Source organism: Polyergus mexicanus, unplaced genomic scaffold (assembly GCF_030449975.1).
Source record: "Polyergus mexicanus isolate NDT 795.1 unplaced genomic scaffold, iyPolMexi1.0 SCAF_16, whole genome shotgun sequence".
Lineage (NCBI taxonomy): Eukaryota > Metazoa > Arthropoda > Insecta > Hymenoptera > Formicidae > Polyergus > Polyergus mexicanus.
The window spans coordinates 3,051,521-3,195,699 of NW_027223336.1; the positions used below are offsets into that span (position 1 = coordinate 3,051,521).

The following is a 144,179-nucleotide window of genomic DNA, read 5'->3' on the forward strand; positions in this document are numbered from 1 at the left end:
TTCATTGAATAATTTATTCTATTGTCGAAGGGAACGATGTGCATTTCTTTTGTCGGCGGGAGCAATATTCTTTTTACAAAAAGAATTTGTTTCCCCTCAAATGTATAACGATATTTTGCACGTCACATACATGCGCCTTTCAAATAACGTTAATAAATCAACCGAGATATTTACGAAACAGTATGTTATATATAGACTATATAAAGAAAATTAACATTTTCGACAAAGAGTATCTCCTTTTTAAATTATGACCGAAAATTTTACGGCGCTTACGCGACTGACACTTTTTCTTTTATCTTACGAGATATGTCAAATTATGATTTAAACGGTAAGGATTGACTTCTTATTAAGTGATTATTTTACGTGGTTGCTCGCAACACGATGAAAAACCGTACGCTCAGATATCTTGATATCTTCTAGACAAGTTAACTCTCAGAGGGAATGAATAAGCAGATATAAATATTACTTAGAATAATTTTCTCTAATATATGTATATATATGAGAAAAAATTATCATGAATTTCGTATTAATACATCAAACGGAGAGGCCGTTGCCCGAAGAGAAAAAAAATTCGATATCATGTGTATGTCCGCGCTGAAAGATAACAAAATCTTAAAGAACTGCGAAGCTTATAATATAAGTCAGTACAATCTGAAAAATGACTAACATAAAAAATGCTCAAGTATATTCAGACAATTTCGTTGAACATTTTCAAACATCTTTTAGTCGTACTTGTTTTGTTAATGTATTTATGATCTTTAATTAAAAAAGTGGATGGTTATCTATATAATGATATCGGTCGATGAGATTATTATTTTTTATCTTTCAGCGCGGTGCTATGTGATGGTTATCTTCACATTTATTTCTGTAAAAAAATGATGTCACGTGCAAATGCTCGCTTCGATAATTATTTGCGCAATTTCGAATTTAAATTTATATACAACTTGATAATACGCCTTGGCAAATCGGCGCGAGTAATTTTGCATGCGTGTTAACGAATCATGAATTTACTCGAGACAGGAGATCACGGGAGTCCTGTCTCTTCGAATAGTGGGAATAACGATTAGACGATTAAGTGTGAAAGTTAATTGTTAGTTACAAGCTAGCCTAACACACAAACGTTGAAGAGAAACAGAAGGTTGACAATTTAAACGTTTTTCGGATACAATTCGACTGGCGCGGCGACAAGTCATGTGAGATGATCAATCTTGTTTACCGATTCCAATCTCTTTAATCGTGAAACGTCCTATAATATTAATAGATGCACTTCTTGCGTGTAATGATATATGTACATAAAAGGTGCTTTTCGAGATAACCATTATCCGCCTTATCAGATTTTTTTCGATAGAATCATTGATTCTCGAAAGAATAATTATCTTTGAATCTTTCTAAAAATCGAATCAATATCAATATCAGTTAGCGTTATTAAACTTTCAATTTCTTTTTCATCTATTGACGAGACTTGAATTTATTGAAAGGAACAATGAGACAATGAGAGATTGAGAAAGTTAGTAAGATTATCAGCTATATAACGTATCTAAATTTGAACGATCTTAATTGATAGCGCTATAAAGAATTAAACAAACGGAAAGTATTACTTTCTGTCGTAAAATGAAGGTCTAATTTTCTAAAACCATAAAAAAATATTTCAAAATTTGTTTTAACATCTTTAAATTATGATTTCCACATATTACAGATTTTTCTTAGAGATAGAAAAATCACAATTCTTATCATAATCATGCTATCCCCTCATTGATTCTTCTCTCTTCGTTAACTAACTCGGACTAATGATATCTCGCGTTTTCTTCTAGATATAGCTATGTATGTACAACATAGAAATATAGAGAAAAAAATAAGTATCGCTTATATCGTCCCGAAATTGCCACATTTTACACACCACAAAAAATGTTTTGTGAGACGCAATATTTGCAAAGATATTGAGCGCAATATAATTCGACTTTATCGTATTCCATATATATTAACAATGCTTCTCAATTCTTGCTTAAATACAAAGTTTAAAATAATTATCCTCGATCTCTTATAACTATAATTATTCGTTTTACCGAGGAATTATAAGACCAATCGTAATTAAACGATAGTTTTTATAATATATTGTCGAAATTATTAGTCTGCGCATGTATACGCAAAGCTAGTTGTGTTCAATTTTAAAATGCAAGAATAATAAGAAGAGAAATCAAATGAAAATTGCATAAGAAGTTTCTGCAATATCGCGTTAATTTCGTTAAACGTAAAACACTTTACGAGTGAATAGCGATATAAATGCAAAATAAATATTAATTACCAATACCAATCATTAATAATTGATTCATATTAATTACAGAACTTTTATATATATATATATATATATATATATATATATATATATATATCATATAATATGATAATTGCTAATTTAAATATTAGTGTTTGTGTTTTGAAAATAAATTGATATTATTATAAAATAATTGCAATATATTTTCGATAATATCGCTTAAATGTTATTTCAAAATTTTTTTGTAAAATTTATCTATCAATACGATTATGTATTTAATTTTCGCCAGAATCCCGTTACTCATGGAAAAATTACGTTCAATGATCCATACGTGGTAATGCGATATATTTTGAGTTGCATTCTATCCCATTGCACACTTTCGTCGTTCTGCACATATCTTATATATATAGTAATCGTGCATGGATGGAAGCTTATAAGTAGACCGTTTTAGTATATGTTAATTTAAAGATAGGATCTAAAACTGTAAGAACATTACGTGCTAAATATTACCACTATTACAATTCAAAATCACGTTTGAAACTGTACAACATTGACGATATAGCCGCTCGCATGCTGTGCCGGATGACTAATATTTTCAATTTAGTTTCCAGAAACGCTCTTGTAAATACGTTTCCTTTATCCCCTTTTTATACATATTAATGTACAGTAATATAGCTGAAAAGTTTTCTTAGGATCTAAGCTATTATTTGTCACTTATGAACTAACAACTTGGGACGTTATCGGGCTGCTCCTGGAAAAATGGAAATGGAAAAAATGACATAAATTGAACATCATCATCGCGAGAACAAATAAAATTCTCGAACACGCAAATAAATCCGGCTTTAAGAAATATGTAGAAATTATTAATTTTTTCATAACTTTAATTTAGTAATTTTTTGTCTGTATTTTAAAGACATACATGAGAATTCTTTTTTGTTATATGTAATTTTTTTAAACAAAGTTTAAACAAGTAATGTTCTAAAAAAAAAAACATATACAAGGAAACTTTTGAGAAGAGAATCAATTATTTGTACTTATACTTGAGGTAAAGCTTATTAAATGTTTCAGCTTAACTTCATTAATTGTTGAAATTATAATAAAATTTTATTTGTACCTACAGTTTCTACGAATGATATATTTATCTATATGTTGTATGTATTATTGTCTCTATATATTATTATCTGTACATGTATTATGCGAATATGGAACACTTCACCTATGTGACTTACGACTTATTCTTTATTGCAGAATATAATACGCGGTTTATAATTTGTCTCGTATATTTATAGAATCGAATAATTGATCCGTACATGTATAATTCGTTATGTAAATTTTCGAGCTTTAATTATATAGTGATCAAAAAAAAATAAAACAGCCATTTCTAGGAGCAGCCCGCTTCTATATTGGAAATCCTGCAAGTTGATAATTTATTATTGTCATTCACAGAAGTAGGAGTTTTATCCGCTTACAAGCTAGAATCTGTTACTTTCAAAGGATTTTGTAAGAAAAAGAAAACAAAGGAATGAAAAATATAGCGATAGCCTACGTTTCGAGCAAAAATCTTTCTTATTGATCTCTCAAAGATTGCTCTCAAGTATTGTCATATCGAAAATTCAGCGACACAAACATCGAGATTAAGTGTGTGTTCTTATTGTCATTTATTTACGTACACAGTAATTAGTACGAGGCCCTACTTAACGATCTTAACATTTCTTACGTCTCGTCCTTCGTAAAGCTATAGATAATGTAAGTTTCAGAGTTTTCTGTTCTGTATGTGTATGATATTTGTGTATATATATGCGCATGTAATTAAATACAGACTGGTCTTCGTGCGATAAGCAAATATTTTTTTGCTGTAAATTTTGTGGACACCCCGGCACTTAGGAACTGGACAAATTGAAAATTTTTTACGCGAGAAACGTATACTAAATTCACTACCCTAAATTGATTATGTATTCCGCTGATTTCTCTTGGTTGCGTATATCCCTTGCACGTTTTGCGGTTATTGATTATAATTATGAGTATATTTGCTACAGGCCGTTTTTCTTTATTGATAATTTTATACGCATGCTGCTTTTTTTTTGTATAATTTGCGGAAAATTATTTTTTAATTCTACACACAAATGTGTAATCAGAATTATGTCACTCTATAAAGAACGGCATAATTAAAATCGTATTAAATATTTGAAGAAACAGTTTTGAAAAACGGAGTTTCTTCTATAATATTTTCTAAAAATATAATATAAACTGTAGCTTTTTACCCATGTACTATACGCTTCACGCGCAAGAGACTAGTTCCAAAGTACTGCACGGTGTCCCTTTGCCGAGTGGGTCCTAATCCTTGTAATTAGAGACATTTATTTATCTGTACCCAAGGCACATTTTATACTTTCATTCCGTTTTAGGAAGGTCCACACTCTATATAGTATATACATATTATAGCATTGTTACACGTATAGGGGATAGTTTGTAACCTGCATCACCCTTAAGTATTACTTTTTGCTTTACTTTCTTGTACATAATTCACATTTCGTTAGCGATCCTCTCCCATTGACTATGCTACGTATTATTGTCAAGTCGACAGCATTTATAAATGTACTTCTTACATACTATCGTCGATTTAAAATTACATTAAGATCAACTATAGCTTTGTGCAAAATTTACATTGTACATGTACTGTTGATGCATATCTCCATCTCTCCTGCATCAAATTTTATATGTAGATGTAATTATATATGCTACTCACCTCGTCCCCAGATATCATTTTGACCAGATATCCTTCTCCTAATAATAAACCCCCGTTCGTTATTGTCAGAATTTCTTCGGTTATCCAGTCCTGATCGTAATTATTGTCAGAATATCATTGATTAATCAGACCTGATCACAATTATTGTCAGAATCTCATTGGTTACCCAATTTTAATCATCATTATTGTCTCAGTTCGATTTTATATTGTTAAAGAGTATTGAAATTTCGCGTCTCTGTGTACATGTCATACGTGTATGTGTGTGTGTGTGTGTGTGTGTGTGTGTGTGTGTGTGTGTGTGTGTGTGTGTGTGTGTGTGTGTGTGTGTATTTGTATATGTATATGTATATGTATATATTATATATAATATATATTATATAATATGAAATATTTTGAATCTGATAGGTCTTAAAAATATTTTGTTAATCTTTTACCTTAAAAGTAAATCTCTTATATACTAAATACTTTCTTACAACCTTGTATGTGTTTCGCCGATTTAATAATCGTGTGTATAGTTTTCGTGATCTTAAATCGACCAGCTTTCATCATTATCTTTGTCTTCCGTCACTTGTTTCGCGTAAAAAGAAGAAAATCTAACGATTCATCTCGAGAATAAAAGGAGTGCGATGATAGACGTCACAAACGTCATAAACACGGACAAAACTTGATTGATGCTGTTAATGTTTCCCTGCGACAGGGATGAGTCAACAACATGGATCTTCCAGCCCAAATGGGTGTGTGAATAACACTGAAGAAGATATATAGAAGTTTAATAAAAGTTTTATATAACATATTAAAAAAAACTTTGTAAAATCTAATCTATTGATGAAAAGCTATTTTTACATCATTGAAATAATTTATATTTTTATGCAATAATCAGTTGACTCTCTGTCCTTCGATTTTTCTTTAAAACAAAAATTCGTACCTGATAGTAAACTAAGTCCGGTGTGTCCTGTTCTACGGTCCACACGAGCTTGGCAGGCTCACCCATGTCGCACTTGAGTTCGAGCGTTACGAAGAAGTTCTTAAACGTTTCGTAATTATCTGGGTTGTCCACCGTGGTGCGGACCCATTCGCAATAACGGCCGGCTGCAGTCGGTTTGGGATATCCTTTGGAATCATATTTCACGCCAGCAAATACCTTTTCCTCCATTTGTTTCGCTTCAGATTTCTGTCCAAAACCACCCTCTGGACTGTCAGTTATGTAAAAGGGATGATATCTGTCGATAAACGTTATGCATCAATGTTGCAGCGGAGATATTATAGCGATATACATCTAATGTGTATATATACTTTGAGATATGTCATCGCGAATGAGAATACAACTCACCTAGCAGGATTGGTTTCATCGTTTCCACCCTCTACGATAAAGGTATAAGTTTGACCTCGCTCGACGGTAATCTCTGGGATCAACAAGTCATTGATATACCACGCAATGCCCCAAGAGGGTGTACCTAGATTGCAATGAAAATCAGCATAACTTTAAGCACTATTAAATTAAGATATGAATAAACAAAATCACATACACACACACACACACAATAAACAATTTTAAGATTATCATCATAATATTCATGCTAATGTCTTTTAACATTATTCTTTTAAGCGATAGAAGAATAAAATAAATTTTATTCTTTGTGAGATTATTTTTTTCCTACAATATTGATTATATACAGAAAAAAAACTATTAGAAATTGCTCTATAATATATTCATAATTTAAATATTTAAAAATCAGATGTAGATAGAAAGTATTCAAACTTAAAAATAAAGTAAATTTATTAACTCTTACATAAATCATATTTATTTGATTGAAAAGAACTTAATTTAAAGAATATATATATTTAAATTAAATTTTAATTTGGTCTTCACGGTCGAGAAATTTTATGTACAATTAATATAGGGCGTAGCCTTATTTATTAAATAGAAACTAAAATATATAATAAAAATAAAATAAAAATAAAATATATAATTCTACAATATACATCATGAGCACAATACCTGTTATTCGCGAATATCCTTTTTTCGAACCAGTCGGTCCAATTCTAGCTGTGAAATTTAGATCCTTATTCGTAATAACAGCCGGTTTCCAGGCTTCGATCTCAGGAGTGTCCGGAATATTGTATAGGGAATTTGTACACTCGTGGACATTGCTTGACGTAAAATCGATACGAATATCCTCAGTGGTCTTATCGAATCTCTCATGAGCATTGGCTTCGCCCCGTGCATTCAGAGATCCGATAGCAGCGATCACGCTCGTTTCGCTTTCCGGAATCATCTTGTCTTTCTCCGGTTCGTTGGTCCTCAGCGGCCGCGTATATGTAACTGTAATTGAAATAAATCGCACGATAAGCAATGATTATTCCCGTGTGTTTTGTATTTTATTATATAATAAATTCTTAAATTTTGACGTAAATGCCTTCAAAAATAATTTCGTATTGATAGGAATATTGATAAATGGCATATAAATAGTCGTCAATAATATTAAAGATTGATCAGTATATACTATTATACAAGCATTATTATAAAACAAATCTTTTAATAAAATTACAAATATGCACTTATTTGTCGCTCTATTACTCTATAAAATTATAGAACACAAATTATTGTTAATTTGTGTCACTATTGTTAATATTAACTCTTGTATCTGCGAGAAATCAATATTGAATCGTACAAAAAGTAAAATATTGAAGAGAATAAACGCGCAATTAGCCGCAATAGTATTCCCTCTGTTTCTATCGCAATACCATCGTTTATAAAGTTAATACGATAGACATGTACCTGTTGTTATGCCATTCTTTCGTTCCCCATGCACGAACATCACGTCGTTCCTCCCGCCGACCCTCTTATCCGGACACACGCCCCTATTGCCATCGCATTGAGCGATGTCCGACATGTAGTAATCCTCAGCGATGAACTTGCCGGTTCTATTATCGTATCCGATCACGACGACATCGCCGCCGATCATCTCGGCCTGGCCGTCTACACCCGACAACCCGAACGCTACGTACTGGTCTTCCCTGATGCGGCCCGAGACCCGTATTTGTACATCCTCGCCCATCAGCTGCCACATCACTTGAACACGGCCCCCCAGCATTTCCTTGCAGTTGCTCACTGATTTGGGCGTCGGTGTGCTACTTGTCTGAAAGAAGAGAGATCGCGACCTGTGATTTATGATTATCGGCGGATTATCGTTCGTCATATAGCAAAATCATCCGTGCATCGATCGTGTATTGTACTTACTGGATTGTACCACCACGGCGGCTGCTCCATTTGAAAATCGAGAGCAATGTCATTAATAAATTGAGATCATTGAATTTAATATAGTGATATAGTGAGCGAATTTAAATAATGTAAATTTGATAATGGTTTTGTTATATACATATAAAAGATACATAAATTAAAGAGGCATACCCATTTGAAACCTTAAAAAATGAATACATTTTTTTTAGATTTTTTGCAAAACAACTTAATAAAAATTTTTAATTTTTTTTACGATATTAATACAATATTATTAACTACTTAAATAAAAAATTTTCATCCAAAAAAAATTTTTTTTTTAAAGTTATGCAAATATTTGCAGATTTATGTTTTCATGCACAGTGTACATAAAAGCTCGGGCTACGTTCGACATTTATTTCAAATTTTACGTACGAGTTTCTAATAAGATCCCTCATTTACCAACAAAGGCTTCTTTTTAATCCGATCCCCAATTTAAAAAAAAATGGACTTTTAAAAAAAAGCGAAACTTTTTTTCAACATGCCAGCATTTCTTTATTTTTTGAAATTTAAAAAAAACGCTTGGATAACGGATAGCTATTACACCATTATACAATGTTTAATAAGAAAAAACTTTGATTTTTTTAGTTCAGATATGATCTACAAATGTTTTCATGCACACCGTGCAGCCACCTAAAATTTGCAGAAGCTCCGCAAATATTCGCATAATTTTCATTAAAAAATTTTTTTTAAACTGAAAACTTTTATTTGGTTAGTTAATAATATTGTATTAATATCGTAAAAAAATGAAAAATTTTTATCAAGTCGTTGCGCTACGAAAAAAATCTAAAAAATTTACTCATTTTTCGAGGTTTCAAAAGGGTATGCCCCCTTAAGTAATTATTATAATAAAATTTACAGCCCTTTGATATATTAATCAAGAGATACGCAGCTGTCTAAAAATAATCAAAAGCAAAAGCTAACACAAGTTTCATTAAACCTTAAATATTAACGGTGCAATTACCACATGTATTTTATCAAGTAAAAACGTAAATGTCCCTCTTTACAGTGCATTCAATACGTCCGTATAACATGAAACGAAGCTTTTCATCGCGTCGCTCAAAGTTGCGTTTATTATCGTTTGATAGTTGAACGTTAATGAGGATACGTAAGGTATAGTAAAGTTCGGAGCGTATATCAAGCCGGCGGATTGAAGAACTCATTTTAGTTTACCGTAATTTTCGTCTGGCCGAGAGCCGGAGGAACGTCGAGGCCCCTTGGAATTAGAACATGGCCGAAATTGTGTCTGTATTCAACGCACCATACCGCAAGCCAGTCGATGTCGTACACTGTCAAGTTTCCCGGCAAGACGATCTCAATGTCCTCCCCTTGGTATCCTCTCAATGGTGCCAAGCTATCCGTGAGCGAGATTAATAATATCATCTCGATAAGTCGAATAATGTTTTAGATTAAAATACGAGCCCAATTTTCTTTTCTCTATTGTCGAAATATTCCATTTTTCAATATAATTTAATGTTTAAGATAATATTATTTCCTCAAAATATATATAAAAACGTAAACAAAGAGAATAAATTATATATTAATAAAATTGGTTGAAGTTTATTACATGATTTTGATGAACTTTCGCAAATAAATAATCTTAATAATTAAAATCGTATAATCAAAATACTACAATTCATTTATTTACTCCCAGTATATATTTATTATATCATGCCAAAAACATAAGTAATTATTAGTTTATAAATCAATGATAATATATATATATATATATATAAATTTCAGGCGCAAATTATAATTTATTTATCATTTATTTTTTCGTTTATATTTCAACTGACCTGCCCATTTCATTGGGGACCTTGATACCAAAATGACTGGGTTCCGACCCATTGCCAACCCAGAAGTAAGCGTCCGGGCCGCCACCGTCGTAATGCAAATTCGGGATATAGATGGTTTTACTGTCGAGAATACTGATATTACCGCTGCGGAGACCGTGCGCCAATCTCGAAAACTCGGGAAGTACTTGTAATTTCGGTACTTTCAAATCGAGCGGTATGAAGACGTCGCCGAAATCGACCTGGAATATATTGTATATTGTAACATAGATATTTATTTTACATATCCATTTTATACACACATAAAAGAAGCTCACTAACTCCTTACAAATAAAATTACTTTCGCGGCTTTATTAAATTTTTTACATCCTCAAATATTAAATTTGATTTATTATTTTATTTGTCATTTATTTTTATTAATGTTAATAATAAATTTATTAATTAAAATCTTTTATTTTAGCTGTAAGTAAAATTTGCAAAAGGCATTTTTATAATTCTAGACAAAATCAAAAGGAGCTAAATTGCGGATCTCTACGATAATGCAATAATGATTATAAAAAGTATTTTTACATTAAAAGAGAACATTAAATTTTATTTCGATTATATATTGAAAAATTTTATGGTCTTTGAAATTGGAATTATTTTATCAAAATCGTCCCGACAAACTCGCTAATTTATCCTCCCGAAGATATGCATTTACACCCCCGCAGTGTCGTCGAAAGAGTCGATCTATCATCCCCGGCGTTCGCGTTGACGTACCGATGAGGGGTTTCGGCTCGTTTATATTCCAAGTCCCGTCAAACGTCTCAACGTCTGAGAAGAGGAAGTTGAGAAGAGAGAGGGGAAATATGGAAAGAGAGAGAGAAAGACAGAAAGTAAAGAAGCGAGTTATCGGTCGAAGGTTCGTAAAATCCGAGAAACGGATTCCACCCTCCTTCGTATAGCGGACGGGGGATGCATCCGTTCTCCTTCTCCAGGGAGCGTTTTATGGGAGAAAATTCAAAGTTCGCGCGACGATTTCTCAACTCATTCCAAAACCTCGAACAAATCTATTCGTGAATGGCAAAATAGCGAGCTTCTATTATACCCAGTCTTCCTCGAACGGATTTTCTGTCTCGCGAGAATAATGTAATCGAGTTTCTATTAAGAAAAAAAAAAAAAGGAAAATCCTCTTTTACATATAAAAGTTTTCCTACATATACAAACTTTGCTATCAAGTTTTCGAGATCAAATCTTTTATAATTTTATTTAAAGGATAATAAATTTTCAATATTTATCAATAAAATGTAGTGCATAATTTTATTTTGAAATAATAATAAAAATTACATTTTCTTACATAAGCATTAAAATCGCATCACAATAAAGCATAATTCGCATACAAAATTTTTATATACTTTTCTTTTGTCACTCAACAAATTTATGTCAAGCTCATTAATATAAATTTAAGAATTATCATTATTAATATTAGATAAAGTTTGTACACATTTAAGTCTTGTATATCTAAAGAAAAAAATTCTGCGCCACAGAATTGAATTATATATAGTGATGTGTATACCATTATTATCTATCACATTTACATATGTATTTTGTACATTTGACTTCGTAGATTCGATGAAACCAGCTTTTTCAATAATTCAATCGTAATAAAATTATGCACTATCATTCACGGAAATTAAAATGGAAATATCGTAATCACCGGTTAAGAATCTCGTCACTTACAATTCTGCATTCCAATTATGATCAGTAATTGGCTAATTAAAATTAAAATGGATTTAATTGTGGACTGCTGAAACACAGAAATTGGATAAATGATAGTGCCTCCGCGTGAAATTAAATCAGGAAGATGTTGTATGCTAGAAGACAGAGGAGTAGATAGCAGCTGGTAAATAGTTCGCTAACTAAGATTACGTCTTTGAAATCGCGATGCGCCATGATTTTCTCTGAAAACAGCTTTGCGAGGAATATGCTCTGAAAGTTATACGGAGTACATTTTACAGAATTTTGCGTGTGGTATATGATGTATACAAATCAACAGAACGCGCAGAAGTTTCTTCGGTTTTGCAGAAGTCTCTTTGTGCGATGTACGGCCGTGCGGCAATTTCATTTCTAACAGGCACAACTGGCAAAGTGGCTGGAAAATTTAACATTTGCATGCACCCGCGCCATAATTTCCATTTCCATTTGCGAGGAATACTTTACTCCTGCGCGTCCTCTAAAGTTTAGAAACTCCTCAATTCTGTAATTGTAATTAATTCCCTTTTGCCGAAATCGATCATCCTTCTTAACAAATTATCGAACATGTCCCAGATGGAGTTTTGTCGTCGACAAAATTTAAATTTTGGTATTATAAAGATTATATATAGATTATATTGTAAAGATTATTATTACTCAGGAAATAAAATTTATAAATACAAATGTTAACTAATAATAAAATATCTCTAATGTTATATCGTACACTTATGAGATCTGATTAATAATTTTAATATATGAACATTAATTTAAGTGTGTTTGTTAAATATATGTTTTTTCATATTATATATATATATTTGAATTTCGCTCTGTCTGTATCTTCTCATTCAATTCATAATCTACAAATCAAATACATAATTATATCCATAATTATACGTATATACAAGCTATTAATTGCTAATTAATTCACGTCTGATTCTAAATTTTACGCGACTCTTTATGGCAATAATTCTACAAGTAGTGGGATCTCTCGACTCCTCACGAATCGTTTTGGAGCTAAGCAACGACACACGCATCCGCGCACTAATTTCATCATTAATAATAATTATTATCGACGAGTTGGGACGGACTCCCACGAGACTGCAAAATTTGCATGCGCATTAATCCCATTTCGTTTAAGGGCTCGTCAATCATACCTCCCTCGCGTAGCTGATGGTTCAGTGTACGAGTCCAGAAATGTTCTATACGAATGAGCCGCGAGACGGATTTAATGGCATTTTGAATAGAGCCATACTTAAAATCGGCCCTCCAGCTATACTCGTTTATTATAATCGGAGAGAGACTATATGCATCTAATACTGTTATAAAGCATTTTATTAGAAAGCAGTATATAATAATCTCGTTATAAAACGTATCGAAATTAATTTAAACCTTTTTTATCTACAAAGTGGATCTAATATTTCTTATCAATTACTAAAATCAGTTAAAAATTAAAATAAAATAAAAAAATCTATAAACAATTGATATCAATAAACTTAGAAAAATAATAAGAAATAATATTATGTGCGATATCTTTATACTAAGTAATTCACTGTAACAAATATTTTGCAGAGTAATTGTACTTTTTAATGATTCTATTTGTCAAACTATCTAACAGAGAGAACTAAAATAAAACATATTATATTATTTTTATTGCAGAATTATACCTGTTTGTCATAACATAGTTTCTCCAAGAATTTTAGAATATATATATATATATAATTGATAATAATCACGAGTACTGCAAGTTCTGAAAACTGAATTTATGTTGGCAGAACTTTAATTGATTCCGGAGACTGCGATAATCGCTCTTTGTAACGGAATGACAAGAAATTACTCTGTTCAGCGACATTAACATCCTACGCGTTGACGTGTATATCGGCAATAAATTTGATAACACCTACACAGTTCCTTCCTTAATTACCTATAGTCACTGATATTAAACGGTGAGACAGGATGAACACGTGAATATTTTTTGTTCATTAAAATAAACGCCCACTTGACATATTAATTCTTGTTCGACGTCATAGCTTTTTTTATAGATAAAATGTAATTCATAAAATATAGTCTCCCGCGCGCACGGATAATACAATGCATTCCAAAAAGTTCTCGGCGTTGAAAATAAGGCATGAATATATCGGAAAAATGCAATATTTCCACGTTTAATTCCAACGATTTCGCGATTATTTTTCATTTCTTTGACATTTTTTTTTTTTTTGTTTATGTTGAACGATCTGCAGAAAATAATGCTGTACGATTCGAAGAATTTTTATGAAACTGGAACAGCTCCGCGCTTCTCGGAACAGTATAACATTTATATAGTCGGCAAAAAAAATGTCTGATAAAACAATCGATAAGTTATCGTTTATCAGACTTTTTTTTAAATTTATATAAACAATTTATGCAATAAGTATTATATAATTAGATAAAATGAAATATTTAGTAAACTATTCAGTACGAAATTTCGTGTATATTTCTTTCCAGTGTAGAAAGCGTAACGATACATTCGTATATTACAAACAGATTATCAAATAACCGACTATTACCGAAATTTTAAATCCACTTACTACAGATTCAATTGTCTAGATATTGAAATACATGGTATCACTCGATAACTAAATATTGCCAATAATTAAGTGAGCGGCACTCAAGTCAAGTGTACCCTCAAAAAAATCTGCACGAATATCGAAGCGAATTATGATTCATATTATGATGATTATAATTGTGCAAAGTAATTTTCATACAGCTTGAAAAGCGGACTAATAAATTTATAGAGTGAGAATATATGTATGAAACTGAATTATACTTTACTTTATTACAATTTATTCTATTTTCCAACGGAATAAACTTTGCAAACTCAAATTTATTTATTAACTGAAAGTTACAGCATTAGACAAAACAATAGTGTAATTGATTTTTTTGAGAGAAATTGAAAAAATTAAATTTGAAATTGCAAAAGTCAAATTTAAATAAATTGTTTCTTGAGTTCTCTTTAAAAAAAAAAGAAAAAAAAATTAATCCCCTTGCATTCTTGTATTGTCAGTCAAGATCAGAACTCGGCTCTTAATCGTCAAATCAACGTTCGAAAATATTGACTAGATCGGTAGGGATAGCACTTTTGAAGAATTTACAAGAGTAGCCCCTCAAAATTTTATTTGATTATCTGCCGTCTAATCTTTCCGTGATGATTTTCTGGAGAAAGTGCTAACTTGGCGCTAGTTTTGATCCGATTGCCTGCTGATTGTTACAAGGGGGATACATATCTGTCGGTCTATAAACTGGAACGCGATGATATGCGGGGTTCCTCGTCAATCCGATACCTTTGATGTAGTCGGCCCCCGAGGTTTCGAGCTCGGAGTCGCTGCAACGCTCCCTTCTCCCTAATAGACTGTTTATCTCGTAAGCTCAGATTTAGATTCGGATTAGGGGCTATTATGCGAGCTTCCGTAAGAGAGCGTGTGTGCGTCTGCCAGGACGCTATTGTACAACAAAGACTAAAACACTATGTGTTGTATACTTATATACTTCTTATTTTATATATTTTTTATAATATAAAAATAGTCATATATTGTGTATCTATATATGTGTGTATGTAAGAATTTAAATTTTTATGCGATACCACTTAAATATTACCCGAATTATTCAATTAAACGACGATTTAACTTGTTAGAAAAGAGTTATTTTCTATATTTTCCAAGTTTCATATTTTCTGACGCGGTTCTGACGCAAGAAATATAAAATATGTCCTAAAAATTGATAAAATGCGTGAGATTATGTGTAAAGTCAATCGTGAGAAATTGCGCGATTGTCTTGATTAAAGCATCAGATTAATGTGAACTCGCTGTACTCGCTTGTAGCGAATATGTTGCGGCTACTATGATTTTCGTGCATATCTAAAAGCCCACGAAAATTTTTTTAATACTTTCGAATACAATAATTGATATAAACGTAAATTCCTTTTTTTTTCCTCTCCATTTTGAACGAATTAATCTATGCCATTTAGATATCTCTTTAGACAAAAATAATTTTTTAATTTTTTATAAGAAAAATATAAAGTTCATATTTTAAAAAAATACAAATATATTTAATATCCAACAAATATTAATTAACAGCTTTTTATTAATTTTTCTATATTAAAAATTTCTTAAAGACATCTATAAAATTTTATTAGCTTCTTGTTACAACTTTAGAACAATTAACATTATTAACTCTCTCTCTCTCTCTCTCTCTCTCTCTCTGATAAAAATAAATTATTAGAAAGAAGAAGATAGATTTTTTCAAGAGTTATCGTCCTCAATATAATTCCATCATTAATAATTGTTTGAATCGATATATTTCAGATTCAGCATTCAAAAGTACTTTCAAAAAAAAATGAAAAAAACAAAGAATACTACTTGTATAATATTTTATTGAGTCCATTCCAATTTATAATTTTCTCCATTTTTTTTTTATCCGTTATTTATATAATATATTTCTACATGCAATTATATTGTTTATTACGTTTCATTAAATTATATCCCAAAATTTATTTTATAAACATAAAATATTAATAACCAATTTGATCGATACTTTCAATCAAAAATAGTGAAATGTCATAATAAGCATCAATATCCGGCTTCATTCGGGGACATAAAATATAATATATAACGCATCTCTATCTTTTCTCTTGCGTACATATTACGGGAGAATACATCTTTTCGTCTTTCCCCCCCACGCAATTGGGATCTGTGCGTTGCTGATACACCCGTTATAACCCGTGGGTGGCTACTCGAGCAGTCGATATTCAATCAAATAAATCCCCCTAACAAACTGGAGAGTCACGGATAGCATCGAGAAACAATTGGAGAAGGGGAAAGGGAGATAAAACGGGGTAGCGAGTCGATGAGAGAAAGAGAGAGAGAGAGAGAATGAAAGAGAAAAATAGAGAAAGAGAAGAGGGAGAACAGAGACGGGAAAAGAAATGGATGATTACGAGGGGGGGTAGAGGGCATTATCGCGAAGATTCCGTTTCCGAACCGAAGCTGTATATTATTTTAGCGCCTTATCAGATCCGTGCATTATCCCTCAGTTGCACAGGGGCGTCGTCCCCTACAATATAATCGCCCCCTGTCGCGAGACGCACGTCCTTTCGGAAATTGAGACATCGGCGCCTCGTTAAACGATGCAATAGTGTCATCCAATAGTAGCGACCATTTCACCCAATAACTGCAGCGAGGACGTGTGTGACAATGCATTTATAGTTTCTGCAACTATCATTCTTCTGTATTTATCGTATTGCAAAAAGGTGATATTATTACACGACTGTAGTAATAATAGTGTTCACTATAATAGTTTAAACTCGATCCTCCGCATATAAAGAAAGTATTAAAAAAGTGAGCGAGATATAAATGATACAATAGACAAGAAGACAGAAAAATTGAACTATAAAAAAATAGAAAAAAATACTTACATAAAAAAATTAGAAAAAAAAAAGAAAGGTTAAATTAAAGCTCTAAAGATAAGACTAGAATTAATATAAATTAGAAAAAAGATAATAACTATTGAATATATGTATAAAAGTACATGTAACTTCGAAACTGCTCGACTTTTATAAAAAGCGGATACTATACTTTTATTGATTCTAAGCTAACTTTCCAAATCAATTTTAATAGACCAGTTAAAAAAATATTGTTCGCTAAGATTTCTTCGCTAAATAAAAGCTGTTTCAATAAAATAATATATTTTCTAAATTTTCATTCTTTCAAATAAATCTCACACTTTTTTTCTTATCTTATCTTATTTAAGCTTTATTTGTCAAGATCTGTCGGTGTTATCGTACCATTAACATTTTCAACAATACTTTCTCATGATTACGGCAGTATCTATTGAAAAGATGTAAGACGTTTTACGAATTATGTAGAAAAGTGTCAAATGATATGATCGTTCGATAAGGGTGAAATTCACATTGAAAGCACGAGCTTTGTGTAAACGTGTATCACCTTGCTTAACAAGATCGAAACGTATCCTTTTACGAGCGTTCTATAGAATCCCAATTCAAAGTCGAAGGACGAGCAATTGGCAAGAAGGCGAATCAGGAGAGAGGGAAGACAGGGTAGATAGAGATAGGAGGTTGAAATTCGAACTAAAAAAGGCCCTCTATTCGCGAGATCGTTGAACTTTAAGTAGGTGATAAATTAAACGAGCCCTCTGCATCCTCCTCCCTTTTCCCCCCCTTTCTCCGTAATACGTCTATATCTTAGCCGCCAGATTTAATGGAGTTTTTTTCAACCAGGAGTTTTATTATCCCGTGGATATAAGCTCTTGTTAAATATGTTCCGCTGGGCCAGTCTAATTACGCGGATTTCGAGCATCGTTCAAAAATTTACTTTCAGATGAATATTCGAGAAAGTATAACGAATAAATTGATTCGAGTTTTCATCTATAAAGACAAGATACAAACATCAATGAAACGTCATGCATTTGTTAGCTAAAAAGTAAGACTAAACATCAAAATGCCAATAATTACATTTCATATGACAACAATAACTATTCGTCATATCGCCAAAGAAATATCGTTTGTTAATTTCGAGCTTAAGCAGCTTAAAATGTTAACATCAACAAAATTCTCTCACCGTGTTAAAAAAAAGTGAACAATATAATTAATGATTTTTATCGGGATATGTTAAGTTACGAGTTTTCGTGCAAGTGAATGAAGCGAGTAGATATTAAAATGACACTCTCTTTTATTCTACGTATTAGATGAAAAAATTAATACTTTTTAAATATATAATTATTCTACGGCACACTTTGATAGACAATTTAACTTTTATATTAAGTATTCAGAGAGTAATTATCAATGCATAAAAAATAAATCAAGATAATCGTGATTTTTTTTTTTGCGTTCTGCAAAAATATTTTTTCGCAACTTCTAAATATGACTAGACCACCCTCCCAGCCTCAAGGTAGCCTACGACAATATTAGTAGCAGTTGCCCATCCATCTCCTCTGTAATACGAATGACGAAACTTTCCCGGCGACAGAAGGACCGGTGGGCGGTCCTTCGGGATACCTGGAACTTTCGCAAGCTCTCGTCCAATCGGCGTGTTGGAAAGCGAGGAAGGTAGATAGAGAGATAGTGCTAGAGGATATAAAGAGGATTGCAGAAGAGGAACTATCCCCTGATGCAGGTCCCCTTTTTCGCTGGATAAAAAGATGATAAATGATAACTTTTGTTATGAAATATACAATTGTGATTATAGATGCTTTATTTGCATTTCGTTTTTTTCCACGTATTTTGTTTTCAATTAACTTTATATGAGCGTTTTGTGCAATTCTCACGCCGACGATCTTTTTAATGTTGCGTATTCGATATTTGTTTACAGAAATAGGTCAACAACGATATGTGTATGTGTGCGTGTGTATCGTTTTTGGAAATATTACTTCACTTAACATAAATAATATAACAGCATTATTAATAATACACCGCGCGTAATTTCTCATTAATTCTGAAATATGCGAATAAAGATTTCACGATAGTACAAACAAAAACATAACGCACTCTACGCGATGCCACGTAAAAAAAAAAAAAAAAAAAAATTATAGCATAAGAAAGTATATAAGGCAAGGATATTTATTTCAAATACTAATTGCTGAACGAGATAGCTGTTTTTCTCTCAATTAGAGACTCTCGTCTTTTTTCGAGGGGAAAAAAATACGATATCCACTTATTAGATAGAAAAAATGGAATATAGATTATTAAAATTATACATTCGTACAGATAAAAAAAACTATTTAATTTACTGTTTGTTGTTGGAAACTATTTTGATAACAAAATTTCGTAACGAATGTATGTATCACTGGTTTCTTTACGCTTTTGGATATTTTTATGAAAAATGATAAATAATAACTACGCGAAAAATCATCTCTTAAACGAACGGTTGCTATTTACCGCGCTGGAAGATCTTCCGAAACCATTTTATTACGTCAGCTACTTCGATTTATCCATCGAGTTTCCATTGATACCCAGAGCGTGTTGCATAGGCGTGTGTACGTGAGTGTATCGCTGTGTATTTGAGATACAATCTGATATATCGGCATACATCAGCTGAAATATACACCCACGAAGACGAGTCAATACGTAGGCGATGTTAAAATGGCGCACGAGTTATTTAATGCCCTTCGACCTTTCCGTCGAGATTACACGTATATACTTTGCACAATTGACTTTGAAGTCGCTGATATTAGATCCGATTAAATGAGATTCAATTTATTATATTGCCCTTTCCCCTCTCTATAGACTCTTTCAGATTTAAGTCTTCTCGAAATATTTACGCGCGTGTACCTATTTATTATCAAAATAATAAAAAATACATAATAAAATATATAATAAAAGATTTTAATAAAAAACGCGGAAAATATTACCGAAAATAGTAATACATAAATAATATATAAATTTAAACACGGATGTCGCGATAAGATATATAAAAGTTAATAAATTAAATAAATACAATGGTTCTAATCGTACATAGAGATTTAATGCATTATTGTGGAAGAAACCATTATCGTAATATTCCTTCATATTTTTTTGAGTGTAGAAATGATTGGATACGAGAATCATAATAGATAAAAATATAAAAATTATTTTTTTTTTTTTTGAATAATATTATAAACATTTAAAGTCAGATTTAGACATATCGAGAAGATAATAGTTAAAGGATGCTGTCACATATATTTCGTTTAATGTAAGATAAAATAGTAGACGTTATGACAGTCAAATTATTGTAGTTTAAGCGATATGTGCCGCGTGTAAAATTATAGAGACAAGTTTCAGCTTGGATGATAAATATGGTTGTCAATCAATTTTGGAAACTGTGTAATCGGAATCGTTTGTTCCTTCGGAAAATGCCGGCTTCTCGATCAAAAGCTCCGGACCTTCGGAAACAAACCCCTGGCCTTCGACCTCGACACCGTGATCATTGGGAGCGGGCGGGGGGAGAGAGGGTGATCCCGTTCAAAATGGCGGCGCTCGGAACACAGAATACCGCAACATGAAGGCAGAAACGGAGGAAGAGAGACGACACCTGTGCGAAGGGTAAGGGGAGGACACGCCAGACAGTCCGAAAAAGCGAAAGGGACAAAAACGATGTGGGTTTAGATCGAGAAAACGTCGCGTCATTTTCAGAAATGGACCCGTGGATAAATAGAATGAAGCAACGTCGAAACGAATGGTAAAACGAGTAGTCGGAGTCGCAGGACGACGAAGAAGGACGGGGAGGAGACGCGAAAACGCAGAAAGGAAAGGGTTGCGCGACGAAGGAGGAAGAGAGATAGAGACGAGACACAAAACGAAGATGGGTGATACCTGCGGAATGGTAAGGATGGGAAAAGAGAGAGAGAGAGAGAGAGAGAATAAGAGAAAGAGAGAGAAAGAGAACATCCTCGGCTACCAGCCAGCCAGTCAACCAGCCCCGGCCAACATCGACCGGGTATTGTCGCGTCTGCGCTTGCGCCACTGTTATCCAGGACTATCAACCTTGCCTCAATTTCTGATCGTCCGTTTTCCGTGTCCCCGTCCGCGTTCATACTTGTGCATGGGACTATTGACTTGTGTGTGAGCGTACATTTGTATGCCTGTATGTATGTGTGTATGTGTGTATGTATGTATGTATGTATATATGTATGTTTGTGTACGCATATTTTTATATGTGTGTGTATATAGACACGCGGTATCCGCGCAACTCGCGCGTATCATCCCCCTGTGAAAGCGACGCGTTTACGCGCCGGTCGCGATCGCGTTCGACGTCAAATCGATGGACGTCGAGATTTCTCATGTGTGGATAGTCATTTTCTACGTAATCGATGAACCTCCAAATATCCGAAAGCCAAAACGCGTTATCGGAGAAACGATTGCTTATCGAGAGGAACGTTAAACTTTGCGCTACGCTAAAGTTTCGTTAAAACTTGTGATATAATAACGAAAAAATAACGTAACCCGTTATAGGTTTATTGTAGCATACAAATAAGCATACAAGTTTTTGCGGCACAAGAATAGAAATATATTTCAAACAAAAAATTTCTTTTAATTTTATACTCTAAAAAAGTTAAAAACTTAAGAATTTTATATTCTTCCCAAGCAAAATTTTGAAATAATTAAAAAATTTTTAACAAATAAAAATAAAAATGATTATAAATTTATGAAGTATCTTTTAAAATCATCTTCGCGCATACTAAATACTGTAAGTTGGCATTAACTCTTCAAAACCGAACTAACAATAAATTAAAACTTTAGAACCGTTACGATGAATTTAATTTTATAATTTATTCTATTATTATTCCGATCGTATAGATAGATGATAGCGGTAAATCGTAAATAAATGTCTTAGCGACTTGGTAATTCGTCCATCTATTTGTAAATCGACATTATACACCGAATCGTACGCCGATTGTTACTGTATCGCCCGGTGACAAGTCGTTCGCCGATTTGTCAAGATTATTAATGGCCGTATCAATGGATAGATGCTTTGCATCCAACTGTACCCGTCATGCAAGTTATTGTACTTCGGCGAAATTAGTTCCACGAAAGAATTCCAATAAAGCGACGGGATAATAATAACAAATACTAATGTAAATTCCAGTAGTAAGAAAAAGGATCGATATATGTGAGAGATTTGTTCTCTCTTTTGAGAAAGTACAAAAATATATGACAATTTCAATATAATTCTGGAACACGTATAAAAAAATATCTATTCAAAGTGTTCATATTTCAAGAAACTATCCCGGATGCATTAGAGAGAGATGATTTCAGTGCGTTATATCAATAAGAAATATAATAATAAGAAAAAATACATACGATGACACAGATCGTGTGAAAGATGTGAGACGATATTTCAAACGTTATACGTCCGAACTAAAATCTCCCGTAAGACCTTTTTCCAAATACTCGGCGAGAAGGCATCGCGGGACACCCCGTCTCCCAATATGAAATCGATTATTAACATTGACTTCGGTGAAGGACCGGCGAGATCCAACGGCATCGAACGGCTTTCCAAGTTATACGACGCGCTTGAAAAGCTCTCAATACAATGAATGATGTCAATATAGAGAAAAAATGTTTCAAAGCTTTTACGCACACCATCCGTGAACTTGTCAACGTCGCTTTTATGTTTCATATTGTTGACGGCATCGCAAAATCACCCACATGTCACGAAATTTTATTATTCCGCTGAAATGACCGGCGGAATTTTGGTGAATTTTATCATGAGGTGTATGCAAATATTTAGCCCGATATGCGATGAAAAAGCGATGATAAAACACAACATGATGTATATATTAATGTATATTAATAATGCATCTTATAAATAATAAACTAAACCGGAGAGAGCTTATCGTAAATTGCGCGACACATTTTTTTATTACCATAACTCCTTTCTCCTTGGTTCCAGTAACAATTATTCCGATGCAAATTTGTCAAATCGATGTAATATAATACGGAATTGTTGTAAATATAGTAAAAAAATAATAGTACAATATATATAGGAGAATATTACAATACATACATACATATATATATTCACTGATTATTTAAATCATCTGTAATAACTACAGTTTAAATAATAATAATCATAATAATTATTATTTTAGCATCTTTACATATTATTTCAGAAAAATATTATGAATATAAAAAAAACGTATAATAAAACGTTAAATAAATATATCTCTTTCATCAATAAATTATATTCAGTATTTAAAAATATTAGAAAAAAAAGATCGAATGCTAAAAATTTTAGCAGACTTATTATATTAAAAAAAGGCTACATGATATCGACACGGAGAATAAACTTATGCTTGATGAGGACGCAATCCACTTGTGCTCTCTTTTTGAAATCTACGCGAGAAATCCATTCTAAGCGGTTATTAATTGACGCTCTCTCAGGCACAGGGTCGGATCGTCCACTTGGTGCCAGAAGCAATCGTACTTCGTCATCCCACCCCGAAAACTATGAGGCATTTAATTAACCCCGGGACGCCCAGGAAAGAGACCGGAGAATTCACATGCAAATGTCGTGTGACACGACTATGGAACAATCATTTCTTTTCCCAGCTGAAACGCGGCTAGTGGAACGAACACCGACTCCTGACACTTCGCACAAGCGAAGATTTCATTCGAAAATATCGCCATTTCAGTAGGAAAAGAAAACTCCGTAAAAAGACATGAAAAAAACATGTCGAAAGTTTCTGTCTTTTTCTTCGCTCTTAGGGAAAGTCGTAGGTTTTCTCAAAAAATAGCGTTATTTTTTGAAGTATAAAAAGATGGCAAGAAAAAATAGAAAGAAACGGATTATTGGCCCATTGTATTGAGACTTGAATGTCTCGCTTGAAAATATTATCATATAATCGTTGAAATTATTTGCCATTACGATAAAATATATTACACGGTCGAGGATTGTAAAATAATTTTGAATTCATGATGATGTAACACGAACAATGAACGCGCACAATGCACGATCGGTGAGATAATGTAATACGGTATCTGCCTTTACATGATTTGTCCGTTGGTCTTACTAATTGGATGCACGAATGAGTCACGCTACGAGAAACGACGAACGCGATCGCGCTGATCGCGAGTGGCGTAGTGGTTCATGTCACGCATAAGTCAGCCAGAAAGTGAAAAATACTGTAATCGAGCGAAAAATGATATCCGTAAAAGACGACCCATGTTAACGCAATTACATATTAATTTTATATCCTTAAAAGATATTTTCATCACTATTTTTTTTTCTCTACGCATAAAATATTATTCATAGGGATTCGCGAATAGTGTATTAAAATTTATTAAAATATATAAATTTTTATAATAAAATATTTTTATATTAATATAAATGCACGATTAGAAATATATTAATTGTTAAAATTACTTATAACAAACAAATGCATTATATTTTTTATTATAGTTTTATCGATATAATTATATATATATATATATATATATATATATATATATATATATATATATATATATGGCTATTTTATATATTATTTTATTAATTTTGGTTTTTCTTGTAACATTTGTGATATATAATAATCATTTAAAAATCGCGATTTCTCTTTCTCTTACAGACTCACACAGACACGTGTAAAAATAATAATTCCAATCATGAAAAGATTCAAAAGAAGATATAATGACTGATTTTTTTTTTTCATTACGCGTGATATCAATATATGAGTGAAATGCTTTTAAATATATATTAAAAATTATAAATATACAATATTTATTCCGTCGTTATTACATCATATATGAATATTTTTATTTTCATAGAAAAATGTAATTTGAATAAAATTTTAAAAATAATATATTAAAACAGTAACTTGCATAACCAAACTTTATATAACTTTCCAGATATTATCTTTCGTTATTACGTGCAAAATATGTAACATTTGAACCCCGGAAATTAAGGACGATATATCTTAGCTCGCTTAATTTACATTCTAATTGTGTGCAACGCATAAAATCTCAAATTGTCATATACGAGATATTCAACATTTTTCCAATAAATGCTATTTATAAACCAAGGAAATGGAACACTGTCTCTGAACTCTTACTCAATAGTATCCTACTCACGCATTTACAATGCAGTACGTAAGAACGCTATTAATCGCGAGTAAGACTTATCGAGAAAAAAATGAAATATTAAAAAACGTGAAGACAGGAAAAACGGAAGATCGAGTTGACAAACCAATCGTGGTGACGTCAAATGACGTTTTAATAACGTCTTATTGACGTCAGAAACGTCAACGCTGTTACATAAAATCGTAAAGGAATGATGAGATGATTTTCACCCTCTCGCAACATCTCCGTATGCAATAAACGCACACGTACACATGAAAGTGGCATGACTGTCCGCTTCGGACGGCGGTCGAAAGATAGAGGGAGGATAGACGAAGAAAAAAATTACTAAATCCTACCTGAATCAGTGGTCTATTGAGCGGCGGTTTGATATTGCCAAAGGCTATCTCTGTTCCTTTGAAAGGAAGCCCGACGGATTTGAAGGAAGAAGGATACGTTGTCGAGGAGAAGGAAGATGTATCTTTGAGAGGAAACGGAAGGAGATCCCGAGAGCCAGGGGAAAAGGGAGAGAAAAGGAGAAAGAAGGAATGGGAAGAGGGTTTACTCTGACAATACATCCTCTCTCCGAGCGTAACGCGAGGAAGTGCTGACTGATAGACAGCTCCTGTCTACCAGATATCTAAGCAAAACCTACAACTCCCTCCTATATACTATGTATGGTATCAGCCTGCGGAAAGAAAAAGAGGAAAAGAAAGAGAAATCCACTTCTTGTGCAAATCACAGAAAGAGAAACTCGTGCAAAAGTCGGAAATCTTAGAAATGTTTCGATGATGTGTACTATAAGATTTTCCTTTGTGTTCGAGCGTAATCGAAAAATATCTTGTTTGATCGAAAACGTTTCGCGTTTTTGAATGATACCGTTTCAAAACAATCTCCGCGAAACATCGCGAAAGTGACAAATTGGATATATCATGTTTTCTTGGCATTATAATAAGAATATGATGTGAAGAAAAGAAAATCGTGAGATGGCGCATATTTAATTTTAAATGACATCCACATTATTAAATGATCTATATTATTGTAAATGCAATACAATTCCGCGCGATTTAAGAAAGAAAATGTAATTAAATTTCTCATACTTATTGTTATCTTTATATATGTATATATAAAACTTTCTATTATTATTATTTATATATAGAAATATATATATAAAATTTTATATGTAATATAGTTTTTTAATTAGTTTTATTTTATATATATTGTGTATATATACACATACATATGTGTAGATAATTTTATAAAAATCTTAATTTTTTTACAAAAAATACGAATTGTTATTGATGCTGTTTATATATTATATAACCGCATATATTTTATTACGTTTATTAATTTATTTTATTTCCTACTATGTACATGTATACATACGAATAATTAAATCATTTTATTATATATAAACGATCGCGAGAGAGTCATACTTATATCTCTCTCCTCTCTCATTATCCAAAACAATCGACCGGCAATAACTGATAGGCAATCGTTATAACAAAAAGGCTCGTTTCTGCTACTTGAAGTATTTTTTATACGAGGTGATATATTGTAGATATAAGAAACCTCTATCGTAAAATCTTTTCTCTCCCGAGTTTACGCTCGTCGATCGCTGAGGTGACTGGAGCAATTTATGCCAAATCCCGAATAATGATTCGCGGCGATCGTAACGAGACACCCGGTAGAATGGACCGTAGGCGGCGGACAGCGCGTTTTGCGGTGACAGAGCGTGTCTGATGGAGGGTTGTCACGGTACGGGAGCACCCCTCAGACTTCGATATTAAAGCCCTCCTCTAATATAAGAGCAAAAGCTCTGCTCTCTACCGTCGATATGCTCGCCTCAAACGCTCTTTTCCCCTTCCTAGAAAGGCAATATATCGCGTATGTGTGTCGTTATATTCATACGTGTGCGCCCGATAAAAGGGGAAAGGGAAAACTAAAGGTAGTCCCGCTTAAACGTACAGACTCTCATGCGTGCACCGAGATTTTTAAGCTCCGGCTCGAGCGAGAGAAAGAGTGGAATCTGTTTAAGAGGGGATATATCTTACATTCTAATTTGTGTACTTCTTGATGAGAGCAATTGAAAGAGCTAAGCTGGATTAACTCGAAAATAAGCGTGCACCGTGCAAAGAAAAGAAGTAAAGTAAAAGAAAGAAAACACTGAGCTTCTTATTGTCGAATTAAATGCCAAAAAAAAAAAAAACTGGAAAAAAGAGTATAAAATCGTGCGGTTAGAAGATATATTTTACGCTTGAATATAATATTATTCATAGATCGAAATAATTATATTTTCAGATTCTTCAAAAAGTTGAAGTAATGCTCAATACTCTCTCGCACATAGCAATTTTCGATATGATATTATCGATGGTATCTCGTGTGTTCACTCGTCTGCACACATGTGAAAGAGATACCCGAAAGATAAAGAGATACCGAATCGTTTCGACCGGTATGCACCCGAATAGAGAAGCCCGGAGAAAGCCCCCCCCCCCCCCAAAAAAAAAAAAGAGAAGGGTTTACCCACCCACACACGTATGCGCGCACGTGCACGCGTAGCACGCGCGTCAGATCCCGAGACTCGGCCTCCGTATCCATCTCATACGCACCATTGACCCCGAATGCACGTCCGATAGAGCTTTCCTCTGAACCTTCTCAAAAATCAAGTTATCTCTATTCTCTGCTCGTCGCGTGACGTTTGGAGTAAAACGTGCGCAATATATCGACGAATCAAACAGAGAATGCCTTGACGAGTCTTCGTGCGAACACGAATTCTTGAAGGACTAACGCGTGACCATTGACAATGCGAATTCGTATAATCAAAAATAAAATGCCATATAATCGTAAATTTCTACGCAAATTATTGATCGCATTGTTATTTAGCAAAAAATTTTAAGTGCCTAGAAAATGGGTAATCATAATATTTTATCATTAGATATAGCTTATTATTTAGTAATATAGCTGGTTCCTATATATCATATGTATTATATCTATGATATGAATTATAGTATCCGAAAAGAGAAGTGTAGGATATATTTTATTCATTGAAATTTTGTCGACAAAAAGATTTAAATCTCGAACCCTGCTCCAATAAAATCGGCATGTGTGGAAAACACGCATAATATATTATTCGAGATCTTGATCGATCGTTGCAATTTACTCACCGTAAATCTTCTACACCAAACGCTCAGCCACTTGATGTCTCGTATACGTTTTCCTCCGGGTAATCTCAGAATAATGTCCGTGTGATTGTACGCCTCCAATACCCGTGGATCGGTGCTAAGAAAAAAAGAGAGAAGCAAAAAAAATATATGAAACAATAAAAAGTATAAATTTTTAAACATATATTGTGTAATAGAATATAATTTAAATATTTATTGCGAGAACTATATAAATTACATTAGAAAAACTGCATAAACGATAAGGATCGAAATTTCTTAGGAGGGTTATAACAAAAAACGAACTGTGCGTGTTCCTATTTCTCTGTAGTTTTTAACCGTATCCGCGAAATTTTTATCGCGCGTGTAATTAAACAAAATCGCATTCTCGCGAACGCATTCCATTATAGCTACATATGTAAATTTCCGGAAGCGATAAACTTATGCCGTTTTTATTACAAGGATTCGATTGATTTCACATCTTTTGATATCGCCCGGCGAATCTGCGTGTCGTGCGGACGATCAAGCGAGCAGAAGTTTTCGAGAGCTGGGCGGGTTGTGCATGCGGTCAGGGATGTAGGAGGCCAAAAGTAAGGGTGCGGTAGTGAGAGTGATACAGGAGGAAAGCGCGCGGCAGTCCGTAACCAAGGGATGAAATGAAATTCAAAGAGCCCGTTGCGGGCGCGACGGAGGGTAACGCGATGCTTATATACGGAAGGGAGGGAACGGAGGGAGGACAGGGGACGAAAACAGAAGGAAGGCCGAACGCGAATGAGTCGTGATACGCGGGAGAGTGTAGTTAATAAAACGGGAATTATACGCCGATCTCGTCCGGATCTCATCTGCGCGAGCGCTTTATTACGTTTCTACTTGGCTGCTTCCTGGTCCACCGTAGCGCGCGTTAGAAAAATCGCGCACAAGTATATTGTATAATATAAAACACAACGTAAACTATCGTTTTCATTGCGTTAAAGGATCATTTTTTTTTCTCAATCTTGTATAGAGTATTTCAAAATCTGATTGAATATTTTTTTAATAGCAAATTCTCTGGCTAATTTAGAGTCGATTTTTATCTTAGCCAAAATATCGAGAAAGTCGTGTTTTGCAAGTTTTTAATTTTTTTTATCATAATATTTCTGTATAACGCTAAGCCACAAAAAATCTATAAAAATAATTCCATTAACTTTTGTTAATTTTTCCACAACATTCAATTGAAAAGCCCTTTTCTTCTCTCTAAATAGTTTTTTAATTCAAAAATTATTGATACCTTGATATTTTCATTAATCCCACTGTTAAAGAAACATCTGACAATTTTGAGATACCCTCTATAAAATTATTTAATTGCTATATATAAAATAAGCAAAAAACAAAATCGAATAGCAAATTAATACAAATTAATTTATATTATATTATATATTATTTTTCTTTTATTTGATAGATATGTGTGACTTTATCTATCCTACTTCTAGTAGTTACAAATCTTTGAATAACATTCAAAATTAAATTAGCATGGATGAAGTGATCAATTTATTAACATTTTTTTATATGTATACTCAATTTGATGTATCGAACAATTTTTCACATGTAAAAGATACATGTAAATATACTGTGATAAATATAATACTTTAAATATAATTAAATATAAGTAACGTCAATAATTACCTGCTGTCAGACTCGGGATAAGGTACGATATAACCATCGGGATTGGGCCGAGAGGTGTTTCCGACCCAGAAATAAGCATCCGGACCGGTGCCATCGTAAGAGAATCCTTTTATAAATATCGTTGCATCATCAACAGCATACACTTTACCTTTGATACCATGCGCATATTCTTGTAAAGGTCCGATCAATGCGCCATAGTAATCGGGTCCGTTCCTGGCATAACCTGAAAATAAAAATAAAATCATGGTGATTAGAGTTTTTTTCTCTTTCATATAAAATATAGCACATATTAAAAGAATACACGTACCATCTAATTATTATATATATCATGATATCTATTATTCTATTAGAATTTATATTGCCATTTGTGAGACGCATTTATAAAATTGTAAACAACGTGTAGCCTGTTCTTCGCTTATCAAAAGTAAAAAAGAACTGCTATCGAGTGACATAAATATAATATAACTCACGTCCAAAAGTTTTTCACAAATAAAATAATTATAACGATACACGCATCGTACAATGAAATAAAATAATAATCAAAATTTATTTTAATCTTAATTTTTTACGAGTCATTAATTTTTTTCTACTATGATTAACACTTGTATTTTTCGATGACACGATATAATATAATTTAACTAAAGCTTCTTAAAAGATGATCAAGTTGATTTGCAAATTTTATCTAAACGAGCAGCGGGCCGAGAGACCGAGGAGGAAGTACGTTTCACCCTCCTCGTGATGTAGGTTGGACGCATCGTCGCCCCGATACAAAACCGATGCGATGCCACCTCGACAGCGCAAAGGGAAGTCGGCGCGGTTCCGCGATTTGCATGAATTTCATTTCATTTGCTCGACAGGCCCGTAAAACCGGGCGCGCTGCAAATGTATACACATATATCTCGGAAGATATCCCAGCCGTGGCAGTAAAGATCAGAGAGCGTGTGTTTCGATTTCGGGATCTCGAGAACTTCGACGATGATCGCTTGGCGCGCTTCGAAAAAGAGTAAATTTAAAAGACGAAACTACGTAACCAAGAGTATCTCTAAAAGATAGAGATTCAAGGCGGAAAGGAAGAATGAAATTAGCGGATTAGGACTTAGCCCATAATCCCTAGGGAACCGGTCATGAAACTTGCCTCGAGAAGACCGTTCCTCGCTAGGTTCCTTTAGAAACTCCTTTAATAGAATATATATATATCGAAAAGTGTTTAATTAAGAAAGTGCAAAAATATTATTGATATTATTTCAAAGAAAATATTTACATAATGTATAAAACTATTTAAAAAGAGGGAGTATAATCACGTAATTTTTACCTTAGAAAATTAAAAATTAAAAAACTGTCAAGATTGAAATACTTTTATAAATTACATGTCTTGATTACATAGTAAAATGTAGAAATAGTTACAGAAATATGTCTCAAATATTTTCAGGATTTAATTCCGTTTTTAAATCATAAATGAAGGAGACTTTTATAAAAACATATCTAAAAGTGTAATAATTCGTTATATCGGTTAATATCTTTTCGCGTTGAAACAAAACGTTTCATAGCGTGGTAAACAATTCGAAAATTCTCTCAACTGCGATCGTTTAAGCGCCCGTGCAGCGGAATAAGTGGCGTGCGGGCGTTTCTGTATTTAAAGTAGCGGCCCGTTAGCGTCGTTGTAGCGCGTTAATTCGTCCCGGTGATTATGGATCCATTAGCGTGGCAGCCAACAAATAGCGCGGTACAATCCAATAACCGTCGCAGCTCATAATAAAAGGGGAGGAATAGGTTTAGGCGTGAGTCGGGGGTAGTTTAGTTGGTGGCGCATATAGTCGCGTGTATACGTACATGCGTACACGCGTGCGCGGCTGTGTATGTGAGAGCATTCACACGGATACACGCGCGTGTTCACGGGATCCGCAAGGGTGGCTCGACCCGCCCTCCCCCTCCACCTACCCTCTCTCCCTAACGCAGGACGCACATCGCAGATAGCGATCGTTGCGTTCATTGTCGCATCATCGTAATATCTTGCTGCTATAGCGGGGAGATTGGACGGACAAAGCGGTACCATCGCCTGTGGACGAAGAAAAATCCCCCGCGAGCATCTAGAGTTCCCCGCCAATGTCGACGCGAAAGTACCGAACGGGGTGGACGACGAAAAAGGGTGGGATAAAAGCCTTCAGCGTCATTTCTAAACAGCGACGTCAACAATGTCTTGATCGTCAATCCGCTTCTGCGATATACGTCAACGAGATACGGAAATAGGTACGAATATTTCGCTATCGATATTTTTAATATTATACGATATTAAAATACCCCCAATAAGCATTCTTTTGTTAGGAATAATGTGCGAACAAGTATAAAAAAGTGACTAGTCAATGCGCCCGTTTTCTTCTTCATTCCAGAAATAAAATCTAAAGCTGGATTTAAATAGACTTTAATATTGAATACGTATGTTTTTAAAAATCTCTATTATTATGTAATCTCGCAAATTACAATAAAAACATATATAATAAAATTAAACAAAATATAAAACAAAATATAATAATTGTAATATATAGCTAAAAATTACACTAGCGGATAAATTACACTATATATTTCCGTCAAACCATGTATATATAGTTTCATAATTATTTTAATGAAAATCATTATAAAAACTATAACAATTTAATTGCCGCACACACGGTATAAATAATATTTTCTACAGAATTTCAAAGATCGATTTTTACACGAATTTAAATTCATTGCGTTCTTTTTTTTCGAACAACTCAAAGAATTTTGCGTTATATCGAAGTTTGAAATCGCTCGACATTCGAACCGGATATCGGTTTCAAGCGATTGAGGCAGCGAAATCGACGATATTGTAAGCTATTAAATGACGAATCATATTCATGCCCGACCATGTTCGATATCTTTTACGCTGGTAAAATCGGAAATTTTAAAAAAATAAGTTTGTCCGATTTTTTTATTCATATTCCGAATCTACAATATCAAAAATGTAGAAAGATATGTAACCCCGTCATTTCGTCGGACAAAAATTTTCTCGATTTGCATGAATATGAATCGTATCTTCTTTTGTGAACACTTGGAAAGATATTTGCTTAATGTCATTTTTCTTCAAGTTGTATTTGATGTATGCATCAATTGTGCCCGCAAGATAGTCAGCAACACGAAATATTTCAAATATTCCCGGAATCAACTTTGATTTTTTGACGAAAAGAAATGAAAGATATACTACATATCAGTCACGCTTACGCGAAAAAGAGAGAAGTTATGTCTGAGACATATTTTATCCGTAATATATTTCCTACACCAGAAGGGAAAAAAATGTAAAACTAATTTCAACAATTTCCTTGTTGATGCTGGAAGACTCGCGTCGTTTGACTGGCCCACCACACGAATGAGAGTTCACCATGGACTCGTTTGAAGGCGAGGTTCGTTTGAAAGCAGAATATGGTGCTGGGAGACGATCGAGGGAGTTCGGTCAACATTTGAGCACGGTAAACAGCACCCACTTATCAATACCCATCCCTCATTTCTCTCTCTCTCTCTCTCTCTCATCTATCTCTGTCTTTCTGTCCGTCTCTCCGTCGATCAGCTTCCGGATTGCGCATAGGTCCTTCAAGTAGTCCCCTGACACACATTGATCTTAGGTACGGTCATCTTACGGTCGTCTCCTCTACAGGGAATACCTTAGCCTGAGGCATCCTCGGCATATTACGTGCGTGGTAAATGTACGCGTGTTATCGCCGCGAGCGGTAAGGTTCGTTAGCGTACAATGATGGTACGATGATATTATCTCGATCAAATGCTTTATGGATCCTTTATGTCGCGCGTTCAAGAGAAGATCGATCGCACTAATCCGCCCTTCTCGCTCGGCAAAGCGCGACCGTGCGAACAGCCGTTTAATGCGGAGCAAAGTGGCTAAGTGCGATGCATCTAACAATTCTCGCATTATTGTCGCGTGTCCGCAGTACGAAAGTTACATCAAATTCAACGCCTATATAAGAATTATGAAATCTTCGATTTTCAATTTCGTACCGCGGGATCGGCGGGATCCCGTGGAAAAGAAAAGGAAGGATTTTCTATGACCGATTTTGTTCGAGCAGCGTCGCTTTCTGTAAGAGAATGGAATTAATAGATGTGCATTCCTGGCCGGGGTCAGCACGCGACCGGTTATGCGTCGAGCAGCGTATGCGAGCTTTCACTTTCGTCGAGCGCAGATCGTGCAACGCGATCGACCAAGCAAGAAGACCAGAAACGGCCAAATATCCGACATCACGTTCGATTGCAAACGAACATCCCAGAGCAAGGGGCGCCCCCGGATGATTTCCCCGTCGCGGATCTTTTTCCACGTTTTGTAAAAGAGAAAGTGACGGGGAATGGCGCGGAAGAGACTCTCAGTGATTTAGGACGTTAACGAGACTAACCGGATTCATCGCGCGGCGGCGGCGGCGGCGGCGATGACGATGGTTGCAACGACATAGGCGGCGAGGAAACCGGCGGGGAAATATCGAAGAAAGGAGAGTACCAGGCGGCACTGATTTTAATCAAGATATGGCCTGGCAGCAGCCAACGGCGGATCAAGCGAGCCGGGGCTTATCGATTTTCTAAGTGCTCCCGACCGACAGAGCCGTCCTCGTCGCTGACATTGGCGTGAATTTGAAAGTAACGGAAAGAAAAAATTTTTGCACACGCGCGGCAACGTTTTATTATCCGCTCGATCATCTCTTCGACTCATCCATTCGATTTTTTTTAAGTACCTCTGGTGTTTCTTTTATCCACGAATTATTCACGAATGACGAAATATTTATCGCAAAATATTCCATGTGAATCTATAATAGGATCCCTCCAAAAAAAATATACATTATCATAGATTGCTCATAAATACATAATAAAATTTTTAACTGATAAATTTCAAGATTGAAAATAATTTTTAATGTAAAAAATATGTCTTCTTTGCTCATCAGCATTGACATTTCTATATTTCTATATCAAGTTTATTTCAAGATTCTATGATTTACATTTTATGTTCAAACATAACTATTTTTCCCACTATCCTTTATTCGCATTGATTATCCGATTGCAAAATTAATCTCTATTTCTCTATACACAAGCTTGGTTTCTTATATAGATCTTATTTAAAAGATTTAATTTTATTTATAAATAAATTAGCACGTAGAATATAAAAAAATGTTGGCTACAAAATATTCTATGATTTTTGTTATTATAAATTCACTAAGATATTAATAGCCTGCGTAATACAAATTTAATACATAATACATAATATATAAAAATGAAATTTTTTTACAATAATTTTATATTTTACCATATATATATATATATTTCAAATTGTTAACTCTATTGTTAACTCTAGCACGATTAAAAAGGAAAACATCGAAAATATTGGCTGCATCGATCGTCTTTTTTTATGATAGTTTATCGAAATCTCGAAAGTAATGCTACTGTGACCTATTTGCAATATTCGATAAAGATGTCCGAATTGGCGTTCAGCTTCTACAGTATAGAAATAAGGAAAGTTTATTCGAACGTTAATATTGTACATACATCGCAACTCCAAAGCGTATTTAGTAGGGCAATTGGTACGTTCTCGAATATACTACATAATTCCTGGACGTGATTCAAGCAGTTTGCAGAACACAAATGTTGATACTTTCATAAAATAATACCGAGTACACAAAACTAGTATACATAATTATATGTATAATTAATTCGTTTCTATACATACTTGATATCGTATTTAAGCTGATTTATGCATCATCGTCACAAAAATCAAGCAAACGATAAATATAAAAATATCTCTCATTTATATTTATTTTATTTTATTACCAAAATGTAAAATTAATTCTCGCATATATGTGTCAATTACTTATACTGTCGTATATTTTTTTTTTATATTTATGAATAAAAAAAGAACCCCTATCTATATAATAACCAAATTAATAATACCAAGAGTCCAAAAAATGTGATATTATTATATATCTAGGTTTATATATCAACGATTTAATAAGTATTAAAATGAGAGTGAAGAAAGGGATTAAAAGGAAAACACGCGCGACAATACTAATGAACGAGACGTCTCTGACAATAAAAAATCTCGATTAGAATACTTCAGTAACACATTTATTACGGTTTAGACCCGAAAGAGATTATTCTTTCTTATATTTTACCGAAAAGCTTAGCAATTTACTTACAGCCTTGTCCCGGCGCTTGTTCGTTGACGACTGACTCTTGTGTTGATATCTGAAAACTTTATTATCATTTTGTATGTTTTTGTTTTGATTCTCGCCAACATGATGTGTTGTACTCGTAAAAAAATATTCGGCAGTTTCACGCAGAAAGAAAAAAAGATAATAAATATAATATATTCCAGTTATTTTGTAAAATTTTAGTTAAAGCATTACTCTATAACTATATTGCAGATTGATTTATTAAATAAATAATGTTTATTTGTTATTTATATAAAGCTTGAAAATTAGCGACTTGTGAAATTCCTTTCGCAAAAACACAGACTTTTCAAAATTTATATTGTTATATTAATTATTAGAGTTGGCATTAACATTTCTATGTTATTTGTAATAAATTAAATTCAATAGTTATAAAAATATTCATGTACATATTATACAAAGCCATTAATTTAGTTGTACTTTTATTTTATCAAGAATATTCCCTTTGTAAAAATACATACGCAATAATAAATTCTCTCTCCTATCTAAATTAATATATTAATTTTAAAGAAATAACTTAACAACGATAACTTTTATCAATATCCGAATGTCAATTAAATGAAAATTGACAGAACCCGAAAGAGGAGTTTAAATCTTAACAGCACCTTAAACAAGAGATGCATCATCGTTGATAATTATCACAGACGAGGTAATCTCTTAATCGAACGTGCGAGATGACGGTTTCTATCTTATAAGAACAGAGAAAGACTATATTTTTTGTCGTTTGCCCGTTAAGAGATTAAAGCCAAGGACTTTGCCCGCTTCGTTTTAGGACCATTATACCCTCTCGAGGGAGAAAAGGGGCGGAGGGGACGGGGGGTTAGGAGAGACACAGGAACACAGAGGAAAAGAGAGGAGGAGGAAGGACAGAATGAAAGGCATAGAGAGAGAGAGAGAGGGAGAGGGAGAGAGAGAGCAGGGGGAGTGCTGAGCTTGCAGAAAGGGTGCCTGGTGATGCGTACCGTAGCTACCTCGCCAAATGCATTAAGACCACCGCCGGTCCCGTCATCCCTCGCAATATCGAACTGACTGAACTCGTTGCGAGCGCGCGGCCCGAATACGCTATATTCCCTCGCACTTCGTTGGGTGTGAGACGGGATGGTCTCCGCTCTTGGGTAACCACGTTCGCCATCCGATATAAGCACTCGCGAGACTCACGAGTGCTTATGGGAACATCACGCGCGAAAATCCCTCTCGGTCGCGCAATCGCTCGATCGGTTAACATTCGGCCCGAGTAGCCGCCAAAGAGTCGGGGGAAGAAAAGGGAGAAATAAAATCTTGAGGAAATAGAACGCGTGCCGCGAGGATGAAGCCAGTGGCTCAAGTCGTGCCACGGAGCGCTGTTTCCGATATACTGAAATAAAGACGTCGACTTAGAACGCCGCGTCACCATGCGGCTTAAAAATTTATTCCGCATTTTTCTCATTTTTCCATTCGACAAAAGCTGAGTTACGTCCTTTCCCCTTCCCTTCGCGTAATGTACAGAGTATTGAAAAATTAATGGCGCGAATAAAGATTCGATAGAAAGGAAAATCAGTCAAACGATTGAAATAATATCTACTTTTTTTTTTTTTTTTTTGTAAATAATATGTACTTATTTATTTTAAGCATATAGAAAAAATATTCGCACTCAAAATTAATTGCTTTGAATTTATTAAGTAACTATATTAGCTTCATTCTTCGCATCAAATATATATAAGAGAGATATATGTACAATATATATAAAAAATTATGATATCTCTATAAATTGTGTATATTGTACGATTGCAACGATTCATTTTAATTTAAATCCACACACATATGCCGTTTCCTAGATTCATGATATTGTAATAAATTATTCCGATATAACAAACATGAAATTCCAGAAAACACAATCAAATTATATTCGATAATTGCTCGTATGTCCACGATGGCGTATATATCGCGATACATACACATTCCGAACAAGAAAATTCACGCGATGAAAATCGTGGCGAAAATCGATGCAACCGAATGCCCTAGTATTCATAGCACGTACCGATACGCGAATCGTATAGGCGAAGAAAGCGATATTACACGGTTTCGTCTCTCTTCGATTCGTGTTTGAGTTTCACCACGATACGAATGTCCCCGCGCGCACACGCACTCCAAAGACACGCAGATGCGGGTGCTGTCGCATAATATCGATTGAATGGCGTATTTACGTGTCCCGTTAGAAGCAGGTTCACGTAACATAGCAGCGCTTCGTGGGAACCGAAATCATTGGAGGGTTGTCGGGGGTTGGGATGGGGTGAGATAGGAGATGGCTGGTCGCCCCTAGCGAAGCTCCCGTCGTCGATGAGGAGACGGAAGAGGAAGAGAAGGGGAATGGCGCGAGTCTGGGCGATAATGATATCGCGCCGAGACATTTGTCATGTAGCGGTGTACAACGCATTACGCAAGGCCGACAGCGTGGCATGCGAACATTGTGTCCCGGAAGTCACCGGGTCGCGTCCGACTGATTAATGGCTGACCCAATACAAGCGATGTTACTTTTATCTCCCGAGACTCCCGGTCGCAACGACAATTAACGTTAATGTTGATCGAATCCAATTTTGTATCGGTAAGATATTACAGAGATACAAAAATTAAACATTACATCTAACTATTGTAGAATAGACTAATTAAATTAAAGTTCAGAAAATTTCGCGTTATACAAGAAACATCATGACATCTTTTAATTAAAAAAGAAATTTATATTTTAGCATTTATTAAAAATTATTAATTAATCATCTCCGTGTAAATAGTATTTAGAGATACAACAAGTTTAAATTTTCTTATAGCCAAATTAAAACTACTCATATATTTTTCTATAAAGATAAAAAATATTTGTTACCATATCTTTTTGACACTTTATAAAAAACAAAATCATATTTCTAATTATAATATAAAACTTTTTTTTAAGTTCTAAGAGATTATACTATGTGCAAGAAGAACTTATTAATGATGAGAAAGATTATATTTCTTATACATCAAAAGAATATGATTCTCTCTCGACTAAATCGTTAGTACTTTATTCTGGTTTGCGCTATTTTTAGTTACATAATAAGCAGTTATTTGTGGACGGCAAGCAGGGAAGACGGCTGGTCGATAATGATGTCGTGACGAAGCATGTGTCTCCCGCCCGTCTAATAACGCATTATGCACCCTGAGGACGCGCAAATGGCACTTGCCTGCGGTACAATCGGTGAGGGAAAATCAATTCGAACGTCGCTAACTTGTTGCTGCAAGTTAGCGACGCAGGCCAAATAATTTGGGCAATTAACAATTGCAGGCCAAATAATTAGTCAATTGACAGATGCGATGATTATGCTAATTGCTCACGAGAGACGTTTGCAAGTATTTGATAAAGTGAATTTTCATCAGCATCGATTAGTCATGTGCAAAGATGTATATAACAAGCGACAAGAATACCGAGAAACACAATCATTTCGATCACAAGTAAAAAATAATTATTTATAGTTTTGTTAATTTAAAAAAATATAATTTTTATATAGATATAATTCCTATATAGAATTAAAAAAAATATGTAATGCATTTTTTTTTTTTTTTTTTTTTTCATAACTGTGTTCTTAATTATTTTTTACCCCTATACATTTCAAAAATTTTTCTACAAATGGGGTAACTCTTCTATATATAGTCATTCCGTTCTCGCGCGTTATCCCAAATCCCCATTCTGCATTCCTGTCATTGTACCTCAAGCGAATGCCAACCTATATTCGTAGGAATTCGAATCGCGTATCAACAACGACGGTCGACGAGTGTCGCAAACATGGAAAATGAAAATAGAAAGTAGAGAATAGAAAACTCGTAAATGTTTGCGTCAAAAAGAGAGCCATTGTTTTTAAGTTCATTATGCATGCAGTGTATCTCCATTTATTTCTAACAAATTTCAATCTTTTAGGATCATTTCTGTTACGATATAAGTTACGATAAAATAAATTGCGTGAAAAGATATCATTTTCATTGCGATAACGAAATGTGGGGACACAAACGTGGATTTTTTCAGACGCGATACCGTTCCATTAGTTAAATTGTTTCTCTCAACATATTCTTTTCCGACTTTTACTTACGCGGATTCGCTTTGTTCTTTTAGTAATGGGTGAAAGCGACACAATTTTTTTCCCCTCGAGGTGTATCACTTTGTAAAGGAAAAGAATCGATAGACAGGAACAAAACATACGAGAGAGAGAGGATAAAGAAAATCATGGAAAAATATTCACCCAAGATCATTCATCCATTGATACGACGTTCAGATGTCAATGTAATTGATTAATTTACATTCGAAATAAAAACATGTTGGAACAATTTAAGAAATAAATAAGTTGGGATCGAATGAGATTTACATAAAGACGATGAATGCTTTCGAAGAACTACTCGCGATCCGAATTGTGTTTATTTGAAGAAAGTGTACTATATATCAAGTGTACTTGATATTTAATAAAAGAGATAATATCGATAGGTGTTAAGAGCAAATATGCAAAATAATATCCTTCGAATGTCTCTTGCTTTTTGCATTGTACAGACGAATCCAAGTAAAAAGATTAATTTCGATACTTTCCCCTTAAGACGAAAAATATAAAAAGAATATATATTCTCCAGGGCAAAAGTAATCTTCAGTAAAAATAACGTAAATAGAAATTTTAATTTAACTCTGAAATTATGATTATAACTAGCAAGCGTACATACTTTTTTCATGCTTACGTGTGTCTGCGAAAATCAATTTCATTTTGTTATTAAAAATAAGACTTTCACAAATGAAGGATAAATTTTTACGGAAACAAGATTGACAAGTAACCTTGTAAAAAATAGTCTTTTAATAATAGGTAAGAGGCTGAAATTCGCATTAATAAGACGATATACAAATGGGCAGACATATAAGGAAAATCTTATAAGGAACTTTTACGTAAAAGCAAAACGATGATCAAGGATCAAAATAGACAAATAAGAATAAGACCGCAAGGCCACGCAATCCGCTTCTCCAAATTGTCCGACCTTCGTTCGAATAAAACAAAAATTACGAATCATACACGTCGCGAAATCATTAAAAAGATACGATCGGCGAATATGTCTTAGCGATTGCGGAAATCCGGTATAAGGAAAGGATCGCAAATTTCGTGATTTGCTCGGGATTTTAAGCCGGATCAAGGAACGACGAGATTCCGGTAATACGGTCGTTCACAGATGGTAAATTATGACAGATTGTAGCGATTAATGGCGAAAATAAACGATCGAAGGAAGGCTTTTAGTTATCTCTCTCGTTCTATCTCTTCTATGTGTCTCTTTCTCGCACTCTGCTCGAATCGGGCGTTTACATCGATTAAGCGTGGGCCGCAGAATTTGGGGATGGCCGACGCCGTATGCTCATCACTTTCAACGTCCATATAAACACTGGGAGTCGCGCATCTGGCGATCGAGCAACAAGTACACGCATTAAATGTATAGCCCGCTTACCGACTTCAATTACATAAAGTGCACCCCGTCGTGCACGTGGGACGCATATCGCGAAGAAACTTTTACAATTTTTATATTGTATCAATACAGTACGAGTTTTGAAACACACCAAGATCGTCATCTCGTGTCTCATAGAACATAAAAATATTTCACATTAAAATATATTATTATAATATAATATTTGCCTTCTTCTTGCTTCACAGAATCGCGAAATATGTGAAGTTTAAGCAGAAATAAATCAATTCTAAAATCATGCATTGTATTGATTCCGACTAATATGAATAAATTACATTCATTTTTTAAAGTAAAATTTATAAATAGATTTAAAATTAAATTGTATTTATGCATAACACATTAATCTCGCACTATAATCTTTCTGTTTATAATATTTTTTAAATTCAAATTTATTCTATAATTTTTACACTTTGTATAATTTCTGTAATCACGCAAAAGAGAGAGAGAGAGAGAGAGAGAGAGAGAGAGAGAGAGGAGAGACAACAATGAAGATAATAATCTCTATTCATTTCTTGTTAATAATTTATCTCTCGTGTCTCAAGAAACGGTTTCAACGCTTATCGAGATCATGGGCATGTGCAAGATGACTTAAATTCCACAGACAACTACTTGACTACTGTAGCATGTTATAAATTCATTCTATTAGTGCCAAGGTGCGTAGTGAACGCAAGGTCGAAACCGTAACACATAACTATCCCATATATAAGAATAGAAAGTATTTGAATTAGAGTGACCTCGTTGTTTCTATAGAAGTTTTGTTTTTGCAATTTCATGGCAATGACAAAAGCATAATTACATTTTAATCGATCAGTGCAAAAAATTACAGAAACGTGAAATATATGAGTAGTAATCTAACTTTAAAATCTAACTAAAAGAAAAAGAAAAAAAAAGAACTGTATGTTAAATGCCTTAGAAATAGCTTCCGAATTATTAATATGACAACACAGCAATGTGTCTGTACAATTATATATCTATTTATCTTATATCATTCACATTATAAAAATTAAATCCAAACGTTAAGTTGGAAGAATAATTAGTATATCACTTGTAATAATCAAGAAAATAACCTATGTTAGTAAAAATAAATTTATGAAAAATCTACACGTACAAAATTGTCATGTATTATAAAAATATATAAACTGTATTTTAGAACTGAACGTCCAATATTTCACATGATATCAGTACTTACGTATACATAATATATCGAAGGTAAAGTATTAATGTCAATAAATATCTAATAATATCCCCAAAGCAAGCATATTATCGATAAACACCGTAAGCGTCTTTGGTTTGGATACACGTTGTTTCTGTGCATCAACGCGAATATTCCTCCAATTTTCCGCGTCGCCACACGATTCCTTTTATTCGCCGTAAAGACAATGAGAAAGCGAGGAAACACCAGCGTTTCGAGAATCAATCGCTATACATTAATTACACGTAATGACGTACCGCGCGTTCGCCGATCTTTCTCCCTCTCGCTTTGAAATTTCATTTAACCGTCAGTTGTAAAGCTCTTATCATGAAAAAACGTAGACGATTACGCTAACGTGTATACACACGTTTCACGTACATACAAATCCTTTAGGTATTTACTCACACACATACGCATGTTCACCCATGGAGTTAAACATGCGCTTGCGCAACCCGCGCCTTCGAGCGCGCGTGTACTATTGTACGCATTACTACGAACGTATACTACAAACGAGTATTCCCATCGAACATTGTTGGACCGTAAATTGAAGCTCGATAATCCCGCGAGACTAAAAAGTAACGGATAAAACAAATATGCACTTCGATTACTTGTGTGTACGATAAGCGCTCGTAATTTCGAAAATCAGCTGTGTACGAGACGTTACGAAGGATCCGTCCGCGGCAAATGACATATCATTTCGTGATAATGTTATTGTTTTTATTTTGTGTTATTATTTTGCGATGATGTTATTTATCGTACCAATGAATATTTAACGAGATTTTTAGCATGCAATTTGGAACTAATACGGAATGCTTGTATATAACATTAATAAAGATTTACGACCAAACATCCGACGAAGTATCATAATTCTCTCATAATTTTTCTTACATGTGCACTTTGCTTCGTTATACTTTAGTGATATTTAATGCACACAAGTATATTTTAAAACATTATTAAATCAAATAAAAATTAGATTATTCGAATTTGAATTATAGATATCGCGTACATTTACTGAATTAAAAATTTTGATATTTATCATGATACTATCTCCCGAGAAAACAATAATAATTTTTTGAAGTAAATTTTTGAGCAATCAAAATATGATGTATAGGTAGTCTGAGGATTAAATAAAAATTGCTGGAATCTCTGTTAGTTTTACTTGCAGCATACACTGACTTTTATTAGTGTTGATCTCTCGTGAAATATCGTCGGATTTACAACTCCTATACTTGCTCCGAGATTCGATTCGCTTCGCGATGCGCCTTGCGCATTAAGTATTCTGTAATCTGTAAGAACGCGCGATCGGCTCGCTGACCCGAAAGTAATCCCCGGAAAAGAAGATGAAGAGAGATAGAATTGGAAAAGCGATGTGTATCTCTTCGCCCGCGTACGATTATATTTATATACAACCGGATGTATCCGTGGTATTACTCTACCGTCTTTCTACCCCGTCGAATACATACAAGTATATGTGTATATAGTGTATGCCCGAGAGACCTTGCGGGTTATCCCGAACGAACGGATCGTATCTGCGCCATGAGGCTATTGTCCGATTCGAGATTCGTCAAGTGCCGACGACCGAACGGGCTCCGACCGGGCTTTATTGAAGGCTACACGCGCCCCCGCCGATGTGTGTTCGTTGTATATCGATTCGACGTTTTACGATCCGTCGTAGTGCCTCCTCTGAAGTGGACGTCGGCAATCGTCAGCGAGAATTTTTATCGTAGAGTATTCTTAACGCCGGAAAAAATGCTTGCGCGCTGCGCTTAATTCGAGATTCGTCTCCTTACACGGCGATTTTACGAAAAGATTATCTTTGTTTATAAATATCTCTCTCTTTCTATAACTCTTCTATAGCTATCGTCATTCTATATTGTATACGGAAATTTTACCTGTGTGGAAGTTTCTCTTTAACGCACATCGATATCAATAGTATCCTTGCAAATTAGGATTTAAAATTGTGAATTTTTATTATTGAGTTAGTCGAAAAGATATTCTTACAGTTGTACAGTATGTTAAAATATTTTATTATTATATATAATAAATTATTATTGAGTTAGGAAAGATATACTTACAGTTCAATGTTGAAAAATTTAGAAAAGATACTCCACGTGTGAAAAAAAAAACTCCCTTATTTCTATAAAAATAATATTGCAAATATGTGTTATTTCCTTAGAATATTTCTCCACTAATGATATGTAAAAACAAGGGATTTTAGAATGAAAAACTTGAGTGTAATTAGACGGAAATTTCAACAAATCACATTTATCAAATGGATACATTCCGTGAATAAAGATAAAATGAAATGCGGGAGAACGAATAGAAAGAGACTCATAAAGCTTGATTAGGAAGCGATCCCACGGTATTCTCAGGATGTCTCTTAAATGTAATTAAGATTTAGTATGACGAAAATATTGCGATATTACATTTATAATAGAATCGTTTATTTTGCGTAACATTAAATGTTTAATGAAAAAATGGCTACAATTTCTACAACGTGCTACATACAAAAATAATAATTTATAATGAATAAATTTTATGATATTAAATTTAGGAAAAGATCTCAATGTTATCACTTTTATACTAAACTTAATCAATGTAAGAAAAAATTAATGTGTGTATATATCTCTTAAATTTATTTATTCATTACTTTAATCAAATACTTGTTTAAAGAATTAATCATAAGATTATAAACTCGTAACTATTTACACGTTGTCATTTATAATTATATTCAAAGATTTCTTATTAAAAAAAAAAAAAGATTATCATATCAAAAGATACATCATTTTTATATTAAACATAAGATATATATAAAATAATGATAATCTAACACATTACTTTTTATATGACAAACATAAAATAATTTCGGAGAAAGGAGTATAAACTTTTTGAAATCGACAAAACAAATCGAGAATTCCCGTACGGGAATAACAATAAGATAACGTTGACTTATTCAAGCTTTTGTGTCCGCCGTGAAAACGCTGAGACGGATTATCCAAACGATTTGGGTGGAGCCCTTCGATTCACCGGTGACGGCGAACTGGTTTGAAAGCGAGTTCGGTCGACGAGATACCGACGTACGTTTGCGAGAGGAAACGAGCAAGGAGCCGGGTGACGAGACGCGAAAAGCAGCGACCCGGTATCGATAGAAAGAGACGGGGAGATGGGGAGAAAGAGAGAAAGATGTGAAGTGAGACCAAGTGAAAGTCCCTCGGCAAAAACCAGGCCAGGGCTTCGTATCTTCGCGCGAACATACACCGATGAGGCTATTATGCAATTACGCATTTGCACGGCCGTATCTACTTGCGCGTCGCCTCGCCGGGACGAACGGCCGCGTTCTCATTTCTCTCTCGTTGCACGTTCTAAATGGCTAAAAGTTTTCAAATTACGATCGCGGTCGCGACGGCATTGTTTTTTCCGATTAGCGAGGGGACCCATTTGCGATCGAGTACCGCGCGAAACAAGGCCGTTGACGTTTTTTTTTTCACAACGCGCAAAGCACATTCTTTCGTTCCGTAATAATTCCTCGATGCATTCAAAAATCTATGATAATGTGTTTTTATGGAAAAAACAATCCGGTATATATATATATACATTTAGAAATCTGAAAGATTTTCTGCTTACATGCAATACTTGAAAAACAATGTTGTACAAATGTAGAAAATGTGTGAAAGAGTATCATGTCATAAATGTAGGAGATGAAGTAAGTACATACCTCGCGCTCTTTGGAATCGGGAGAATAAATAGCATGTGGAAAGAATCTCGTCCCCCTTCGTCTTTCTCCAACTGACAATATTCGAAGTAATAAACCTTTCATACTTATGCTAAGTTTTGAACGCTCCTCTTAGATCATATTTCAAGCGTTGACACACATTTCGTGTCTGTACATAGATATGAATGTGACGCAAGAATCGTTTGACGTTTAGAAAGAAATAGACGAAAAGGATAAAAGAGATACATATATTAATCGTCTCGCGTGTTTATTCCGTTTTTATATTTTGTTATAATTTAAATTGTTTAATATTTCAATAGTCAAATGACTTGATTGTGAAATAACGTATTCGTACGCAAGAGTAACGTACAGACACGAAATGTATAAAATCATAGCGTTATTCTCAGGAAGTCAAAAGGCCAGCAAACATTCCGCGAAGGTATTTTCTCGCATCCGTCTGCACCGTGGAAAGTGGAAGGCCATGTAATTTATATCGCTTTGTGTAATAATGAGACTCGAAATGTGAATATTACCGCAAAGTACTGGAGATGCCGCGTAATAACAATAACTGCAGGTAACTCTTGCATAATGCGACGTGCCACACGCGAATCTCGTCGGGAATTCCAACACACATTTTAAATTGACGTAATACAGCTCAGAATACATACAATACATCCGTCTATATATCACGAGCTGAATAAATATAATATATTAATTCTTATAATATGCAGAAGAAAGAGGAAAGTTGTTTTAATGCATCATCATATAATACGCGAATTATTCGTATATAAATATTTTTCTTCAAATATGGTAGCATAATACGCTATCATACTATGTATCAATTAACAAAATAGATAATAAATCCAATTAAAATTTATAAATAAAATAAATCTCTTTCGAATAGTATCTGAATCTATAAACGCATCACGTATTAATGATTACGTCGATAAAAAAAAAAAAGAGCGTAAGATTTGGAAAAATATTTTGCAGCAAGATAACGAATTAAAAAAGAAATTTTAATTCGTTATCTCGCCTTAATTGTAATTTTTATATTTTCAATAATGCTGCTAGATTATTAGAAAACCAAAGATTCGTGATAAAATATGGATACGAAAATTCATATAGAATTTAATAATTATTATTTCGCGAATTATTTTACTCATTCAAATTGAGGAGATTCTTCTAAAATATTACTTGTAATAAAATTGATAAATTTAAATCATTGTGTAGAAAAGTGAAGCGCTGCGCGCTATTATCTCCTTCGGCCTCCTTCAAATCGTGATATCATTTCTCCAGACTGACATAACATTGTCTATCTATTTATTGTATCATAATCGATAATCGAATTATGCGTTAGCTGACTGTTAATAATTGGAAAGACTTACCGAGCTGCAATGTGGCGAGGGCGAACAAAAGCAAACCGGAGATAACTCGCTGCGACTTCGCATCCATTTTTCGGTGGTTCCGGCCACTGCTCGGGTCGAGTCCTCTTCTTTTCCGGTCACTACTGCGGATGGTGGCGATGCTGGTGGCACATGTACACACACACGAACCACACGCGCGCACTATATTCGATCTGCAATTCGAAAAGAACACTGTGAAGCCACGCGCTGATTTTTCCCACAAAAAGATCCTGTTTTTTAATTTTTTAATATAACTATTACCATACGTTTGGTAAAATACTATTTGGGCTTAAGTTATTATCAATAATCGCGTAATCCGAATTGGAAAAACCTCGATATACACGTATAAATAAAAAACATTTATCGCGCATTTCTCTCGAAAAAATAATCATGGAAATAAATTGGCGGTAAAAAATAGCAAGTGATCGGAATTATAATAATATAACATTGAGAAAAATATCTATTTGAAGAAATACGCGTATTTCTATTATTAAATGATATGAGATAATGGAAATACGCAGATTAAAAGAAAAAGAAAAATATTGCTTGTTAAAACGTCATAAATTCAGTTTTGAAGAGTTTCGATCAAGTTTTGATGAATGCCGAATATGATATTTCGAACGATAATTTAATACGCACGAGGAATGATCGTCGAGAGATCGAGCAAGCTTGATGGTAACGATCCACCGACTCAGAGTCAACTGACTGAAAATTCGACATCGCGCGGCGCACCTTTCTCGCGAGATCACACAGCTCACAGGCCGCGTGTACGATTTACCGTTACTCGAAGATCATACTTCTTAGGCACAAAAGCCGTATGAAAGAGTCTTACAATACAGAAATTTCTATCACGAGATATGATTGATCTCGAAGGAATCACATGTTGACAATTATATATAATCTGGAAATATGCATGTCTGTATTGTTATAAATTAGTTCAATTTATGCTTTGAATATAGTACGGCGATTCTAATTTAGTGTAAATTGTATTATTAGTTCTCTATATCTTGAATTATAATCTATTAATCGTTTTAAATCGATTTGTATTCCAAATTTTACGTTTTTTTATACCTTACGTTAATTATCTCTCCATATGTCAAATAGAAAAAATGTAAAAACTAAGGGACTGAAACCTTATAAAAGTTATAAGACTCGATTTGCGAATTAATAAAGATAGGATATCTCTCCGAAATTATTAGTCTCCTTTGGGATTATTAATCGATCATGATCAATAAAATTTTGTTTATTAAAATTCTTATTTGCTCCTTTTTAAACGTTCTATTAAATTTTAAAAATTCTGCATATAGTTTACTTTTTCTATATGTAAATTTAATATTTAATATAAAACAAAAAACGATGATCACTATAATATTCATAAAATATATAATTCTTAAAATATATGATACAAGAAAGATCAGTCAGTGTGTATAAAATATTCTGAAGCGCTTTGAGAGCATAGTGTTATCCATTAAAGCCAGCCATGTATAACATATTTCCTAGCTTACTATACGTTCCGGTAAACAAGAATTTATGTATTACAAACAAGAATTCAAAATGTGCTAAAATGTTTGGAAAATCTCATTATATAAATTTCTTTGTTTAGCATGATACGTTGTATACCAAAATTATAGAGAGAAAATTGTAGAGAGTTAAACATAAAGCAATGCAACAATTAAAATACCATTAAAATCATCAAAGCAAAATTTGCGTATGCACTATTTACTGCATTACACTTCATCGCAATTCATTAAAAAATTATATTTTAAAATTCCGAACGTACAAGATGATATAAGATTTCCACAATTTTTAATACATGAACCTTCATTTCGATAATATTTTGAAATTTAATGTAAAAATTAAAAGTACAAAAATAATGTCGCGTTTTAAATATATTATATATTGAAATCTCTTATTTTTTTCGAAACATTTCTTTAAAGATACGTCCCATCCTGATATCTCATTGGATAGCAGTGTCGAAACTTTTTATTTTAAACTTATTTCCGGCGTTGTTTAGACTTTCAATTTTTGCAAAATATCTATCGCGCTGTATGCTGCTGTCTAGGAAAAACAACGAGTGCAGTATCAACGCGTATCAGAGGCCATATATTTCCTATTATGTATCGTTTCGAACATAATCTCTTTCTACCGCTCGAAAGCACACGCGTATAGATATCCGGTATTTTGGAAGCGGTTATCTCGAACGTAATTTTTGTGTCTATTGCGATACATTTCTATCTCGATAAATAGAAAAAAAAAGTTTATTTCGAAACAATTATGGATGAAATCTATAAAATCATTATTGGAAAGCATACTAGTAACATAAAACATATTATTTTGCCTTTGAAAAAGGCAATTTTGCATCACAAAAATGTCTTTTAGAAGCAACCGAAATATTTTACCTTCATCAACACATATCGTTATCTCTTTATTATAAAATACCGTACATTTTATATTAAATATTCATCAATGAGAGAAAGAAAGAGAGATACTTATGTCAAAATTTTATCTATATATAAATGGAAATACATATAAATATAATTTGAACTAAAATTTCAAATATTTTTTTATGTTGCATCATATTGGTGATCTCATTTTAATTTTCTTGATAGTCTTCTGGAAATTTTTTCTCCTTCGAAAAATAATAGAATATATAAATTTTTCCATCATATTAAATATAATTAAATATATCTTTCTCGCGATTACAAAATTTTTCATATGATTTACTCAATATGTCTATGTAATTATGGTAATATTATGTCATTTCACGAATGTTTCCCATTATCAAAATAAAGCGTCGTATAATCAATAAAGCCATAAATTTAACATCGTAATCGATGAAACCTTATTCCTACTAGAATTCTACGCGTATTCGAGTAGCTTATTCGAATGAGTCAAGAAACTACACGCACTAATTAATTCACTTAGTTACGCGTTTCATATAATCATGATTAAATTATTATATACAACGGTACACACACAACAATTTATTCTTAAAAATTCATCAATCAGCAAAATATCTTTTTTTTTATAAAAAACGTCAAAAATATACTAAATTATCTCGCATCTTAAAACATAGAATAGCCAATAAATTTAACTTATTTAATAAACATTGATAAATAATTCTATGATATTGATTTGTCTCATATAAAACATAATACATAGGGAATGATTTAAAAACAAAATTAATTAATTGCAAAAAAATTACATTTAATATTATGTGATATTAGATATATGATCTTATTAAGACTTTTGTACAATTAATCGAAAGTCGCGCTATTTTAGATACGCTAATAATTAAGACTGATATCATATATACCTTATTGTGTTATTCAAAATATTGTTATGCGATCTCTCTTCAATCGTTATAAAAGAAATTCTTTTCTTTATTAAGAAGGAAGAATTTTATATAATAAAAGCATTCAATCTCTCTCTCTCTCTCTCTCTCTCTCTCTCTCTCTTTCAAATCAAGTTTATCTTTTTGGCAAGATACTGCAATAACACGAAAATACAATAGAGATTTCTTTCCTAGCCATCTTACCGATAATATTAGACTCTCCGACTTAATAATTCTAGAGATATCATTGCTAAATTATATCACGAGCGCGATATCTCGGTCAGATATCAAAATTTCTTTTTACCAGACCCGAATAACAGAGATTCACTCTCTTCACGTCGCCGTATAATCGGCCTTCCCGCGCACATCGGTTAACATTAACGGAACTATTCTCACACGGACATCTCTCCCATCGCGCACACAGCATACCGGTACGAGATGATAATTTTCACTTTTCCCAGCCCAGCCCCTCCAATACCTCATCCCTACGATATTTCAGCACTCGATCTTGAATTCTTCGCTTATGTTATCGCGCGCGCGATTATTTCTTAACGGGGCCCGACAACCCTGACCTTATCAACCAACCACGCACGGCGCGGCAGCAGCAGCAGCAGCAGCAGCAGCAGCAGCGAAGCCGGCGCCGAGGGGGCCACCACACGAAGGCCACCACCGTGGAACGCGCGTTTTCGTGTGGATGTAGAAGGACTGACGGCGGCGGCTGCACGGAACTACTCGCATCGCTCAGGGGAGCGAGCGCGACGCACCCCGTTCCCCGGGATATGTATTGGCGGGTAGGAAAGCTCCACCTATCGCGCGACCGAATGGGAGGGCCACAGGAAGATCCGGAGCTTGCGCCCTTCGGCTAGTCCGTGCACCAACCCCTTCCTTGGCTTTTTCCCAACTTTCGAGCTTGCGGTGCGCCCTCTCCCCTCCTGTCCTACCCTCTCGCCATCGCTCGCCGCCGTCATTACCATCGCCGCTACCATCCTGCGAGCTTTTGCCCCCGGCTCTCTCCTCCCTCCATCCCCCGACTCTCCTGTCCCCGTTGCCGTTCCGCTTCTCATTCCACCCGCCCTAACCCTCGCTAGCCGACGGGACTCCTATCCTAATACGATACAGAACGCCAACCGGCAAAATTCGGACTAGCAGCAGCGGACCGCAAGCACGGAGTCCACAAGTTTCCTTCATCTGGGAAACGCAAAGTGGGGAGAGAGGAAGGGGGGTAGCAAACCCTTGCGGATACGCTTGCAGCTTGCGCGTCTTCTTGCGTTACCTCTCTGACCGAGCGCCCTTCTTCTTGTCCCGCTGTACTTTTTGGCGTTCTGTATGCGCGCGAGTGCACCTTTTTACTGAGAAGGGCTGAATCTCTCGGTTGGATTTGCGCGTATACACGGAATACCTTGCTTGCCTAAGTAAACGCCCTTCACCCCGTTCTCCTTGCTTGCAGTTTCTTGCTTGCGTGCGGTACCGAAACGCGAAACCGAGAGCTAGCGCAACAGCATAGAGTTTCCGAAATGTATGCAGCGTCTTTTCGAAAGCTCAACGCGATATCTCTTTTCGTTATTTTATCTTTTAGTTTTGTATATATGACTTTCTATATCTACTTGACGGTTCCGTGTGTCAAGCTCTTTCTCGAGCTTATATTGAATAGCTAACATATCTCATGAATAAAGAAACGGAAAAATATCTATCCATGCAGAAACATCAACATTCCTCTTTTTAGATATTAAAATGCAAATTTTTGTCCACTATTCGTTTATCCACAACTGCAACATACACACGCACGTGATAGTCAATGGTAATAATTTATTCTCCTAGACAAATCGTCTCTATTTTATTTTATAAGCTTGCTGCTTTATTAAAGGTTACAGTTTATTTTAATCTATTATTCTATAACAATTACAAATAATTCATAAAGTTATAGATGTCGTGAAATATATTCAAATTTAATTGGAATTCATAACTGTAACATGATTCGAACTCTAATAAATAGAGAAATATACATGCGAGAAATTTCAAAGAAAATACTTCTAATCGCACGATGCAGTTTGTGAAAATGGAGATCCACTCGACCCCCTCTCAACGAAAATATGCGTGCAAAGTACTAGTATGTCGAACGGGCGATGACAGCTTTTTCGATCGTTCGTATTTACGCGTTTTTTAAGCGCGTTTTGGCCGCTACATATGGACGGATGAAATTATTGCTTTCGACGGGTTCAAACAGCACTCGTGGATATTGTGCTCAAAGGCTCATGGGAAGCATTGTGCGCGGCATCGATGTCACATTGCTGTGATTTATGCGTATGAACGTCGACGTCTAAAAGACAAATCATAGATACGAAAAAAGAAAGATGTATCTCGCGAAGAAAATAGGTCTTCTCGCGCAAAAATAGATGCGAGTTTGTCGCTCTCATCGTATGACGTATATAAAAGGCGCTGTGAATAGCGATAAACGATTTTTTGATTGCTCTCTCTTCACGTGCGCGATCGCTCTCGAACGGGTGATAAACGTGACAATCGCGAGAGATATCGGCATCGCAAAAATATATTTTTGAAAAGGTAACTCGCGCCAAGGATCGTTCAACTATTGCGGATAAAACTCACTGCTGGATACAATAGAACTGGTATAGTTATAAACTATACAATTAGAATTGTACGAAGATACTTCTTCAATTATCGAGAGACATAAAAATCAATCGACAATTTTTTTCTTGCAGTATCATTTATATAAGAAAAAATATAATTTCAATATTCTCTTATAATATTATTATATTAAATTATGAATACATTATTTAAAATGTATAGCAAAATAGTAACATTTTTAATTCAATTATATTTGTTTATTCAATTATAATTATACTATTATTCATTTATAATATAAAAATTTAAGACCTCTATAAAATGTATAACTGCAAATGCGCTCCCTTTTTATTTAAAAAATTTAAAAATAAAAAAATGTAAGTTTTATTTTTATATCATCTAACTTTTTGCACAGATAAAAATATCGCATTGCTTTGCAATATATTTATTTTATTAGTTAATATGATGTGTCAATTTCATATATTGTATTATCGTTATCCTCTTTTATTTTATTTTTATCAAGTCAAAGGTATCGGATAAATTTAAAGATAAATAATATGCTGGAATAAAACGGAGAAACTTCAAAGACAATCACCCTTTTTAAAATCGCAAAATTAAAAGAAAAAAATCTGATAATTCGATATCATAAAGTATAACGTCAAAAATGGGCCTCTTTACATCGTAAACGAGCGACATCGAGAAAATTTAATGGGACAACGATAGCATCTAAATATCTGTCAAACTTTCTGCAGCCGCGTTAAACAATTGCATTGGCAGGTTTGGCAATATTACGCAAATACCGTATCAACTTATCGTCATTGTGCAATTTAATTAAACATTTCAGGTAAGCGATAGATGCATACAGATGCAATCGCGATTACGTCCGCATATGGAGCGTCCGTGCATGTACGATACACACATTCTGACAGGAGAATACGCGTTTAATCAAGTATTTAATTACGAGAAATTAAAATTGTAGGAACGATTTAATTCTATTTTATTATCTTATAAGGAAATTTCAAACTTTTGTCTTTTTGTCGTCCGTAAAAATGATCGCGTTTATATAAAGAGTTTTTTTTTCTCTCATGCAACAATTATACGAAAAATATAAATATATCTTGCTTTTATCACTTTACAAATATATTTAATAAAAGTATATTTAATAAAAATATGTGCAAGAGTTTATTATACAGATATCATTTAAGGACTGATGTCCCTTTTCGCGACACGACCATTTACGGACGAAGTTCGGAAATATCCTCTGTATCAATAATTTTTATAATAATATCGGAAATGATGCAGAAAGATATCTCTCACGTGAACCAAATCGGGGAATAACGCTCTTTTCGAAGCACCGATCTACCGAGAAAAGCGTAAGGCCTATCTTTCTTAAAAGTCTCATTTTTCACATTTACTTTTTAGCGACAACGAAATGGCACCGAATCGTGGATTCGGCGAACTGCACGCTCGCGTTACGCGGGCAGACTGAAAATATGACGTTATTTCAATGAGAAATGAACTTCTTGCTCCGTAATGCTTTGAATATATATTCCCGTTTCGCTGCTTCGCCTTGCCGATTCGTTGGTACGAAGAACATTTTGAAGATTCTCTCTCGTTTTCTCCTCTCTCTGTCTTGCTCACTCTTTCCCCTTTCTTTCCACCGGCCAATTCGTTACGTGAATTTCTACTTTATGTAGGTTATTTTTGAACTCTGTACTCAGAGTAACCACCGGTCCAGGCCGGTGATATCGAATCTCTATATGCAATTTCCCTTACCAATACTACGAGCTAGATCGACATATACAGGCTTGCATTGCGCACGTTGCAGATTGCTGATGCATTTTCTGTGTATTCGACAAAAATTGGACCTCTTAAATAAAAAACTATATAATAACTTATCTTGCAAATTTTTATAAAAATCAATTTAATCAAAATTTAATTTATCAATTTAATATATTATAGAGTGTATTATTTAATATTAATAATTCTTAATAAATCGATGAACAATTCTTATATCAAAACGAAAAGTAGATTAATCTCAAAAAGTTGATTGTCTCTTCTATGTTCTATCCGAATCTTTTTGCAACTTACAATAAAAAAAAATTTATCGATATTAATTTTAATTACAGGAAAATTTTACCCGCACACAATTTTGTACGTAAAATGTTCAAGTATTATTCTCGCATTTCTAGCAATCAACGAACGAGATTTATAACAAAATCGCAGCCGCACACCCGTATAGTACACCATTAATAAATATTCCCGCCAATTCTCGCGCGAATTATAGAATCATATTAAGTCATATCGGATTTCTTCGAAGCTCGAGAGCTTTGAGGGTCCACCCTGTCGCTCCCCGCGCCATCGAAATACTTCACGCACGGACGCGCGTATACATCGTGATAAATCCGTGGCTTTTCTACGCGGACCGCGCATTATTTGTAGTTTCGTAAATCCATTTCCGCGACGAGGAAATGGTATCGTCATTTCGCTCAGAATCGCTATTGGTTATATGCCAAAAAAAAAACATAATAATATACCCACTCTCTCCCGCATCTTTCCCGTTCCCTCTCCCTTCCTCCCTTCCTCAACAATAAGCACCAAGCCCGTTCGTGCGACGAGCGCCGGGAATACGAGGCTGAATTTCAAATTAGTCGATCCCGTTACGATTCCTTCGCTGAGCACACCGATCTGTGTGTACGGCGTACACAGGATGTTTCAGGGAAACCCTGCTCCTGATTTCAACCCTCAACTGATACACGGTCTTCTTAGGGAGAGAGCGTTCCCTAACATTCTACCCTTCGTGTTTTATCAAATGTGTTAACCGTGAAATAAGGCAAGAGAACTGAATATTTTTCTCTTAAGTATAAATAAAATAAAATTTAAAAAAAAAATGAAAAGTTTGCCACAAATTAGAAAATTGCAAAATGTCAGATTCGTCAAGATTTTCTTCTTGAGAAAAGATTCATCCTATAAAATCATCATATAAAAAAGAAAGAAACAGTAAACTTGAAATGTTATCTGAATTATTTGACAATTTTATCATCTTATCGTCTTTTATTATCTTATTACATGAAGATGAAGAAAAAATTTATGCAAACTTATTTTATAGAAATCGAATTGAAAATATGTTATTACGGGGAAGAAGTATGTATATATAAAATTAAAATAATTAATACTATTTTATCTCTCTCTCTCTCTCTCTCTGTTTCTCCTTAAATATCTTAGAATTATCCTAAAAACGAGTCAAACGTTTTAATATAATATTTTATTATTTAAAAATTGACGAAATAATATCATACATTTATATGTACCTACATTATACAGAGATGTGTTTCAAATAATATAAAAATTATAATATTATAAATCTTTTATATATATATTTATTCAATAATTTTTATATGAAAAAAAATATATAAAACGTGTAATCTTTAGAAAAATTGTGCTTCTAACTCCTCAAATTTTGATTTTTAAAAAGAAACAGCTGATGATTATTTAATTTATATATTATAAAAATTTAATATAGATTTAATATAAATTTAATATAAATATATATTTAAAAAATTTTAATAAATATTTAAGAAGTTTAAGAAATAACGAAAACTGATGATACAATATTAAATAGTATTCTACGATTTTTGTAAATCATCGTATGCGCCTATTTCATCTCAAAAGCTCTCCAAACGCAAAACGATGGAGAGAGTAGATTGAAAATTATCAAAGATAGGAAAGGAGCGTCTGATCTAAGAAAGATAAAAGTAACAGTCATGTTGCAGTTCATAGATTAATACAAGAGAGAAAATGAAGTGCAGATGCGACGAGGCATAATTAAAAATGCTCGAGCGTCGTGGCTTTGTTCTAAACTCAGCCTGCACACGCGAACATCGCGGAGCGAGCTTTTCGAAAAACTCGAGTTCTTTATCTTATTTATCCCTCGGAAGCGAAGAGATCCTTTCCTCTCGGCTGTCTTCTATACCATATTATAGCGTTGTATTATTTCAATTTTGCTTGCTGCTGATTTTTTGCAACGCACGATGACAAATCTAGAATGACGCTTTGCGAAGAAAATGAAGCGCTTTTTACGCGCACCCGACGAGTACTTCTCTCGATTTTTCTCGGCTTATGCGCGCGATATATTGCGAGCGACGATCTCGAATCAACGCCACAAGAGACATTTGAATCGTTTATGTTTGAATCCTAGACGTTTATCGTTTATGATTTAAAGAGAATAATATTTGATATTATCGTGGGCATGCATACATTTATCATCCGTAAGTTAGAAATTATGTAATAAGATTATACAAGATGTTTCAACATTGAGAATCGATATTTTCTTAATAAGAATATTCTACAATCTTTGAATGTGTCTCTTTAAGGATGCGAATAAATAAAACCTCAGTCTCTCATCTATTTTCAAGTAAATTTTACAGTAACAATCTCGGAATCTGACGCTTATCATAATATCTAATACTGAGGAAGATATGAAAAAATGTATCAATTTTTCCCGTTGAGAAACACCGATTTAAAATAATATTAAAAAATCGCAAAAAAACGGAGTTATTTGATAATATACGATAATATATATAAATTTTGTTAATATATAATATTTTACATCGTACATGGAAATTTCGCTAAAAAAACAGAATTATTATAAAGCAAAAATTATTACGTATATTATGACAAAAATATCTATGAGAAATCACGCGAATAAAATAGAATAATAATAATCGATACAACCGTCCCTCCCTCTTGCTGTTGCGCTTGGGGCTATCGCCATTGAACTGTCAATTTTCAGCATCATGTTATTACGAGACGAGACGAGGCAAACATAGAAAGTGCGATTTCATTAATTGAAAATTTGATACGCAAATAACGCGACGTAATATTTATATATTGCATTAATCACAATAATCTAAGAGATTCTTCCAACAATGAAAAGCTTTCAAATGTGATTTTCGCGTTCCCGGTTCGCAAGTTTTGTTGCCCCCTTCCTCTAATATTCTACGGAGATGCGCGCGACATTGTGTCAGAAGTTTAATATCTTCCCACGGGAGATCTTTTGAGCTAGCCGCTGTGCCACGTGACCATTGGATTTACCATATACAATAGACTTTGACTATGGATGACGTAACAATTGAACAATCCGCATCGAACAAAAAACAGACAAAATTTAAGAAATTAATATATAACTTGAAAGAAAATTGTATGCATTTATATTTAAATGTTATTATTTATTACACAATAGGTCGAAGACCATTAATAATAAAGTTATATTATATATATGTTTGTGTCGATATTATTACAAAAAATTAATATTAGCATGAGAAATTTGGCACATATATATACTATATGTGTGTGTGTGTGTGTGTGTGTGTGTGTGTGTGTGTCATATTATGTAGCCGCGTAAGCTGTATTAAAAAGATAATTAAGGGTAAAAGACAATGAACGTTCAGATCGAAATTCAGAACAGACACCATTGTACTTCTCATCCTTATACTCGGATCCCTTTCTTCAATTTTGCCATAAATGCAGTTTTCCCATCATTAGGGCATTTAAATGAACGTGATTTCTCGGTATCGATAACAATTATTTTAGAATCAGAACTCGAAATTCGTAGACAATTATCGTATAACGCAGCCATAAAAAATTTCATATATAAGTAATTTTTTTACATTACAAACAAATCTCTTGGAATTAAGAAAATTATTTCAAGAGTTTTTATTTAAATTCATAAAAATATTTTTATAGACTAATCAATTTTAGTCGATTGAAAAGATTGAGTTCGCATTGTAATTTTTGTATAGGGAAAAAAACTTTTCTTCAGACTATATTAGAAATTAAAGACAAAATCAATACATTCCGAAAGTACAAAATGCTTCCGATAATATTCTTTTCTATCTAAGACAATCTTTGCAAATATTAATTACAGTACCGATGTTAAATTATCTGTATTTAGTGTAATTCTTCTTAGAACTGCGCAGATTTATCTGAGAAAACAACTTCGAGAATACTTCAGGATAATTACTTTGCCCCAGAGCGAAAGCTAAAGCTAACAAGACCCGTAAGTAGAGGTAACAGAGCGACAATGTCTCTAAGGATTCAAGCGGTTTACGGAAATTGAAACTCCCCGATACGTTACCAATAACATAATGATCAAAACATAACAGAGGATTTATAAACAAATTTCAGATTATCCATGAAAAAAAAAATAACAGTCTTAATATCTTCTCTTATTGTAAAATATTTATCTTTTAAGATAATAAATTTTTTTCTCTCCTCTCTAATAAATTCAACATTGTGTTACATAGAAATACTCTCATGTTTCAGAATTAATTTTACTTTTCAAATATAAACATTTGTAGTTGAGTTAGAATTGATTTGCAAGTTATATAAATCAAATGATAGACATATTCGATTGTATGTGAATTGATGCTAGAGTATAAATATATCTTTGTTTATGTTTGAATACGCGTATACAAATAAACATGTCGAGATCGCGCACGTGTCGATTATATTGCGCGTGTGAAAAGAGAGCGTTATTTACAACCAATTTCTATACATCCATTATTAACGCCGATACATCGTAAAAAGCTAATCGAAAAAGATAATCGATCTGTTATCCGTAAAAATTTGTCACGGCGAGAAAGCAGTAAAATCATGAATCACTATACTTTGAACGGCCGTGAGTACATATCACTGCATTTAAGACGCCAGCTAATTAATTATGATTGCAATTCGCGAGGCGCGTGCGGGCTCGTTGATGCGTCCCCCGTGTTACATAACCAGGTGCAAGGCAAGAGGTTGGAGAGATGAGATCGTAGGTTTATTGATTCGGTTTTCTCCGCGGTGGAGAGAGTTTTTTCCTCCCTCCTCTCTTCATTCGTCCCTTCTTTTTCCCGCCTCGCCCGGTCCTTATTCTATCCGTTACTTTTTGTTGCGCGACTCTTCTCCCCCTCCTCCCCCTTTTGCCCCGTTGTAACGTTAGAAATAGGACGCAACTTTCAAGGGCTCACACCTTCGTTGATTTCAAACGATACGGAATTAGTAACATCGACTATGTACGTTCCTTGCGACAAATGATGTGAGGCATGTCTCGATTTGTATAAAGTAAAAATAAAATAAAAATATTAATGAAATAGAATAAAAATACTAATGTTATTGTCAAGATAAATTAATATTTATCTATTAATTTAATTTTTTTTCCCCCTCCCGTACACATATTATAGAAGAATATCGTAAAGTAGATAAGTGGAGCAAAGCGGGATGCTTCTATTTTTTAAATTTATTTGATAGAATAGCAATATTATTTATGTTATTTCATCATTAATATATTGCTCGCTTTTTCATATCATAATTTTCTTTTACCAAAACGCAGATACTTTAAAAATTTGAAATATATTTATGTTCGGCAAACTAGACACGTAATGATTGGGCATAAATGATTAGCATGTTCTACGAATATTTGAAACAAATATTCCAAAAAAGCGATTAATGAGAGATCCTCAATATTTTATTGTCGGATAATATCAGGTAGATCAAATTTTAATAGCTTTATTATTACGCTGATCAAAACGTTATAAGTCTTCTCCATATAACAATCTGACATTATAAAGACGATTTTCCATGCACGCTATATACGAAGACGTTATATGATACCTTTCTTCCATTCATCGTAGCAGTCTATTCTGCTTTGCCGAACTAGTTATTAAATCCTTCGTTTCACTTAGAACACAATGCTATTAACATTTCCTTCCTTTCCCTCCTCCTTTCTTGCCGCGGTAAATTTAACAACGACGGAAGCATCGTAAATTTCACCAATTTCCATTAACTCAACATCATACCGTCATAGACTGTATCTTTTTCTTATATTTTTCAACAAGTCGATAACAACTCGCTAATTGATGTATGTAACTATATCATGTGTTGCCACCATAAGCAATACATATAGAATGTCCAATAAAATTGAGCAATTACAAAATATATATACAATATAATTCGATATGAAAATAGTATATAATTAAGTATTTTATTTTATTGTGAAAAAAAAATTTTTTTCTTCTTTTTGCATAATTTCTTACTGTAGACTATGTCATTTCAAGTTTCGATGTTGCATTACATAAAATATGTATGAAAAATAGAAAACAATATACAGAAAAATAATATCTTAGAATTTAAAAATCTTTATATGATCCAATTTTTTTTTTTTTTTTTTTTTTTTTTTTTTTTTTTTTTAAGTAAAAATCCATGTTCTGTGTTCTTTCCTCTCTATTCTTTAAAGATACCGATGAAACATTCTGTAATACATTTCATTACATTTAAAAACAACGATGAGAAACGAGAACGAGAAACTAAACGATTGATTAGAACTCCACAGTTCACAAGCGTTATAATACCTTCTTAGAGGAGACATATTTACGTAAGAACGGTCAGGAAGAATAAATGGTTTCGGGAAGCCGCTGTTGAAGTATGAAGCAAAGAGAACACAACATCGATAAAGGGAGCAGGAAAAATGATAGGAGCGAAGAGAGCGGATCTGCGGATGTTACGATGTAAGGAGTAACACGATATTCCCAATCCGGCGCGGAAGCTTTAGAAACGAGATAAAGAAGGGCTCGCGAGTGCAATAAATCCCCGGGTTTCCTTCCTCTTTCACCCTTCACCCCCACCCCCATCCCTTTCCCCATCCCTCCCGATCGTTTCATCTGCAACCTCGTCGTAAACCCGAAAGAAGCTGATGTCGACGCTGCTGAACGAAATGAATTTACTGTTTACCCGCTTGCGATACGATTCAAGAGTACAGCTATGAAATATAGTTCAAGAGACGTGGTTTAGAAATCATTTCCCCCCTCCCCCCCCTCTCTCTCTCTCTCTCTCTTCCCACACCTCCTCCTCTTTTCCCTGTCGGGTATATCGATACTGAAATACGACGGCGGCCACGGAATACGAACGAACTAAAATGGACGTGTCGAGAATTAATCTCCCAGCTTGGCTCTAAAGCGAATTGTCTTCCGCTCATTTTTTTTTTCCCCCGTTTTCCACAGTGTCGTAATCGACTGCTTCAAAATGTTCTCGAAACATCATTACTATATAACGTCGTGATAAATATTACGTTGTATGTCGCGTGTAAGAGAAATTAATTATTAATTTCTAACGATCTGTGAAGCAGAATCAGATCATTGAGTATCTGTTTTTTTTTTCTACGTAAAATTGAAAACTATAATACGTGGCGTGAAATTTAGAAAATAGATGATAATATTACACGATTTATGAAAGTTTTCGTTTTCAAATTTATCAAAAAAATTGTCTCTAAAAATTCTTTCGTATCTCGAAAAATGGACGGGAGAAGAAACTTCTCTTACGCGCGTACGGCAGTGTCACCGTCCCTCGCGTATCCCTGCGTATTACGAAACTGTCGGCCGACATGTGATAGAGAAAGATTGACATTTAACGTTAACTATCATGGACCATTTTACGTGTTTCAACTGTAATTGTGGTTCAGTGGTCATTATACTCTCTCCATAGACTTACACTGTCCGTTCTCACGTCGTTTCAGATCGAACCCTCCGCTCTTTGCCAACTTTGATCAACAAGTTAGAATTATATTGCACGAGGGAATGAATCGGATGAGCGTGATTATCAATCGGGAAGTATAGAATCATAGCACTAAATTGGGCTAGATCGAAATTGAAAGATACGAAGATTGAAGAAAAATTGAAAGATTATGATAAATGATAACTTCTCTCGACATTTCCATAACTCAAGAAAAATAGAGCCTAAGAAAATAAGAAGATCCGTCATTATAATTAAAGCCGGGACATCCCTAATCAAATAAATCGAAAATCATTTTTCAAGAATAAAGCTAAATAAAAAAAAGAAGGAAGAAAAAAATTCATTGAAATAACACGATGTATTTAGATTACATTTTAGTCTTTTCCAAACAATTTTTATACTTGTGACTTATCTGTAGATATTGAAACGCTTGCGAAAACCAATACGAAGGTTTCTTGTCTTCTTTAAGACTGTACCAAGAATCTCGTTTCAATCATTATCGCGAGAAAATTTACGTAGAGAATACGGTTAGACGATAATTCGTAATTCATTTGCGAAATTGCTCGTCTCAGGATCCCCGACCGGTTATACGCGCGAACGATTTCGCGCGACGAGAGAAGAAAAGGAAGAGAAAGACGGAAAAGAACGTCATCTTCCCCTCCGTTTACGTAACCGGCCCTCTTTGGCAGTCCATGGAAGACGCGCGACCTAAAATTGCATTTGAATAAAGCAATTTGTGCACGCGCCGTAATCCAATTCGGTCCTCTCGCTAGTTTTCGCTACGCGAAAAGCACCGATAAATCAACCAGTTGCGCGGCGCATCGACCTCAGCACGCCCCTACGATGTAGCCATACGGCTTAATTTCGTTCGTAGAGCGCGTCTGTGGTACTCGGAGAGGTCGGGAAAAAAAGGGTTTCGCGCGTACGAACGGAAAAACTGACATTCGCGATGTTGCGGCCCGCCAATATTCGCTCAATTGCCAATAACAGAGAATTCCGCGATATTATACAATATTAAAGCCGAAATAAGCCTTATACGATTTACGCGAGCCTGAGGGAGTCGGGGGGGATTTAATTTTACTATCATCTCTCGCAGAGAGAACAAGGCTTTAAAAAAAAAAAAAAATTTCTAGCTGTAAAGATAATTTTCGTATTATTATTTTAAATTCAGCGCGATAAACAGCGTGATTATCGAATAAGGTATATGTATAATAAAAATGTTTATCGGGGATAAGATCTATTACATATATAAAAATATTAAAAATATATCATCAGGTAAGAGCAGTATCGTTGTTATTAACGATTATTCATTCAGAGTAATAAAAATAAAAACTGACCGTTTTAAAGTAAAAAAAGAAACTAATTTATTTTTAATTTAAATTAAAAATGGTGATATACGGAATATTGTGTGCCAACTTTATGTAATGCGAGCATAAAATGCAAAAATTAACTCGAATGATGATCGTCGAATGATTTTTGAACATGGAGGCGAAGTAACGTTTCTCTCGTCTCTATCTTTAATACACTACTTGTTTGCTAGCTACTTTACATTTCAGATAAACACTTTCTCTATAAGTCTCAAGAGACACGAAACGGCGCATAGTAAGTCCTAATGTAAAGCGCGTTTAAGCGCAGCTTACGATGCGCACGTAACGGCTTAAAGCGCGCGATGATGTATACGGAGTAACGCGTCCAAGCGCCGTTAAAGGGGTAATCATTATAAATCGTTCTGAATGTGTCCCCAAAACGTGATCCGCGAGAATTGACAGACCTTTATTCGCGTTACGTCCGACTAATAGAAATAAACGTCGGTTTGTTTCTCACCCGTTGATAATTATTTTCCTTCGTTCGTCGATGATGCTTTTTTTAATAACTCTGATACATTTATTCGTCATATGATGAGCGAAAATTTATTTTCTAAAGTCATCTGAATAATGATTCTCATATCGTATATCTTTCCTTCTTATTTTATAAAATAGAAAAATATTAAAAAAATATTAAAAATATAAATATTGAATTTTTTTAATCTAACACTATCGCGCAATTATCGTAGCAAATTTCGGCGTTAAAATAAATATATTTACCATCGAAAATGGATAAGACGGTAAGAATCACCGCAAGTGGATTTATCACAGACTTTCCTTAAATAATGATATTATCGGTTTCTTATTTCAAAGACATTGAAAGAAAGTTTAAGACACAATTTATGGACATTATTTTATAGCCGATAAAACTTTGATTTTCTTGGATAAAAACGAGCCTTGTATTTCGAGTATATTGAGAGTTATCTTATATAATTCCGCAAATTGAATGCGGACGATTTATGAGCAAACTTGTCGAAATATGATACATATGTATATAACAATATTATATCGTACCATTTCGCGCGTAAACAACACGTAAAATTATCATAACACGAAATAGAACGAGGCAAAAAAGAGAATATTTTTTCCCTGAATCTTTCGCACAAAAATTGAGCTCGTCGATAAACGTTTTGCGGGAGCGAATATTCCCGATGGAAGCAGGAAATGTAAAGTAGACAGTCCAAGGCAGGTGAGACAGCTACGCTATACGAAACGAGCGCTAAGAAACATCGAACAGCCAAGAACCAGAAGCAATTGTTGCAGTCGGGTATGAATAAAGGTATTCGTGTTTTCGCGCGTGCGTGTGCGTGTATGTGTGTGTGTGTTCGTGTTGCGTAAAATACGGCGTGTGTACGCAAGTTGTGTGCGTATCACCCAGACTTTAACGAAATGTGTCGAAACATCTATTCAGCCGAACACATCTAGAAGGTAACCAGCTCCGCTGTGATCGCGAGACGTCGTCCCCTTGGTACGGTCCAATTTCCAATGTCGACATCGCGCGAAAGTGGCCCTTCACGCGTCTCTCCCCGCGCGCACGTTATCGGAAAAAAAAAAGGAACACGCTCGCTCGCAGGTGACGACGCTCTCGATCTATTCGAATAAAACACCAGAGGAACAAAAAACTGAGAGAAAATAAAGAGAGATAGAGAGAGAGAGAGAGAGAGAAGGAGGCGGGAGAAGAACGAAAAATAGAATAATAAAAAGATAGAAAAAAAGGACAGAGAGAGAGAGAGAGAGAGAGTGACAGCCATCTCACCGCCCGCCACAGCTCAAAGCACTCACTAAACGTCACGGGAGAGCGCGAACAAAAAGGACTGGCCGATTGACGATGATTGTTGTTGTTGGTCAGTGTCGGTCAATTATTGCCGTCTACGTCAGCGAGTGTCTATAGGTGCCTTGGGACGTGATTTCGATAACCTACAAAGAGCACTGGCTCCTCTCTCTCCCGTTTACGATCGCCCGCGTAGCGCCCGGACCGACGTACGCCGTGGTGCCACCTGACAGACTCCGGGAAATTCGAGAAAACGGCATTTCCTTCGGCCCATGCGCGAGAACTTTAATCGAATTTCGGGGAGTTGCAGCGCCGACAACGGCGGGGGCGGCCTCGCTTCGCTGCACGTGATCGACTCCGCCACCGGGAATTTGAATTTTGCCGCGCCTCCCGTTTCCCATACTCTCGCGGTCTCGCGTCGAGAACGCGTTCCCTCGATATTAAACAACCCACGCGCTAATCGGATCTCTTCCGTTCGGCTCCTTCTGCATATTCCTGCGATTCTCACCCCTCTCTTTTTTCCCCCTTTTCGAAGAGAGAATAAACCCACGTTTGATTATTTCGTGTAAAAAAAAATTTTATAAATTAAATACATACAATTTCGGGGCTCGGATTTTATCGATTATAAATACGCTTCTCCATCTTGGATTTACATCCTCAAACATATAATTGGTACTCCTCTCACATATTGTTATCAAAAACTCTCTATTATTTACGAAAAAAGATTTGTCCACCGCAATTTATTTAGTCTTTGTTCTCGCCTACGGTAATATAATCGGCAGATATAAGCCGACATGCTTTTGGAAAGTAAACTTTCCAATATATTCAAATGATTATCATATATATATATATATATATTAAAAGTTTCATCTTACATAAAGTAAAGAGTAAAGATATGATTGTCATTGTGCGTGTGCGTGCTCAACTCACCTAATGCGACTGCATGCTCGAAATCTCGCACCGTTCTCGCTGACACACTTTCCACTTGTACAAACATTAGACTTTCGATTGCTTTAACTCGAACAGGAGCACTCTACTCACTACTGTATGTTTAACTGAGCGAAAGCGCGATTTTTTTGCGCTCGCCTAATGCGCGAAGTTGGCGCAAAAAAAGACATGTTAGTAGCGCTACCTGACGGCGTATCTTGGAATTTCTTTCCCGCTTTTTATCCGTGGAGTAAAGTACGATTTACCGACGCAGAGTCCCTATAATAGAGCGAATTATAGAATAAAAGTAACAATTATCAAATCTCGAATAGTTTATCTATGAAATAAATTCTGTTTACTTTAAACTCTGTTTGTACACACATTGCAAGATTAAACATTTGCATTATTTAGAAATTAATCATATTACAAAAGTAATCATGCGTTTTTCGTACCTTGACAATCCTTCGTAAAATATCTTTTGCACTTTGACAATCCATCGCATATATTTTATACTCTCATATATCATATATATCTCTCGTATATCATATATATATTTTTTAGAATAAAAAAAAAATAATCCTATCTATTCTTCCGATCATTTCTTCCCTTTTTATGACAAATTATCACATAATTCCATGAGTCTATTCTTTATAACTGAACTGGCTGCACTAGCTCAGAGTTTATCTTTCTCCTTCCAACATGGAGAGAAAAAGATAAACTCTGAACTAGTGCAGCCAGTTCAGCTATAAAAAACAGACCCAATAACGTGATCATCCTTGTACGTTGTGTATAGTGTGTTAATACTTTAGTAAGAACGTGTGCTACGTGCGTTGCTGGTTTTCAGTACGTTATATTTGTACATCATAATGGCAGCGCCAGTGAAAAAGCGTGAGATTCAGCAAGAATTACACGACAATGAAGAGGATCGTGTCTCTTCCAGCAGCGAAGACGAAGAATACGAGGTCGCGGACGAACAGGTAAGAAATAATTACCGTATAAAATTATACCACGCGACATATCACTTTCACCGAATGAGCTAACCTCATTTTCGAACACGCGGTCTCTTTCTGCTAGAAATTTGTTTGATCGGCATTCAGTTAATTTTCACTTAATTTTCTCAATCTACACGATACATTGTGAGATAATGAAAATAATAAATCGCAACAGAGTAACACCTAAGCATGAGGTTACGCTTTAGATCGATTAGAGTGAATAGTCGTCATTCGACAGCCGAAAAATTATATATCACTGATTTAATATATTATAATGTTCTTATTTAAGCAAATAAAAGGTGAAATCTGAGTAGTATAGATTTTTGATAGATTTTTTCAAAAAACTTTTGCATAAAATCTGCTATATGTATAATAATATCTATATCGTAAAATATTGCATGCATAATTTTCATCAGATTATATTTTAACAAATATATTTTTGAGACAGATTTCTTGACTATAGAGTTTAAATATTATATTTGCAAACGATACAATCGGCTAAAATGCTGTAATCAATTTTAGGGAATGGAGCTTCAATTGGATTTTGAAGGCCGTAATCCACAAGATCCAGATTATCATGGAATTAAAACATTATTACAACAACTTTTTCTTAAAGCACATATTGATTTAGGTGGATTGACAGATTTGATAATATCTCAGAATTATGTTGGATCTGTTGTTAAACAGTCTGACGATATAGATGAATCCGATGATGATGACATTGATATTAATGATGTATTTGGTATTACGACTGTCATTAATGTTTCTGATAGGCAGGTGCGTGCAAATGTATGCGTAATGATATATGTGATTGTATTATACTTCTTAAAAAAATAACTTATTTCTAATTTCTATTTATGAATTCTTTCTAACAAAAATTGATCCTTTCAGAATGTTGCATGTATACAACAGCTTAGGGATTTATTGAAGCAATTAGCAGATGAGCATGCAACAGATACAGCTAACACTATGATAAAAAATGTGTTAGAGAATGACGCAGCGCAACTGGGTTTACTCATAAATGAGAGATTTGTTAACATTCCAGCCAAGATTTCAGTGCCACTCTTCGAAAACTTAATTTCCGAAGTGAAACGTGCCAATAGTAGAAATATGCCATTTAATTTCTCCTATTACATACTTATATGTAAACTATACAAATCAGAAGATAAAAAAATGGGGAAGAAGTCAAAGAGTAAAAATAAAAACACTGGCAGCGAACCATCTATATTGTGGAGTAATCCAGAAGAAGAGATTTTTGCAGAAAATGCGACTGTTAGTTTCGAATTCTCTGTTGAAGAAGAAGCAGACAGTGGTTTATCTGGAACATGGACTGAAACAGACGATGAAATGATACCTTATAGACGAGTTCTTCTTTTTGAAGCTTCTAAATTGCAATCCATATTTAATAAAATACAGAATCAATTTTCTTAACTGATTCTATAAACGGTATTAATATCAATAAAATGGCTGAGCCCACTGCAAAATTTTGTTACAACATAAACAGAAGATGTGCTTTTCAATTACAGTTTCTTTGATACCTACATATGATAAAGTGTAATTGCAATGGTATGTGCACACAATCTTTTTATAATATATCTTTTACACAGTGCTTATGCTACAAACTGTTTCTATGAATTTCACCCTTTCACATTTCTTTTTTCTTCTGTTTTTATATTTCTCTTATAAATTACACTAGCAAAATATCCATCAATTTTGTATTGAACTTCTCTCATTTGTGATTTCCGTATAGCAATATAAACATAACTTTTATAATTGAATAAATAGATTTTGTATGCATAAATTCAGATTGAGCAAGATAAATATAATATAAAACGCAAATGTACAAATGAAATAACAAGGATATATATCAGATTGTAAAAAAAACATTAATAATGTATGATTTAACTGATTTCGAGTATCAAATCTTTCTGGAATTACAGATTGTTTTCATTTAAGCAATATCCATCACTACAATGATGCGTCTGCAAACTTGAACGACTGCCTTATTGGCTTAGCTCTTCGTCTCATAGTACCGAGAATATTTAACATTTCAGAAACTGCTGGCGACGTATTTTCCGCTTGCCGTTTTTTCCGCTCCTCTTCTCTTTGTTTCTAAAATCAACATTTTATTCAAATGTATGCATATTAGAATCAATTATAAGTAATACTATACTTTATTCAAAAACAATAGAGAACATAAGATGTTCAAAAATATTTAACAATCAGAATTTAAAAAATGTTTGAGAGTTTAACGCTGTGTATGTGTGTTTTGAATATATTTATGATGTATTTTAGACATTTACATAGTCTGGCTTTATACTTACATCTGTATGTTTTAGCGTGAAACGTCCGCCTTTGATTTGATTGATAATATCATCAATAGCTAAAAATATTTGATATATATTATATCTCTGGTGACTGATAATTTTATTTGTGTACATAATAGAATAGAATAATTTATTTAACAAAGTAATGAATTGCATTTACCAGGTTGTGCAACCGCAGGTGTTTTTTTCGGTGTAATGCCAAGTATATTCTCCATATCACTCACAGCCGAACGCTCCGAGATCAATTTTTCTCTAGTCAGCAATTTTATCGATGATTGACCAGCCATTGATATCGGTAGTGGTGGGGGAGGAGGAGGTAACGGTGGCGGTGGCGGTTTCGAGACTTTCTCCTCTAACTCGTTGACTTTCTGCTTCAAACATCGAACAACATTCTCCAGCTCTTCCACCGCTTTCTCGGCCCTTTCGGCTCTTTGAAGAACAACCTCTAACTCGGATTCTGCAAGCTTTAGTTTCTCCTCGACGATTTCAAATTCTACATTCGATTCTTTCTCTTCTAGTTTCTCTTGTAATATCTGTACTTGGGAAGCATGATTCTGCTGTTCTTCTTCTAATAGTCTCTTTAAAGATTCCACTTCTTGTAGAACAGCTAATAATCTTCCATTCGGATCATCTCCAATCTCAGCCATTAGAAGAGCGCTTTGGTGTGCTAAGACGTTTCGTTCTTTTTGAACCTAAACAATCAAGTTAATCAGTATAATTTATAAAAATACTATAATTTTTAATATAATTTGATTTTCAAAACATACTTTCTCTACAATTTTTTTATAAACACATATAGTTTTAGAACAGTGTGACGAGAGAGGTTTACTTTGTAATAATCTAAATAATATTACATGCATAATTTTGTAAAGAAAATTATAATTAAGTTGTGCGCGACTAGCAAAATTAAATCAAAAATTGCAGGAATCAATGACCGACCTTTTCAGCTTCTATCTTCAGAATTTTCGCATTTTCTCTCTCACGATCACATTGTGTTTTCAAGGCTTGCACCTCTTCAGTTACCATTTTCGTAACTCTTTCCATATTTCCTTTGTAAAACTTCATTTCATTAATTTTCTCTTCTCCTATAATAAAGATGAATGCCGGCTTAGTATGTTTTATTTATCTATCACAAGATTATAGGATATATGGGATAGATTTTACCTTTTTGCCGGAGGGCTCTTTCTTCTTCCAACTGCGTGGTCAACTGTGTCACTTGCTCTTGTGCTTCGAATTCTTGAAGTCGCGCGGAATGAAGTTCTGTCTGAAACCGCGCTACCTCACTGCTCAGCTCTGAAAATTGATGTTTGATTTAAAACCGATTATTTTATCAACTTCGAATATCTCTTTTTTTTATACTCTTTTTATGAATAAAGCTATCATATAAAACTTAAATGATAGCTTCGTATTTTAATCTCACATCTTATATAGAGATGTGCAACAAGATCAATTGTACTGACCTTTCACCATTTGTCTCAATTCATCCAAATCCTCGAAACTCTGATTATCCACCTCATCGGATAAATCAAAATCCAACGATTGCTCCGGATTATTATGTAGAAACTTTTGCGCAATAATTTGGGATCTTCGCTTGAGTTCGCGGTTTTGTCGATACCACTAATAATAAAATTATTATTAAAAATATTATTTCAGAAAATAAAAAATATTATAGTTCTCTCGATTATTTTTCATAATACATTGATAAACATCGAGATTGTAACAGATAAATTATTACCTGAGACGCTTGTTGCATAGCTTTGTGCATTGCATTCGTTTCCACGTCATATTGACGTTTTAATTGTTCGTATTCCTTACACACTGCTTCCGAAACTGTAAAAAATTAAGTATGTAAGGGTTGATAGTAATTTTATAAAAAATTTGTTAAATTGTATGATTCAAAATTAAATACATACCTGTCCGCAATTTTAGCAGCTTGTGCTCCTTCTCTTCAACTTGCGATTGCAGCGTATTATTTTCTCTCTGCAATTGTTGATATTTTTTCTCCAAATCTGCGTGCTCTTTATTCACTAACACAGAACAGGAACAGATTATGACACAATGCAATAACACATAAAAAATCTCTTTTTTAAAATATTTTATATATCTATTTTTTATTATTAAATGCAAGCAGATGTGTAAGTGATGTGAATCAGTTAACAACTATCGTGATCAAGCCATCTGACAATCGGATTAGGATCATGTAAGAATGTAAAACTGTTGAGATCAATGATGACATCGTTCGTTTCTAAAATTCGTATTACAAGACAAAATGTTATTCCATTAACTAGCTTTATAAAGAAATATCATATAGAGTGTATATAATAGCCTTTTATTCTGTAAATAAATCATGAGAGATAAGAAATTTTTTACTATATATATAGTGGGTATATTAAAATTTGTGTTATTTTATTATTTTGCAAAGTTCTGATTATAGTATATTCTTCACCTATTGCTTATCTTTTCTTTTTCTCTCTTGTTGGCGTATTTCAAATATTATTTTTAAACATCCTTGATTAATCTCTGACGCATTGCGTTACATTATGCATGGATCGCTTATGAAACACTTATCGCTTAATTATTTGAATTATATTCAAACAACTTTAGGAAAGTTTTAGAATAGAACAACAGTTTATTCTTTAATTCTTATTCTGTTCATATAAACTTGTTCAATTGCCTCGCCGATAGTCGATCAATAGAATATAAATCGTTCTAAGAATTCTGCGAATAACCGTGTATCAATAATGTTTTATCTACGTCAATTTAAAATTCTATCGTGTTATAGATGGTGTGACTAATAGAACGTCATTGCCATCGTTTTACATACAGAAGTGAATCACAACACGATAATTCGACTATATATTCTGAGTCAATCAAATTATAATCTCTTGTGTACGCACTTTCCATTATTTATGAGTTTCTGTCGAGAAAAGTCTTGTAAAAAAATCGACGCCAAAACATCGCTCGGTTTATCATACCAAGACGCCACAAAAGAAATCGCAAAAATAACAAGAGAAATCTTGTTTTTATCTCAAATATAAACATTTATATATATGAATCGTTGAAAACAATCGTTTAAGTCACTTTCTTCTTAAGAAATATAAGGATTTATATGAAAGTGTCTAATATAAAATTATTTGATTACAACTTTTCTTCTTTATGATTTCACAATTTAAAACATTAATAAAATTGTGTGTCCTAAAAAAAATACACGAAAAATCAGTGTATATATGTATAATATATTTACGATATGTATATCGTTATCGAGACATCTTTCGATCATCGGCCTAATATTAGTAGGTAAATTTAAAACCCTATCCATTATCGATAAATATTAAGTCAATGATCTACTCGACAAATTCCGTATTTGTTCTTATTGTTATTGTCTGTTATCCTCTATTTGTTATACACAAATATCGATCATTATTTATTTTCTTTAACCTTTCCTATTATATTCAGTTATTCACATAAACATCGGATTAACAAAAAGACACATGAGCACGTACATTTTTATCAGTTATTTCAAAATTTAAGTTCTGGCAAAATTAGCCAGACAATTATCTAGGATTAATGTATTCGTTCATGTGATTGTTGAATTTATTTATCGCGTCATTGGACGTTTAATAATTACCAGCTTCGCTCTTTTGTAACAAAAGCTTCCGCCTCTTTTCCAAGTCGTCATATTTATTCTTCCATTTGGTCTCGATGAAGCTATTATCCCTGTTGAGCTTGAAGACGTCACTCGTTTTGTAATTGCTCACAGGCATCGTCTTGTCTTCAGAGCCTCGCACTTCAATGCTTGAAGTTGATAGTTGATTATTATTGCGCGATCTCAGCTGTACGACGGAAGCTTCAAGCTTCTCGAAAGACGCTCTTTGAGCGGCCACGGATCCGCGGCCAAGCCTCTCGAAGGATCCTCTGCGCTTTGGAGGACATCTTTCTTGGATCTTGATCGCAGCTGATACTCTGGGCACCGGAATGTGAGAATGAATCACACTCGGAGTCGTTCTCGGTGGCTCTGTACTCAGAACGATGTTGAATTCCGTCTTATTCATGACACAACTGTGAAAGTAAATGCACTTGTTAAACCATTTGATATTAAGCTTTAACGCTATTAGCGATAATGAAGTGTAATGAGGGATATTTCCTGATTAGGATAACGTACTTTAAGTTTCAAATATTATTTATAATAAATTTAAAAATTAATTATATATGCAATATCTGATGAAATCTATAAAGGAAATAATCAATATCGATGTAAAAAGATTTTTTATTATATTAATTATTATAATTATTATTGAAATAGTTATTAAAAATAGAGAAGATTTTCAACCAATATTATTGATTGAAAACTTTTTTATTTATAATTTATATGATCTTCTTTGATAACATATATTTTTTCAAGTGACACACACGACTCCATTATGGTATTAAATATCATGTGAAACGTAATATTTACTTTGATAAGTACATTTGATATATGTTCGTTGAGAATTATATGACATTTGACAAGTGTTAATTATACAGAGATATAAAATTCCAAAAACTTTCTTCGTGTACGTATATATTCTTTGCGGACAATATTATCGATTTTTTATTTCATCGATATTACATAAGCGACGTGCAAATAACGTGACATTTTTATATTGAATGATTTACACATAAAAAAAGATATATATATATATATATATATATATATATATATAAAGGTTAATAACATTTCTGAAAATAAACATATTGCTCTCGCCGCTGGCAGTCAAGTTCAAAATAGCTGCCATGTCAAAGTATTTTGCTCCTAATTCGGATTTCACGAATACGGAGACACTAAATTTATTCTGATAAGAATTAAATCATATTATTTAATTAAAAATCATTAAAATCCGTTATTTATCATTTTCAAGACTCGATATCAAATAGCTACAATAACAAGAAAAAAATATTATGTAAAAAATATTTACGTCAATGTTCTATAAACTGTTATAAAACATAATTAATTGATAGTAAAATATTATAACAATCATAGTTTATTAAAAATTATCGAACTATGAATAATAATTATCAGAATTACTATTAGATTTTTACATATTTATTTTATGTTATTTTACATAAGGAAAGAGAAAGAGAGAGACATTGATTAAAAAATATTCTTATCGTAATATCGCGCATTGTTCGCGTTCGTTCTCGCCGCAAAATACGAATTACTGGAACAGAAGTTTCTAAAATAGAATTCGTTCAAAAGTTTATTCGAGTTAGGTTTAGTCGCACGTGTTGAGCTTCGCGGGAGCCTCCCTCGCGGGCCATTTAAAGTTAATTCGTCGGAATGTGCGTCTGTGTCAGGGCTCGTACGACCCGTCGATCGTTAAACCGACATCGACGGTAGGTCGAATGTGTTTCGCCTGCTTTCTCTAACTGAAGATCCGCCAGGTGTTGCGATTGCTTCTCGATAATGTCGTGCATAATTACCGTTCTGGCTTCCGCTATGTCAACGCCTCTGTACTCACGGCTTCTTCTCACGAACGTGAAAGTCTAGCAAAAATTCGCGTGATCGAAGACGAGGGACAAAGCACTTTAATAGAATAGAGACAACCCTCCGCATTAGAATGCTTAAAGAAGTCAATTAGTTCTTTCAACGCTAATTATCCTTTAAATATATGCTAAAGCAGGAAAGGCGTTCTAATGTCAAAATCGATACTCGAATAAACAGGGACGTATTCTCAAAAAATGAATACTTTTATCTCGACAAATTTAGAAATAAAATTATTAAAAAATTTAGAAATAAAATTTTATGTAAATAAAACACAGATGTAAGAATTCTATTTAATGTTAAGTAACTATTTGAATAAGAGATGTGGATAGTAGTGTAACAAAGTGATACAGCTGTAGATTTTATTTTTTAATTCATCATTAGTTGACTGTATAAAACTTTGATATTATTACACGAAGAAATAAATTTTAAATTTTACATTTATCAGAGAAGATATGGAGATTTTTATGGAAATTACTCGTTACATAAATAAATATTTTATGTCCAAAGTAAGAAAATATTTTGAAATAGCGCGATTATACATATTTCATTCTTATTGATTGATTGACACTTGTTATTATTATTTTTTCTTATTCTAATTACAATGTAACTAGTGGCATTGATCGTTGCATCGTGATATAGTATGCTATGTAATTTTACATACAACATACACACACAAACGCGCAACATTAATACCAACTAACAGTGAGTAGCAAGCAAACTGTCTGATAAAATACAATTGATAGACCACGGACTTCTTATATATATATATATATATATATATATATATATATATATATATATATATCGCACTGTCCTACAAAAATGTGAAAAGTAATGCTTCTAGATAAAGTGTATCTAGTAGTGTGAATGACTCATGGTGGGAGGAATGATAAGTGAAGAATTTTTGGAAATTGTAAGATTGCAAGATATAATTGATAAATTAATAGACATTTAATTTTTTAGTTTGTTGCTGTTAACAGTTCAAAACTGCCAAATGTCCTTTTAACAGCAGATTTTCTTGCCAATTTGGAAATTGTGTTAGGATACTGTATATAATTTTGATATAAAAATCTATTTTTTAAAGTTCATTTATGTTATATCTTCTAACTCTCTCTCGATGGATTATAAATATATTGAAACGTCAAATTTTTGCTTAATAGTAAAAGATACTTCTTTTACTATTACACGAAATTAAGAACGTTTGTATTGTATTATATATAACGATAAGAAATAAAATAAATCGAATATTAAGAGATGAAATAAAATAAATCGAACATCAGGAATATATTCACGGTACTTCATGAATATTCACGTGATACAAAATCGATCTAAACACGATTAAATTTACAATTAAAGTAAGTAAATTTTATTTTTTTTATACCGATCACAGTCCGCTTCAACGACTATCAATTCACTCTCACTCATAAAAGCAATTTAAAACAAACACCCGAGTGAATTTTAATTATTGATCACGACGCACACTGTTGTAAGTATAATGAACTTTGGAGTCATACGTCAGAAAACACGAGAAGTCCTTTCACTTTTCCTCTTTTACATTAAAGAACGATGGCTTGTTTCATTATACGTAACACTAGATTATTTGAAAAATGATAGATGCAAAAGGGAGGGAAATTAATATTTAAAATATCTCGAATCAATTATGGAAAGAAACATTGAATTACATTTTCCCGAATCGAGATGAAAAATTTTAAATATAAATCGTGTCATTTTGTACAGTTTATAATATATTATCCTACATATTTATATTGATACAAGAAAAATAGCGTGTCGCAGAAATTTGTATAAAATGCAATTTATCTCGTTAATTATGTTCTGTTGTAAAATAAAAGTCGTGATTATAATTTATATTCAAAATAATAATGGATGTAAAGATAAAAAATATTTCTCTCTCACAAACAATAAGAAAGATTAAACTCACATTTATTCGATACACCACTAAACAAAGATAAAATAATTAATCTGTTGATACGTTCAGCACATTGGAACTCGCCGTGGCCAGAAACTCCAAAGTACGCTCTCACTCGCTCGCGTTCGCAAGCGTACTGATTCCCCTCGTTGTAACGTTACATTATCGCGGCACCGCGAAAGAGAGCTTCGGGAATGCGAGAGTGTCGTTTCCTTAAAGTCAGCCGACCCCGGGCCCCGGGCGTGCGCGCACGCATACTCGACGCACCTTCCGTAGAATGTGCAACGCGGTATTTTTTGACATGTAACATTACTCGGCGATGTAGTGCGTTTTATGCGATTCGGCTAACATAATCAGAGAGAAAGAGAGAGAAAGAGATAGTGCTAGAGAGCGGTGAGTAGCATATCAAATCTTATTAAAAAAAAAAAAAAACTATTGTAAAGCAATATGCTTTGAATATAAAAATAAACAAGAAAGATAATTATATACGCTCAAAGACTTGGCAATGTAAAATGTAAATGCCACAGATATTTTATTATATCCTTCTTACTTTTTAAGAAATTACTTGCTTCACAAATAAATAAATAAATAGAACATGAATCACACAGGTATGCCTTTTTAAAAATAACGATGAATAACGGTATTTATTTTTCTTAGCAAAGCAATAAAAGTTCTTATTGACCGATGACCCTTGCATTTGATTGAGTCATTCATCGATTAAAGAAAAGAATCTTTTATTCTTCTGTTCTTACATTCCGATACAAATAACTTAAAAAATCGGATAATTCAGAATATATTTTCGACGCGTGTTTGAAAGGAATTTACGCAGTTAGTCAGCAGCTGAACACACAGAAAACGTATATAGAGTCATATATATAGAGTAAACGTATATTACAAGTAATGAATAAAAACTCATATATTTATCTGCAGAATCGCTAGAAGATTTTACAGATCAATATCTAGAGAGAATTTGAACGTTTGCCAAGCATAAAAAAGGACAATAAATTGTGCGGATGTCTGCATGAAATCGACAAATGGCAAAATTTACACCGATAATGAGATAATTAAATCTATATAATATATTGTATAATAATATATAAATTATGTCTTTTCTCCTTCTAACAAAATTAATGGCAATTGTTACTTCTATCGATAAATTATTCTCATGTCATTTAAATGAGAATCTTTATGAGAATAAATTATCGAATTGAATTATAACAATTGAACAAATTGAATTATAACAATGTAAAATTTTAGAATAATAAATTTAATTTGAATGTTAAATCGGGTGCAGTCTGTTACAATCTTTATCGTATACAGAATACAACATTGACATATATTATAAACACAAACATTCTCCAGATATATCCATGTCGCTTTCTTTGCACAAGGTCGATCTTTTAAATTCTACAAAAACTTTTATCTCGGCAACAAATGGCTTAATCGCGATAAAAATACAGGTGCGAATCTTAAGCGATATATCATAGATAGAGCTTAGAAGAATTCTGTCTAAAAAAAAAAGGTGGACAGCAACTCTGCATAATTATGATGATAATAGTCTTATCCCACATAGTCTCGTATGCAGCTGCATACATAGAATTGCGAAAGTATATATATGTATGTGTGTGTGTGCTTAATATACTTTGTGTACGTTGAGTCATTATTTCTGCATAATCCTCCAGCAATTCTTTGTCCCGTATAAGTCGCTACGGAAGCGCATTGTTGCCGCGGTTTCGCACAAATTATCATAAAGAAGATGTAACTATATATATTATATATATTATACACACACACACACACATACACACACATATATATATATGTATATATAATATATATAATATACATATATAGACACATACTTATGAATTCTATACTTACATACTAAAACTGTTAAAGTATGTTCTTCTTTGTGGTGAATTTTTCGTGATATATCTTTTCTAGAAATTTATTTATTAAGAAGAAATTCTGGGGGGGGGAGGTATAAAATATGTAAAAAATTCTTATTATTTATTTTATCTGTTTTAAGATTTAATTTGAACTTTTCGTGTGTGAAATATATTGTAATCAAATTTCGATCTAAAGTAGTAGTTAGAAACTCGCTTCACAATAATGATAAAAAATGATGTGCAAGCATTTGAATTTTCAGAACAAAGTAATGTGATTCCGAAACATTTTATACATCAGACAAGAAGTTCAATATTATGAAATGACAATTCAAAAACCGCAATTATGATGTTTAACGGGGTTCGTTATGAATAATCTATCTTTGTGCTTCAGAAAGAAAAAGAAAGAAAGAAGAAAGAGAGAGAGAGAGAGAGAGAGAGAGAGAGAGAGAGAGAGAGGTATATCTATGTTATAGAATAGAATATTAAGCAACTATGCAGAAGAACGAGCTATGTATCACACGCGTATAAAATCTATAGCAAAAACTAAAAGAAGGTGAATCTTATTTTAGAAGGCACTTGAAGAAGACAAAGATAAAACATAAATTCGGTTCCTCTGTCAGGATTTGATATTGAAGGATCTTCTTCTCCTTCTAACATAATCAATTATTTTTAATCATACGTGCATGTTTACTAATGAATGTTTACTAATGTCATCTATATTTATTAATTAATTTATATATAATTTATAAAAATTAAATACAGCAGTATATTTTTATATTAAAAAAATCTAACGAGGAAACTTCAAAGAGGACCATGAAATATTTCTCACGTACTTTCGACAAGGATTAATAACAATAAAAATAACAACGCGTAAATTATACTATACGTAAATCGGCGTACCTTTCACGACCTTGAATCGCACTTTTGATCGTTCGCAGTGTCTCGAATTATGCACATTGTACCATCATTAAACAGCTTTATTGTCTAGAATCATCCTTCCCTGCTTCCCTCCACAACCATAGAGATGCATGACTCATGCTCATTACTCGTATAACGGGTGTCCCTGTGTTTCGTGGAAATTGATAAGCGAATTGGACTAAGATTACATCAAAGAGGACAGAATATTTCAAGTTACATGATTCGTTTTGGCACATAAATATATATATATATATTCTTTATTAATAGCAAAGATTGCGCTCCAAATCAGGATGTTGTGCTCTTACTTTTAACTTTAATTGTATTTAATTTTGTGTCCTCTTTTCTGAAAAATTGTTTTAATTTTTATCCTTTCAAGAGAGATTTCAAATTATAATCAATTATAATAAACTAAGAGCAAAATAGTACAATTTTTAGACAACTTAGACAACTTATCTTCATATTACCTACATTTGTATAATGATCAGACATAGTATTACGGCGCTATTACGTGTACTGCTACTTGCTCGACCGGAGATTCGTTTTTTACAAAATGTTCCTCTCTCCTTTACCAATGATACAATGCACTTCCTGAGCATTGCATGATGTAATATAATCATTTTATGATGGCTGAAATGAGGAAATGTATACTTGTAATTTGCAATGTTCCTTTGAACGTTAATTGCATTGTCGTTATTAAATAATCACTCAGTAAACTGATATTTTTCTGATATATATTACATTTTTGTTACACATATTATATCTTTCAATACATATATGTATCATCTAATTGTGACATATGATACCAATGCGAATTATTTTAACAGTTTTATGTCAATTTGAAAAATATATCTGGACTTTCAATAGAATAATTTTAACACATAATCATTGTCATTATCGAGCGTCTGACGTAAATATATATTTTTATCATTAATGCAGTTTACTCATGTGACTTTATATACCATAGAGAATTTCATAATACATTATTTATAAAAATTTAAAATTCATGTAATTTAATATCCAACCAGTATATTTGATTAATTTACCAATTTCGCCTGATGCATGATATCAGACGCGTGACTTGCTCTGAAGCGGAATTCAATTGTGTTGTCAGACAAATTCACGCATACGCCGTAATGTAAATGTGAACCCACAGGGGTATCAGTAGCGTGCGTACTTCGTGGAATAAAAGTTGATTAATACAATAAGTAGAATACATTCCTAAAGTTTAATCCCTTATTTTAGAAATACTCTAACATAGTATTAATAACATAGTATTAATGATATACGTGCTTAAAATGTATCACACATTTTATATATCAATAACATAAATATTGATAAAAATTAGAAGATTTATGGAGAGTACCGAGAAGCGCTCTATGTTGCATCTAGGCATGGGTCTGCCGAAGTTGGCCACATGATCGATGACGTATGTTACGAACGAAAGTCCCATCTAGTGAAATTATTACCGCGATCTTTTTGTTCGATCATGTCGCGCGTTACTTCGTACGCTTTTGTGCTCATTCGGCGAATTTGTATTTGATTGATATTCGCGTGACGGAAATGCAAGGTGATAATGACGGCATATAATGACAAGACTGGCTCGAACTGCCAATAATGATTGTACGTAATTTTCGCTATTTTATTATCGCTTGGATGGATGGTCTTTCAACCGAATTAGTAAGATCGTCAAAACTATTGATTATCCATATCACAAATGCATGATAAATCTGCGTTTATCGTCCTTTTTAATTATAAATGATCTTGTCTCTTGTTTTTCTTCTCTTTCTTTTTCTCTCTAATCATATATAATATTTTTGTTCCTCTTTTAATTACAGAAAGTGTGTGTAAACAAGATGATGTACAAATTGAACAAAAAGCTGATGCATCCGATCCATCATTCAAAAGGTTTTTGCGACACACAAGGTAAAAGACAGAATATTGCTAATATCACTTTATTCTTATATCTTATCAAAATGCAGTATATACTACAAACAATATAGCGATAATGTTATTCGTGGATCAGGTTAGTCAACCATTTAAAATCTGATAAAAAAAAGAAGAAATGTACATATATATCTCTCTATTTAACATTTCTATTAATTATGTATTTTTTATTTATTAAGATTTATCCTTTCTTTTAAAAGTAAAAAAAAAAGTTGCGATAGACGAAGAAACAATAAAAAGATGATATGATATAGAATATAGAACAAAATATATAAAAGATGTAAACTTTACTATCATGTGCTTAAATATATAGTTTTTTCGATTTTATCATTTTCACGTATTGTTTCTATCATATTTAATATGCGCTATTATAAGACTTTACTCTCTATTCATAATTGAAAATTCAAATTATGGACAATATGTTACTGCTCGACGTAGCGTAAAATGTAAGAATCAATAATTATCATATACTACACGCTACCGTACACGCGTCCGCGTGTACCGAGATGCGTCTTGTCTCTTGGCGGCGCCGACAGAACGCGCGCGTAGTTTATACTGCGCCTGTCCGATTGAAATCCCGGCAAGTCACTTTCTCTTCTCTATTCGCGAGAGCGGTTCAGTAATTGTCCCCGATAAAGGCTCCGAGAGGCTTAATCTCGCGATTTATCTTTCCCGCGAAAACCGCGCCTATGCATAATCTGTTGGAAAACGCCCTGTAAGGCAAAGAACGATTCCCTTTGCGAAGCGGGAATGCGAGCGTTTTATGACGGCTCGACGAGGAATGCGGAGTACGTTCCTCGCGTCGCTCGACAGTGATCGTGTCTGTCTTTCCGCTCCGCTTGGCGAGATCACGCGAACGATGAATCTGCCAGCGCGATAAACTCGCGACGACTCGATCTTTCGGAGAGTTTAGAGCGCGGATTCTCCCGACGTTATGACGCGTCTACGAGGTCGAGCCTCGCTGATGGTCATCGTGACCATCAGCTTCATCTTGCTGATTGTCATATATCATATATTGAGTAACGAAATTGATGAGATATCATCGGGGAAAATTGCTCGATTGAGACCAGAGGATATGTATTCCCCAGGTGAACTCACTGATAGCCCGTCCGGTAAGCAACAAGTACAGATGATGCGAGATTTGAAAACTGGTAGGAACAGACTGTTTGATGAATTAACTAATGATAAATCGTTTGCAGACGGCACTCCGCTATTCAAGGGCCATAAGATCGTTCACCTAGATCTGAAAGGTGCTCCACCGAAGATGAGTTATTATAATTATCTGTTCCCTTTGCTGCGAAAGCTAGGAGCCACTGGTATACTTGTGGAGTACGAGGACATGTTCCCTTTTGCAGATAGTATCGAGGACATTCGTGCTGGCAATTCTTATTCCAGGAAAGATATTGTACAAATTCAAAATATAGCCAAGAATAATCAACTAATTGTTATACCGTTGATACAAACCTTTGGTCATATGGAGTTTGTTCTCAAATTGGATAAGTATAAAGATTTCCGGGAAGTTCCACGTTATCCACAAGTCTTGTGCCCTACATATAATAAAACGCTTTCATTGATATATGAAATGATAAACCAAGTTGTTTCGGCACATCCAACATCAAAATATCTGCACATAGGTGCGGATGAAGTTTATCAAATAGGAGAATGCTCAAGATGTTTAGACGTTATGTCTAAAAAGCAATGGGGCAAACGGCAGCTTTTTCTGGATCATGTCTCCACAGTAGTCAAATATTTGAAGGAAAAATATCCAGAACTAACTGTACTTATGTGGGACGATGAGTTTCGTGATATATCACCGCAAGAAATCATTGACAGAGGCTTACACTTGACAATAGAACCAGTTATTTGGAAGTATACTACTGATCCTGGTACGACATTAACCGATCAACTATGGGAAAGTTATGCTGCGGTCTGGAAGCAAGTCTGGATTGCAACTGCATTCAAAGGAGCCACTTCGCCAGACAGATATTATACAGATGTTTCGTATCACATGGAGAACCATCAAGGTTGGTTAGAAATCATTCATAGATATTCAAATCAAATTACATTTAAAGGTGTCATGTTGACTGGATGGCAGAGATACGATCACTTTAGTGTTCTTTGCGAATTGCTGCCAGTGGGACTACCATCTCTCGCTATTAATTTAGCTGTATTACAAGCATCGGATCTAAATGGCTTCCCTATAGAATTACCTAGTCATATATCTGAAATTTTACAATGCGATGGTGTGATTTCATTGAGCATAGCAGAACCACAGTATGGCTGGACCAAGTGCAGTTTTCACGGAATGTCTATATATGCAGCTATTTTACGTCTTTACTCTTTGACGCAAGAAGTAATGAAAATGGAACAGGATAACACCTACAAGGGATGGTTAAAACCGTACAATATTAAGTATTCTTTTGCAAGTCCTAGTTATGTCGAACGTGCAGTCACCGATTTGGATAGGCATAAAATGGAAATAATGTATATTGAGAAAGAAATGCGTACAGCTATGGAAGATATTTATGACAATTATACAATACAAGAATGGTTAGAAACATATACTGCACCATTAAATGAAAAGCTTAATCAATTGTGGGAAGCCAAGGAGAAACTTTTAGAAAGAAATACATGGCCAAGAAGACCTCTCACAAAATCAGACTTATAGTGAAAAACAATTTCTTTGGATAAGTAAGTAAATATTCATCATATTCTTTGTGGTATATGGTAAGAGACTGAGAATTTTATTAAAACAATAAGAAAAAAGAACACGAACAATTTCTTAGCAATTAATCTTTAAAAATGGCGTGGATAATCAATGAAATATAAAAGTTTGAAACTCGTAATTTTACATCTTGAACAATCGTTGTACAGAGTATGTGATAATTTATAATTTGATATAAAGAAAGAATCAAATCATATTAAATGCACCGTCCGTAAATTTATAAATCTATCTTATCTCGATAAATAAGATATTGTAAATTTACTTATTGAGATAAGTAAGATATTATAGAAATTATTTCATTATTTAGTAAAAATAATAGATAATTCTAATGTAAATCATCAGTTTTACAATTTTAAAAAGCTTTCAAAGAAATATATATAATTGTTCTTTTTCTTTGATTCTTCAAAAGTCTGAAATGCAAAATTGGTCTGGACAATTTAAGATAGATGGTGTAGATAAAAAGAGAGATAGATAGCAATATTGATAAATATTAAAAAATATATTAATAGATATGTATTAAACGATATATAATTTTGCAATATTAGAATTCTAATATGCTAATTTATTAAAAAATTAATAAAAGTATTATTTAGACAAATATTATTGTATTTCAAATTATTGTATTTTAAAAGATTTTGAATTAATATTGTTATTCTATACGTAACATATACAAGCTACCCTTTTCAATCATGTACGCACACATTGCTCTTTCTTCATTTTATGTCTTCTACTTATCCACGACCACTATGAACAATATAATAATTAGTGTTACGTTTTATTGGTACGTTCTTCGAAAAGATATTAGCAATGAAGTATATTAATACAATTAATTAAATTAATATATTGGCTCAAGTGTACTAGCGCAATATCTGCAATTTTAATATAAGCAGAGAGTTGTGCCATAAGCAAGTAATTGCGGTGTTATACTAATCAGATAACTGAAAGATAAAATTATTAACTTAAATTGAAACCTTTTTCTATGAGGTAAAGAGAGGAAAACGTTCTCAATTGAAAAATATGTATTAGAACCAGTAATATTCTATAAAAAAAAAAAAAACTAAAATATCTTCTGTAACGATATTTGTAAAGTATAAAAGAAATTTAAAGAGAGTATATTGAAGTATTTTAAAGTGCGTTTTTTATATATTCTTCCAAAATATAAATAGTAAAATAGCTTTATTGGAAATTTTTATTTTTACCTTACAGAATTATTTATATCAGGTCTTCAATCGCGTCTCTAGTTACAATTTTTCGATGAACGCACCTTATAACATAATATTTAATAAATCTTCCTAGCAATTTTAGATTCTTCCGCGAATTTTTAAGATATACGTTTATCCTTATTATATCATACGCTTTATTATTATTTTGTAATCATTATTATCAATGTATGAAAGTATTTTTAATGTTGTTATATAAAATATAATTATATTGCGCGTGTAATTATTAGCATAATTAACGAGAGAAATACGATTAATAAATCTGTTTTTAAATCTACTGTAGAAATTTTATAATCATATGTTTATTCATATTGGCCCCGTATTACATAAATATAATATTTATTCTTTTATCTATTATCAATATACATAATAAATAAATTAAAAAGTGCGATAAACAAATTTATCATTTGATGCATCTATACAAGTAGGACAACCGTAAAAAATACAATACATTTTTGACAGTTATATATTATTTTCTATTATGATTGCATACTTAAATAAATGGAATTTATGTATCAATTATAATGTTAAATTGTCCGAGACATCACGTATGAAATATAAGAGTGTTCTATAGTATATAAATATATTTGTCTATATTATAGCTACAAGTTATATAGTATAGCTCGCGTAGTATGTACAATTTTTGTTGATTCTTACATTTACATTAGAGAAATTCATATATATTTTATTCGATTAGAAATGATATTCTAAAGTATATGTTGATCATCATTGCAATGCACATACCGCGGATTTCGAGATAGGAAAACGTGGATTGAATGCAATTGGATGTTGTTTTCTCTTGGGAATTCTTTTTACCACTTTGTGTATTGAACTCATATCTACTGTATCTCCAATTTCAGCAATAATTATAGGTTTATGAAAGTCTTGATCCGTTCTTGTCAATCGGACACCCAAAATTTGCGCTGCTAAATTTGCTATGCATAAAGATACCTAAAATTAATATAGTCTCTTTGTAATTTTTATATTAATCTAAATATGTGAAAAAGATATAGCGCTTTCTTTTACAAAGTTATTACGAGAGAAAAAATTACCGATTCTCCGGTTCTCGCGGACATATCGTGATATGGAAATGCGTTTTCTGCGGCAAATCGATGCGACCTATCTCTTTTAACTGTTCTCTGATGCTCCATATCGCATTTATTACCTACTACCGTTATTAGAGGCGGTTCGTCGTAAGTGTCAATGAAGTTCTTGATTTGATTGAGCCATTCTTCCAAGATATCGAAACTCGAGCTATTTGTGACATCGTACACCAGAAGAATAATCTGATTCGTAGGAAAGATATACATATAAATAAAATTACAACGATATATCATCATAGTACACAAATAAAAAAAAAATATCGAATGAATATATAAGATAAAATTTATTTTGATAGTTTTATAACTGCAAAAAGAAATTGACTTTACGTGTGCTCCGAAAACGTATTTGTCCAACATGTTCCCGTGCAAAGCGAGTCCACCGACGTCCCATAAATGTAGATTAACATTCTTGTAACAACCGATGGTGATGTTTTTGAGAAAGAAATCGACGCCAGCGGTAGGTATGTACTGTCTGGTGAAATCGTTGTTGCAAAACTTCTGGACGATGCTGGTCTAAAGAAGGATCCTTGAATTTCAATTATCAAGTATCACGCTAGAACTGACAATCAATAAAACTGATAATGATATTTATACAATGATTGTCCAACTCGAAGGAAGATAAATTGAAATAGTAATAATAATATAAGATTACTGAAATTGTTTACTCAATAAACTTTGCGCGACTTATTTAATATCAGATTAAATTCATACTTGTATATTATTTTTAAATAGATTTTCAGTAAATTTATCCCGTTAATTACGTTAAATATATTACGATAAAATATATCGATCTTTCTTTCTTGTGACTTGTGACATTTGTCACCCAACGAAACGATATAAAAGAAAATAGCTTAGAAGGTTAATAAATTCATGCTTGGCCTATATAGTTAGCCTCATTAATTCAAAAATCATCGATTAGAAAATTTGTGTTTGCCGATTGGCCTTATTGTCATATTATTGATAACTAGAACAATACTGCAAATGTCGCATGCTTGCAAAAGTTTTCGCATTAGATCCAGAAACACGAAGTCTCGCGCGATCAGAGGCTTCATCGATCCAAGCTCGCGTATTACATTCATTGCGTTAATCTATAGCGCTTAACGCAACTATATATCATTATATTGTGTAAAGAAAAACATATATAATTATATTAGTAAAGCAATATATATTACTAATAAAATCTTTTTACAGCAATAAATCCGTACAAATAATTAAATAAATATTTGCAGAAAAAAATTCGAAACGTATAATTCTTTCTGTTTATGCACAATCGCACGAGAAAAAATATTTATCAAAGTACTCTTCAACAATAACGCGAAGCTCATATTGTCACCTGTTGAAAGACTCTTCGTTTTCACCATGGCAATCGGCAAACAAATTTAAAGCCAGACGCAGCTCGCGTTAATATAAATAGCTATCTTTCGGAAACTGCGAGCACCGAAACAACGGGATCATCCACCTTGGCGCGCACATTCGATCGAGGATGTGACAGACTGAAACTCACTTTACCGGCACCGGAGTCACCCACGAGCACAATTTTCAGCCGCTTCTCGGCCGAATCCGCCTCGACGTCCGACATGAAGGTGCACGGTGAATTGATGGCAGCCCTTTGACGGAATCATGCGAATAATGACATAGCTTGATGGCGACCACCGGGACACGGTCCTCGACCGACTATAGCACGACATATAATGTAGCAGCGGCTCGCGTGTTGTGGCCGACGAGGTCCGCCGAATCGACCGACAGCGGTGGCCAGTGCGGCGTCGTCGTTGTCGTCGTCGTCGTTTACTCGCGGGCATGAATAAATTAACCAATAATCGATAATTCGCGAACCATTCGTCCGTGGCTAGCGTAAATTTCGAATACGAAGGGTACTTTGACACTGACATGCGTAATGTTTTTCTTCCACGTGATAACACGCCTGCATCTGGCTTTAACGACTGAAGAAAAAAAAATATTTGCTAAATGTGGATGTTTCCAGGCAGTTTAGAAATTTATTAAAAATAAATATTGTAATGCAGAAAAAATTTAAAATACTTGTGATATTAAATTACAATTATCATGTCATTGTATTATCATACAATATGAATTTTATCTTCTTTTATTTTCTTATCGCGCTAGTATTATTTTACGTTAATACCGTAACAAAGAAATATCGGAGAGCTTTTTATTTAGGCATATGTTTGTTTAAATTCATCAACAGGAACGCAATAAAACTCGATGTGAGCAATAAAAATCGATCATCAAAATTCGCGTCAATTAAAAATTAGATCCTTATAATTTTGCAAAAGATAATAGTTCGATACTCTGCAACAAGTAGTTGTTCTAACGACAGTCAGTCTGTCAGCTCGCTCGAAATTTGCTTTGACGATTTCATAGTATCTTCCATCGCTGAAAGAAAACCATATTTCTCTTTTATACATACTATTTACTTCATTTTATAATTCTGTTTATCTCTCTTTGAGCTTACCTTAAACTTAAACATCTTAGCTTAATGCATTTGACACGTAGGATATCAATGGCTTTTTGACTTTTATCGGAAAATCGCAAATTTTCTGGATCCCAGCGTAACTCCAGACGCTCTAAATCAAGACAGTTATTGGCAATTCCATCCATCAGCTGATCCACGTGAATGTTAACACCTAATCTCTCTTGAGTACCCATCACAAGTATTCTGAAACATTATATGAACACACCCATCAAGATCTTTAAATTTTAATAAAAACATAAATGATGAAAATTTATTAGTATAATAATAGGGACAAGAGAGAAATTTTTATCATTGTAATAAATAAAAAAAATAAGCGACACGAATATAAATTTGAAATTCTATCAAATGTGAAACATAATTATAGCTATTTTTAATTAGTGTATAATTTGCTATAACTTACACAGAGCGAATTTAATAATAAATTACATACACATTTTTGTTTATAAAGTATATTTATACGAAGTTAGTGAAATTATAAATACTCACTTTGCATTTGTGAGAATCGGTAGTACACTTTGCCATAGCTGATCAGTAATATGCGGCATGCCTGACAACGCAAGGCCGTACAGCTGATGACCGTGTCTAGACAGAAATTTATGCAAGGCATCGTCGCTCAGATTATCAGAGCTATCCAGATCTAGCGCTATCAAGTTTCGCGGATTTCCGACTTCGGTCCACGCTTTTAATACACTGTCATTGAAACCGTTCAGTTGACCGGCACTCAAAAAGCGAAGACTGGGAATCCTGGTCAGCATGTCGATTAAGCATTCCGTCGATAGATCAGTGGCTGTAACATCGAGTTCCTGGATGCTGGATTTTTCCCATTCGACTTGCATGACGTACTCGCTCTGGAGATCTAAAAAGCGTATGTTTAGTTGAGATATACGCGTATGTAATCTCGCTAATAATATTAAAATATATCGTAATATTTTTTTTTAAAGAGTGACGAGAGAAATTTCATCCATCTCTTCACTTATGTTATCGGAACAAATAAAAATTTGCGACATAGATTAATGGATTTGAAGGAATATCCGCGAAATAAGTTATATTTTAAACATTTTATTAAAAGAATTTTCTTTAAAAAAATGAATCATGGCAAGAGAAATATACGTTTATAATGTCAGAGATAATAATATATCACTTGTTCCTTGCATAAGAAGACATTTCAGTCTTCTGCTTCTTTGAAAGAGAATCTTCATGGTCGAACCGGTCACTTTGGCACAGAAATTCACGGCTAAGCATTCAAGTTGGATACAATTAGAGGAGAAAGCATCAATGTGCGAATCATCCACAAAGTTGATCCCGTATAAATTGATTACCCTCAAATTCGGCGTCGCAGATTTGAGTTTGTGAACATTAATTACCTCGTAAATTTCCTCTTCCTCTTCTTCGACCTTTTCATAAGTTCCTAGAAAATAATAGATTTTATAACAAATTTTTTAGATTTTCGCGATATGTATTAATGCATATTGAGATATTATGTGTATATATATATGAGATAGTATAAAAAAATATTCGATTTTATTCTTAACTTTTCACTAACCGATCAAATGAAGAATCTCTAAACCATTAATAAAGTTATAGATTTTCCGCATAAAGCCTTCCATAAAAATGACCTCAGATAGGCATATGCACATATATTTCAATTTTGTTGGAAAAGCTTGCATTTCGGAGAAGTCATGAAGTTGCATAGCAGTCGAAAAATCCAATAACATGTGCGTTAAATTTGGACATTTATTAGCTAACTCGTGAAGAACTGTGTGAGTGATCAATTCTATTGGTAATTCGATATATCTTAATGACGGTCCAAAACGTACGCTGTAAATATTAAATTGTCACTGTATTCCATATATAAATTAAGAGTAAACTTTATTATTTTTACAAACACACAAAATAAATTTTTCAGATATAAATATTTTTACTAAAAATCTTTAATTTTGGTTTACGTATATATCGAACTATTTAAATAAATTAAGAGAGTAAATGAATTTTTCAAATATTATCTCTGAAATTAATTATTCTAAGCATATTGGACTTTCTTCGTCTCTAAAGAGCTTGTGCACGAAAGTCGAGAAATATTTGAGAAGTGCATAATTAGGTATTACGATCTCGTGTCACCTGATTAAATGCAATAGATTTTCTAGAGAGCTCACATGAAGCCCGCTTATTTCTGGTCTTAGAGACACGTGCTTCCAAAGACGCGTATCATACGCAATTTGTCGCCAACGTTTGCAAACTCGAGCAACCCTGCATATTTCGCGATGCGACAAATAGCAAAAAACGTTCAAAAGAACTTTGTCCGGTAGCTTCTCTATTGTCTGCAAAAAAGGGAACACAATTATCAGCACGTAATAAGTTTTCAATGAGATACATTTTAATTGAGTGATGTTTTTGGAAATGTTAACGATACATCATTGATCGATTATTGAATGATTTGCGAAACAATAAATAATCGATTGATATTATCACAGTTTTAATCGTACAATTTTTCATGCATGTCACTGTCTTTGTATATCATTAACGCGTATTATTCAGATGCTGGCGCAATATCAAAACAGATTAAACTTGAGATATATTATCCATTGAGTTTCTCTTCTTCTTGCGAAATCAAGCTATATTTATTAATTTTTTTCATATCGAGTTTTTTTTTTTTTTTTTTTTTGCAAAATTTCTACATAAAAACATGTTTGAAAAATTCAGTTTAGTAAAGAGAATTTTGTAAAAAGTACATAATAGAGATATGTATATGTTAATTCATTTATAAAAGTTGCCAATGATCCATACCAAATTCCATGAAATTCAACAGTGATATAAACGGACTTTGTATTAAGTCGCACTGTTTCACGAGAGATAAATTAAAGATCATGTTATATCAACATTAAATAAATCGACAACTTACAGTACGACTCTTAGCAGCACCACCCTCGGAAACGTACATCTGAGACGTTTCCAGGGCAATCTGACCCCAAACGTCCACACCACCGAGATCCATGGTGCTGCTTCTTTTAACGTTAAATTCGAATAAAAACGTTTATTTTATTTTAGCTTTTGTTGATTTTTTTCGCGTGCGAATTTATATAGACAGTATATTTATTTAATAAAAAATACTATTTAATTTTTCGTTCTCTCTTTTTAATTCAAGGTCACTTTCATTTTGGTTCTTTAGTTAAACATCACTATACCATATCACGATTTATTTTAGCATGATTTTCACAAACTAAATGTTACATATGAATTTTTAATTTGCGGATTTAAATGTTTTCTCTAACGTGGAAAATTTATTTATTTGATGAAAACACACGAGGTAAATTATTAATCGTCGTTACACTCAGTCTATTAGAATCGCGATACGAAGCAGAATTCGAGGAAGCTCAAACTACAAGTCTTCAGTGCTTTTAATCGGATCGCGCTTGCGCGTCGTCCTAAATATACGACTTGGAAGGCTTGCCTGTACTTTATTTTAAACCCCATCGCGGTTACATCAAATCCCCGCCGGGATACTAGTTTTACATTTTTAATGAAGTTTATTTCCTGTGATAAGGAGTCTCCGAATTTAAAACATTTGATTTTACTCTATCACTGTAAGCGACAGATTTTCCTAAATCTTTGTCAATATAAAAAGCAATTCTCTTGACGAGTTCTTATTGATTTATTTTTGTCAAATTTTTGTACATTTAACGTATGTATTGCAATTTCTGCTATAAATATTAAATAATACAAAAATTGAGTGCCAAATTTCTTCATGTTTTGCAATAAAGTTATTTATCCATTTATAATACATAAATATCACGCTAATGAAAAACATTTTTAAAATCATATAACTTTTTTGGTTTTATATATTTGCTTTTGTTACAGTCAAAACAGTTTGAACAAACTAGAATAAAATATAATATTTATATTTTTTTTTATAAATAACAAAATAAATTATTAAAATAATAAACATAATTATACTAAAAATATGAATTTATTGTAAATATAATTGGGTCATCTAATTAATTTAATATTTACTAATTTAATATTGTTTAATTATTCCCTTGCATTCTAGACAAATATTACAAAGATGTTTTTGCAAATTCATATTGTATGTATATAATATTTATATAGATATATAACATTTGCAAAAAACGTTTATTACACTTGTCTGGAATAAAAGGAGATAATAAATCATAAATATTAAATTAATTATATATGTTCTTAATTTGATTATATTTACAGAAACATAGATTATGCGGAAAATAGTATTTCTAATAGCTCTCGGCGTAATAATTGGCATAATTTCAATATGATATACTTAATGAATCACTAGCAACAGGTTACGCATATATCGTTATGATTAAAGTGTTTAAGTTTCGCGTTAACCGGTGATGTTAGTGATCTAGAAAATTACCTAAGAAATTAAATTATTTCCTAATTGAGAAATTGAATAGTTATAATAGAATTTATGTCTCTCCTGATTGTTTTAATGAAATATAATAAAAATATATTTTATATTTTATAATTATAAAACAGAGGTAAGAAAAAAATATTGAATAAAATTTAAACTGTAAGGATCCTTTTCGAAAAAAGTAGAAATCAGCTGTCAGATTCTATTGTTTATCAGTTATGTGAAGTTATATAGAGTAAATATTTGGAATTTTTAATTATTCACTATCACTGAAAAATATATATTAATCTATCAATCTTAAACGGTTAATAAACTATTTTACGAGATAAAAGTTGGCCTGTTTTTTATGAAGCAAATATATATATATATATATATTAGAATCTTAAAAAAGTTGCACGAAACCAACACGGTTTGTAATTTCAAAGTATGAATTTATAATTATAATTTTATTAGAATAAAACTGAATCTTCTTTTAAAGGAGAAATTATGATCGCGCAATATTCGAATGTATAATACATGCAACAGATAGTAATAAAAAATTCAACAATAAAATATATATTATGCATAAATGCATAAAAACAATAGAAATGTTTCACAATCTTTAATTAAAAAAAAATATGTATTTAAAAAAATTATAATGGTAATATCAATCCTCTTTCCGTGTGTGTATCGTTCTAATATAAAGACAACTTCTAATTTTCTAAAAGCATTAAGAGAAAAATCATTCCTTTAAAATATTAATAAATATTTAATAATTAAAATAAAAATCATTTTTTAAGAACATATAATAATTGATTCGGATGATTAGAGTTACCGATTTTCCTCGATGCGTTGTGCTAAATTCTTCCTTGGATATTGCGCTGACATGTTCCACGGTTAGTTGCGTCCAAGTGGTCATTGTTAGAGTTCGAGCAAAGAACGATACGAAAACCACACGAGGCACTATTATAGATTAAAAATTTTCACTCACGCAAACTATCGCGTTTATATCTTTTAGTAAAATATATTAATAGTTTGAGCTGGAAAACCGAAAATTGGCTCCGATTTATCGAATCGACCGCCGTTTGACCGCCTTAGAAGAGTCAGCATTTGCAACTGGGTCTTCTTTAATTAGTTATAAATAAAGACAGGCACGCAGGCAACATGCCAGAATGGGAAGACCTATCGACATTCCCCGACATATTGATGTGACATTCGCTATATGTAAAAGAAGCGCGAGCAAGCGCCGATATTGACGTCGCGAGATTTCTCTCGTTTGAATACGGCTAAACCGTCGCCGAGTGGTAATGTATTCATTTATAAGGATGAGATTTGCCTTCCAAGATTTAAAAGAAAAATTTTCACTTTATTTTTATTTTATTAGTCGATATCGATCCTTCACGTATTCGAAAATACAAACATACTGCGCGTACTCAGACTTGATAGCCTTAAAACTCGATGCTTGATTTTTTTAAATCTGCAATTTGGAGTATTTTTGTGGAATGGAAACCCACAGATATATTCACGAACAGCAAATTATTTTCTAAATTTTTATTTTTAAAACGTGTCTGGAGAAGTGGAAACGCTCGTAGAAAGAGTACTCGTATACAGCTGATATTTTGTAACTTTAATACATATTTACGTTGTGACAAAAAAAATTTGTTGTTTTGCAATAGTTTCATTATCTTTCTGTTTTTACTAAAAGCCGATCATTAAATATTCCAAAAGTAAATTTGCTTACCGTATTAGGACGCCTTATTATCCTCTCGGAATCATCTCCTTCGAAGGCGTTGAGTTGTTGCAACGCAGCCTCCACGCTCAAGACATTCCAATTTGACATTCTTCGCAGATCCATGACGACGAAATTATGAAGACGAGACAATCGATTAAAAAGAGATCCTTAGGCGAGTTGCAAATAGACGAAAAATGAAGATGCAAAGCAGAGGACAATTTTGACGTTATTATTTTATGAAATACCTAGTAATATTGAACGCATACAATATATAAAAGAAAAGTTTACCTATGATTTATTATTTATGCAAACGGTAAAAGGACAAATACAATTTGCACACATTAATTTAGAAAGAATCATAAGATGATCTCGAAGTCTCTCTGCATACTCGTTATAAAACTTCCCACGCGACACTTGAGAGAAAAAGATATAAATTCGCATACATTGAAAACTGTAGCTTTTTTGTACATAGAAAAGAAATTTCATAAATATTATTTAGATTATATATTGCACGAAAAATGCACGTTCCCGATTTTCGTATAATTTTTTCACTATTGCCAAGCACATTAATCTGCATTTTCACATTTTGTAGACGTTTGTTGTTTCGCAATCATTGTCACCATCACAAAATTTCGTGTTAGACTCGAATAATCTTTAACTTTGATGCGATTCACTTTTTCATGCATTTAGCTCGTTAGTCGAGAATGGGCGCGATCGTTGTCGATAGGCGAAAAGTAGCAGCATACTCAGTCATCATCGTGATATTCGCGTAGACGTCCACCCGCGTTCTGCAGATCGGAGGAAAAATTGTAACTAAAATAATCCGATGTTTTTCTGTCTCTCTCTCTCTTTCACAGTTTTCTGAAAATAGACTCACTGGAGTGCTCCGCTAGCACAAGTATTTCGTGCAGACGAATCATTCGAGCGAGGAGAAGAGCCGGTATATCTTTCATATGTACGGTTTGTTGGACTTACGTATTTTTACATCATAGGAATAAGATAATGAACCAGCCGCACGTATCCGTTCCTTTTATCCATAAACATGCTGATAAATTTTGCTCATACCTTTAGCCAAGAGCTGATTAATTTTTTCTCATACATATGTGAGCTTAAATATGATAATTCGATTACATCGTCAAATATATTGTGATATTTTATAACATACGTGTTATTTTTTCAATTCTTTCAAAAATATGAAATAAATAAAATAGAAAGAAATCCAAAGTTTTATTGAAACTGAAAAATTACTCGATGAATAGATTCGACATTTTTCATCATTTAAATGTATCTTATCATGTAAAAATCAAGTTGAAATGTCCAGTATTAAAAAATTTATTGCGACTCTTTAAAATATCCATCCCCTCTTGTAAAACCTGACAGCTGCCAAAAGATGTAACTGATACATACTGATGATTCATATAATGTACAGTTTCCACAGTTATTTTATAAGATGAAGAAGAAATATGATTTTTCCTCTTGTGTAACCAAATTTGCAATATATATATGTATAATCTATCGACAAACTATAATCTCTTTTTTTATGTTCATGATTTTTGAAGTTATTTTTTCAATACTTTTATGCAAATTTATTGGCATTATTCAATTTTTAATTCTTCATCTGCGGTTAGGTATAATAATAATACAAAAAAATACAAAAAAATCTCATAGAAAATATATTGAAATAAAAAATTCTCATAGGGAAAATAACTTTACTTTGCAAGTTTCGTAAAATTCTTTTCACGAATTTTTTTTCATTTAAGCTTGCAGGATATCAAGGATATCGTGCCGGTATCAAATATTCGACATCATCAATGGTGAATTTCTCGTTGACCGAGGTCCAAATGGAAACCCTTGGCATCCTGCCGTCTACTGATTAATTAAAGTCCCGCTAAACAAGATGTATCGAGGTATGTAATTTTTACAGTGATGTTACGATTTAAAGTTGTATTGAAAATAGTGCTAACAGTTTCTGTTATCAATATAAACCGCACAAAATCCAATAAAATAATCAAAAATATTCGTCTTTATGTATGCCAAGTAAATAGGGGATATTTCGATCTTTCTCCTCTCTTATAAGATAGTTGACTATCTCTACTCTATTTTAAACCATTCATGAATATGATATAATGAATGTCGTACTTGTGAATATTTTGATTTCAAATTCTTGCAACTGTAGCGACATAATTAGAAAATTAATTAGAAACATAATTAGAAAATTGAAATTCCTTATTATAATATACGCTTATTTAAAACGTACATTAATATAATAAGATTTATCAATCTTATTGTAATAAATACGATGTGATAAGGCTTATTAAAATTAATATTTCGAATTTTGCTGGGCACATTTATGATTATTTTTTCACATTTTTCTCACATAGTTAACTATCTACAAACGTTTGATACAAATAGCATGAATCGTCTATTGTAAGATTTCACAACAAAAGAGTTGTTCACGTAGGAAATATGATTGCATAGAATTTATGTATTGAATTATCGATCGCGCGAGCTCTCGGTATCTTTTATTATCTTTTCTGTGAAATATACACTGAGGAAGTTTTAGAATCGTATACTTGGACAATAAGATGTTACATAAATCTCAATGTTTTCGAATCAATGAATCGGGAAAACCGATAAACATTATATTCTATGTACGATTTATGCCATATTCGCTCGTGACTTGATAATTGTCCAAAGAATAACGTTTAATTATTGGCTGGCATTTGATCGTGAATTTGATACATATATACTCTCCTCTCTCTTTGCAATGAATTACGCTTCTTTCCTCCTTATTTACGGGTAACAAATAATAAAATAGATAAGATTAGTAAATCGCAAAAATTACAACTATTATCGCGCGCGAAGAGAAAGTAATTATAATAATCGGTAATAATTTTATAACTTTCAAATGAACGAAATTAATCGAAGATTACTTAGATAACATTGTGTCAACACGTTTAATAGATTAAGCATGAATATATAAAAAAGATATATTTTTTTTTTTAATTTTTTATCACCTAATAAAGTAATGAAATTTGATTACGCGAATTGAGATATATAATATATATTATCAGAATTTTAGAAAATTTATATATGAATATGCAATTTCTCATTATTTTATTACATATTTCTTCCAATCTTTATCTTAATGAAACTATAATAGATTATATGAAAATAAATTATGTTTTATTATATACATGTATTATGTTACAATGAAAAAATATGAATTCTTCGTTTATTATATTATATATAAGTAACATTCACATTACTTTTATATACAAATATGCCACTTAAAAATTTAAATTAATCAGAAGGTATCATTTCATCTACAATCTATATATCGTTATCAACAGATCGTGTTTGATAATTTTTAATTGTTGTACGCGATAATTCTTTTCAAATATTTTTTAAAATAAAACATTATGCAACACAATCAGTATACTTATGCTTTTTTTAAATTAGAATTTCTCTGAATGATCAAAAGTCGTTCCAATTATTTTGCAGTATTTCATATTCAAAACTATCTATCTTTAATAATTAAAAATATTAATTATATTTTTAAAATAATATATTATAAAAATTTTAAATATATACATATATATCTCTGAATTTTTGTCACAATGATTTAAACCGCTTGTATGTCAAATGTAAATAAGACAAAAGGACGAAAGAGAGAAGGGGAACAAAAACAAAATTGTTTCAACATTTTATTTATTTATTTTGAAATTTATTTGTTCGAGACGCGAATTCCATTATTCTATTCTATTCCCAAGCGAGAACGTCTTGATTAAAAGCTCGTAAGCTCTGTAAGAAGTTCATACTAAAGATGATGTAGGAAAAATCTAGCATGAGGGCAAACTTTACTTCGACGATTCTTCGTTAAATAACGTTATATTCGCACGAATTATTGTTGATACATATTTGAGATAGTTGAGATATATATATGATATATATATCACACTATATCAATATCACGCGATACACGCGGACAATAGATATATATCCCTTCGGACGTTACGATACATAAATAAATCGAAACACAATAATATAATACAATTTCAATTCCAACATATTGTAAATTCCCTGTGTTTTCAGCACAGATATATCGCATGTGCGAGATAACATGAGTTGTTTTTCGCGTTTTAGAATCACGAGGGAAGCATTGCGCGTTATCTGCCAGTCGGATAAGTCGTTTATCAGCAAATAATATAGATTATAGATAATCGATTGTTACAAATGTATATATATAGGATCGTGATACGAAAAAAATATAATTGTAAGGGAAGATACTCGGAAGAATATGAGACACGGGCGCGATCGTGTACTGTCCAAGATGGTATCAAAATTTCGATCGTCTTTGTGCGATCCGGTGGTTCAAGCCTTTCCGTGCGTTTCTAAATACAGAAGCAAGCGGAGAGTGTTACAGTGTATTAAAATTTAATCGACGAAGAGAAACCGGTCCTTGAGAAACAAATATCTTCGTTCGAAAAGTAGCGCCTTTATCTCGAAAACACAACAGATCACGTTTCTGTCCTTTCTTCCTCTCTTTCTATCTCTCTTTTTCTTCGTCTTTTCTCTCTCTTCGCATTTATCTTCGTTCGACGCGCGCGGATCCGCTCAGCCCGTCTCGTTTATGCGCATGCGCGAACGTGGTATAAAGAGACCGCTTATGACGCAGCGCGCGTCAGTCGTCGAGTTGTCGCGGTACGGGGAGGACCGTGATAGAGTCTACACGCGGAAAAGCGAAGAACGAAAGAGCGTTAATCGCGAGTTAATCGAGCACGGAAATAGAGAGAGACGAGGCGGACGCACGCATCGTGCGTCCCCGAGATCGCTGTCATTACGCGTTACTCGCCACGGCGTCGACGGTGCCTTTGTGTCAATCCGACGCTATGAAATAACGACGGTCCGTAGCGAATCAACGAGAAGGCAGGCAGCGGCGGCCTCCTAATTCTAAGCGTCCGTACTCAGTCCTCAGTGTAGGCTAGTCGGTCGCTCGACGATCCATTGTCAGGATTTTTCCAAACATTTCATCGTCACGACTACTCATTATCATCGCGCAGACGAATCTACGACGTAGGGACGTATGTACATAAACATATACGACGAGGGCTGCTTCGCGCCGAAATCTCTCTCTATATCATAATCTGGACTATGAACGTCATCGTTAGCGATAACATCATCTTCTCGATACAGCACAGCGTGGTAAGTCCTTTTAAATAGTGGCTGCCCATTCGTCGCGGTGAGGTTAGCTCCGGAATAAGCAGCGATACGTTTCGATCATCGGCTTCGTAGCATTTCAAGGTTTCTTGTCCGCGCATAGTTTTCAAGGTCGAATCACGAGGAGTCTCGAAAGTCGAGACATTAACGTTGATCTCGCGTTCCCGTTCCCGTTCGCGTTGACACGAGGATCTTGACGAAACGAGAGAGAAAGAAGGAGAGGAATACGCATCAACAAACATGGCTGCTGCATCATACGCGTGCTTTCGCAACTGCATGGACGCGGGAAATTTTTCGTGTGACATTTCCGGAGGAATGGACGCATGGTCTTTATGGCACGAGATCGTCGGATATTTGTCCTACAATCCATGGATATTCTCACTATTGGGCAGCACCATGGTCGGCCTCACCGGCATCTTCCCCTTGTGGCTCATCCCCATTCAGGATGGCGTCGATCTTAAAACAGACGGTAAGTAGTGTTGGTCGCTTTTATATACGCACACTGTAATATTCGTTACGTCACGTATCTACAGGTGACACATGCGGTACATGAGAGACGTTGTTATCACATCTAATCTCTACTATATTATTTACTCTAATTTTCATAATTAAATTTCATCGATAATAAATTTTTTCTTATTATACAACTCGATTAAATCTATGTATTAACAAATTCATATGCTAAGCTAAAGAATTGAATATATCAGATTTAGTTTTCAGGGTATATGGGTGTAAAAATATTTTTCTTCTTTTTATTTCTTCAATGGTTTAAAATAACTATTTTTATCTACAATCGTTATTTAATTTCATTTGTTTCCTGCTTTTATCGTACATTGCGCAATTTCTATCTTCTGAAAATGATGAGATTCTAATTCTTAGATAAAGTATCATATTTTATTTTTGAAAACATTTTTTTTACATATCGTATAATGAATTAAATATTAATAAATGATAGATTGTTATTGGATAATAATTAAATTTTTATCAAAGATTGAAAGCAGAATATTGTTGATTATGTATAAATACAGTAAAACAAATAGTCATTACTAAATCTATGGCCTTGATTTTAAATAACCAATGTCTTCTTATCGGGACATACAACATCATTATTTTGAAGTAAAAATTCATCAAATTTTTTCTTGCAAAAACATACATTGCAATGTGTATCTAGCACGTACAAAGTATCACGCAAAATCCTACATACAGTATTACACAAAAGACTGTTGCGTTATATATTGTAATTATCATTTATTTACATTTGATTATGCGACGTAGGATGGCACATAAAGTATGACATCATTCCTTCTTCATTTTCCGAGTAAGAAATCGTGAGATCGTGGAAAACAACGGATGATGAAAAATTTTACATACAATAAATTCGACAAAGATTGACGTAATTTGATTTTTGTCCACATATAAATTGAATTACTATACAATAAATTATTGTACGATATCATTACATGACGATAATTGCAAAACTCAATTGGATTTATTCCAATAAGTTCCACTAATTGCACGTATTATTATGTTATGGTCCAATTATATAGCAGCAAGACAGAATCTTAAAGGTAAAGTTATGTGAGAATACCTACAAAAGCAGAGATTCTCAAACTTGTTTGCTCGTTGCTCCACCTTAATTTAATGCAAAATAGCGATAAGTGAATATGAATCATTTTTTTTTTTTAGTTAAACAGAAAATATTGCTCTCGTGTGTGTATCCGCTAATATATTTTCTCTAAACGTGAATTTGTGTAATTATAATTCGATTCTCGTTCTTTAATTCTATGTGTGATGGTTATGCTTTCTCTGGACGTTTTAATTTGTACCTTCAATTCCCGATTCGTAACTTCGCTTCAATCCTGTATATCGGAACGTATAATTAATCTTACAATTAATATACATGCGAGAAAATATATAAAGCTCACTGTTATCACGCAACAAGAAAGATCTTTATTATGCGGAACAATTATTATCTTCTCTGTTCGTTAATATCTGAATCAGTCATTCAATACTATATTCAATACTATTACTATTGTTGATATTAGATCATTTCTGATATAAAAGATATATATATATATATATATATATTACCGAGATAATCTCGAGACAAAACATACGTATAGCTTTACATTTAAAAACTTGCGATTGTAAAGACTGCGGTTTTCAATGCTATAGCTGGTCTATAACAGGATAGTCCGCTTAATTAGTGGAATTTATTGGAATAAACTCAATAAAAGCCACGAGAAAGAGAAAGCGAATTATTAGACTATAATTGATTTTTGCGCGTATTTGCTATTCGTTCGTATATTTCCATAATAAAGCGTAACGATATTTGGTTCGATTGCTTTAATAATATTTTTCATGGAAAATAATACAATGGAAGTTATAAATTTGTCGTTGAACTCGACTTCTATCTCTCTCTCTTGTTGCAACAATCAATTAATAAATATGAGTCATTGTACGATTTCTTTATGTTAATGTTTATTAAAGTTATTAAAATTAATTAAAATGATTATAATAATTAAAATGATTATTTGTTGAAGTTTTTTTCGCCGAGAACCGAGTTCTCGAACGAGCTTTAAATTATAATATATCTAAAAAATATATATTGCTCGTGTGTAAAACGTATAATATTTATTATGTTATTGTAAACGACATAAATAACGTATTCTCTGTCTTACATATGTTTTTTATATATTTATTATTTCATAAATAAACAGTATACAAAGTATATCATTATATGAGAGATTTATAGACGTACTCTGCATTTTAAAATACGCTGAAATGTTATATAATCACACATTTACCATACATTATTTATTTTATACTAGAAAGGTACAAGAAATATTCGAGAAATAAATAATTTAATTATAGAGATTTATATAAATTTATTGGATAATGTTAATTCATACAATTTTTATTCGATTACAAAATCTTACAAAAACTATTTAATTTCTTAGAATAAGAAGATTTAAGCTTAAACATAAAACTTAAACATGTTTTATTGGTTGTAATATACGCAGTTAAATATCACGCGACAGAAAGCATATATTATTATACATATATAGATATGTAGTTGCACATTTATCTGTTTAAAAACAGATCGCCACGTGTACATTTAACTACGCGCGAAATAATCGAAGAAATCTGTTGCCAACAAAACTAATGAGTATAGTTTTCTTTACTGAGAATTGTGAATTGCAGAAAGGTCTGATGAATATAACACATTAGCCAATTATATTTATTATTATGGTGAGAGAGAGAAAGAGAACGGAGATTTCGATTTTAATTTCTGCGAAATTGTGCGAAAAACTTTGGCAAAGAAGAAAGTAATTAAAAATCGACGGCAATATTTACATGACAAAGAACGGAGATTTCGATTTTAATTTCTGCGAAATTGTGCGAAGAACTTTGGCAAAGGAGAAAGTAATTTGAAATCGGCGGCAATATTCACATGACAAAGAACGGTATTCGAAGGTCACGGCAAACTCATTCTATGCAGTGGGCAGAATGTTGAATGGAATTTCTTGTCTAGTTGTAAAGCATATCTCAATCTAGACTCTCGACGAGAAAATCGTACTATTCCTCAATCCTTCATCACATTTACATCGTTTATACGTAGCACGTTACTTTTATAGAGTAACGTTTTCAACCCTGTACATATTTATATTGTATATGTAACCAACATCGCAAAAATTTCTGTATTGCTACGATATCATTGAATACTCGTCTATCGATATGTAAATCGATTGTAATACTGTATTCACAAAACGTATATTGCGATATTCGGCAAAATTCCATTCGTGTCTATAGCGCTTTGTGAATTTTGTGGTCGCGAACCTGTAATAGTTGGAATCGATAGTGTTACTGGTGACTTTAATTAACTTTCGTATGGAATTATGTCAATACCGTAAAGCGAAGCGTTTATTGGATTCATTCGTTTTTATCTACGACTATCCTTTATGCCCACATGCACAAAGATAAATGTACACAAATTTGTCACATTCCTTTCTCATAATCGTAACGATAGATCGCTGCCATTATCTATCGACGTGCAAGTTGATTGTAAGCATGCTATCGTAAAGTGACATTACTCAATTAATGACTAGAAGTCAAATAAGTGATTTTCATTGGCTAGATAAACATATATTTCTGTTATAGATAAAACTGCAGTTACAACTTGCAATTACTACAGACGAACATGGCATTTTGTCTATAATATTTCAGATATTGCATTACTCTTATTTTAGGAATAATGCAGTTATTTGTTGGAGCAGTATATATCTTTCTCTCACAATTTTTTTCTATTATTTCGTATTTTCCAAATCAACAATGCGGTAATTTCAAGTAAGATTAACGGTGAACGTTACTATATCGCCAAACTTTAATAGTATAAACTTTGTAGAAAGTTACGAGAATCTAATCGTTTCTCAATGTACAAAAACTCATATTACAACACTAACTTTTTCTATCATCGATTTAATCGCGTTTCAACAACAAAACTCATAAATGCGAAATATTTTATTGACTTGTTATATCGAACTTTACGTCCAGATTGTATGTGAATTCTTTGTTTTAAAACAATTTAGATAAATTTAATTTCAATCATATAATTCTGACGGACAAAAATTACGTAACAATTAATATCGAAAAATTTTTGATGAAAATTAAGATAGTAATTAAATTATACTTTTAATTTAATTGAAATTTAATTTTTATTTTAATATCAACAAAATTATTGTGGAATTAAAAAGCGAAATAAAAAGACATAATTAATAATTACTTTTTATTAAAATGTATACTGTTTAATAAAGCTCGATATTGATTTCATCAAAAAAAGATGTGTATGAAATTTACAAAAAATATGTGTATGAAATTTATCATAAATCTTATGAAACAACTTATATGTATATATCACTTTATATTATATATAAATATTATGCTTAGTGTTAGCAATTATATAAGCAATAACCTCAAAGCTATATTATTCTGTTAGTCAATTTAAATTATTATTATTATCAATAAATGGAAAAAAATCCATATTACGCTAAAATGGCGTATTCTACAAAATTGATATGAAATCAAAATAATTACTTTAATCAAGACACGCTTGAATTTTCTTCGTTTTTTATCTGACATATAACGATTTTTCATATGATATAATCTAATCCATAATTTAATAAAAAAATACATGTCAAGATGATTTATATATATGTACATATGTAGATTCATCTCTCGATACTGCATATCGAGAATTATCTTTTGTCTTGATATCGAAGATAATTGGTTTTGTGAAAAAAAAAATTGTTTTTTTATACAATATTTTCTTACATTTGTGTTCTCTTATATCAGCTTATTTTTGCCTACGATAATTATTTTCTATTAAATGAATGAGAATTTTTCAGAATTAATTATATCTTCTGTAGATCAAATGCACTGATTTGAATATTATTAGATCTTGCATGAATTTTATTCATTAACATTGAGTTATCCGTGTCGTCAATATCGTATATTACTCTATTTTCACTTTGATCACTCGATGCTGTAATAATTTTGATAATCTTTTTATTATTTTCAATCAAACCTAATTTATTGTCATATCTGACAACAGATCGATACCATTTATAAAAAAATACCGAAACTTATTATTAGTTATGATATAAATTTTTAAATTTAATTTTGAAATCAATTATTTCAGCAGTTTTTCTTAATATTTATTATAATTTATTTATATCAGAATAAAAAATATAATAAAAAGTAATTAAAAATATTTTTTATAAGATTATATTTTATTCTAAATGTTATTAAAATAGAAAAAAAACTTTCATTGGGAAAGTTAAATTTTCTAAACATTTAACTACGTCGTTTATCTAAAAATCGATAAGTTTGCAACAGTGCTTGCGTGACTATCAGAGCTGAATATTGGCGTTATTAAATCTTTAAAAACGTGCAACTATCGTTTAACTATATTTTATTTTTATTCTACCTTTTTTTTTTACAATAAATCTTTTTTTGCATACGCGCGTGCCGTTTAAAAAAGACTGCAACATAGATATAATTTGTAGAATGATTTGTTGTTCTAGACTTTGAAAAATACGTCAACATATTTCAATCATATAAATAGTCATACAATCGTCATATCTGTATTCTCATGAGATAACAAACATCGCTTCGGAGAATTCTTGGCAATATCCTTTGTAAAATTACTATATAAGATAGACAATATATATATATATATATATATATATATATATATATATAAATGGAAAAAATAATCAGGACCAATATCGGAAGAAAAAATTTTCAAATCATCTAAATATTAAATATTTAACTCCCTTGACTTCATTAATTATATATAATTTTTTTAACATTAATAATCATCTTGCTAATGAAAACTTTGTTTTATGCCAATGAAAATTTTATATGAAATTGATTTATAAAAATCTCAACGTTACATAATTGATTTTTAAGCTGCCAAAGCAAAATGAATTTTGAAATTAAATATCGAGATAATTAAACGTTGCATCTTATTCTCATTGGTATATACGTGAATAAAAAATTAAATTTATTATACATTGAAGAAAAATCAATGTCGATGTACATTTTTTTAGACACTCACAGTAAAGAGTAAGATTGCAACATTCCTCATCGCATAGTCGCGCTGTGATGCATTTTAACCTTCCGAAGACGACAAAGAAATCGTCGTTACGACTCGCTGTCACGATCTTTCGACGTGTTATCGCCTTCTGATAACATTGAAAACTGCGCACGCCTATTGTACAATCCCTCAGGATAATAATATATTTATCAGTCACATGTCGCGATGCATAAATGTTTGACTAATATATCCCTGCAATTGGGAAAAACCTGCATACAAGTGCATCGAACGTGCATGATCTGTTGATTAAAAAATAAGTTCACATAATCCGTGCTGTAGCAATTACGTAAGATCTAAATATTTTACGTAAACCTTGTAAAGGGGAAACAAAATTTGACTGATAATATTATTGTACACATATTATAAAATAAAGATGAAATCGTCTAAGATAATTCTTTAGGATTGGGAGAAGCCCTTATTTTATAAATTTTGATTGAAAACTTGATTTAAAATTTTCTATAATAGCGCCAAGTGTGTCTAATTTATCGTAAATTAATTTATGACTTATTTTAGAATCGAACAGGGAATAAACTCACTGATGTAAATAATCGGGAAATCAGATTCTCATTTCAGATGTTATATAATAATTTACTCTTTCAATTTAAGATCCAGTATATTTCGACAAATCATGATTCTGCTTTAAATTTAATTAAAAGATTTTAATAATTGTATCGTATTGTATCGACAAAATAAATTTCTTTTATTTAAATTTCTTTTACCTAAAAATTAATTTTCTTATGCCGCAGTTCTTAGTATCTCGAGGTACAAAACTTTAGTCAGTTATGTAATCTTTGCAATCCCTGGTCTAATTCGATTGTGCAATAAGAGTTATTATTCTGATAGCAGTGTATTTGCTGTGAATTTGCAATGCGTACCGTCATTATTATAATTGTAGAGATATGCTCATTTTTATCTTTCTTTTTGTTGCATCTCTTTGTTCTTATATTTCAGAAATATGTTCTCAGCCGTCCTCATTCTTTACATTTTTAATTTATAATTATAAAATTATGCAAGATTGGTGTTTTACATTTATTGATTTGTTTTACATTATAATTTAAATTATGTATTTAGCATATGTAACTTTTATATGAACAAATAAACAAAATAAATTTTATATATAATATGATAAGAGAACTTTGTGTTAAATAGAGGAATTAATTGCGAACAGACTTAGGAAAGATGATATAAATGCGTAGCCAGATTGTGCTATATGCATTTAATTGCTACGATATATGACGTGTTTGACGCAATAACTTTTCAAGTACGTATCGGTTCAATTATAGAAAACAGAAGTAAGCAAAATAAACTTTCTTATAAGGCAACAATTTAATGAAATTGAAATTTTAATTAGAAATATAATTTTGGAAATAATTAATAATTAATCTATTAAAATTTTATATTTATTACAAGTTTTAGTATTTGTATGATATGATAATTTTCTACATTCTCTAATTCTCTTAATCTTATATGAGATCGGAAGCTCTCTCTAATAGTTTTAATGGATAAATTATTGATAAAGCAATATTCAAAAAGACGTTTGGTATTAAATTAACAATGAAATATTATCCAACTTAAACAATATTTTAGTTGTTATTTAACTTTAATTAAACAAGACTAATATGTTAAAAGTTAAAATTTTTATATTCGCTCTTCATATTCATACTTTATGATTATTGCAATAATACTGATTCTGTAAAGTTATTCTTATGTGACATGAATCTAAAAAGATGTTCTACATAATACACATATTTGTCATTAATCGTATATAACAAAGTCTTAAAATATTTAATTTAAATATTTAATCTTTAAATATGGAGCATAAAAATATATTTTCTAATTTTGTACGCAACAATTATGTGTACAAGTTTAACAATGCGATACTCTTCCATGAGCGATTATTTATTGAAGAGAAAAGTTAAAGGTGCTTTTATCACATTTTTACATCGTCAGTTATCGCAGTTAAATTTCAAATAAAACATATCTCGGAGAACAGCTCCTAGAGTTTTCTCTTCAAGAGAAGACAAAGCTCATTGTCGATAATAAATCTTTAATTTTATACATCATAAAATTTAAAATCTTTTGCCTGCCTCTCGTATTAAAGTGGATGATTCTAAGAATAATAGAATTTCTAAATTTTTCACCGAACTGATATATATAATAGATGCTTTTTTCATACCTATTAGATTTTCATAGAAAAACATTTTTGGGCAACGATAATATTTTGTCGATATACATTATACTTAGAGAGAGAGAAAGAGAATACTTTATATTTTATATGAAAAAATCTTTCAATTTATACATATATCATATATTTTTATCATTATTAAAACAAATTAGATTTTTCACAAAAAATGTATTTTATACATATAATGTAATATTCTTAAAAATTGCTCATTGCTATACCTGAAAAACTGAATCTAGAATCTTGTTACCCAATTATTTTATCTGTCTGCATCGTCGACATGATGCATATTAATTTTTATTCCAGTTATGCTAACTAGACCAATCAAATTCTTTTTATTGAAACTGATGCAACCCATGCCTGATATGCTGTAACAATAATAATAATGCTATATTAGAAATAGATCATGATATCGAATAACTCATCGATCTGTCGACAGAAATTTGTAATTGGCTATATAGAAATGCTGATATCTCGAAAACCGGTTATATTCTTTTTGTTTTATTCTGATTCTATGCAGCCGTAAATTAACCCCGATCATAATAATTAATTCCCTAAAGGTAAGCTAGTCAAAATTAGCAACTGCGTTCTAATAATGAACAAAATTAATACGCAACGCAGTTTATGGGGAATTATATAATTAAAATATTATTGAATAAATAAATATGTGTATATATGTATCATTATGTTAATTTTTTTAATATAGTTAAATTGAGAGTATTTAAAAAAATTTTCAAGAGATTGAAAAAACATAAATATCCGCTTCTCTCATTGCAACTTATAGTAATTGAAAAAAACATATTAAATAAATTAAACTTAAATTAAACAAATAGCGATATTTTTTATTATTTGGGATTGCATTTGATGAATTTACCAGTCGAGAGAAGAGCGTCCATTGATCTAATATGCCAAAATGGGATCAAGGCCCGCCTGCACATTATTTATATTTCTTTTCCTCTCTTTTTCCCGTGAATCACGCGTTGACATCATAGCGGTTATCATCGGATGGCCTATTCTGCAAACTGCTACTGTCACAGCAAATATAAGCTGCAGTCTATTAGCGATTATTCAGTGCATTAAACATTATATTAAAAAAAAATTTATATTTCACATTATTTCCTAGCATTGGACTTTCTTATTTATTATCACGAAAAGTTAGATATGATACTCGATGTACCATGAACGATCTTTACAACAATTATTATCGATCAAACTCTGTGAACATTAATTATAATATTAATAATTCATTATATATTTTGTATTCGACTAATATGCTTTAATTAACAACAATGTACAATACGTAATTGATTGACTTTTCCTTTCAATATTGCAATAATTATTTAAATAATATATCTCGTAGAAAAAAAAAGTAATAAGTACATTTGACCCATAAATCAAGATTTATTATGCGTTTTAGTTGACAATGAAATTTATTTATAGATATATGAAAAAAATTTGTTGCAACTTTTTCACACATCATTTTTATGCGATTTAAAAAAATGAAATAAATGTGCGTGGATACAATGTCAGATACGAGTCAATTGTATTTATATAGTATCGGCGCAATTCCGTAATCTGCGCACAGAGAAGCATAACATCCATAGCTTATTTTATCGCATGAACTCGTTTCGAACTTATCGTCCTCTGCCATACGCAACGATAAACGCTTCATAGCCAGTAAACGATTCGTCGATTTATGGTTTCTATTATTGATTATATTGTACAAATATATCACACACGTTTTACGGTTCTTTTTGCTGTATATTTTTTTTCTTTGCTAATGCGATATACTCGCAATGATATCTGTTTAATAATGTTTCTTATATTTAACTCCAACGAAGTCGACGAAAAATTTATTACCGGACGTTCTTTCCAAATGTAAAAAAGTACATGCGAATAAATATTTCCTGCCTAAGCTGTTGAGATTTATTAATGCATACACATGTGAAAAATAATAAGTTACTACAATTCATAAACGTGCTATCTGAACACGCGCGCACGCAAAATGAATATGTACTAATTTAATTCTTTTGTTGCAGAAAACAGCACTTTAAAGATTCTTTTGAGCTTTGCCATGGGTGCATTATTGGGTGATGTTTTTCTACATCTTTTGCCGGAAGCATTCCAGAGTGAATTACAAACAAAAGGTAATTTTATTTAACCTTATATTCTATTACATGACTACTTAGATAAGTGGATTTTAATCTTATCTCTTATAAGAGAAATTTAATATATCATAAAAATCGTCTATTATAAGATAAGATTGAGGTTGTTATCGTAAAAATAAAAAAAGTTGTTATTACAACAACACAGATAAATATAATCACGATACGAAAAATTATAGAAGTTTCGATGCACTATGCAAGATAGACGAATTTTATTGAATATGATAATTGATAAAATTTCTATTTATTCTATTTATTATGCAATATTTAATTGCAATAACTAATAAATAGAGTATTTGTGCATTGCAAAATTATCTTCATCAGGAGGAAATGTTGGTGAAAGAAAAACCAAGTAATCTAAACCTAAACTATTTAATGAATCTTATTACTTTGACATTTCTCTCTCTCTCTCTCTCTCTCTCTCTCTCTCTCTCTCTCTCTCTCTTTAGCATTGCAAAATCTCACATATAACGATGCGAATATATAATGTATCCGATATTTCCCTATATTATTTTTATATTATGTACATACAATATATCACATGTGCTCTGAATGCATTTTGTAATCTCCACTAGTAGAATACGTCCCTGGTCTTCTCAGCTCGAGAGAGCTTTATGAACGATTTAAGCGGCTTCGAACTCTATTGTGCATCAGTTGCAGATTTGAATTGCCAGCTGCGACCATGTAAATTACATGTCTTTCCGACCGAATCACGTTAGGAATTCGAGATGATCGGTGGACTAGTAATGACCGTGTAAATTGATCGTTTTTGAATTGCAAACTTTTCAGCTTTGATTTTACATTCGTTGCATTTATCGGCGTTTTGAAAAAGATTAAGCATTATATAATTTAAATAATCTTATAAATATTAACGAATCAATAAAGAATACTTTAAAGAATATAACTTATGCGTATGCATATAAATGAACATAGATTTAATAAATAATATTGTGGATGAGATAAATTATAAATTGCAATTCTCTTAATTTATTCGCGAATAAATCTCATTCTATTCTCTTTTCTCTTTATTCTCAATCATCTTATTTCTTCAGAGATATTTATAAATATATTAACATTTTATTCATTACATGTTGACTTTTATTTATAGGTAAAAATAATCATTCATTTATGCGCCCGGGCTTGTCGGTGTTATCGGCTTTTTTATTCTTTGTGATCATCGAAAAATTCGTTACCACTATAAGCGAGGAAGCAGCAATCATTCCAGATCAGCAGACTGATGAAACTCCAATTAATGATACAAGTAAAGAAAAAGAGATGGATAATAATAATTGTATTACACTAAACACGGAGAAGAATGGTTTCGCAAAAGAATGCTTCAAAAATTCGACCCAGGTAAATTTTTTATATTATCTAAAACTAATGTAATATACGTTATATTATCTAAAATTAATGTCGTATATTATCTAAATTTAGTATATCTATAAAATAATCAAACATCTGTTACGCGCAACAGGTACAATCTTTCCTGGAGAAACAATATGGCAAGAATAGACAAACTCCAAACTGTATCAAAGATCTGCGAAAGAATGGTTTTAAAAACACTGACATTATGAAATCCGCATTGTCAAACGGATGTCCTAATGATGGCCCATTGGTTGATGAAGCGAAATGTTGCTTGAAGAAACTTGCGAAGAGCAACGGTTTCACATCGACAATCTCACGCGCTAATCCTCCACACATAATCCCATCAAATAATATGCGTTTGATAGCGTGGGCAAAAAAACTCACATCAAATTTATTCCGTAAATTGTTCAATCCTAAAGCCTTTCCTGGATACCTCAATCTTTTGATGAATTTTCTCGACAATTTCACTCACGGTTTATCTGTGGGTGGATCGTTCCTTATTTCCTTCCGCGTAGGTGTCCTCAGCACGTTCACTATTTTGGTGCACGAAATACCTCACGAGGTTGGCGATTTCGCTATTTTGTTGCGAAGCGGATTTAGCAGATGGGATGCTGCGCGGGCGCAGTTAATCACGGCTAGTGGTGGAATCGTTGGTGCTTTAGCTGCCGTCTCCTTTTCTGGTAGTTTAGGTAATTAATCACAAAAATTTACAACGTAATGTAACTCAGCTTTGAAAACTTGAGAACTAAAATTATAATTAATTATTATTTTTTTTTATTAGCTTAATTACAATTGTTTTGTCATTATTAGCATTAAAATGATATTTCTTTTCTAACTTGTTTTTATGTAAAGCATCAAACTTCTGAAATAATATTTTTATGTACAGTATATTATGTAAATAATATATTTATAAGTTGATATTTGATGTTTATGAGTTTCAAAAATTTTTTTATTTTTTATTTTTTTATAAAATAGTATTTAGGAAGTTATGTAACGTGTCTGATTCTGTTATTTTCAGAAGAAAGAACCAGTTGGATATTGCCATTAACTGCAGGAGGATTTATACATATTGGTTTGGTAACTATCTTGCCCGATCTATTAAAAGAAACAAATACAAAAGAGTCATTAAAGCAATTCGGTGCTTTACTTTTTGGGGTTATTATTATGGCCGCGCTGATGTTTGTTTAAGTGAAATATAGAGAAATCGAATAATTTTATTAGAGGATTAGTAAAAAGAATTTCTATTATGTTAGTACACTGAATGCAATTTTACCGTACCTATATGTTTCGGTATATATCATCAGTATAGTATTCCAAAGTTGCCATAAAATTACTTATTGCTCAACGGAGATGAAATATTCGAGGAAGGAAAACTAGCGGCGCTAAACGACTGACCAAACTCATGTATGATAGATACTCGACTTAGCCTAGTTTATAATATTTTGTATCAGAAATGTTTTCTCCAACACACTAAAATATTTATTATAAAATCTAAAATTATCGTTAGTTTTCCGCTCTTGTATAATCTTTAGAAATAATGAGATTATATTCATAGCTTGAATCTTTTGTTTTTCCGAAAACCTTAAATTTAAAGTAATAATGATCCAAGATGCGTTCTTGCAATAAATAACAGAGATATAAAGAGTATAATTTATATATTTTATTACAATTAGATTACTTCAACGTTATCATATTATTAATGACAAGATAATTCGAAAAATTGTTATAAACCTCACTGTTATAATTTATGTATTAATATATATGTTCTGTCATAAGCTAAAACAGTACCGATATCTTCCAGCCTGTCATGGATTATTTTTTCTGATAACAGGACACTGTAATACTAATATAAAAATTAAATCTAAAGCCAGTATTGACATATAATCATCACGATTTGAATAAATTTGAGAATTAATTATATAATATTTATACTATTTGCTTATATAAAAATATCGAGAATTGCAATGAAAACTTCCTCAATAAAAATCCTCAAAGGATATGTTATATACATGCATTTATAGCACAGATACGAACACATTAAGAGTATACTAGCGAATACGTGTATATATTCAGTTCCTAAAGTTAATTATAAGTAATACATAATTAGATCAGCTCTTTTTAAGAAATATTCACATGATAAAAAGAAGAAAAAAATATTTCATGTGTTGCACAGAATTGGGAAATTAAAATTGTGCACATTCTGAATTTATAATTAAACAAATTTGGATAAAACATGAAATAACATTTGCATATAAATTTTGTAAAAAATCCAGATTTAGATAGAGCATATTTGATAAAAGCATAGAAATAGATTACATTTTAATAGACCTTACAATATCAAATGAGTAAAGTAAATTGATTACACACATATATATACACACACAGATCAAATAAAATTAATTATGTTTCTTTCACCTGCACAACTTTACTATTATATAATGATATTAATTATTCGGTATAAAATATTCATAAAGTATATATCATATATTTTGATGCAACTATTTACAAATAAAACAGAAAAAATTTGAAATTTTTAATATGTATATTCTAACTTTTAATATATATTTTAATATATTTTATTTAATTTTTTAAATATATATTTTCTAGCGTATGTGTTTACCGATATTATTATGAAAAATTATATTATATTTTCTTTAAATATACTCACATGAAAGATATTAGTGTGTATCTTTCATAGAGCTTCACCTTGTTATATATTCAAATAATTCAGAAAAAAATCAGATAATACATAGATATTATATACTTATAAAAAATACAAACACATGCTTTGTTACACTTCTAATTTGTAAAAATGAGTGGGATATTGAAAAGAATTCGACTTGTACTTTTCTCTCGGTAGCCTCGTGTATCATGCACAATATCTATATTTTATGAGGCCCAAAATAAATGATCCTTGTACTTAACAATTAAAAGCAAGGTATTATACCATTTTGAATGCATGATACAGGTAGCTTTTTTCTGTATGTGTAAATAGATATTCCCCATTCAAGGAAGAAACTGGTTAAAAAAATTAACATCTTTTACAAAAATATTTTCTATGAATTATGATTATGTAAGTAAAGTATTAATCATATGTAATCTCTAATCTGCTATAATTTGTAAATAAAATGTACTATTCTGTGATGTTCACATGTTACTTCTTTCACATTAAATATATGCTATGGAAATTGTTTCGGACAATTAAATCAAATACGTTTTGTTGATACAAAATAATTTATTAAATAATTCTAAAACAGAAAATACATAACAGTTGTATATGTTTGCATAAACAATTGTACTTACTAGCTGACAGCAAACAATTGAAGTCTTACATATTATACATATACATATATTTCAGTCATTTTAAATGATATCTCTTAGTCGCTGGGAGAAATGTGAATTATATATATATGGAATATCGATTGAGCTCTGATTGATTAAATCAAGTTCCCGTCTCCTGTACTTAAAACATTCGAGCATTTAATTATTTAATAGGCCAATAAAAAGAAAACCCTCATATAACAACAAAAATGGACTATAACGATAAAAATCACTAACAATTATAACATATTCAAACAGTGAATAAAAATTTAACTGATATGTAATGACTAGTACTTTATACTTCAGATGCAAGAGACGAGAATCTGCACGTTCCACTGATCTCTCGTGCAAGTATGATAAGTTATTTAGAATATGGACAATATGTTATTTAGAATAATAAAATATTTTTTTTATTATTATAAATGGATTTCTTCTTAAGATCTATAAAAATTATATTTAATTGTTTATCCGTAGATATATTTTTCTTCGAAACTATTATAATGATGATCAATCTTCTTTTTTTCCATTTTTTTTACTTCAGTTTAAACAAATATGTATTAAGAAAGCCCTATGCTATTACAAATGATTACTGTTGTGCACAGATAATTGCACTCTTCCATCTGTCCCTACAAGGATTGAATTCGATTTATAGTCTTTAATTCTTTCAATTAAATGTTGATCAAAATATTCATAATTCATCATGAGTTGCTTCAAAAATAGTAACTTTTAATCTTTCAATCAGTAATATTAAACTTTGCAAAACGTCAGTTTCATCCACAGTTAGTTTAAGATTATCCAAATTTTGATAAAAGTATAAGAGATTATCTATAACAGGTAGGAGCAAAAGCTTAATGTTCTTAAATTCAGTTTTACAAACAGGAGATATCGTGATCATGCTGTCTGAAACTACTTCGAGAAAATCATTATTTTCTATGCTGAATTGGCTAGTTAGCTTCTCATTGAAGCACTTTATCATTAAGTTGCTTAGCAGCTTGCAGTAATCGTGTCTCAATAATCTTTGTTCAAAATCTGTAATAGCATATTCCCTTGTTTTTTGCTGACGCTGTTCAATATCATAGATCTCTTGTAGATTTTGTCTTTCAATTATTAGATCATTAATTAGTTTTATTACTTTCATTTGTATCTGTAATTGATCATCGTATAGAATCTTCCCAAATAATTGCAAACCACCATGATCAATCCAAGCTTTCTGAGCAACAGGGAACTGGCGTATTAAGGCACTTAGAGCATAGAGACATCTGGATTTTACTTCAATTTTACTATTCGTAGATAAAACGTGCAATACTTTTTGAATAAAATCATTTTCTAATGCCTTAGCTTGCACTTTTGGATTTGACTGCGCAGCTGCTCCCAAAAGGCGTAATGCTTCCAATTTTATTTCATTATTGGTTCCATTGAGACATGGCGATATGATCTTAGTTAGCCTGAAATAAAAAAGAACAGAAATGTTAATAATTTCTTTTGTAAAAAAAATATCTATCTTGGTTTATTATGCTTACCCATCCATATCTGAAAATATTTTAGCATTGTCAATTTGATGAAGAAGATATTCTAAATTGTTCAAAAGATCCAAAACTTCTTCAATCTCTATGCTGGTTAATGTTCCTGTAGTGACACTATTTTTATAGGATTGGAATTTCTGGAAAAATCTCTTTAATAATTCAGAATCACTTGTAACATTGAGTTTGAGAGCATTAAGTTCCTCTTTCAAAGTTTCGTAAAAACGTTTAAAATGTTTCTCACTTTTTGGCCTAGTTTCTCCATCCTAAAATAAAAAAATTAAAAAATTACAGTAGAAGTTATTAAATTTTTATAAAATTTATTAATTTAAAACTATAATAATAAAAGCTAACTATATAATTGATAAGATGATATATTAAATAATGATGTAATATATTAAAGAAATATTGAATATATAAACCAAATTATAAAGTTATATAATAGAAAAATTATCATATAAAGAATGATATAAAAATTATATATTAATATAAAAGAAAAATGTGATTTATTATATTCTTTGTAAAGAAAAAGAAATAATTATAAATTTAATTATTAAATATTTAATATTAATAATAAAAAATAGTTACATTCATATTGGATACATTTTCTTCTTCCTGTTTAAGTTTTTTCAATCTTGCTTTCAATTCATCAATAGGAAATTTTAAAATTTCAGAATCTTTCTTCATTTTCACAGGATCCACTTCTTCATTTTCCAGCATTGACTTATCAGGATGTAATGTCAGTGATTTGGAATTTGATCGGTTCATATTTTCATCATCTTCTTTTACTTCCTCTGTATCGTCCATTAATTTAGCCTCTGTCACTCCAGTTGCAAAATTATGTCTCACATGAAGTCCTTTGGGGATAGGAGTTCCTATATGTACAATAAATATATAAATCTTTATTATACTTGATTAAAAAATCACTTTTATTAATCAGTATTTACATTTATGATACTTAATTAATTGAAAAGTTCAAATTCTATACCCTCATAATTCATATTAAATTGCAATTATGTGATAAAATTACTTTTATTCATGAAGATATAAACCGTTTAAATTTTTGGCAATATCAAGTTCCATGAAAATGATAAAAAAGCAATTATTTTAATACAATTCGAGACGATTTAAATATTTCAAGGCTGCTTATAATTGCACAATGTAATCAAATTTAAGTGTACATCACTGAAAACACTTGATCTGCAATCATTGAGTTCGCACTACTTTTTATTTAATATACTCCACAAAAACCTAGTAATTTCCAAAAAAATTCTACATCTTATACAACATGCTTCATTCTTTAGAAACTGTACTGGAAGTGGCATTTTTACGGAAAAAGAATACCGCGAAAAGATCACGCGACGGATTTGACTGACGTGGTGTTGGAAAAAAGAGACGGATTCGGTTGACGTAAAGTAGTCCCACATTGCATGGTCGTATGTGACCCGACGAAACTTACCCTTCTTCACCGTTTGCCACTCGTGCGTCGCTACGAAGGCGCTGTCATTTTTTTCAGCACCACCGAAAATCGCGAATGACAGATAAATCAGTAGGATGTACGTGTCGGCACGCATTCTTCTAACAAGCTCGTAGCCGTGGCGTAGTACGTGTAGGATTTTTCTCGAAAGTCTACGCGGGCGAATCTTTACGGAAGCGCGCGTGTCCCGCGGCCGTCTATCATCGGCTGTCAAATAAAATGCAATGTCAAATTTTCAGAATTCTATTCTGCGACATTTATCACGGGACTCGAACGTTATTCACGTGTTGCATCCGTTATTTATTGCGTCAATGTGGACCAATGTGCCGACAGTAGTTAGGTGCGTTCGCCACTAGAGCCGATTTGAACCAATAGGCGATAGGACGATGCTGCCACGCTTGTCATTTGAAAATTCTGTCTTATATATTCGCGAGATGATTCATATTATAAATTAATTTTGTGATTGCTATACGATTCTCATATATTTCACAGATTATTTGTTTAGTTTATTTTATGTATGTGAAATTTTTAGCGTGTAATAAATATATAATGAATCAATTTATACGATAGAGTTATATATATGTGCGTATAATCATAATTTCGTATTCTTTAAATTAAATATAAAATCATTAAATATAAATTTTGTTGGTCACAAAAATGTATATATCTCCTACATCAAACAATATGCTAGAGTAGCTTTTTCCTATATCTTAATAAAATATCCAAACACACACATCTGATTTTCCGTAAACCATAATAAGTAATTCGAAAAATTTATTATTCTTATTATCATATTTTATACAATTGTTCCTTGGAAGATGCAACGTTTACACAGATGGTAAATCATCTAATACAAAAGATGATCAAGTACGATCAAGGTTTTTGCGTAAAAAAAGAAATGGAAAATTTTGTTAGGGATTTTTAAAGCGCGTCGCCCTTGATGTCTCTAACAGAAAACCGCCAATGCCGCGCGTCGCGTTAGACCAATCAGCGCGCGGAACGTACTCTGGGCGCGCAAGGTCGAGTACGCGAAACTCATTTACTACGCGCTCGTCTGGCGACCGGCACGTGCGGCGACCTTTCCCTCGCGCAGTAACACAGTAACCGTTTGCGCACACGCGGCATCACTCTTAGCTTCTCCATCACCGATCACCGTGTACGGTACGCGTACGCACACGTCCCTCGAGCACATCACGTTGACGAGAATCCGTTAATATCAAGATCGATCGTCATGGCAGAGGAGTATTTATACGGTAAATATGATCGGCTGCGGTGCCACGATCACCGTCCGCCCGTTATTTAGCGTCTCGCGGGGATACTTACGTACCGTCGGCCATTCGAGAACGAGGGGGATGCGCTTGGCCGAGACGCCGGCTGGGCATTCGGCCATTGCGACCGACCGACCCCCATTGTCTCCAACGAACCGGCATAGACGGCGAAAATAATGTCGCGATCGCCATCGTCGACGATATCGTTCCCCGGCGCGACACGTGTACACGATTGTGATTTGTGTGTTCAGGAATCACCCTCGAGGGACCGAACGCGAGCGAGGTATGGGACCCAGAGCACAAGAACGACGACTCGGACAGCGCGGCTCAGCACATCGGCGCTGATCAAAAGCTCATTATAAAGATGGTAAGTACGATGTGTCGTCGACTTGTACGACAAAATGAGATCGTCTTCGTCTCGTCGCAGCCGCTACCTCTCGTCCGCGATTTCTTTCTCATCGACGAGGAGAGATAGCGCGCAATACGATGTTATGTCTATCTCCGTCCCATCGTATCCTTACCGCACGTAAGATAAGTGCGCGTTTATCAAATTACATTACATCGACTACGATTACGTTCAGGTTTCGGTGCGTATGTAACGCGGTCATCTCCGTTCAACCGCACCAGAGGCGAAATTTCGATCGCGTCACATTTTCAGGAATACCTATTTATCTACTTTGGATTTTTTCCTCGCAACCTCGTCATCGTCTCGGACGAAAGTTTGCGCGCGAAACTTCAGTCGCAACGCGAACGTATTTTCTCTCTCGTCTCTTTAACTAAAAACTTTTTACACCGAGGATATAAATCGAGATGGTACGGTCATGACGTATATATATACATTTTTTTTTTTTTTTAAATTCGATTCCGGATATTTCTTTACATTCGAGATATTTAACATTGCTTATTTTTAGCACACGTCCTTCGATTAAGTGCAAGCATTTTGTTCTCTTCTTTTTTCTACCAACGATGTACTTCCGTTTGTGGCGTTGTAAATGCAGTCTTCCATGCGTAAAACGAAGGCGTCGACTAATTTCGGAGGTCTTTCCGACTAGCACTGTGAAAGTTTGATGCTTGGCGCCATTTTTCAATAACGGCTTCGCCCTTCCCCCATTTTACTATGGGTTAGAGCTCTATTATATTGGAATAAAGATTGTAACGGAAATTTTTTATGAACGGATGAATTTCAGAGAGAACATGTATCTATAATTTAATCAATTGATCGCGATCTGTAGATTGAACTGTAGAATTCTGTAGCATGCCGGTTACCGCGTGGCATCACAAAATAAATAATAAATATTGAAATTATCGTTAACGAGTAATTTTGTAAGAATTATATGCTGTTCTTATTTATATTATTATTTAATTTTTAATTAAATTTTGATAAGTAAGAATCACATCGGAACATCTTTTACTCGTATCATCAGTACTTTCATTAGACAAAATCAACTTTATGGAAACATTTAAACTCATTTTTTAAAAATTCTTTTGTTTATTCTCTTATTTGTATCGATGATTATATACAATTATCTTTTTGGAGCCAAAGTATTTTCTAACCTGAAAAGGGCTAGTCACCTTGAATTAATTGTTCAAAGAAAATTTTTGAAAGACAAAGATATTTTAGATAAAATTTATTTATAATTTTTATATTTTTTTATTTAAATAAACCACGTTAATAACATCTTTTAATTGTGGATCTCGTGGATAACAATCGTATCTAAAATATTTTAACGTTATTGCACATTATTGTATACATCTAATTATACTCACATAATTGCTATTACATAAATTTTGCAGGCTCTATTGGGACCAGAGGCCAAGCCTGGTGAGCTCAATGTGCTGCAGGTAGAGGCTATGGGTTTGAAGGGACCCATCAAAACGCCAATTGCCTTGCTGGAAATGGGAAAAACAGCGCAGATTATTCTTGATCTCAGTTTCCCAGATCCTCCTGTTACGTTTACATTGGTTAAGGGCAGTGGACCTGTTCACATAGTAGGACACAATCTCCTTGGTAAGTACATAATCTTTGCATAAATATATCTACAACTTAGTAAATTTAAAACTAATCTTGAAAACTTTTATTGATAAATTATAGTCACACACACACATTTTATTGTGTCATATTTTATTTTATTACACTTATTATAACTCATATACACAGTTTTGTATTGCACACAACTCAAAACAAAATGCTATAGATGATATGCATCTTTTAATAACTTTAATTAAAAATTGCACATTATATTTTGTTTGTACATATTTATATTTATAAAGTTATATTAAATAAAAAGGTGATATGAATAAAATTGAACGCCTCCCTCAAACAAAACATTTCGAAAACACATTACAAAAAATAAATTTGTAAGATAGAGTCGGAAAAGAAAAAAAAAATACTTTTATTTTAATGGTAGTTATAGCAAATATTTTATAGCAAAATTTTATAATGTGTACAATTTATACTCGTTGCTCTTCATTAATGCATGAAATTTAATATTTATTTTGCATATATATTATATACAAAATACTTTATTTTGTATATATTCAACATTTTTAAAGAAAGATCAAATCTGAAATAAATCTTATTATTACACATGTATCTATATATGTAAAACATAAACATTTTTAATTCTAAAGTGACAATTATAAACATAACTAAATTTGATTTAATGTAATGATGAAAAACTCTCTCTCTCTCTCTCTCTCTCTCTCTCTCTCTCTCTCTCGCTCTCTCTCTCTCTCTCTCTCTAAATGTACAAGTTTAATTATTATTAAACATTCTCTTAATAAATTATGAAATGTTTTGATTATAGAATATTTATAAAATATTTGTTATTTATTCTAGACATATTCGATTAGAACAGCTAAAATAAAACAAATAATAAATATTCTTTAATAATAATAATAATATTTATTTATAATTAATATATATACAGCATACACATTGTAACACATAATATACAGGACATGATTAACAACATTAAACAACATATATTTCTTTTCCAAATAGTTTCCTCTGTTATTTTCATTTTTTTTATTAGCTTTACATTTATTAGCTTTCATTTCAGGTGCGCATATTGAAGAGTTTGACGATATAGATGATGAGATGGAGGAAGAAAACATTGATGATGAAGATGATGAAAAGGTATGTGTATATTGGATGTGAATTATTATATTATATATATTATAAAAAAAGTTATCAAGAATATAAATATGTATTCTAGGTAACAAACTAACTTTATTGTGATAAATTTAACCAAACTATTGTGATAAATTTAACCAAGCTTTATTATGATAAATTTAGCCAAAATGCGTATTCACGTAAATAATATTATATAAAAAAAATTATGGGTGAGGCATGTAAATATTACATTACATTTATTAATAGCAGAAATTTGTACAGAATGCATTTCTAAAAATATGACATATTTTATATATATATATATATATATATATATATATATATATATATATATATATAAATGCACTAGATACGTTTAAATATTACATATCATAGTGTTCAATTATAATTTACTGTAGAGAATCTAATAATGCATCTCGTGATTTTTACTTTGTATATTGCTAAAAATTAATAGCAATATTTCAAATTATATGTATTAGAAATATCAATTTCAGGCACCGCAAAAGAAACGAAAGCTTTTAGCAGAGGATAAAAAAAACGGCATTAAACGGATGAAGATGTAGACAAATAGAATATTAAGATTTAAAAAAAATATACACTGCGTTATAATTAATGTGTCTTCTAAAAAATACGACATTATTGCACTAAAAATGCACTTAAATTTCACTTGACTTTATCATATTTTTAAGAGGAATTACAATTTAAAGAATTTGAAAAAGTGGAAGTGATCCACTTGTAAAAAAGTCATGAATGTATCTTTGATCTATTATATCTGTGTTCTCATTCCATGTTCGTTTTATTTTTGTAAAATAAATCATATTTTGCAAAGAGTTGCTTTTATTCTTTAATCATGCTTCCTTTTTTTTCCACTATTACAAAGTGTATTTGAATTATAATTTCTATTTAAAAAACAAAAATTATTATATATTAACATACGCATTAATTAAATAATAAAAGCAAAATATATCTTCGGGAAAACTCACAAATATTATTAATATAATGGAATTTTTTGATTATAAAGTGCGATAAAGTTTGATGTTAATTTTAGCAGAACTTACTAAATAAAAATGCATGAATATATATATGAGGCCTCCCCATATTTATTTCAAAATTTTAATAAATTGGTTTATAATATTAAATTTTTGAATCTTGTTATGGAAGTTTAACAAAATATGATTTTGTTTGCTTATACAATTTATTGCATGATTGCATTTTATATTTCTTGTAGGATCCTGAAGATGAAGATGATGAAGATGATGAACCTAAGAAGAAGAATGCCAAATTAACAACTGCGGCCAAATATAAAAATCAGGCTAACAAAAATAAGAAAAAATAAGCACGAGCCTTAATGTTATAAAAATAAAACTCTTAAGTTAGGATATTAAACATAAGTCCATCATTAATATCATCCGCGTTTGTGCGAATCTAAGTATCATTTCATCAAATTATTATACAACAAGCGTTGCCTTCCATCTTTCTAAAACACAACTGGACCAACAAAATACGAAAATGAAATAACTATGGCGCATATAATTTCAAAATGATTGAATCACATTTTTACTAATTTATGAAAAGTTATGATTGCTTGCATTTATTATTAAAAGAAGAGTATTGGCTCAAAATATTTACGTCATTTTTTCATATTTCTGTAAGCAAAGCAAAGGTTATTATAATATATAACTTCAGTTATATAACATATTTTTTAGATGCTTCTTACCAGATATTTTTGCAGAATAATATATATTTAAACTTTAATTTTTAAAACAAAAACGTTTCTATGACAAAATTTTTATAAGAATAATTTGTCTGTCTTTAAGAAGTACCTTCTAATTGGAATAATCGCAACATTTAAAATTGTTTATTGAAATTATTTTTTTATAAAGTTTTATACAAATGATAATATAGAAGGGACTTCTAAAGACAAGGGTACTACAGCTTTTTTTCTAAATTATTGCTTGATGTATTAATCTGATTTAGATATATTAATTACTAGACATTTTAACAATTTTATATAATTTTAATATAAAGCAATGTTTAAATAATCTTTGGCCCAGTTGTTGTTACACTGTAAAATTTATGGAAAACACAAGAGGAAATTTACATACAGCAAAGTATTTTGTATTTTCTGTTTTCTTTAAACTATGTTCATATCGTGCGATACACTTCCAGAGATACAAAAAATAAATTTTAACATATTCATTTAAACATGATTTTTGTCAAGAGTTTCATGTAAAAAAAACGATGAAAGAAACAAAGCTCCAATATAATTTATTATTTTCATGTGTGCAAGGTGGAGAAAGGATTATTAATCATTCATAATTCCACAACTTTACTTGTGTCTCTACAGATATCAGCATATAAAAAGGAAACATATACATATGTCATCTCAACATTCATTCCATTTGATAAAAGATAACAGAAATGGGGGTTAAAGGTGTACTAGGTAAAAAGAAATGCTCTTACATCAATGTCATATGCAATTAAAGCATATGTGACGCGTGTATAAAACACGTATGTGCGATTGATAAGTAGTATGTGTGTGTGTACACCTATTTTGTACATATACGATACAATAAAAAATTTCACAACTTTTAAAATCTGTATCGCTTGGGTGAAAATCTTTATTTGAGTATAACCTGTTCTCTAGAAAGCAATTTTCGATGTGAATTTTCTACATTATATATATCGTTAAGAAAAAAATTTTCTTTATTTCCGAAATGTAAAGCATGTTAAACATTATCTTAGAAATTTATTTCAGCTTCATGAATATGAAAAGCAATATTCACGATCACATTCAAGATTTGTTGTGACGTTTTTAACGTTTTTTATTTGTCTAATTTTATCTAATGTCTAATGTGTGTCTCTCATTAACCATGTATCTGACAAGTAACTTTTGCACATAAGCATTATTTCTAGAGAATCAGTGCAACATGTCAAGTTCTTTTATTTATAGCTTTATACATGAAGGAAGAACATTCTTTCAATATATCTTTGAGTTTTAAATAGATTTATTCATAAAAGCAGTTTGAAAAAATTATAACTCTTGGATATTTAATTAAAGTACGTTAAACACACAAAGAGTATAATGTATATATAATTAATAAAATAATATAACAAATAGAAGATTATCATAAACAGACATGTTACAGATTAGCTTTTGGAGTTATATATTGTGATATGCAGAATATTAACTTGAATAAATGTTCTACTAATATTATAGAGAACAAAGTTTTTCAAAATATTGCAGAATATGACATAAATGATGAAGTAGTAACTTTACAGCAACAAGTATGTTATATTTTACATGGTTATAAGTAATTAATGATTATATACCGAACCCATATATGTTTATTCGTAGATTTGATATTTATATAAATATAAATGAATAAGATGTTGGTAAATTTTTATATTTTAAACATTTACAAATCTGGATAATAAGTATATTATTTCTCATATCATTAACAATGTTGTCAATAATTATAATCTTAATTTTACTCGCATCAAGATAACAGAATTGAATAAAACTATTGTAAATTTAAAAGATGCTATACAAATAAAAGATACACAATTAGAAAACATACATCGAGAGAAAGGAAGATTATTGGCAGAACTAAAGAAGCAACAAAGATGTAATAGAAACTTTAAACGTAAGACCCGATCATTATTAATATTTTGCAAAGTATGTGTATATTAATTTAGAGCAATGTTAGTATCATTTCTGATTAAGTTATTTACTATAATATAAATAAAACCTTTGCATATTTTCATCTAAATTTACACACAACTTGGATATTTATCAGGAATAACTCTAGAAGCTGTTATTCAATAGATATCTATAAAGTGTTGTTTTAAAGCAGTATATTAATTATTTTTATTGTAGAACAGTTAGATGATGAGAGATTTTTTTATCAAAGGGAGAAAGACCACTTTATTGAAGAAATGCAACGATATAGAACTAAACATACTGGTAACATGTCAAAGTTTCAGCAACAGCATAAGGAACTAGAACAAATGGAAAATAAGCGACTCAAAGAGGAATTAGCGAATAAAAATGAAGTTGTATACAACACATGTATAAAGTTTCTTCGTATGAAACATGCCAAAGATACATTAAGATGTAAATTGGATCAGCTCTTACATGAGCATCTGCTAGTAATAGCAGAAATGATGGAAAAGTTAGATGAGGCGAGAAAAGAACTTAATTTAATTGTGTCAGAGAAATTTCAGGAACCATTGCCCCTCAATAAAGCAAAATTTTTACAAGTAAACAATAATAATAAATATATATTCCCTAATATATATATATATATATATATATATATATATATATATATATATATATATATATATATATATATATGTTTTGTCAATCCAATAACTTTTGAATTAGACCACTTATATTATATATACATTATATGTGACTTGTTAGATTGTGCAAAGAAATAATAGATTGATGTATGAAAATGCGACATTAAAGGTACAAATTCATCAACTTACACAAAACATTGAAAAGTTAAAAAGTCAGATGCAAAGATCGAAAAAGATTAATATAGATGCTAAGATTATTGAGAAATTATCAACGCAAAACAGTACAAGGTATATTATGAGAGAAATATATACGGAAATTATATCCAAAAAGATACTTAATTTTATTATAAATAGAGCATTGTGCAAATTATCGCACCCATACACATACTCATATATATTTAATATTAAATCGCATATTTAAATCTAATAATTTAGTTTACATAGATATATATATGTATGCAATATAACAATATTGGTGTTTATATATTTTTTTATTAATATATTTTCTCATGTTTTAGATCAACTCAAATCAACAAAATGGAAAAAATCGCTTTACTCTCTAAATTATCTCAACCTATCGATTATTTTGAAGACGCAAAGGTAATGTCACAATTGCATTACACTTGATACGTGAAATTTTAAAACGATTTTAAAAAATTTCAGACGGAACGCGCTCGAAGTGCACCGGGAATTGTAGAAACATCCGCGAATTCTCAGCACAATAAATAGCTCTTTGAAATAAACAATATGTGTCGAATCACACTTTTCGTCTTATTAATGGATTGAAAAGTGACGGGAGACAGCTGATAGCAGGTGAGAGATAAAGATAAAAAATTAGCTTTACTTTGTTGCTAATATTTTACTCCCTTGTTGATATAAAAGATCTCCTTCTTCAGCTGGTATCACGCAAGATAATGTCGACGAGCTCTTTTTTATCGACCGATTGAATATTAGAAAAGATATAGAGGGCGATTACAGTCACTCTTTTGGATTTCAAAATCACTTGCTTCCCGCTTTCCTTGTGCAACACACATGGGATCATCGCTCTCATCTTTTTGCATCATGGGAGTTACAACGCGTATATTTTCACTCATCTTAATTTCTCAACAAGGTCAGTAGCTTGAATGTATTTTCTACGATTTTGTGCCGATTAAAAATTAAAAATTTCAAAGGGTTAATTATGTATCGTTTCTTCCATCCACGCGATGTGCATGATATTATTAGCATTTTCTGTTCATATTAATACAATTATAAAAGCTATTATACGAACTGAAAGAACATAGAGGAAAGCGATTGATGGCCAATACTATTTCGTATAAGCCGATCTGCCTCTTTCTCTCCTCTTCTCCGATAAAAGGTATCGACAAAATGCAGAAGGGACATCAATCGGACGATAAATTCGTGGGCGTTGAACTATCCTATATCAGATCGCCACGGCGCGATTAAAACGATAAAAAAAGACACGGTGTTCAATGACGCATTTAGATTTTTGGCGTTTTGGATTACTTTATGCGCAAGCCACATTCATATTCATCGTATACAAAAATATAATTTCTATTTTTAATTTTTAAATTAATTATTTTTATTTTCTTAAGTATTGACAATTGAAGAACTCAAATATTCATTAAGAGAGAGAGAGAGAGAGAGAGAGAGAGAGAAAAAATTTTAATGTTTTATCTCTATTACATATTATATTTAATATTTTGGTCTTTAACTGTTAATTAACTCGAAATAGCGGATACGCGAAAATATATCCGAAAATTGTCGAAAGTGGCGAGAATGTTTAACGTCACCCACGTTATCGTCGGGTAAACGCAACGTCGCTGTTTATTTCGTCTCTCTGCGACGGAAAGAAATGCGGATCAGCGGGTGGTTAAGTGCTACCAGGGAAACCTTTAGGACAGTTTAACGCTTCGCTCGCGAGCTCCGATCGTTTCCAAGTCCCGCCATTAAGTCAGGGTCCGAACACCCATCGACTTCCGCGACGTCAACGAGGGTATTTTCGCGATTGGTGGAATACAATCGAGCGGTTAACACGCTCTTTAATACACAAAATTATGATTATAAAAATCATAGTATCGTAAATTGATATATTAAAATAATGAAACACATCGATTACGCGCGCGAGTCCGGACTGCATCTCTGCAAAATTCGGCCTCGATATTCTCGTCACATATCTAGCGCTAAAATGCGGTAGTCGTCCGATACCGAGTTTTATTTGTCGCGTGAATATCGCGCTCACGGTGCTAAATATACACTATGAAGAATAATGACCTCTGGCTTTAACCTTTTCGATGTGTGGCGGTGAAAATATAATATAATTAATAGGAACAATTCTATCCTAATATTATCGCAAATTACGAGTGAGCCGAATAAAATTAACTATATATATATATATATATATATATATTTTTTTTTTAAGTATCCAATTTAATATACATATACATATGATCACGTATATGATTCCTAATTATATGAGAATAATATTGTATATTTTTGAAAATATCTAAATATATAATCTTATATATCTCAGAGACAAAGAGATATTCCTTTTGCTCGTATTGCAAAAATTCTTTGAAGTTTAAATATATTTTGATATCATTCATATAACAAAAGAAATTTATTTAAATGCGAATTACCGAAATAAGAAGTACATTAAATAAATTAGGTTAAATATGTAAATTAATATAATTTCAAAAATTAATTCCGCGCCTTTGGTATTATGTGTTTTATTATTAAATTTAATTTTAACGGAAGAATATATTCTCTCCCCATATATCGATCTTTATGTATATCATAAACATATATTTTATATGTATATATTTAGAATGGATAAATTACCCCCAAAGGAATTGTCTTTAAATTTAATTAATTCTTGTCTTATCTTTATATCTTAAATATCGCTAACTATAAAGATGAGCATATTTGATAATTCGAATTAATTTGCATGCAAGGTAGTACACATACACACACACATACGCGCGCGCGCATATATATTTTCTCTTTCCCTTTCTCTTCCTCTTTGAAAAAGAGTTTCCGAAACTTTTAGTGTCCTATTACAATAAAATAGAAAACGTTAACGGAGATGAAAAATACAAATGGAACTTTTTTATTATATTGTAATAGGACACTAAAAGTTTCGGAAACTCTTTTTCAAAGAGAAAGAGAGAGAGAAAATAAATTATGTATTAATTCTATCATACTATGTATAAAAATTGCAAAAGGGAAAATTGAAAATAGAGATTATATTGAGACCATACTGATTTAGATTTATATCCACGTTGATACCATTTTTTAAATATTTTATTTATTATTTTTTTGCAGTAAGACACCCTTCTTATATTTTTTATAAAAAAATTAAGAGATTAAGAGATAAAAAACATAATATATCTATGGCTATAAAGAGAAATTTTTCTTTTATTATAAATAAAGATGCGTAAATTTTTATTTAAGAAAACTCGATTGATATAAATTATTTGTATTATGCCATTTTCCTTAATTAAACATTCTTATACAGCACAGAATATCCTCGACAAGTTGCTGCAATAGCCTGTGCTGTATGGATTTTGAGCACAGACTTCTATTACATGTACTTATATATATATAATATTGTATAATATGTATAATATTATATCTAAACTGCTATCATATGGTGACATATGACAGCCATTTACAGTTGGGCAGATTGAAAATGTATTATATATGTGTATTAATTCAACCTATATATATATATATATTCTACCCAATTGTAAGTGGCTGCCCCCTGACTTCACCTGTCACCTCGTTGTTAGCAGTCTAGATATAATATATAGAAATCTGTGATTTTGAGATAAAAAGTGACAAAAGATTTACAACTACTAGAGAAATATGTGTCATCAATAATCTATATCAGAGATACTTTTCTTATATGATCGCACAGTAAACGCGCGAACTGAGAAAATATGATAACAAAAATACGTATGTTTCTTTAGAACTAGATATTTTATATAAATAAAGATTCATGAAAAATCGCAGTTAAATTTGTACTATTTTTTTATTAAATTATTAGAGAAATATTAAATAAATCAAAAGAGAGAGAAAGAGAGAATATTTTCTTTTGATATTATGGATTCCTATTATAATCATCAAATGAATGATATTTTCTTCCACATTATCGAAGTAAATATGTCTGTACATGCTAATTAACGAGGAATTTAAGAAATAATATGAAATTATAAATATTTCCTTGGATATATTATGCAAATAAACATATAAAGATATTCTTATGCGAAATAATAATAAATTTGTTTTGGATAAACAATTGTTTTAGAAAATTCTTGATATTTCGATTTTTACAAAATAATTTGTTGAAATAAACAAATATTGTGAAGTAACTATGTTTACTGACGCGATATATAACAGTGCTTTAAACTGTGACTGATCGTAAAAAATCATATGTCTTGATATATTTATGGGATTTTATTGAAGAATGTCTTAAAGTTCTGTGTGTAAACATTCTGTGTGTAAAATTAAATTAATCGTGTTACATTTATGTATATGATTTCTCTTTAAATTCTTTTTATAGACAGATTAATCAAGCGTTTTTTTTTTTTTTTTTTTTTTTAATATATTAAGATGCATTCAATAATCAGAATGACACAATATTATATGGCCATCAAAATGAGATTACACTATAACGTGTAATAGAGATAAAATTGTTGAAAATTACGAATTACGAGATGGCCGATTTGCTGCTTTTATTTTATCACAATAGTTCATTGCTTACGCAATGAATAACAATTTCAAAGGCAAAATCGTATCGCCTACACACGGGATTCAGTTAAACAGATTTGAACCCATAATTAGCTAATTAATCATGCAGCCGCTAATCAAGTAATGCGCTATTTAGTATTTATAGCTATATGGTAGCTATATTATTAAAATATATAAAAATGATATGTATATGTGATTTTGATAAAGTTGTCATTTTGTGAGACTCAATAACGTAAGAAGAAAAATATAATTTTTCTAGAGAAATGTATTTTATTTTAACGTATAACATTTCTAAGAATGTCCGAGCACATAAACGACCGTTTATCATGTGGAAGACAGTGAAACGAAAGTTATTAGTCGTTAATTATCGGCCGTGCGTGACACTGGCAGCTTTAATTAAATCGATTTTTTTGTTCGTCACAAAACACCTGTCGCATCCGCGATTTTTCACCGGTGATGACTTTTAGAAGAGAACGCCATTACCGGGACACTCATACACTGTATAGGCTTTGAAAACATCCTCCCAGCATCCGTATGCGTACACACATACATACACGCACAATAATACAAAACGATCAGGAAGAATGCGTAAGTATCCAGTTTATAATGCTTTTGTAATTTTATAAGTAACGTGGCAAATTTTTTGTTTTTTATTATGAAAATAGTTAACAAATAAAACGTAATAGATATATTATTTAAATTTAGTAATAATTTAATAACAATTGAAAATAAAAAACAAATAATTGTAAGATATAATCCTTATTTTTGCAAAAAAACGTAGTAATCTTTTCAAAACTTTTTTTGTAACTGCTATGTAGTGTTCACATAAAGATAAAACGGCTTTGATTTCTCGTATTCGTTAGAGAATTGAGTGCATCTGTTAGAAATATAGTAAGAATTTTCGCGAAAAAAATTACTGTTTCACATAATTTCGATGAGGACGGCGAGAGAAGAACTATACGCATGTCATTGCACGCACTGACATTCTAAGAAACGATTAACCCTCTCTTAAACGGGGTTCATTTCTGTTCTCGCGCTCTTTCGAATTCTTACTCACGTCTACAAGCAATAACTCCCACTCACGGTTATAACTCCGCTGAAAGACTGACGACGATCGATAAAAACTCTGCCATTTTGCAGATAATTGCGAGCGACACGTCGCATCGCCACGTCCGTCTCTTTAATGAGAGACGGATACGCGCTAAGAACCTTGCCATGGCGGTAGAGGTCTTTCTAGAGAATTAGATTCTCTGATTCTTCAAAATACATGTGATATCTCAGTGAAAAAGAGAGAAGAGAAAGAGAGAGAAGCATTGCTTTGCAATTAAATTAAAAAAAAAAATTAAATTTTATTTCTTACAACTGATTGAAAATCATCTAACTAAGTTAAAGATAATAACTTTTTACTTCTAAGAAAAAATTATTTTATTACTCAAACTAATTATCTCATTAATGTTAAATTTTTTTTTAATTAAATAAAAAGATAGCTAATGAAATTTCATGTTATTTTTTATTCAAGTGTTATTTAATTATTATCTATAATTTGTCAGCTGGGAGAGAAATACAATGCGTTAAAATTTATCAGTCACAGATAACAATACTATAAAATAATACTGTAAAAAATAAAAAGTAGTTATGTTGCGAAGAGATAGAAATAAACTTTTCTATCTCGTTTTAGAATTATTTCTTCTAATCAATCATCGACTTTATCACACGTCTATTTCTAGAAACATCTGTTAAAATGTCAGGAATTTGTACATATCTACTGAAATATGAGCTGTAAATTACAGGAAATCTCGCAAGGCATCGACCCAGATGCAGTAACGAAAAACGAAAGTGGTAATTATCTTATAATTTGACGATACTCATGTTACACCATATAATTTGTACTACTAATAACATTATTCTAAAAAGACGAATGAAACATGCAAAGTTATGCTTTACTATAAAATATTATCAAAAATTTATTAAAGAAAATAAAACAAGCGTAAAACATTTTATTTTTACGATCAAAATTTTTATTCTTTTGAAAGCACAAAGATTGTTCCTTGAAACAGTTCGCTTTATGTCTTTTTTAGGAAAGATAATCAACTAACTGACTATTTTTTTTACTTTCTTCCGGTTAGTTTCAATTACGAATTCAACTTTGAACTGTCTTTAAAACAAAGAAAATTTCAGATTTTGTTTAAAGAATAAGAAAATAACTTACTATTCGACTTGTCTCTCTATCAGCTTTATGTAAATTTAATATTTATGTAAATCAATTTCACAGAATATATGACGAAAGAATATGCGCTTTATATTTAGGAAGCTAAATGATAATTTCACTTATTAAACTCTATTAAACTCATTTTTAATCTTTATATATGTAATACATATCAGTGTTAATTAATTTATTATTTTAATAATAAATTGATTACACTTACTAATTTATTTAATTATTTTTTATTTTATTATTAACTTTATTTATTTATTAACTGATAAAAAGTAATGTGATGTTAGAAAGAAGAAATGTCAGATGCATTATCAATATTTTGTTCAAATTTTGAAGAGAAACACGTTGTAAGTATTCAAGGCATTTAGGAAAGGTAAACGAGAAGTCTCAATTTTATCTTCCGTACAAAGGTAAACAACTAACTTATTACTTGTTATTTATTTAATTAATTAATTAATTTTTTTGTACTTTGACTTTATGTATACACAAGCCATTTAATTTCTTTAAAAAGAAGAAATCTATGATTATATTTTGTTGAAGAGAATTAAACAAATATTGTATCCTTTCAAATACTAATCTGTTCGCTAATTTAGCGCGAATAGGACACTCTTGCGGTGAACACGCGATCGGACGTGCGTCTTCTTTCGTCGCGCGGGCCGGGAAAATCCAGGCGCCTGCGTAATGTCAACGACGCGTACAAGTATATAGAGGGTGACTGCTCACCGCGAGCGTCACATTGCATCCCCGACGTACGTTCATCAAGCTTTACTGAAGTTCGGAATACTTGAGTGGCGGTCGGTGCACCCCAGATCCAGGCCAATAGATCGGCGCCTTCTCGAAGACACAGGGCGTCGTGCTTGATATCGAGGATCGATCGAGATCGAGCAGTTCCGGAGACGATATCTTCGTCAAAGGACTAGCGGGGACATCCGGATATCCGAGCGATTCTTTTTCCGAAATCATTTCTCGCATGTCGTAAGTCGAGGTGGATCTATCGGAGCGCGATAAGAACGTACATCCGGCGACAGGATCTAGGATCACGTGCGATTAATATGGGCATCAGTTATATTCTGTTGATCATGGTAGCTATGGTACCGATTATCACCGGTAATTTTGGACAGCGTATCATGGGGAAGAGGAGCTCCGTGAGCAACGATATCGCTAATGTCGATTATCCCGATTATTCTGCCAAATACGACGATTATCCGGTAAGTAAATAAGCATCATTATTAACCGTATGCGTGAGTTTAGTATGATTTTATTATATAAACTTTTCTTATTCAAGTTTAGTAAAAACGATCGTACCGATTTTTATACATACATATACTTTTATACACACACACATATATATATATATATATTTACTAAACTTATAAATGTATAAGAAAAACTACGCAAATGCATGTAGGTACAGTTGCAAAAATTCTCTTATTATTTTAATGTTTCACTTTTTTATTCTTTTTATTATATATTGAATATTATTATCGAATTGTATAGTTAATAAAAAGATACTAAAAATAGAATTCAGTAGAAACTGTAATACGATCGAGTTTACTATGAAATGAAAGAGAATCCGACCATACGGTACGAGTATAATGCAAAACTGTTTCTTCGAGTCTCTCTCAAAAAAAGTGGGAGTACGAAGGCAATTGTGTGAGAAATCCGTCGAATGTAATTGTCCGTTTTTTTCTTTTTTTCTGTTCGTCGGCATCTGAAATCCGTTGCTTCCCCTTTGATAATTGTATTACGACACAGATTTGAATCTAAAAAGAAACAGTCCGATACTCATTTACGGTATCGCGTTCTGCCACTATTTGATCTTTATTTTCATTTTTCTCTTATTCGGCGTCTTTAGAATTTCCGTATTACGATATTTTTTATTATATTTCCGGTCATCTCGGAAGAAAATCAAAAAGATTTTTCGGATTCTCGCAAATATTGATACTTTATATACGTTCTTCATTAACTATCGTCTGCAGTCACTTGCGACAGTTCATGCAATCGCCGTTTAAGAGATTATACCGGTACTTTTTACGCATAGGATTGGCAATTTGTAAATTTACGATCTCTACGCAACATATTGTAGGTCATTTCGGCCAACGTAGGTCAGCTACCGAGATTAATCCTACTAGATCAAAGATTATACGACATTCATATCATAGCACAGTAAAATATCCTGTATATTATTGTTAACATATTTCTGTTGCTAAAAATTATATCCCATTATATTTAATTGATGAGTTTGAATTATATCGCAATTAATTTGATATTTACATATACAAAATCTATCTTTTATTTAAAGTATATTTAGCAAATCATGTATCGATATCTGAAACTCGATATAATATCGCGAATACAATAAGCAAACTATTATTTGTTACGCGACTTTTTTTATAGTTTTTTTTTTATATACATGTTCGATATATTCGGTATATTTTTTATATTATCAAATATCTGTGATTATTATACAAAAGGAAGAAAAAAGAAGTATTACCATCAGGTGACGAGAAAATATTATAAAAAGAAAAAGAATTTAGTTAAAAATTCCCAAGTCACTAGCTGTATAATTTTATCACGATTCGATTCGTTGACTCCTTATTTCGTTAATACTGTTATTAAAAGTTTCTTCTCTTCCTTCTCTCTCACAAGTTTATTTCAACATATAATGTTATACGAATGTTCAGCAATGTAATAATAGATTTATTTAAGAATAAAGATATAGCAAATGATACTAAATTTAACGTAACTATTCTCTGTCAGTAAAAATATATTAATTTATTCTATAAGAAATGAAATTTGCCATATTTTAGAAATTTATTAAATATCTTTAAAAATTATTATGTTTGCAAAATTATTATATTATTCATAAAATCGCACGCGTCAATTTTTTGATAGTATTTAGATTTTATAATATTTTGACATGTTTATATTCCTTTTTATTTTAATAGTAAAAAAGATATCTTGTTTTTATTTCTATCTTAATTATCAAGATCTAACTTGTAAGCTATGACAAACATCGCTTGCTAGTTCGCAATTAGAGAAATAGTTATGCGTTCAATTTGGAGCGAACTTAATAATATCTTCTTAACTATCTCGCGCCTCGTCTCGTTAATTAAACGAAATGTCATGTTAATTAATCGTGGATCTTTCATGCACGATTGACTAAAATAATAAAATATCTAATCTCATATCGTAGTTCGTTCTCGCGAATATTATGCATTTTAAAGTTATGCTTGTCATACGAAAACAGTTTGCAAACCTATCGAAGAAAGTTAAACGAAGACGACTGCGATACAGTATCGTTTCAACGACAACCGCCTCATCCCACTTACTCTGGAATTATTAACTTCGCAGACGTTTCCATTACTTGCTAATAATCGCGCTTCGTTAATTCAATCAGCTACGACTTATGGTCTTCTGTTTAGACGGAGACACGTTGTCGCGCAGTTTTGTCGGCGGTTCATTTCCGTGATCGCCTTTTCGATTAACTTTTTTTTCGATTAGTCAACAAATTTTCCGAGGATATACATTAATTCGTTCATCGCGCGATAACCCCTATAGTATCGTCATTGCAGATCGAAACATTAAATAAAATATATTTATCTTTTTTATCATTTATAATTGTAACAGCAATATTGAGAAATTCGCCAGTGATGATGAAACAAAAAGCTTGAAAAGATCATCTAAAATTTAGACTCTAAATTCTTATGAGGAAAATAATGTTAGTATTTTTATAACAAATGAAAGAAGAAAAAAATTCAAGAATTCTATAATTAAATTTTAATTTCAATTTTGCAGAATGAAATTTTTATCAATTCCATTCAATTTATTTAATTTTTGTTGGATATAAAGATTATATGTCAATCCTAAAACACTTTCAAAATCATTATTTTTAAACAATTTTTATAATTTCCGTTGAAGTTTATGTATATATAAAGATATGATGTAATTTATATTTTTAAATTAATTCATATTCGTATGTCGCTACTACAAAAAATTAAGTTCTATTACATCAATAACTTTTTTATTTGTTTTGCTCAAACTTTATTAGAAATGAAATATTAAATTACATTTTTTATTATTGTCGCTTTAATCATTCATTCATGATATTGCATACTAATTAAATAATAATTGCATATCTATAATTGCCTTGTACATTTTTTGTAATTAGAAATTGAAATTAATATATAATTATACCAATTTATATCAATATCTTTCCTCTTTCTTAAAATTTTTAACATTGCTTAAAAGTAAATAATAGCATATTATATAATATGCAAGTTAATTTTTTAATCGATATAATAAAATTTATTTTATTTGTTATTAAGTTATATACATATACATATATATAACTTATTTTATGTAAACGTGATCTCAAAAAGATTGACATGAATCTTCTATTGCGCTATCTCTTTTTTTATCAACTTTATTGCTAAAATTATAACACACGCGCGCGCCTCTAACTTTATTCAATATAAATATGTCTAATTAGTATAAATTATATATTTATAGTTGTTATGGCGTTGGCAAGTACTGGATCGAGCAACAAATAATTTATTTTACCTGCGTGACGAGTTAATTAAATCGCGCGTGACTTATTGAACCATATTCTGCTAACGTTATTGTCGCGTTGGAAATACGTGAAAATATATGAAAATTCAAAAATGGCTAAATGACATATTTTTACAACGAGAAAGATTTATTTGTCTCGCAATATACAGATATACAAATATATGACATATTTTACATTATCGATAATGCGTGTGAAAATATCGCAAGCTCGTGCGAAAATGTATGAAATATTTTGTCACAATTATATGAAAATTTATCACGTGTGGACAATTTTCTTTTTTCTTTGGATTATTCTAATAATATACTGTGTATATTTTTGTGCTTTTTAAAATATATGGAATCAGATATTTTATTTAAAGAATTTCTTAAAGAAAACGCAAACGATCTCTCTTATGCGATGTCAATAAGATAATAATTTTGCGGTTATTCCAAGCAGGCCAAATGATATTACTCATAACGAGCATTAGACAGGTGTGAGATTGTGCTCTTGTTAGTTACAGCGAATTCGATAGTGTCAAGAGCCGCGAGGTCTATTGTTTCGCTATTTCTGCTCAAGTTTCATTGTATTGTTTTGCGAGTTGCATCACGGAACATCGGTATAACCCGCTTTGAAATCGCTCACTTATCAGTATCCGAAGAAGCGACAATATATATCTATGGGGTAGGGAGAGATGGCAAAGAGAACATACGACCCTAAATAGAGGAATGAGCATGCAACTGAAGACGTCGCTTATATGTCAGGCGTTGAAGTCTCTCACATTATGTTGCGCGCGTCTGAAAAATAAATATGCATTCTTGCATTCTTTTCATTTCTCATTTCAACAGCTAGCCGTATGAAAAATATCCTAATATTGATCTGGCACAACTTTACCAAAGTCCGACAACGATTATTTCACTATAATGTTTTATTTAATGTATTGTGCATATACCTGGCAAAATATCTCGCAATTCACGTGCTAACGAGTGACAAAAAGTAATTACATTTCAAATGTGGGATTTATGCAAATTTCACGTATCCCGGAGTTGTGATGATCTAACGCGACGTGTTTTTTAATTGAATTGTATTCTTGGGATGTTTTCGTTCAAAATTGGAAAAGTTTTCATTCGAATGGCACATGTACTTCCAATAGACATATCTGACGCGGATGGTACTCTGTAACATCGCTTTGAATTGGACGCGGGATCAAATCTGTTACAAGCGGATGTCAAATGCACGAATACGTGATTGCAACTTGTAACATTTTAATACGTGTGTTTCTCCGAGTTTGTTATTGTATATGTTTCAATTAATTCTCATCTTCGTCGGTAATGGACGCACAATGACGAGTTGCGTAATTGGCGATAATAAATTTTGTCGTCTATGCGCAGCTAATTACCCGCGCGAATCTCAGATTTTATCAGGATCAAATACGTCGGGTTAAAACCGTTACAAATTGTCCAGAAAACGATCCACACTTCTCGTGGTTTCCTCAAGCCGCGTGCTTACTCAGTTAGCGCTAACACGATTCTAATCATCGTTAAATCTATTCCGGTCGCACGAATGTATGTATATACGCAAGATCGAAACAGGAGATGGGAAACGTTTGCTAAAATATTGATAAAAATATTATCCGGTGATAGTCGCGTTATTGCATCAGTAATATCATTGATTCGGTCTGGAATCGACCAACTTATAGACGGTCATAAATATGTTTATGGTTATTTTGCCTGGAGATTTGGAGAGATGTGTTTCTCCATGATGACGTAAAAGTGAGCTTTTTTAGCAAGTTACTTTCTTTATATGATGAAACGATTCTTCTATGCGATCTCGAATAAATATATTTCAATTTTTAAGCACACAACATGTACAATATATAAAGCTATATAAGTGGTAATGTATACATCAGGAATCATAAAGGAACCTTTCGAGGATTCCCATTTATTTTTTCGGATACGAATGAAACTTTGAAACGTATAAAGGACGCCAAAATATGTGAGACACATATATATTTCTATTTGATATTTTTATCAGATGAAATTGAGTTTTTTCACGTTTCCGTTCTCTCAAAATGTCAACATATTTTATCACGTAATCCTAAAAAAGAGAAAAGAGGATTCCCATTTATTTTAATTCTCAAACGTGATTTTTCAGCATGTCGTGATTATCATTTATTTTTTATTATAATAGCTCTATTTTTTATTAGTATTTTTTTCAACATTGAAAAAATGTTAATAAAGTATTCATCGATTAGCGGGAGTAAAAGTTGAGAATTTTCACTTTCGTTCGTAATATAATATGTGTGGTTACAAGCAAGCCACGTGCACACACAAACATTTCAACAAGCTATTTATAATCTACTGATCTACTCGATGCTTTTGTGTTCGTGACCTAAAATGTAATCAATATATTTAATATTAAAAATGAAAGTAAATTTATCGTATTTTAACATATATTTTATTGTGATATTGTAATAATAAATTATTATAGATATGATTGCTATTATAATAAACTATTTTGTCAAATTATAAACACTCATGTTATATATTGAAAAATTGCATAAGTTTAATGATATACTCACTATTGTTTTCTTACAGAACCTGCTAATCCGAAACACGAAAGCGGTTTTGTCATGTCTTGCAATAAAGAGTTAAAGTTCTTGAGCTTTAACTTAGTTTATTACTTTGAAAATCTAGTCTATTAATACGATACTTATACTATATCTCTCTTGTTTAAGACACGATTTCTTAGCAAGAACTTCCTATTTTTTATCTTCAAGTTTAACTTCATCGTAATTTTCACTCTCTTATTAACAATATTCTGTTTTCTGAAACATGTAATATAATTTTAATAAGTAATCAATATTCTTTATTATTGCGCGCTTTACATTACGTTGTATTAAGAACTTTTAATTTGCTAAGAAACAAATATTGTGACTTTTTATTTTATTATATGTAATTATACATATATTAATATACATGGTACACCTTTGATTATTTTATTTTCAACATATCGATAAAATCCGGAGAATGAACTAGATCTAAAAATGCAACTTCCTATGTTTCTCTCATTTTTTTTTTGCGCTTTTTAAATATTTACTATTTGACGTATTTGCTATCTAAAT

General features: G+C 32.1%; 11 protein-coding genes across 21 annotated transcripts in view; 6 read left to right on the plus strand and 5 right to left on the minus strand.

Moving 5' to 3' along the window:
- Window positions 1–2,418: 2,418 nt before the first annotated feature.
- On the minus strand, window positions 2,419–52,562 carry LOC138940330 (protein Skeletor, isoforms B/C). The gene is made up of 12 exons (XM_070309148.1): window positions 52,518–52,562; window positions 52,149–52,294; window positions 48,225–48,415; window positions 30,219–30,441; window positions 28,563–28,677; window positions 10,092–10,330; window positions 9,469–9,649; window positions 7,798–8,158; window positions 7,018–7,341; window positions 6,349–6,472; window positions 5,944–6,238; window positions 2,419–5,766 (listed from the first exon to the last, which is right to left on the minus strand). Exons 1-12 carry the CDS (start codon window positions 52,560–52,562, stop codon window positions 5,620–5,622), a joined length of 2,391 nt encoding a protein of 796 aa, XP_070165249.1. The 3' UTR covers window positions 2,419–5,619.
- A 14,937-nt stretch (window positions 52,563–67,499) lies between these two features.
- Window positions 67,500–70,496, plus strand: LOC138940183 (protein BCCIP homolog). Of its 3 annotated transcripts, none has more exons than XM_070308799.1 (4): window positions 67,500–67,509; window positions 68,609–68,741; window positions 69,279–69,533; window positions 69,648–70,496. In XM_070308799.1, exons 2-4 carry the CDS (start codon window positions 68,631–68,633, stop codon window positions 70,185–70,187), a joined length of 906 nt encoding a protein of 301 aa, XP_070164900.1. In that variant the 5' UTR covers window positions 67,500–67,509; window positions 68,609–68,630; the 3' UTR covers window positions 70,188–70,496. The 3 variants fall into 3 exon arrangements, with proteins under 3 accessions (XP_070164900.1, XP_070164899.1, XP_070164898.1); XM_070308798.1 differs by lacking the exon at window positions 67,500–67,509 and adding an exon at window positions 68,444–68,542; XM_070308797.1 differs by lacking the exon at window positions 67,500–67,509 and having other exon boundaries at window positions 68,549–68,741; window positions 69,648–70,495.
- Window positions 70,378–81,883, minus strand: LOC138940177 (shootin-1). 2 transcript variants are annotated; one of them, XM_070308786.1, is made up of 11 exons: window positions 81,810–81,883; window positions 81,324–81,486; window positions 74,712–75,142; window positions 72,997–73,110; window positions 72,819–72,913; window positions 72,544–72,700; window positions 72,248–72,376; window positions 72,023–72,168; window positions 71,244–71,775; window positions 71,081–71,139; window positions 70,378–70,868 (listed from the first exon to the last, which is right to left on the minus strand). In XM_070308786.1, the coding sequence occupies exons 3-11, from the start codon at window positions 75,133–75,135 to the stop codon at window positions 70,725–70,727; spliced, it is 1,800 nt and encodes a 599-aa protein (XP_070164887.1). In that variant the 5' UTR covers window positions 75,136–75,142; window positions 81,324–81,486; window positions 81,810–81,883; the 3' UTR covers window positions 70,378–70,724. The 2 variants fall into 2 exon arrangements, with proteins under 2 accessions (XP_070164887.1, XP_070164886.1); XM_070308785.1 differs by lacking the exons at window positions 81,324–81,486; window positions 81,810–81,883 and adding an exon at window positions 78,547–78,720.
- Window positions 81,884–83,623: 1,740 nt separating this feature from the next.
- Window positions 83,624–101,518, plus strand: LOC138940178 (hexosaminidase D). Of its 3 annotated transcripts, XM_070308791.1 has the most exons (5): window positions 83,640–84,397; window positions 84,485–85,976; window positions 97,777–97,874; window positions 98,680–98,826; window positions 101,066–101,518. In XM_070308791.1, exons 1-2 carry the CDS (start codon window positions 84,220–84,222, stop codon window positions 85,951–85,953), a joined length of 1,647 nt encoding a protein of 548 aa, XP_070164892.1. In that variant the 5' UTR covers window positions 83,640–84,219; the 3' UTR covers window positions 85,954–85,976; window positions 97,777–97,874; window positions 98,680–98,826; window positions 101,066–101,518. The 3 variants fall into 3 exon arrangements, with proteins under 3 accessions (XP_070164888.1, XP_070164889.1, XP_070164892.1); XM_070308787.1 differs by having other exon boundaries at window positions 83,624–85,976; XM_070308788.1 differs by lacking the exon at window positions 97,777–97,874 and having other exon boundaries at window positions 83,624–85,976.
- LOC138940184 (ras-related protein Rab-28) lies at window positions 87,548–90,316 on the minus strand. Its single transcript, XM_070308800.1, has 4 exons — window positions 89,838–90,316; window positions 88,661–88,846; window positions 88,283–88,516; window positions 87,548–88,181 (listed from the first exon to the last, which is right to left on the minus strand). Exons 1-4 carry the CDS (start codon window positions 89,910–89,912, stop codon window positions 87,957–87,959), a joined length of 720 nt encoding a protein of 239 aa, XP_070164901.1. The 5' UTR covers window positions 89,913–90,316; the 3' UTR covers window positions 87,548–87,956.
- Fipoq (F-box/LRR-repeat protein FipoQ) lies at window positions 90,471–97,691 on the minus strand. Of its 2 annotated transcripts, XM_070308792.1 has the most exons (8): window positions 97,208–97,691; window positions 96,929–97,086; window positions 92,943–93,142; window positions 92,368–92,642; window positions 91,966–92,232; window positions 91,311–91,680; window positions 90,804–91,007; window positions 90,471–90,724 (listed from the first exon to the last, which is right to left on the minus strand). In XM_070308792.1, exons 2-8 carry the CDS (start codon window positions 97,040–97,042, stop codon window positions 90,589–90,591), a joined length of 1,566 nt encoding a protein of 521 aa, XP_070164893.1. In that variant the 5' UTR covers window positions 97,043–97,086; window positions 97,208–97,691; the 3' UTR covers window positions 90,471–90,588. The 2 variants fall into 2 exon arrangements, with proteins under 2 accessions (XP_070164893.1, XP_070164894.1); XM_070308793.1 differs by lacking the exons at window positions 96,929–97,086; window positions 97,208–97,691 and adding an exon at window positions 93,724–94,277.
- Window positions 101,519–101,607: 89 nt separating the features above from the next.
- On the plus strand, window positions 101,608–118,040 carry Zip99c (Zinc transporter Zip99C). Its single transcript, XM_070308796.1, has 5 exons — window positions 101,608–102,608; window positions 113,019–113,126; window positions 114,253–114,497; window positions 114,619–115,198; window positions 115,528–118,040. The coding sequence occupies exons 1-5, from the start codon at window positions 102,380–102,382 to the stop codon at window positions 115,695–115,697; spliced, it is 1,332 nt and encodes a 443-aa protein (XP_070164897.1). The 5' UTR covers window positions 101,608–102,379; the 3' UTR covers window positions 115,698–118,040.
- Window positions 117,734–121,164, minus strand: Sil1 (Sil1 nucleotide exchange factor). Its single transcript, XM_070308794.1, has 4 exons — window positions 120,810–121,164; window positions 119,939–120,225; window positions 119,351–119,616; window positions 117,734–119,275 (listed from the first exon to the last, which is right to left on the minus strand). Exons 1-4 carry the CDS (start codon window positions 120,922–120,924, stop codon window positions 118,519–118,521), a joined length of 1,425 nt encoding a protein of 474 aa, XP_070164895.1. The 5' UTR covers window positions 120,925–121,164; the 3' UTR covers window positions 117,734–118,518.
- Window positions 121,165–121,882: 718 nt separating this feature from the next.
- Window positions 121,883–128,227, plus strand: LOC138940208 (nucleoplasmin-like protein). 4 transcript variants are annotated; one of them, XM_070308841.1, is made up of 5 exons: window positions 121,883–122,080; window positions 122,347–122,462; window positions 123,890–124,103; window positions 125,146–125,234; window positions 126,460–128,227. In XM_070308841.1, the coding sequence occupies exons 1-5, from the start codon at window positions 122,059–122,061 to the stop codon at window positions 126,565–126,567; spliced, it is 549 nt and encodes a 182-aa protein (XP_070164942.1). In that variant the 5' UTR covers window positions 121,883–122,058; the 3' UTR covers window positions 126,568–128,227. The 4 variants fall into 4 exon arrangements, with proteins under 4 accessions (XP_070164942.1, XP_070164943.1, XP_070164944.1 ...); XM_070308842.1 differs by having other exon boundaries at window positions 125,158–125,234; window positions 126,460–127,887; XM_070308843.1 differs by lacking the exon at window positions 126,460–128,227 and adding an exon at window positions 125,726–125,946.
- Window positions 128,228–128,370: 143 nt separating this feature from the next.
- LOC138940207 (paramyosin) lies at window positions 128,371–130,166 on the plus strand. Its single transcript, XM_070308840.1, has 5 exons — window positions 128,371–128,519; window positions 128,737–128,878; window positions 129,112–129,494; window positions 129,661–129,827; window positions 130,058–130,166. Exons 1-5 carry the CDS (start codon window positions 128,409–128,411, stop codon window positions 130,164–130,166), a joined length of 912 nt encoding a protein of 303 aa, XP_070164941.1. The 5' UTR covers window positions 128,371–128,408.
- Window positions 130,167–137,075: 6,909 nt separating this feature from the next.
- The window catches only part of LOC138940159 (uncharacterized), a 16,252-nt gene continuing 9,148 nt past the window's right edge, over window positions 137,076–144,179 (plus strand). For both annotated transcript variants that reach the window (XM_070308741.1, XM_070308742.1), the window contains exon 1: window positions 137,076–137,714. In XM_070308741.1, the coding sequence (XP_070164842.1) occupies window positions 137,559–137,714 (156 nt within the window). In that variant the 5' untranslated portion in view covers window positions 137,076–137,558. The remainder of the gene's footprint in view (window positions 137,715–144,179) is intronic.

Excerpts from the sequence above, each read along its gene's own strand:
- LOC138940330 (XM_070309148.1), bottom strand. The coding sequence starts at position 52,562 with ATGGTAGCGGCGATGGTAATGACGGCGGCGAGCGATGGCGAGAGG. Across the intron at positions 48,416-52,148 it reads GTGCGTGGTTGGTTGATAAG|ATCGAATATAGTGCGCGCGT; the intron begins GTCAGGGTTGTC and ends TTCGAATTGCAG. Across the intron at positions 6,473-7,017 it reads AGGATATTCGCGAATAACAG|GTACACCCTCTTGGGGCATT; the intron begins GTATTGTGCTCA and ends ATTGCAATCTAG.
- LOC138940183 (XM_070308799.1), top strand. The coding sequence starts at position 68,631 with ATGGCAGCGCCAGTGAAAAAGCGTGAGATTCAGCAAGAATTACACGAC. Across the intron at positions 68,742-69,278 it reads ACGAGGTCGCGGACGAACAG|GGAATGGAGCTTCAATTGGA; the intron begins GTAAGAAATAAT and ends AATCAATTTTAG. Across the intron at positions 69,534-69,647 it reads TTAATGTTTCTGATAGGCAG|AATGTTGCATGTATACAACA; the intron begins GTGCGTGCAAAT and ends TGATCCTTTCAG.
- LOC138940177 (XM_070308786.1), bottom strand. The coding sequence starts at position 75,135 with ATGAATAAGACGGAATTCAACATCGTTCTGAGTACAGAGCCACCGAGA. Across the intron at positions 71,776-72,022 it reads TGAAGATAGAAGCTGAAAAG|GTTCAAAAAGAACGAAACGT; the intron begins GTCGGTCATTGA and ends TTGATTGTTTAG. Across the intron at positions 71,140-71,243 it reads ACCTGCGGTTGCACAACCTG|CTATTGATGATATTATCAAT; the intron begins GTAAATGCAATT and ends AAATATTTTTAG.
- LOC138940178 (XM_070308787.1), top strand. The coding sequence starts at position 84,220 with ATGACGCGTCTACGAGGTCGAGCCTCGCTGATGGTCATCGTGACCATC.
- LOC138940184 (XM_070308800.1), bottom strand. The coding sequence starts at position 89,912 with ATGTCGGACGTCGAGGCGGATTCGGCCGAGAAGCGGCTGAAAATTGTG. Across the intron at positions 88,517-88,660 it reads AATACGTTTTCGGAGCACAC|ATTATTCTTCTGGTGTACGA; the intron begins GTAAAGTCAATT and ends CCTACGAATCAG. Across the intron at positions 88,182-88,282 it reads CCGCGAGAACCGGAGAATCG|GTATCTTTATGCATAGCAAA; the intron begins GTAATTTTTTCT and ends TATTAATTTTAG.
- Fipoq (XM_070308792.1), bottom strand. The coding sequence starts at position 97,042 with ATGGATCTGCGAAGAATGTCAAATTGGAATGTCTTGAGCGTGGAGGCT. Across the intron at positions 91,681-91,965 it reads TCTTCTTATGCAAGGAACAA|ATCTCCAGAGCGAGTACGTC; the intron begins GTGATATATTAT and ends TACGCTTTTTAG. Across the intron at positions 91,008-91,310 it reads CCGATTCTCACAAATGCAAA|AATACTTGTGATGGGTACTC; the intron begins GTGAGTATTTAT and ends ATAATGTTTCAG.
- Zip99c (XM_070308796.1), top strand. The coding sequence starts at position 102,380 with ATGGCTGCTGCATCATACGCGTGCTTTCGCAACTGCATGGACGCGGGA. Across the intron at positions 113,127-114,252 it reads GAGTGAATTACAAACAAAAG|GTAAAAATAATCATTCATTT; the intron begins GTAATTTTATTT and ends TTTTATTTATAG. Across the intron at positions 115,199-115,527 it reads CTCCTTTTCTGGTAGTTTAG|AAGAAAGAACCAGTTGGATA; the intron begins GTAATTAATCAC and ends TGTTATTTTCAG.
- Sil1 (XM_070308794.1), bottom strand. The coding sequence starts at position 120,924 with ATGCGTGCCGACACGTACATCCTACTGATTTATCTGTCATTCGCGATT. Across the intron at positions 120,226-120,809 it reads GTGGCAAACGGTGAAGAAGG|GAACTCCTATCCCCAAAGGA; the intron begins GTAAGTTTCGTC and ends TTGTACATATAG. Across the intron at positions 119,276-119,350 it reads ATATTTTCAGATATGGATGG|GCTAACTAAGATCATATCGC; the intron begins GTAAGCATAATA and ends TTTTTATTTCAG.
- LOC138940208 (XM_070308841.1), top strand. The coding sequence starts at position 122,059 with ATGGCAGAGGAGTATTTATACG. Across the intron at positions 122,463-123,889 it reads AAAAGCTCATTATAAAGATG|GCTCTATTGGGACCAGAGGC; the intron begins GTAAGTACGATG and ends TAAATTTTGCAG. Across the intron at positions 125,235-126,459 it reads ATGATGAAGATGATGAAAAG|GATCCTGAAGATGAAGATGA; the intron begins GTATGTGTATAT and ends TATTTCTTGTAG.
- LOC138940207 (XM_070308840.1), top strand. The coding sequence starts at position 128,409 with ATGCAGAATATTAACTTGAATAAATGTTCTACTAATATTATAGAGAAC. Across the intron at positions 128,879-129,111 it reads ATGTAATAGAAACTTTAAAC|AACAGTTAGATGATGAGAGA; the intron begins GTAAGACCCGAT and ends TTTTTATTGTAG. Across the intron at positions 129,495-129,660 it reads ATAAAGCAAAATTTTTACAA|ATTGTGCAAAGAAATAATAG; the intron begins GTAAACAATAAT and ends GTGACTTGTTAG.